The 121,416-nt window shown below is 45.7% G+C and overlaps 3 protein-coding genes across 6 annotated transcripts; 2 read left to right on the forward strand and 1 right to left on the reverse strand.

Moving 5' to 3' along the window:
• Window positions 1-13,486: 13,486 nt before the first annotated feature.
• REXO4 (REX4 homolog, 3'-5' exonuclease) lies at window positions 13,487-28,352 on the forward strand. The gene is given in 9 exon segments (XM_030207710.1): window positions 13,487-13,823; window positions 17,463-17,818; window positions 18,755-18,910; window positions 22,345-22,538; window positions 22,781-22,869; window positions 24,877-24,912; window positions 24,914-24,952; window positions 26,625-26,699; window positions 27,448-28,352. Coding segments are annotated over 9 exon segments (1,257 nt in total). The 5' UTR covers window positions 13,487-13,640; the 3' UTR covers window positions 27,577-28,352.
• Window positions 28,353-33,796: 5,444 nt separating this feature from the next.
• On the reverse strand, window positions 33,797-91,243 carry STKLD1 (serine/threonine kinase like domain containing 1). 4 transcript variants are annotated; one of them, XM_030207714.1, is made up of 19 exons: window positions 91,192-91,243; window positions 89,754-89,864; window positions 86,342-86,386; window positions 81,250-81,324; window positions 76,617-76,721; window positions 75,697-75,767; window positions 74,871-74,986; window positions 73,171-73,283; window positions 72,188-72,348; window positions 70,071-70,201; window positions 61,531-61,614; window positions 59,303-59,419; window positions 50,206-50,346; window positions 47,613-47,741; window positions 37,139-37,267; window positions 36,750-36,878; window positions 36,123-36,263; window positions 35,512-35,591; window positions 33,797-34,195 (listed from the first exon to the last, which is right to left on the reverse strand). In XM_030207714.1, the coding sequence occupies exons 1-19, from the start codon at window positions 91,204-91,206 to the stop codon at window positions 34,148-34,150; spliced, it is 1,941 nt and encodes a 646-aa protein (XP_030063574.1). In that variant the 5' UTR covers window positions 91,207-91,243; the 3' UTR covers window positions 33,797-34,147. The 4 variants fall into 4 exon arrangements, with proteins under 4 accessions (XP_030063574.1, XP_030063577.1, XP_030063576.1 ...); XM_030207717.1 differs by lacking the exon at window positions 50,206-50,346; XM_030207716.1 differs by lacking the exon at window positions 37,139-37,267.
• Window positions 91,244-91,641: 398 nt separating this feature from the next.
• SURF4 (surfeit 4) lies at window positions 91,642-114,755 on the forward strand. The gene is made up of 6 exons (XM_030207718.1): window positions 91,642-91,994; window positions 108,132-108,318; window positions 108,540-108,616; window positions 109,564-109,607; window positions 112,813-112,999; window positions 113,221-114,755. Exons 1-6 carry the CDS (start codon window positions 91,947-91,949, stop codon window positions 113,485-113,487), a joined length of 810 nt encoding a protein of 269 aa, XP_030063578.1. The 5' UTR covers window positions 91,642-91,946; the 3' UTR covers window positions 113,488-114,755.
• Window positions 114,756-121,416: the final 6,661 nt, after the last annotated feature.

A 121,416-nucleotide genomic window follows, 5' to 3' on the forward strand; every position in this document is an offset into this window, starting at 1 on the left:
GGGACCCCAACCCCCACCAGCTGAAGCCATCGTCCTTTGTTCGTTTGTTCTTTCTGAGTCTGACTCATCTCTGACGTCCTGCACACATCCTGCACGTTGTGTACGTGCAGGACGTCAGAGACGAGTCAGACTCAGAAAGAACAAACGAACAAAGGACGATGGCTTCGGCTGGTGGGGGTTGGGGTCCCCCGCCAGCACAGGTAAGCGATAGCGGGCGGGGGTCGAGTGGGTTGTCGGGCGACAGTTGGAGGTGGTTCTGGCGGCGGGGGGGGGATGGCGGCAGAGAGCGGTGGCAATGGCAGCGGGGGTCACCCGGGGGGCTTGTGGGGTCGAGGACTGTTCCAGAATTTAAAAAGGCATGGGATAAGCATGTGGGATCGCTTAGGAACAGGAAGAATTAGGGGTTTCAGAGGATGGGCAGACTGGATGGGTCATATGGCCTTTATCTGCCGTCATGTTTCTATGTTTCTATTAACGCTTTGCATAATTTTGCATCACAGCAGCTCATTAATGCTCTATTGCATAAATTTTCACACAAACTTGGGATTCTATATAATGTTGCACACGCAACTTAATTGATTAGCCAATCAGTGCCAATAATTGTCTACTAACAACCAATTATTGATGTTAATTGGCCTTAATTGGGATTTACGTGCATTAATTCAAGTAGGTCAAGGAGCATTCCAGGGACATTCCCAGAATTTACATGCACTGTTATAGAATAGACCCCTAAGCACCAACATTTACACCTGCTTTCATATGACGTACACCGAGGCACCCTTTTACCACAGCGGATAAAAAGTAGGTCTTTGTGTTTTTCAAGAAATGGCCATGCGGTAAGTGAAGCACTTGCTGTGTGGCCATTTTGGGGAGAGCTCTTACCACCCATTGAGGTGGTGGTAAGGGCTTCCATGCTAACACGGAGGTAACTGGGCAGCGTGCAGCACTGCCTGATTACCGTCTGGTACACATCGATGCTACAAAAATTGAAATATATTTGCAGCGCCAAAAATGACATGCGCCGGGGGAGGGAACTATCACTGGGTTGATAAATGAGGCCCAAAGTGTGCAGCAAGTTAGTCCAGATGCAGAATGAATAAATAGTCAGTCACCATAGGCATAAAAGGCCTGGCAGACATTAAATATTTGAGACAACTGCTGTGACAGAGAGAAATAAAATGGAGAAACCTAATACAAAAATAAACTATCTCCAGCTCATAACATTCAAAACAGCTGATGTTTTCTATTTATTGAAAATTGGAGAAAAGCCCTCAGAAACCATCTTATGTATGTTAATCGTTAGCATGCACTAAATCCATTAGCTCACCTTACTAAAAAGACCCTTTAATCCTCTACAAACTAGGCAGGAAAGTACCTGAATGTACATCACTAGCTTTTGGGCTTGCAAAAGGTATAAAAGAACTTAAAAAATAAATCTAGTCTTGGCTGTGCACCATCATGGACTAGATTCAGTAAATCAAGCTGAAAAATTGGCATGAAAAAAATTATGCGTTGAGCGGTATTCTATAAATTGTACCCAAACATTATAGAATTGCGCTCAACGTATAATTTTTTCATGCCATATAAGAATGCACATATTTCATAGGAACACCCCCAAAACACTCCTAAACATGCCCCCCCAAAAGTACATGTCCTAGGATTTACATGTAGATTATTATAGAATATTAATTGTTTTTGGCACATTTGTACCCTGTGCTTTCCCACTCATGGCAGGCTCAATGCAGCTTATGTATTGTATACAGGTACTTATTTGTACCTGGGGCAATGGAGGGTTAAGTAACTTGCCCAGATTCACAAGGAGCTGCCTGTGCCTGAAGTGGGAATTGAACTCAGTTCTTCAGGACCAAAGTCCACCACCCTAACCACTAGGCCACTCCTCCACTCCAATTTGTGCGTAAATCCCAATTAATATTATTGATAGCTTCCAATTATTGGCACTGATTGGCTCATTCATCAATTAAGCTACGTGTGCAAAGCGGCAATGCACTCTGATTTGTGTGCACAACTTTAGTCGTCATATATAGAATCCAGGGGCATATGCACAGATTTTGTCCTTTTTTTTAGGATTAGGATATAGGATTTATTTACCGCCTTTTTGAATGATTTTTTTTGTTTGTTTTTTGACTGTTCTGATTTTGATTTGAGCTGGAGCCAGCAAAGGAGCAGATCTGCGCATAGGAGCCAACTTCAAAATAATTAGGGGTGCTAAGACCAATGGAAATTACCCCTCCTTTGACAATGTCAAGGACTTTGCTCAATATTGGGGGGTGCACAAGCACCCACAGAGCAGGCTCCTATGGATCTGGGATCCATGGAAGCCAACTAATCAAAATAGTAGGGAGGAGGAATGCTAAAATCAATCTAAATTACACCTCCCTGGATTGTTCAAAACTTGGTGTGCTTAAGCATCCACCCATTGCATGACAGAGCTGAAACCTATTTGGGATTTGGTACCATAAGCCTTCACTTGCATTACAGCTATTTCCAATTATTCAGGTTGTTGTGAAACAGGCTAGTAAATCAGAAGACAAAAGGCCAAATTTGGTTCCAAACAAGGCAACTTTATTGCTAGCAAGTGAACAGTACCGAGTAGTCTCAGGACACTGTGTGTCGCAAATCACCTGACACTTACATTTATACTTCCCTACTGGGCCTGCGCACTAGGCCCCTTACACGTCACATTTGGCATGCGCAGTAAACAGTTGTAGTTCTTACAGTGCATAATTGTAGTTCTCAGTACGTACATACGTCATAATACTGAAAAGATACTGGCAAGAGAAACGAAACTTAGCAGCTTATTCTACATACACACAATGCTCCTTTCTAGCACAGGAGATAAGGCCCGTCGGCTCAGAGATGCAGGGCGGGGGTGTTAGTACCCTCCAAGGCCACCTATTCATGTGGCACCTACGTGCAAGCTGATCTCATATACGCCTTGCTACTACAGTTACAAGCTATATGTCTAATAGCCCTGCATTCTGTCTTACATTAGTAAACAATAAAACTGGGTAAGGCACAAAGGTCCAGTGCAGTAATAAAGTATGGCTAAAAGCCACAAGCAGAGGTAGAATACATAAGTATAAGTCCATCAGTAGGCACAAAACATGAGGTTGTTCTGGTAGGCAGTAGTATTCGGGTAGTATCCGGTGTTCCACTCCTACAATTCCCCCCTTTTGATACTAGACATTCATTCTGATGGAGAGTATCATTCCCAGAACCCTGAAAAGGAAAGGAAAGACAAGAAGTATTAGCAAGGAGGTCACAAGGAGCCCTAAGCCTTTGTGCAGCCGCTGGTTACTTCGCCGGGGTTGAGACGGAGGGCCCCTAGTGGAATCCCCCCCCCTTTGTAGCCGGTCTTATGCTGGCACAAGGGTATTGGCTCATAAACTGATTCGGGAGGACAGAAGTCCGCGTCAGCCACAAGGTTCTTCTTCGTCAGCCTGGGGAATGGGGGAATACACCTGGAGAGCCATAAGTTGGGCAGCAGCCCGGCGGTCAGCGATACTTTCCATGGTGGAGCGGAGACACCTGAAAACTAAGGGAAGAGACAAAGGAATTAGTAGGCAGGACAGCAGAAATAGGCCACCCATGACCAGGAGACCTTGCAGGCTCCCGGAAGTGGGCAACCAGCTGGTAAGGGAGGAAGTCCAATCCCAAGCGCTGTTCCAGGTTTGGACGGGGACGTGGGCTAATTTGACCATGCGGTCAGTTATTTCGCTGATGACTTGGCTTTGGTCATCAATCTGTAAGCAGCAATTACTGAGGTTAAACTTGCCACACACCCCGCCTTCCTGGGCTAAGAGGTAGTCGAGAGCCAAGCGATTTTGGTAAACTGCGGTAATGAGCTTAGTGTTCTGTCGGGCTAAAATGTTGAGGGCAAGTGCCGAATCGTTGGTAAGGATCTCGAGCACTGCCTGCAAGCGGATAATGCGATTCAGCATGTAGATAGGAGTACGGTACCCGTATGTGCCATCTTCAGCCCACGTGGCCGGTCCATAATAATGAATGATACGTTCTGGCGGCCACTCGTTGTCTTTCCAGTCTCCAATTTGGACTTTAGGTTTGGTGCTTAGAAGAGACCGTTTACGTTTGGCAATGTTATCAGGCCCCTTTTCCACGTACAGGGGGATGCCCAACGTCTCGCCGACTCGCAGGGGCAGAAGGAAGAAACTAGGTCGGACGGTACCTAAGAGACAGGTACCGTACCAGCGGACCGGGAGCTGTTCATAGGCCCTGCGCCCGCAAATATAGTAGTAGCCCTCCGGGGCTACCCACTTAAGGGAGGCATTCCCTCCGTGTGTCCACGTTGCGTTCAAGGTGGGTTCAGTCCAGATGGGCTCCGGGGCAGGCAGGCGGTCCGTCTGCCACCAGGTATGTCGACTGCCGTTAAACTGAAGGACCCCCGTGCAAGCGGAATCTCCCACGGGTACAGAATAACGCTTCGATGGCGCTCGACTAGCGCAGAGGGTACCGATGATATTGGTTCTCAGGGCCCATTCGTACGGCTTCGGGCGCTGGGGAAAGGTAATGTTAGTAGTGTTGAGCGCATCCCATGTTTGCTGTCGGACCTCCTTCGCTTCCCAAGGCCATTGCTCACCCATATCCGTGCCTCCACAAACGAAACAGTTGGTAATTCCCAGGGAGAAGGCGATGTTTTCGGCCAGGTTGAGGAACATATTCCGCGCTTCTGTGGAGATGGGGAACTTAGTCGCTGCCTCTTCAGCGCGAGCGATTTCATCGAATACCTCTTGGTACCCAACGACAGTAGTCTCGTAGTGCGTGGGAGGCTTTGTTTCAAGGCTTTGATATATGGTAATATACGTCAGCGGATCCATCCCTCCGCCGTCAATGCCAAGGCCCCACGTTCCTCTCCAGGGCATGTCGTGGCCTCGGATGGGCCAGTCCAGGGACACATAGTTACCAGAACCTCGACGAAATTCGCCCAGGCCGGTGCATCCGGCATATCCTCCTCCCGTATAAGCGCATACTCGTTCCCAGCCTGAGGCTCGAGTGTCGCCGGCACAGGGGAGCCAAACCCAAGGGGAGCAGCATCTCATATCTGGACTGAAGGGGCAGACATACTTGTGGTCGTTCACATATGCCTGACGCCAACTTTGGCTTCCACACTTACGGGACCAAGGGTGTTTGTCCATGGCGGCGCAAACGTCAAAGGTGAGTGTAGCCACAGTTGGGATACCGCCAGCAAGGATGCGAGTGGAATTGACGTAATACAGAATGCCATCACCTTCAACTCCCGGGGGCCCGGCCACATACGCAGGGAGTCCTACACTGAGGGTGACATTGTAGTATCTTGGCTTGGTGGGACTATGGCAGACAGTGAGGTTGCCTTGGAGGCATCTGTGGAACTGTTGGAGGCCATCCGGGGTGATGATGGCACACGCCGGAAGGAGCTTGCAATTGCCTTCCGGGGGCTGCGTCTGGTGAATGAGGGTGGTAACCAGGTGATATCCTCCCTCTATACGATGGCGCACCAGGCGCAAACATTCAGTGCAATTCTGGCTCAGGGTGGTAGGATAGCTCGGGACTGAGCAAAGGAGGAGGAGTAGGCTCAGCATTATATATATGGTGGGAGGTATCCGAGCCTTTGCAGCAAGAAGATAATGAGGCCCACGATGAAGGCTGCAATGAATACAGAGCCAAAGACGCAGTGGGTCCAAAAGCTGAGCTCCTGTTGCGAGGCAGGCATGAATCTGTCGGTTCACGTCTTTCTTAGGGTCAGCCGCAGTGGAGCGTCAGGATGTTGATGCGCAGTCCAGCGCTTCGGGGCGCTGCTAGTAGGAGCAGCAGGCTTCAATCGGGTCCAATGTATCCACACTGGGTTTCCTGCAATTTTAACAGCGGTTGGGGTCGTTAGGAGAACAAGGGAGGGCCCTTTCCATTTGGGTTTCAGACAGTCAGAGTCATCCCACTCTTTCACCCACACCTCCTCTCCTACCCTGAACCGGTGTATAGGACTGGTAAAAACCAGGGGAGCTACTCTCTCAGTGTATTGCTGGATGTTCTGCACTACCTCGTGTAAGGCTTTCATCTGTCTCACTAAGGAATTCTCGCCCTGTATCTGCAGGGAGTCGGGGAAAGAGGGTAGTGGCGGTGGCCTAGCGTACATCATCTCGTAAGGGGTAAGGCCGGTAGCCTTGGGGGTACACCTGAGATGTAGCAAGGCCAGTGGAAGCAGGTCGGGCCATTTGGCTTTGGCTTCTTGACATAGCTTGGCTAGCTGGTTCTTCAAGGATCGGTTAGCTCTCTCCACTATTCCACTGCTCTGGGGTCTCCAGGCACAATGCAACTTCCAATCGAGGCCCAGTCTTGTACTGAGCTGTTGAGTTACTTCACTGGCAAAGGCTGGCCCGTTGTCGGAGTTTATCTGCTTGGGGAGACCGTATCTGGGTAGGATATGATGAATCAGTAGGGAGGTGACTTCTTTAGCCATTTCCGTTCTAGTTGGCTGGGCTTCAATCCATCCGGTGTACGTACACACTGCGACTAGGATGGCTTTGTAGCCCCGGGCCGGGGGCATATGCGTGAAGTCAATCTGGCAAACGTGAAAAGGGCTAGTGCCCCGGAGCACGTGTCCTGGCGCAGGACTGGGTCCTGTTCGGGGGTTATTCCGGGCACAAATTACACATTGACTGGAAGCGTTTTTGGTCCACAAAGACAGTTTGTTGATGTAGTAGGTCTTCTCAAGTAGGCGCCCCAGAGCGTCCCTGCCCAGGTGGGTGCGATCATGAGCCTCTTTGGTCACTGCCCAGGCCAGGGCTTCGGGTATCCATATGCGCCCGTCCTGCAGTATCCACCATCCATTGCGTGACTCCAGGCCCTCTTGTCGGGCCCACTCTGTTTCTTGGGGGGTGTAGATAGGGGTCTCTGCGGGGAGCTGGACGACGAGTACGGGGTCAGAAGGATGAGATGAGTAAGGGAGCTGACTTGCCCTTTTTGCGGCATCATCCGCCCGTTGGTTACCACGGGCGATAGGGTCCGTCCGGCCGGTGTGGGCCCTGCAATGCATCACAGCTACTTTCTTTGGCTTCCAGACTGACTCGAGTAATTGGCAAATCTCGGTGGCATTTGCGAGTCCTTTTCCCTCAGCTGTCAGAAATCCCCTCTCCTTGTACAGGGCTCCATGCACCTGGAGGGTGAGGAAGGCGTATTTGGAGTCGGTGTAGATGTTAACAACTTTTCCTTCAGCCCACAGGAGGGCTTTGGTGAGGGCGATCAGCTCCGCCTTCTGGGCTGACGTTCCGGGCGGCAGGGCCATAGCCTCGATCACGTGATCCTCAGATACAACAGCATAGCCAGCTCTTCGACTTCCCTCTATTACTTGGCTGCTTCCATCGGTGAACAGGGTAATGCCCCCTTGCCAAGGTTGGTCCTTGAGGTCAGGTCTGCTAGAATGCACAGTGGCCATTACCTCCTCACAGTCGTGGAATGGTGGTTCAGGGGCTGGAAGGAGAGTGGCGGGATTGAGGTTAGTTGTGTCTAGGATCCGCACCTCCGGATTTTCGCACAGGAGGGCTTGGTATTTAACCAATCGGGAGTTGGTCATCCATCTGGGTCCGTGACTCTCGAGTAGGCCGCGGATGGCATGGGGTGTGGTCACAAAAAGTGTTTGGCCAAACGTGAGTTTATTGGCCTCGTGTATCAGCAGACAGGCTGCCGCAATGCTCCGGAGACAGCCCGGCCATCCTCGTGCTACATTGTCCATTCCCTTGGAGAGATATGCTACAGGGCGTTGCCAGGTGCCGACCAGTTGGGTGAGGACTCCAAGTGCCAATCCCTTCTTTTCGTCGATGAACAAGTGGAACGGCTTAGTCACATCTGGCAGTCCGAGCGCTGGTGGGGCCACAAGGGCCTCCTTGAGGTCCTGAAGGGCTTTCAGTTCGTGTTTCTCCCACTGGAGATTTTGGCCCTCGAGTTCAGGTCCTTTCAGTTTGGCGTACAAGTCTTGGGTCAGGACAGCGAAGTTGATGACCCAGATCCGGCAGTATCCAGCGGCTCCGAGGAGTGCCCGTAATTCCTTCTTATTTGCAGGAGTGGGTTGGTTGCGAATGGCTTGGGTTCGGGGGGTACCGAGCCTTCTGGTTCCTTCTCGGAGGCGAAACCCCAGATATTCGACTTCGATCTCGCATATCTGGGCCTTTTTGCGACTGGCCCGGTACCCCTGGGCTTCCAGGGTTTTCAAGAGGTAAAAGGTAGCTTCTGCACAGTCCGTGTACGTTTCACGGGCCACTAATAAGTCATCCACGTATTGGACGACCGGCCCGTATTCGTCCTGGTACGTTTTCAGGTCCTGGGCAAGTTGGTCACCAAAGAGGGTGGGTGAATTCTTGAACCCCTGGGGGAGCCGGGTCCATGTGAGTTGCTGTTTATTTCCAGTCTGTAAGTCTTCCCACGTGAAGGCAAACAACTTCTGGCTGTCGGCAGCAAGGGGGATGGAGAAGAAGGCGTCCTTCAGATCAATGACACTATACCACTTGCTGTGGGCTGGCACTTGGGCTAGAATGGAGTAAGGGTTCGGTACGAGGGCAACTATGTCGGCTACCTGGTTGTTGACTTTCCTCAGGTCCTGGACGGGTCTGTATTCTGATGTGCCTGGCTTCTTAACGGGCAGCAATGGGGTGTTCCACGCGGATCTGATCGGTTTAAGGACCCCCTGTTGAAGAAGTTTGTGTAAGTGAATTTGCATACTATGCCGGGCCGCATAAGGGATATGGTATTGTCCTTGGTTGACGACTTGGGCATTTGGTTTGAGTTCAATCCATATGGGGATAGCATTTACGGCCAGTCCGCCTGAGTTCACTTCTGCCCATACATTAGGCACTTCATCCATTAGGGCCCGCCTCTGCTGGGCGAAAGGGGTGTTCTGGTCATACCGACAGTCGCCGGGCCCTACAGTTGGGAGGGCGTGTAGTCTCCATTCTTCTCTCACTGGGCAGACAAGTGTTACTGGCCGATCTTCAAAGCTAGCTTCCACCTCCCCCGTGGTCTTGAACTTCAAGGTGGCCTGGAGCTTACAGAGTAGGTCTCGACCAATCAAGGGGACTGGGCATCCGGGGATGTGTATGAACTGATGAGACACCATCGTCCCTCCGATCTGAACTTGGCATTCCTTGAGAAGGGGCGCCGCAAGGGACTTCCCGGAGGCCCCCACAATTGGTATGGTTTCTTTTGTGGCCGGGGCTATGGCAGTGGTGATTACAGATCGTTGGGCCCCCGTGTCTAGCAAAGCTCTCATCAACTGCGTCCCCACCCGAATTTCCACCAGAGGGTCAGTGGGGACTCTGCCCTCCCGGTCTCTTCATGCGGTACTATCCCGGGTAGCGTCAACAGCCATCTGCCATTCCCTTTGGTCATCCCATCCTCGACCTCCTCGGCCTCGGCCCCGGCCTCGTCTGGGGCCCCCTGTGCGGTCGTTAGTCCCTCCTCTCTCTGGCGGTCCCATGGTTCCTCCTCTCTCGGGCGGTCCCGTATCTCCTCTGGGCAGTCAGCCCACCAGTGCCCTTCTTGCCGACAATTTGCACACTGGTTACGTCCTATGGGGGACCGTGTTCCTCTTATCCTTTTGCCCCTCCCCTTTGGTCTAGACCTCAGGCGCTCTTCCAGTACCGTGGCCAACACATCCGCCTTCTCCCGCATCCGTCTGGTCGATTCCTTCCGGGCCTCCGTCTTCTCTTCTTGGTCGCGATATCCGAATACGCGATCAGCTATAGCTTTCAGTTGGCTGATGCTCATCCCTTCAAACCCCTCCGTTCTCTGCAGCTTTCTTCGTATATCCGGTGCTGACTGACTAACAAAACTCATTACCACGGTTGGGAGGTTCTTGGGATCTTCAGGGTTTATTGGACTGTGCCTTCTGAATGCCTCCATAAGTCGTTCAAGGAAGTCCCCCGGGCTCTCATCCTTCAGTTGGACTACACTATGGATTTTCCCCATATTTGTAACCTTCTGCTTCCCCTTCTTCAAGGCTGCCAGGTATGCCTGCTGATACCGGCGGATAAAGGCCTGGCCTTCAACGGTCCGGTAATCCCACGCAGGGGCAGCAAGGGGCGCCTCCGTTTCTATTAGATTCTGTAAGTTAGCATGAGTCGGGTTCGCATCCCGAACAGCTTGCTCCATATTCTGTTGTAAGAGACGGCGTTCTTCCGTGGTCAGAATATGGGCGCTTAGTTGTCTAAGGTCTCCCCACGTAGGATTATAGCTGTATATAATGCCTTCCACTAATTCTACCAACTGCTCGGGCTTCTGGTCGTAAGATGGCCCATGCAATTTCCAATTGTACAAGTCGGCACTGGAGAAGGGCACGTGGCTATAAACTGTTGATTCAATGGGCTGACCCCCTTCTTCTGTCGGGTTTGGGGTAAAAGTGGTAGATAGTCGGACTGGGTATATATTGATGGGCCCCCCTTTACGGCCGGGAGGGATGGCCTTCTGTGGACTTAATTGGGGAAACCGGGTAATGTTCTTCACCCCCCGTGTACTCTTCCGGGTAGCCGCGTGGCCCGTTGGTTCAGGTGAGGCTGGTCGGGGAATCTCTTCGGCCTCCGACTCTGACCCGGAGGCTCCGGCGTTATCCGGGCCCTCTGCTAGGCCCGCGAAGCCGGGGTACATAGGGGCATATGGCGGTGGCGCAATATCGTCTTCGTATGCTTCCGTCGTAGCAAGTATCGGGGCCTTTGGGGGCTTCTTTTCGGGCAAACCCTGAACTTTCCCTCGGGTTTCCTTCGGGGTTTTCATTCTAGGAAGTGTGTTGGTAGTACTGGGCGTGGTTTCTGCCTTAACAATGGTAGCAGGGGGCGTGGTCTCAGTGGCCTCTACGCTAGGGGCGGTCCCTGCGGCCTTCTGAACGGCAGCGGGTGCCGGGCTTTGGAGAGCGAAGGCATAGGTCGGCAGGGCTTTAAGTTTAGTTTTCCGGCCCTTCCTCTGCTTCACCACCATGAGGGCGGCTTTCTCTACCTTCCGTTGGGCCCAAGCCGGCGGATCCCGGACCACATCCAACCACGCTTGGATGTATGGAATGTCCTCGGGGCAGCCTGGGTTCCCTTCAACTATGACAATATTCATGACCGCCGCCACCTTTTCATACTCAAATGACCCTCCCGGGGGCCATTCAGCAATCCCTAGCCCTGGCCACATAAATTGACATCGCTGTATCATCCCGGCCCTGCTACATTTATCTTGATCGAACACTTCGCTAAAGTGTTTCGTCATTAAATCTAACGGTGTGGACCCACCCCCGCCCATCCTAACCTGAGTGCCAAAGGACAGGTGACGGACACAGGGGGAAAGGGGTGGTGGAGGAGTAAGGGGTCTCGTTCCACCAGACACAAAAGGTTCAACACTCGGCCTGACCAGATCGCGGTCGCCCGGCCTGGAACTGCAAGCCCATTCACACACTTTCATACGCCACAAGAAACCCTCCCGTTCGCCGCTCGGTTTCGTCGTCGGAGACTAGTGAGTTTCGGGACCTAGTCTTATACCAATAGTCCGTATTAGTCACTGGCTAAAAGAGGGTGATCACGCCTCTTCTTCGGTCCTTACTGGGCCGGTCACTACGTAGAGTATACTCGCCTGTCCGCCGGGGTCGCAGGCCGCGCCGTCGTACGCTTCTCTCTGAAATAGAAAAAGGTGCCTTGCCGGAACCACACAGCCCCCTCTACAGTCGGGCGAAGTTGATCGGCCCTCCTCCGGGAGATGGACGCTGAAATCAGCGGTGGCCACTCACCACCTTCTCGGAAGGGGATCGATGACCCGATCCGACCGCAGTGGGGGAGGGGAAGAATATAATCCGATTTCCCTTTTGATAACACTCCTGGCTGGCTCGCCAATGAAACAGGCTAGTAAATCAGAAGACAAAAGGCCAAATTTGGTTCCAAACAAGGCAACTTTATTGCTAGCAAGTGAACAGTACCGAGTAGTCTCAGGACACTGTGTGTCGCAAATCACCTGACACTTACATTTATACTTCCCTACTGGGCCTGCGCACTAGGCCCCTTACACGTCACATTTGGCATGCGCAGTAAACAGTTGTAGTTCTTACAGTGCATAATTGTAGTTCTCAGTACGTACATACGTCATAATACTGAAAAGATACTGGCAAGAGAAACGAAACTTAGCAGCTTATTCTACATACACACAATGCTCCTTTCTAGCACAGGAGATAAGGCCCGTCGGCTCAGAGATGCAGGGCGGGGGTGTTAGCACCCTCCAAGGCCACCTATTCATGTGGCACCTACGTGCAAGCTGATCTCGTATACGCCTTGCTACTACAGTTACAAGCTATATGTCTAATAGCCCTGCATTCTGTCTTACATTAGTAAACAATAAAACTGGGTAAGGCACAAAGGTCCAGTGCAGTAATAAAGTATGGCTAAAAGCCACAAGCAGAGGTAGAATACATAAGTATAAGTCCATCAGTAGGCACAAAACATGAGGTTGTTCTGGTAGGCAGTAGTATTCGGGTAGTATCCGGTGTTCCACTCCTACAGTTGCACTGATCAGCCTATCCTGCCTCCCATCTGGAGCCTACAATCATGGGTCCTGACTCTTGCCACATAGGTGACCAAAATCCTCTCATCCAGGGCAGAGCTGGCCCAACCATTAGGCAAGACTACGTAGTCACCTAGCGCAGCAGTTTCTTGGGGACAACAATAGAAATCAAACAAAATAAAACATGGAAAAGAAAATAAGATGATACCTTTTTTATTGGACATAACTTAATACATTTCTTGATTAGCTTTCGAAGGTTGCCCTTCTTCATCCGATCGGAAATAAGCAAATGTGTTAGCAGATAGTATATATAAGAGAAACATCAAAGCATTACTTTGACAGTCTGACAGAGTGGGAGGGTGGGGGTATGCATGGGGACAACAAAGCATTTCATTGATATTCTAACAGGATGGGTGTTGGTAGGTGAGAGGAGGGTAATAAACTGAGAAATAAACAGAGAAATACAGCTTTATGGTTTATAATGGGTTAAAAAACCCAAGTCCTGTTTGTTGGATGTATTGGGGACAACAAAAAGCAGCTGCAGTCAAAACAATAGCCACACGAAGTCAAAGAACCATCAGCGCACACTGCAAGCTGTATTTTTATAGGTTGTTTGTAAGATGATCATGATTGTTAACTATGAAGATCTGAGGGAGAGAGAGAATAAGGCTGAGGGTTCATCGTTTTGCTCCTGGGGACTATGAAGATTGATTCTGCAGACTCCCCAGGTCCCCAGCCCGGCCGGGGATTTGAAGGTCTGATTTTCCTATGAAGTTTCCGTGAATGCAATGTGGCAACCCCACCCCAGAGCTGATCCCCCGGCCGGCACCAGAAAGGATGCAGTGTGTGTCACCTTGAAACTCTTCCCCCAGCCCGGTCCTTCTTTGCACGGCCGGCTTAGGTTTCTGGCCGAAACTGCTCCGCCACATGCTTCCTGCGATTCGAGTTAGTAATAGTATTAGTATCCGGCCCGGAGACTGGACGTGGGGGTGGGGGTGGGGGAAAGAGCATCAGTACCCACTCTAGGCTCCTCTTATTGAGGTCAGCGTTCATGTTTAACTCGTGTGCTGCTGAACGTATTTCCCGTGCTGAGATAAGGGTAGCAAGGTCTGAGCATGGCCACAGTAAAGCAGCAGGAGGCGAAAAGGAGTAGCAAGAAGAAGCGCAAGAAAATGGGGTGGAGGAAAGCAGCAGGCAAGGACGTGCAGAGGAAAGTGAGGAGCAGATCTCCAGCTACTCGAATTCTCCCCCCAAAGGCCCCCCAGGAGTTCTCCACCAACTGGAAGGCCCTGCAAGAAGTAAGAGGCAGTAGCAATGTCCCAGTCTTTAAGTACTGCTCATAATCAGTTTATGGTCAGCTTTCTATTAAGAAGTAGAGCTCTTTCCATCCTTTAGTCCCTTTTCAGACAGCAGAGGCATCACCGTATTATTGCTTGACTTTAGGAGCCAGGTCATAGCACCACCACTGTTCTTAGCTAGGTATCTAGGATGGAGCTGGTCATAGCATCGTTCATGTGCTTTCAAGCGGAAGCACCACCTAGTCCCTGTTACGGACATGGTAGATTGTCAAATCTGCACTCAGGCACAGTTATAGAGACACTCAGTAGAATATGTACTGAGCACCCCCAATATTCAGCAAGCTCCATCGTTATGTCCAGGTGGGGCTAATTTGTATTGTTTATCACCTCCACTCATTTTGAAATGCTGGTACCTATGTGGAGATGGGCTGGTAGCAATCAAAACAGTCAAAATGTTTAAAACGTTTCTTGAGTCACTGAAGTGATCCACCCGAATACATTTAAGGGTGGGGAAATGTAAAGATGGGAAGTAGTCCTGGATAGTTATTTTGTGCATGGTGCTGCTGTGGGAGAAATGAGAAACATGAGAGCAGAAGGACTGATTCTCCTAATACCCTTACAATAAGTGAACATAGGAGGTAGGTCCCTTTCTATCAGTTGCTGTCTTCTCAGGATCCTGGAAAGCAGTATAGCACTCAGCTTTTTTTTTTTTCATTAACATTCCATAATCCTCAGAAGATAGATCCATATTAGGCCAACAGAAGTAATTATCCCTGAAGTGTGATTCATGATCAATTCTGTTTTATCCATGAGAAAATAGCAAACTAACTTTATCCAGGACAGGGCGATTATGGGGCTTATTTTAGAAGCATCTCTAAGTGTAGATTGCATATACCTGTAAATGATTTCAGAAAGTCACTGTTCATGTAGAGATCCACACCATACAGAGATTTCAAGGAGATGTGGTTTGAGTATTGAAAAAACTCTAATCTTTTATTTCTCTTTTTACAAAGGGAATATATATTTGTGGGGAAAAAATTTCCTCATGAGTGTTTATAGCAGCTCAGAGGCACACACAGATTTTTAAAAAGTGGTCATTTTGGCCAGGGCCTTACATGGCGTATTAAGGGAGTAATTTTCCTTGATCTCCTGTTTTACATGTGCCTCCAAAATGAAAAATAATTAAAAAAATTGGAGCCTCATTGCAATATTAATTGACATTCCTTTTGAGCTAAATTTAGGGGTCCTTTTACTACGGTGTGCTAAATGACATGTAGCCCATTATATTCCTAGAAGTGGTGTAGTGAGTCCTTACGAAACAGTTGGATGCACTTGCATGTCTAGATTTGTAAAATGGGACAAATGCATATTGAAGCTGCTGAGTTTGTGCCACTCGTATATTTGCAAAATGGTGGGCTCCCACTGTGCATCACAGGCCAGTGTTTTGACCAAAGGCCTGCCTCAAGAATCTTTATTGGATGTGTTCTACAAACAATGTAAAAAATATCAGCGTATAATATCTCTATCAAACACAGCAATCAAGTATTTGATAGAGCTATTATATGCTGATATTTTTTACATTGTTTGTCCAGCACATCCAGTAGAGACTCCAGAGGCAGGTCTTTAGCCTAAACACAGGCCCGTGTTGAGTCAGTGGATACAATAAAGAATAGAATTTTACACTGTCATCCGTCAAGTGATTGGCACCTTCGTTGTTTGTGTGCCTGTGCTGTGTGTTAAGGTTGTTTCCTCTTTTTTTGGTCTCCCACTGTGTACACCAGCAAATACAGATACACTCCTGCATGTCTTTATAGGTATTTTATAAAAGGCTCTGCGTTCAGCAGACCTTTCGTAATATACTGTTAGAATTCATCACATCCTGATCTGGACATCTGAATTCCAATCTCAGTGTTCTGAGTAAAATGGGTCATCACATATCACCACACTGTGCATTTTAGTCTGTTAAGGTTAAAATGAAACCTTAGCAGAACAAGATGGCGTCTTGAAGAGAACACAGGAAGCGTCTCTTTCTCTCCTACCGCCACTGTCTTTGAAAGCGTTTCTTCCTACTTCAATGCCCAAGAGGAGGGGTAAGCAGCGTGTTGGCCCCGCAACACCTGCTGTACCGAAGGTTGGACCAATGGACCGCTTTACTGCAACTGGACGCTCTCTAGGGCAAGATTCCTTGCTGCTGGAGGGAGCGGTGGGAGGTGACCCGCTACTCCAGCCCGAGATTGACACCTCGTTTAGCCCTGATCTTCGGAGTCCACCACCTATGCCAGCATTGGACCCGCGAAGTGCATTGGAGGCCCCGTGCGACAACTCTCAAGGAGGGCTCCCTTCTGTGGGGGCAGGTTGCAATGTAGGAGCACTGGCTTTTTCCAGCCAGGAAGCGGAGGAACGGGTAGGAGCCAGCTTTTGGTGGACTCCAAAGTGGCAGGAGAGGGACAGCCCATGGAAGGGAAGGAGACTGAAATTGCAGCTCTCAGTAAGTCCTACTTGCCTGAAAAGATCACTCTTGAAAATATATGGGAAGTTCTTTTGGGACTGGAAATTTCCTTTTCACAAAAACTGATTTCAGTGAGCCAATGTTTTAAGGCTCCTTTAGAAAAAATAACTGTGTTAGAAACAAAAGTTATAATTGCTGAAAAAAATATTGAATCTAGTATGGGTGAAATAGATAATCTTCAGCAAGCTCATATGAGTCTTATAAAAGAAAATAAGCTGTTGCAGTACAAAATTGAAAACTTGGAAAACAGAGAGCTAACACTCTACGTCGGATAAATTTTCCCAAAATACCATCAATAGCTCCTCTTATTACCTTTAAATAATATTTTCAAGAGATATTGAAGATTCCTGAACAAGCATATCCGCCAGTCTCTAAGATATATTACTTGTTACCATGTAAAAAGAAAGATACTAATCAACCTATTGTGGAAGGAGCTAATGTTTCCTTTGATACTCTAAATCTCACACAATTGATTGAAGAGGATGAGCTGGGTATTAAACTAGCAACGTTAATAGTAACATTTGTTCTACAACCTGACCGAGATTGGGTACTAAGGCAATTCTTCTGACATAGGGAAGAACGTTTTATGAACTATAAGATTAAAATGTTCCCAGATGTTGCTAGAACAACCCAAAAGCGGCGTCAGTTTTTTCTTAAGCTTCGCCCTAGGGTTTTACAAATGGGTGGTCTGTTTTGGTTGAATTTTCCTTGTAAATGTGTACTGAAAGTTAATTTTGGTTAAATATGTATTCTATGATCCAACACATTTAATCTCCTTTTTAGATTCAAGGACTGTGGTGTCTCCACCCACGCAACCAGTAACAATATCTTCATCTACTCCGTAGTATTGTATGAATGGTCTAGTTTCTCTTCTATTTCCTTTACTTATTTAAGTGAAACCTATTTCATGAAATTGTGCCTTGTTCTCCCTCCTACTAGTGGACTAGAGATCGGAAAGATTACTTATTTCCTCTATAACTGTGTAATATGATGATAATTTTTCTTTTTCTTTTCTGTATCTTTTCTTATCAAGAGTATTCTCGATTAATATGTGAATATATAAAAATAAAATAAATAAAAAAAATGAAACCTTATGATTAATTGGTAAGCTTATATATGTTGCCTTCCAGCTGCTCCTGCAGAAAGCGGTCAGCCTAAAAGTGCCTTCCCCTGCACCACCAGAGGCTGCTCAGACATCACAGGCATGTTCTGAGGCAAGGAAGAAGGTCAAAGATCCGAAATCTCAAGAAACTGCAACTAAGAAAAAGAACAGAAGCGTAGAGAAAACCATTCCTGGGGATCAGGTTCCCAAAAAGGACAGGAATGGTGGTGTTACGTTAGCCATGCCAGCATGTAGGGCCTCGAGCAATGTGAAAGAAGCCAAACCACCAGAAAAGAGGAAAAATAACAGCACTGGGAACAAAGGCAGTGACATGAAGCAAAAGAGGAAGAAATCCGAGGCAGAGGAAGAACATCCCTCAGCAAAGTAAGGATTTACTGCACATTCACAGTGTGCAATCATTGTTTTGGCAGTGCAGTATCACGATCAGAAGGACTAGTGGCTTCTTTTAATGACTGAGGCACATCAGCGAAGGAATAGTTTAGTGGCTAGAGAAGCGGAAGCCAAAGTTCAAATCTCATTTCTCACATTATTATAATTTGTAACTTTTAATAGTGTGCTATCCTTTAGCTTGATCTTATATCTACCGTAATGTTTAAAGATTGCTTTGATGCTTTAGGGGAAGGTAGTATAGCACATAATTACAGAATACTAAAATAAACTCCTTGTGACCTTGGGCAAGTCACTTCACCCTCTGCTGCCTCAGGTACAAACTTGTATTTTCATCTTGAACTAGTAAAGTGTACAAAGTGAAAAGCTGCCATAGGGTGATGACATCATTTATTTTACTCTCTTGTCTCTGGGGGAATCCCCATCAAACCACATTTTCAGGATATTCACTATGAATAAGCATAAGACAAGTTGACATGCAAATTTATCCCATACATATTCATCGTGGAGATCTTGAAAATCTGCCTGGATGTGGATCCCCCAGGATAGGTAAGGGGAATACTTCTCTGTATAAAGCAATTCAGTCAAAACTCTGATGTCATTATCTATGAGGTAGTCTGTTCCACTGTGATTCATCTTGGGTCTTGCAGGTGGTCAACAGCGTTCAGTGATTTGACATATTTGACTTGTGGACTCCTTGGTCTCGTGTTACTCTGGCAGTTGCAGCATTTTATGGACTTTTTTTCTCTCTTTCTGTACTATTTAGTAGTTCTTTTCTGTTTTATAATAAACTGCTTTGACTATATTCTGAAAGGTGATACATAAGTACCGTCATAAACATAAACAGCTTGCTAAGCAGGTGATATTCATAGCATAAAAACCATACACTTGTATTTTTCCTCTTGCATACAGAGCAGATATCTGGTTTGATGATGTGGATCCAGATGATATTGAAGCTGCAATTGGTCCAGAAGCAGCAAAAGTAGCCCGTGAAAAGCTGGGCATTACAGAAAATACAGCACAAAGGACAACAGAAAAGGTGCTGGTAAAAGAGAAAGCCTTCAGTGGGTATGTTGGAAGCTAAACTGCAATGGAATCCTTTCCTCAGGATCTGCATTTCCGTTACATAGCTTCCCACTATCCCAGAACCTGTGGAATAGTTGTGTCCATCAACCAATAGGTGAAGATACTGAGCTGAGACATATCTCTCTTGACATCCAGTCCAGTTCCTCAGCATTTTCTATCTCTAGCAGGTAGATGGGCACATTTTTCAACCTTTGGTTCTAAGTGATTTGCTCCTGGTCCAGTTGGTTCCCAGTTGAGCTGTGTGGGTGGCTTGAGTCTGCAGAGTCATACCTGGAGGTCTTCGAATCCCTCTCTCTGATGCCCCACAAATTTACTTCTTCCCTCCCTTCACCTTTCTCCTTTTTCGTGTGGAGCTGTCCTTTTCCAATAAAACAATCTTTAAAAAAAAAAAAAAAGGGAAAGAGGTTTCCTAGAGAGCATGGGACAGAGTATCAGTCCTGATTCTTTCTCATCTGTTGTAAGACTTGTGGAGACTGTGAGCTTGGGGGGGGGGGGGGGGGAGCAACTGGCAGTGGTAAGTCCAACTAAAATTTGACTTAGAACTGTTTGGAGGACTGCAGGTTCTACTTGGTGCAGGGGTGGGATCCTGACTCACTGCTTGGGACGCGTTGTGCTGCACTGGTGACAGTTGGGGTGAATGGCAACATCCAAAGAGGCAGTTAAGCATTTTCCCCTCTGTGGGACCTGCCGGCTGGTGTTGGGACGTTGCAGTGTGTGCAAACCGGGAATCCTGTGGGACACAGAGGAAATGGTTGGCAGCAGCATATCTTTGGATTCGGTACAGCATCCAAATATGCCGGGATCTTCAGACTCTCTCCGGAAGGCCAGTGCACAGTTTGATGCAGGAGAGCATGTGAACAGGCACCATTTTATCAGGGCTGACTGTTAGTGAGCCATTTTATTGCCTCAGAGCCCAACAGAGCATTCAGCTGTATTGGGAACTTTGTTTAATCTGGAGTTTATATTGCTCTTACACCAGGCCTATTTACTGAATCAGGAACAGTCAAAATTGCTGCAAGGTGCTTCAGTTTCTCGCCCTGCTGCCCCTCTGGCTCCTAAGAGATCTCGGACCTCCAGGAATGGCCAGTTAAGGCTATCTCTGCTTCTCCCTCCTTATCTGATGTGGCCTCAGTCTATTAATAAAGAGGAGACATCACTGAAGGAGCTGTTAGAGGAGGGAGATGATCTGAAAGAACTGAGGTTATTTCATAAAGAGCAGCTCAGTACTCTTATTTCTGAGGCACTAGAGGTGTTTTCCATTGAGGAGGCTTCTACTTCAGCGGCGTCAGGCATTCTATCTTAGTCGATTATGAGCGGGCTTAAAGATCCTTCTAAGGCCTTCCTGATGCATCCAGACCTTCAGGACCTGATTACAGCAGAATGAGTCTCACCAGATGCAGGGCTGAGAGTGGAAAGAGCTACGGCTCTCCTCTACACATTAGCTCTGGAAGAGAAAGATAAATTGTAGTGTCCCGGGGTGGGCTCCCTGGTTATGGCAGTGACTTAGAAAACCACCTTGCCAGTGAAAGACGTACAGGATAGGAAGCTAGAAGACTTGCTGAAACAAGCATTTGAAGTGGCCTCTTTTGGCCTTCAAGCAACATTGTGCATCTCATTTGTGGTCATTCCCCTTTTTGTTCTGTTAGTTGGTTTTTGCAAAGGGGGCACTTTGGCTTTTTTATTTTTTTTGTGCGTTTTGGTAAACAGAAGCTTGGTGTTAATGGCTTCCAAGCCCACAATTGCTAGATGGCTGAAGAAGACTATTGCGTCATCTTATTTGCTTGCAGAGAAGCAGGCTCCTCAGGCCTTGTGGGCTCATTCTACAAGACGTACAGTGACATCCTGGGCAGGGACTACCTTACTGTCTCCGGTGGATATTTGCAAGGCGGTGACGTGGTCGACTCTGCATACCTTTGCCAAGCACTGCAGGGTGGATGTTACGACTTGCTGGGAAGCCAGTTTTGGGGCTTCGGTCCTCAGGGCGGCAGCGCCAGGATTCCACAAGCTCTAGGGATTGCTTTTGAACATCCTGCAGGTTCTAGAATAGTGGGAAGCTGTGTAATGGAAGGAGAAATTAGGTCTTGCTTGATAACTTTCTTTCCATTAGTCCTTTCCAGTATTCCAGAGGCCTGCCCAAGGTTTCTGAGATGTTTAGTTAGTGTGAAGTAATGGGTCAGCTGTCACCTTGCTTAGTGGTTTTCTGCATTTCTCTTATTCTATACAAGTTGTCCAGAAATGAGAGAGGTCCACACGTTTGTTTGCTTGTTTGGTTAGTGTTAGGTTAGTGAGTTGTTTAAGGTGCTTGTGTTTATTATGACTTTATCCTTACTTCTTGTCTACATAAGTACTGAGGAGCTGGACTGGATGCCAAGAGGGAGATGTCAGCTCAGTTTTCAGTTCTATCCTGCTGGTTGATGAACACACTATCCCACAGGTTCTGGAATAGTGGGAAGGACTAATGGGAAGAAAATTATCTAGTAAGACCTAATGTCTCCATCCCCCCCCCCCCCCCCCCCCGTTCTATTGTGTTCTTACGACAGCAGTTTACTTCATATGTTGATATTCTCAGATGTGCTTTGCGCACCATCTCTGGTCCTTTTCTGATCTTGGGTTGGATGTGGAAGCCCACAGGAAGTGTATTATTTAACATGTTGGTGTTGGGAAAGGGGGGGGGGGGGAATTATGAGAATTTCTGCATTGCATCAGAGTGGGGTACTGAAGGGGAAAAGAAAGCTTATCAACTTCTTTTCCATACACGTACAGTCTCTTAAGGTCTCCTTTTCATGCATGTTGATTTGGTTTTGAGGAGGCTTCAGTGGTCCAGGTAGCACGTGACTCTAGTCAGCTTCCTGTGTAATGAATGTGCTGCATTAATCTCCTTCATCTTCACATCTTAAGCTCAAAAAAGCCATGGTCAAAGAGAACTTGTTACTGGAAGTGAATCCCTTACATTCTCTTCATCCCTCCCAAAAGGTGCATACATGTTTTATAAAATATTCTTGAAGATCTGTTATTCTCTGGCCTTGCAGAAATCTGTTTTTGTGTGTGTGTGGGGGGGGGGGGGGGGGGGGGGGGGGGATAGTTAGGGTGATTCACAATGGTGGGAGTTGGTTTCTGCCTGCTTCTGTTGCAATTTGTGTGAGTGTCAGGTGTCCATAAGGAATGAAGGAAGGGGCAGCAGTGTGGAACAATGACAGGGGCATAGAGCTGCACATCCAGATACCTAGGTTCAGTTCTCTATTCACCACATTGTGATCTTGGACAAGTCATTTCACTCCTCTGTATGCATAGCTTGTAAGCTGAGGCTTGGGCACTGCAACCATGTGAATCATCTGTACAGCGCTGTGTGCAATAATGGTGCTATGGAACAGTAATGTGAATGATTGATTAATTTGAGCATATTCTCTTTTTCTAAGCCTCACAAGGGCTGTGGCTATGGATTGTGAGATGGTGGGCGTTGGCCCAGATGGTGAGGAGAGCATAGTGGCTCGTGTCTCCATTGTCAACCAGTTTGGGAAATGCATTTATGATAAGTACGTCAAGCCCAGAGAGAAGGTCACGGATTACAGGACCATGGTCAGTGGGATCCGGCCAAAGGACATCAAGAATGGTGAGTGCTTATGTCTCAAATGCCCACTGGACATGTGTTTTTCAAAAGAGCCTGTGTACAGGAACATTGTTTATTTTCTGTTACCTATGAATAGGCTCCTCCACTCTCCTAGTATTTCTTTGGTACTCGGCACAGAGTTTTACAGACTGCTCAACTGAGAATCCATGCTATAGTCCTAATGTAAAAGTCCTTGAGGCAGGTCTCAGCATTAATTGAGAATATTTTTTGTGTTGCTTTTCCAGGTGAGCAGTTTAAAGTAGTTCAGAAAGAGGTGATGGAGATCCTGAAGGGAAGGATTTTAGTTGGTCATGCGGTGCACAATGATTTAAAGGTATTTCACATACTTCCTTGATTTTAGCTTTGCGTCATATGATGCTGATCAGTAGGTGGTTTTATTTTCAGATTGATATGTTGGAATGAAGTCATGGTTAGGGTTACCATTCGTCCGGATTTCCCCGGACATGTCCTCTTTTTGAGGGCACCGTGGGGAGTCCGGGCGGATTTCCACATTTCCCCGATTTGTCCGGGTTTCGTCGGGATGGGTCATCATCACGTCATCATCTGACCTCGTCCTCTGACCACCTGGCTGACTCCTCTGATGCGTGGGCCGACGCAGGCAGGCTACACAGGCAGCGTCTGTGTGTGTGTGTGTGTGTGCGTGCCAGCCAGCGCCTGCCTGCCTGCAGATCAGCATCAGCTGATGATGACGCTGCACGCTGCAGGCAGGCGCAGTTACTTCTGTACTGCAGCTTGCCGCCTTCTCAGCCTGCCTTAACCGAGTCGACGACGACGAGGCTGCAGCGTGAGCGTCTCTGGACGGTTTGGACGGAGCAAGTGGACGGTCTGGTGTCTGTCTCTGTGTGCCCCTTGCCTGCCTTGCTGCCCTTCTTAGACGCCGCCATAACCTGGCTGAGGTAAATAATAACTAGTAGTGCTGTAGATCGACGATCTTTAAAATTCAGATGGGGGGAGGGGAGGGACCCTGGAACTTGAAGAAGGAAGGGAGGGAGAGAGGGGGCAGGGCAGGGGGGCCTGGAATTCAGAGGGAGGGAGAACTGGGAAGGACGGGAACTGGAACTGTCGGGGAGGGGAGGGGGAGAGGAATGCTGCATCACCTGTAAAAAAAAAAAAATTTTCAGCACCCCCAATGCTGCATTATGCTAGAAATAAGAAGTGGATTTTCCAAGACAGTCCATGCTAAGAATGGCTTTCACCTGCAGTACCGATTCAGCACTCATCCCCTTTCCTCACCCTAGTTCTGTCTATTAGCTTTTTCTTTTAGGAAATTATTGAAACCTTTTTAAAACCCTGCAAACTAACTGTTTTACCACACACCCTCTGGCAACAAATTCCAGAATTTAATTACATGTGAGTGAAGAAATATTTTCTCCAGTTGTTTTAAATTTACTACTCAGTAGTTTCGTTGCATATGATTCCCTAGGCCTTGTATTTTTGGAAATAGTAAACAAGCAATTCATGTCTACTCATTCCTCTCCACTCATTATTTCATAGACCTCTATCATACCTCCCCTCAGCTGTCTCTTTTCCAAGGTGAAGAGCCCTAGCCTCTTTATCCTTTCTTCATAGGGAAGTCTGACATAAAATCGTGGCTCTCCTTGGTAGGGTTACCATGAGGCTCATTTTCAAAGCACATAGACTTACAAAGTTATGTATGTTACTATGGAACTTTGTAAGTCTATGTGCTTGAAAATGAGCACCCATATGTCCAGTTTTACCTGGACATGTCCTTTTTTGAGAACACGGCCAGGCATTCCAGGTGGGTTTTGCCAGCCTGCCCGTTTGCCAGATTTGCGGATGAACGGGCAGGTGGAGGGCAGACAGCTGGGCGGTCCTCAGGGTGTCCTATCCTCTCCTCCTCTCCTTTACCTTACTGTGGTGCCCTGGTGGTCTAGTGACCTCTTCAGGGCAGAAAGAGCCCCCTCTTTCCTGCCCTGCACACCTACAGACTGTCTTGCTCCCTGTGCCGCTTCAAAATTGCTGCTAACAGTTCATGCGGCAGCCTCGCGAGGCTTCCATAAAGTCTTGCATAGGGGGTGGGGAAGGGGTGTGGCAGGGGGCGGGGTATGTGTCCTCTTTTTTTCTTAGGGCAAATATGGTAACCCTAGTCATGGTTATGATGGGGGGAAGGGCGTGGGAGGTGCACTTTTATTCTTTCAATGATAAAATGGAAGACTTCACTGGTTTTGTAACACTAGTGCTTTTTGTCTAACGTAATATTCAGTTGAAACTAGAAATCAAATTGTTTTTGAAGATAATTGTATATACCACTTCATTTTGTGTAACTTTAAAAACATTAGACTTTTTTTTAATCTTCCAGATTCTGTTTTTAGATCACCCAAAGAAGAAAATTCGCGGACACACAGAAACATAAACCTTTTAAACGAATAGTGAAGGTAGTATGAAATCACTGTTTCTTAATAAATACTTCAGCTAGCCAGGATCAGTATCTGCACACACATTTTGTATCCAAGTGAAGTGTATGTGCTAGACATGTTTCACTAATTATCTGTTGTGGACTCTGGTTCCTGCTTACTCCCAACAAATCATGAATGGCCCTGTTCTTCCAGCACATCTGTCAGGGGCTCTCCTGGTGGACAAATTTGGCAGAGTGTTGGCATCTCTGTTAGAGTCACCTACCAAATTTTAGCCAAGTCTGTTTTGCTGCCAGGGATATATTACAAGTACAGACAATATAAAAATAAATGTGGGCTTGAAAAAGGTGTGTTAGTTATTCAGATGGTAATTTTGTATGTAGCAAACACCATCCCCCATACTAGAATATGCCCAGTTTGCAGTGAATTTACAGCACAGTTCATTAACAGGAGCAGTGGCATTGCTGGGGGGGGGGGGGGGCGGGGGGTGCGGTCCACCCCGGGTGCACGCCGCTGGGGGGGTGCCGCGCGCGCCTGTCCTTCATTCGTTCCATGCTCCCTCTGCCCGGAACTGGTTACTTTGGTTTGGGTTTGCTTGGGATGATGGCTGCGCGGAGTAGGGAAAGAGACAAACCTCCGAGGAATCTTGACTTAATGCTCTTCTGTTCTTAATCTAACCCTCTTTGAGCTGTAGCCCTGCATGCACTGTTGCTTGGCTTCCTTTCTCCTCCTGGGCCAGTACTTCAGCGACCTGAAGCAAGAACCATGAGCTGTGATCCTCATGCTTGCAATAGGCAAAACAAAAAAACAGCATGAAACCGTGCGTGGGGTCGTAGCCCTGCGCGCACCACTGCTTGCTTGCTTCCTTCTCCCTTTCCAAAATGGGAAGTTACATTCTGAGGGGAGGGAGGAGGAAGGGAGCTGGCAGCAGCGCGTGCAGGGCTACGGCCCCCGCGCATGGTTTTGTGCTGTTTTTTTGTTTTGCCGTGAGGGTCAGACTCAGAGTGAAACGTCCAGCCGCAGGGAAGCTGACGCTGTCAGGAAGGGATCTGAGCCACTCGAGCCCCACATTTTGGGAGCCGGTGTTAAAGTTTAACAACTGTTTTTAAAAAAAATAGCAACCAGCTCTGGTGAGCTGGCTCCAGCACCAACTGTCTGTAACCGACATAGAACAAGCTTTTCCAATGTTTTTAAATAAATAAATTCAGCACTTTTCCAAGTTTGTCCTGTATATTAATCATTTGTTGAGTTTTGAGCTTTAATATTAGCCATCCCCAGTGCACACTAGTCTTTTACCTGAAAGGTGTGTATGTTCTTTATGTGTTATGCATAAACCATGGCAAACAACTGGAATTTGTTTAACAAATACTTTTCTAGCCTTTTCTGTGCCAGTGCACTAATTAAAATAAGCACACATTCTTAAATCTGAGGCTAAGTGGCCCTCCTGCCCTATCCCCAGTTAGCCTAGTCCTGACCCGAGTTAATTGCTGTGTTTAATGCCTATGAGAGCCTATGCTGTTGTAAACTTGTGGATACTGTTGAAACCAGAGATTTAACAACAGCAACTTCCAGAGATGAGCAATGTTGTGTATAAAAGTACACAGTTGGGTTACTACCATAGGGGGTTGGGTGGGGTGAGCTTAGTCTTGGTAATTTGAGGTTAGAACAGGGTTTCATTTTTTGCCTGTTATAGAGCGGGAGGCCATCACTGAAGCTGTTGTGTGAGAAGATCCTAAATGTGAAAGTGCAGACTTCAGAGCACTGTTCTGTGAGTATTCCTGTCATGGTCACTGTCTTCAATTCGGGTTTATTTTTTGCATGTTTATAAGATGGCCATCCTTCCTCAGTCACATCATGTGTACTTTTTACCTGGGCTGGTGTGCTCTTCCCTTCCCAGGCACCTTCCTTGATGCTGGCTCCCCATAAGCCAAAGGAGGTTAAAAACACCTTGCCATGTCACATGCTGGTAATTCAGTTTTGCTTGTGATTGGGTTGCCCCACATCAGGGTTTAAGTTTGTGACAGAATGTTCCAGAATGGTATTCTGATACCTTTATGTAAAAGAGCTTATTGATACAGAAAAAAAACAAGGCATTTTTAACACAACTTTGGTGGGAAGTGGGAAGATGGTGAACCTTTACAAAGTTCACAGGCTCCATCTCCTTATGGTTCTAGGAAACAGTTGTAATCAATTGGAAGCCAGCAGAGATGACGTTTGTGCCGTGAGAGGTCCCTGCGAAGTGCTTTAGATGCAGTGTGTTGGGGATGGGTCTGTGTTCAGGTGCAGAGGCATGGTACAATCCATGGAGTGCTATAGGGAGAAGATCAGGGTATTACTGTAGTGGTCTAGAGCTGGGACCCTCCTCCTAAGTTAATTGAATATAGATACATACCAATTCCATCATAAATTGATGTGTGTCACAGTTTCACATCCTTTTCATCTACAGACTAAGCTTTGTTCTATAATGATGCCTAGGATATGTGTTTATCAATCTTGGTGCTTTCTTGCTTCCCTAGGTACAAGATGCACAAGCAGCCATGCGACTGTATACCCTAGAGAAGAAACGATGGGAAGCTGAAATCCGAGCAAGGAACACAACACAGAAATCAGCTACAGAGCAGAAGCCAAGTAGTCTTTCTACATGATTCTTGGCAGTTAACAAGGAAATGAATACTGCATATGTGAATCAGACTCAAAGGCTTGTCTCACTCAGTATCCAGTCCTCTTCAGCTGCAAGACAGGTTCCTCCAAACCTTTTCGGTGATGTTGTGCTGGGGGGATGCAATCTCAATGCAGTATCATGTATTTCTGAAACTGGTGCAGATGAGGTGCGCACACAGTTTTCTGCAAATAATGAAAGTTGAGGAAAACAGCACCAGCTACTGCAGAGAAGCTTCATCATGATTGTATTAGTTCAGTCAGGAATCCAGACTTATGACAAGACTGTTCTGATGTCTGCATGAGACTTTACTGCTCTGGAGTTTTAGCAAGGATGTTAATGAGAACACGAGTATCAGTTTCATTCATATGTCCCTCCTGCTGGGGCTGGTGTGTTGGGTTTAAGATTTGGGGAAGGAATTTGGGATTTGGTGAGTTACATAAAAAAAACAGTAAATATTTTTTTTTCTTTTCTTGGTCCTGGTTAGCTTACAGTCTGTTGCTACCTAAGGCAATCTGACTTGCCCAAAATAAAATGCAACAGTGGGCTTTGTACCAGACTTCCCTAGTTCTGAGCCCAGTACTCTTAATTATTAGGCGGTTCCTTCATTCTGGTGTTCTGCAAAGTTTGGAGAGACTTTTCAATGATATATTACATTGAAAGCACATGAGTTGTATTGAGTGTTGTATGAAACAATTAAATGATCCTCATTTCCTAAAGCAGTGGCAAGTGAAATGCTGGCCATTGCCGGTGGGACTTTTATGTTCTAATTTGAGTGCTGTTTTCTAAGACACAAAATTTCCATTTCAGATAAGTAAAAAATATATTTGTACATTGTCGTTGAGGTTTGTAAAGTTTCTGTACACTGAGGTTTTTCATATGAAAATGGAAGACTTTTATGCTGATGACTTGATAACCCTATGTGAATAGCAAATTTTTAAAGTATGCAGTGACAGGGGATCTGAGGCTTTTTTCTTTTCCATTTTTTCTGGATAGTGTGTTTAAAATACTGTGCTCATCTTTTGCAAGTGCAGTTTGTTGTATCTGAAAGCTGCCAATACATTCACTTTGAATGGAGGAGTGCCATGGAGTGCTCTTTTTATATAAGAAATAATTTACAAAGAATTATTTATTATTCATATTGATGTAATGCAGTGGTTCCCAAACCTGGTCCTGGAGGCACCCCAGCTAGTCAGGTTTCGAGATATCCACAATGAATATTCATGAGAGAGATTTGCATGCACTGCTTCCACTACATGTAAATCTCTCTCAAGGTAAGGGAGAAGATGGAATCTGAGGATGGAAGCTGCTGGTGGTGGTGGGGATATTCATCCACGGAGAGGGAAGAAACTAGCCTTTCTAATTGGGGAATTCTGCACAAGAAAATAAAAAAAAAAAGTGTGCAGGATTTTCAAATATTTTGTGCAGCATTCCTCTAGCAGTAACTCATTCATACTGTAGTGATACTTGCAGACAAGCTGCTATGACAGGACAGCCTTTTGATGGCATATCTCTGTGACTCTTCTTTCCCCACCCCCCAGTTTACATGTTTAGAAATACCAAGATAGAAATTCCTCCCACTAACTTTAAACAAATGATGCTGCCTCAGGCCCACTGCTAACATTTTGGGGCCAATATTCAGACCACAGGAGGTAGTCGGGCTGCCTCCTGCAGTCAGCGCCAAGCCTGGATCTTCAATGCCAGGCTGTTTCCAGTAACTGGCATTGAATATCCAGTTTATTTTTGGCCAGTCCCACCTTAACCAGCCAAGCTGCTATTCAGTAGTGGACAGTTAAGTTGGAACCAGCCAAAGATATTCACTTGGCCAAACTCATGCTGAAAATCGCCAGATAGCTGGTTATATTGCACGATATAACTGGCTGTCCGCTAGCTGTGAATTTTCAGTGGCCCATGTCCTGCTGAAAATTTGCAGATAGCCAGCTTAGTACCATTAAACCAGCCAGGCACCATGCCCTGCGGCATTTGGAGGCAGTGGTGGCGGCGGCGGCACTGGGGTCGGTGCTCTTCATAGCATGGAGGTGGCACTTCTGCAACAGGATGAGGTGAGGGCGGTACCAACTCCATTACCTGCCGCTTCAGAAGGACTCCTACAACCGGCAAGTCCTGATGCTGGGTTTAGATGGAGCTGGGAAAAGCAGCATCCTGCACTGTCTGACCACCAATACTGTCAAGGAGCGCCCAGAGCCCACCCATGGATTTAATTCACTTTGTGTCAACACAGAGGGCTTCAAAATAGACCTTCTAGAGATCCCTGCTTGTTCCAGTACACCCAGCTTCTCCCTGCTTGTTCCAGTCCATCTGCTCCAGCTTGTACCAGTCTGCCTGATCCAGCTTCTCCCTGCTTGTTCCAGTCCATCTGCTCCAGCTTGTTCCAGTCCGCCTGACCCAGCTCGTCCCAGTCCGCCTGCTCCTGCTTGTTCCAGTCCGTCTGATCCAGCTTGCTCCAATCCTGCTGCTGTGCTCTCCACCGCACTCACCTGTTTCTGCCTGCCTGCTAGCCAATCAACCTCCAAATTATTCCAGCTTGTTCCAGTCCTGCTGCTGAGCTCTCCACCGCACTCACCTGTTCCTGCCTGCCAGCCTGCTAGCCAATCAATCAACCTGCCTGCTTGCTTGTCAGCCCCTCAACAACCTGCCTGCCTCCTAGCCTGCACAACTACCTACCTGCCTCCCCACCTGCCACCTTACCAGCCCATCACTCTCCTGCCTGACTGTTCACCCTTCAACCTGCCTGCCTCCCAGCCCATCTACCTACCTGCCTGCCTGCCCCCGAGCCCAGCAACCTACCTGCCTGCTTCCCCCCATCAACCTACTTCCCCGCTTGCCAGCCAGTCCCTCTACCTCCCCACCTGCCAATCTGCCTGTCAAACCACCATCACTACATATGCACCTGTAAACACCTCAGTCACTACTTATGGCCCCCATACACATTCTTTTCATTACCCTGTCCCTTCCTAATCTATTCCCCCTCCCCCCACCGCTGTATACCACACGAACTCACTGCCCATCCATGTCCTCTCCTGTCCTGCTCACTACTGCAATACCCTACCCACCCCATCCTGCACCACCACACCATCTCTACTGTCCTCCTCCTCCCTAGCTCTCAACCTTCAACACCTCCTTCGTCGCCCTACCTCCTCCACCCTCCTCCGCACTCTCTTGCTCCTCCTGCTATCTGCGGGAGACATCAATCCCAACCCACACCTGTCCTCGTCTCATCCATGCAAACGTTTCCGCGATGTCTCCAATCTCATCTCTATTCCACTCCTCCCTCCCCTTCTCGTGTGCCCTGTGGAATGCCCGCTCGGTCTGCAACAAACTTTCCTTCGCCCATGATCTCTTCATCTCCCGTTCCCTTCAGCTGCTCGCCCTAACTGAAACCTGGCTCACTCCCGATGACTCTGCCTCAGTCGCGGCCCAATGCCATGGAGGTTATCTCTTCTCCCATTCTCCCTGCCCAGTTGGCCGCGGCCGCGGGTTACTACTTTCGCCCTCCTGCAGTTTTCAATCTCTCCTCCTACCGCAGTCTCACTGCTTCTCATCCTTTGGAGTTCACTCCATCCATCGCTGCCACTCAAAGTTGCAGTCATTTACCGCCCCCCTGATAAGTCCCTCTCTTCCTTCCTCACCGACTTCGATGCCTGGCTCGCCGTTTTTCTTGAGCCCTCATCCCCATCCCTATCCCTGGAGACTTTAACATACACACTGATGACCCATCCGACTCTTATGCTTCTCAGTTCCTCACTCTAACCTCCTCCTTCAACCTCCAACTGAGCTCCACTAACCCTACTCACCAATCTGGCCACTGTCTTGACCTCGTCCTCTCCTCTACCTGCTCACCCTCCAATTTCTGCGCCTCAGCTCTTCCTCTCTCTGACCATCACCTGATCACCTTCACACTTCATCACCCTCCCCTGCAGTCCCGCCCAACACTAACCACTGCTTCAAGGAATCTCCAGGCTGTCGACCCTCCCACCTTATTCTCTAGTATCTCTAATCTCCTCCCTTCCATCATGTCCTCCGAGTCTGTCGACAAGGCTGTCTCCACTTACAATGCCACTCTCTCCTCTGCACTGGACACCCTTGCACCATCCATCTCCCGTCCCACAAGGCGTACTAATCCCCAGCCCTGGCTGACCCCTTGCACCCGATACCTTTGCTCCTGTGCCCGATCTGCTGAACGCCTCTAGAGAAAATCTCGCACCCATAAAGATTTCATTCATTACAAATTCATGCTATCCTCCTTCCAGTCCTCCCTATTCCTTGCCAAACAGGACTATTACACCCAATTGACTAATTCCCTCAGCTCTAACCTCGTCGTCTCTTCGCCATCCTTAACTCCCTCCTCAAAGTGCCCTCCGCTCCCACCCCCCCTCACTCCTCAATCACTGGCTGATTACTTCCGTGACAAGGTGCAGAAGATCAACCTCGAATTCACCACCAAACCATCTCTTCCTCTTCACCCTTTAACCCACTCCCTCAACCAACCAACCCAGGCCTCCTCCTCCTCTTTTCCTGATAATCACCGAAGAGGAAACCGCCCATCTTCTTTCCTCCTCGAAATGCACCACCTGTTCCTCTGACCCCATCCCCACCAACTTACTCAACACCATCTCTCCTACTGTCAGCCCCCCCTCTGTCATATCCTCAACCTCTCTCTCTTCACTGCAACTGTCCCTGACACCTTCAAGCATGCTGTAGTCACACCACTCCTCAAACAACCATCACTTGACCCTACCTGTCCCTCCAACTACCGCCCAATTTCCCTCCTACCCTTCCTCTCCAAGATACTTGAACGCGGCGCCGTTCATAGCCGTTGCCTAGATTTTCTCTCCTCTCATGCCATCCTCGATCCGCTTCAATCTGGCTTTCGCCCCTACACTTGACAGAAACGGCAGTATCTAAAGTCTGCAATGACCTGTTCCTTGCCAAATCCGAAGGCCACTACTCCATCCTCATCGACCTATCCGCCGCTTTTGATACTGTCAATCACAATTTACTTCTTGCCACACTGTCCTCATTTGGGTTCCAAGGCTCTGTCCTCTCCTGGTTCTCCTCTTATCTCTCCCACCGTACCTTCAGAGTACATTCTCATGGTTCTTCCTCCACCCCCATCCCGCTCTCTGTTGGAGTTCCTCAGGGATCCATCCTTGGACCCCTCCTTTTTTCAATCTACACCTCTTCCTGGGTTCCCTGATCTCATCTCATGGTTTCCAATATCATCTTTATGCCGACGAAACCCAGCTTTATCTCTCCGCACCAGACATCACTGCGGAAACCCAGGCCAAGGTATCGGCCTGCTTATCCGACATTGCTGCCTGGATGTCCAACCACCACCTGAAACTGAACATGGCCAAGACCGAGCTTATTGTCTTCCCACCCAAACCCACTTCTCCTCTCCCGCCACTCTCTATCTCAGTTGATAACACCCTCATCCTCCCCGTCTCATCTGCACTCAACCTCGGAGTCATCTTCGACTTCTCCCTCTCCTTCTCTGCGCATATCCAGCAGATAGCCAAGACCTGTCGCTTCTTCCTCTATAACATTAGCAAAATTCGCCCTTTTCTCTCTGAGCACACCACCCGAACTCTCGTCCACTCTCTCATTACCTCTCGCCTTGACTACTGCAACCTACTCCTCACTGGCCTCCCACTTAGCCATCTATCCCCCCTTCAGTCTGTTCAGAACTCTGCTGCACGGCTTATCTTCCGCCTGGACCGATATACTCATGTCACCCCCCTCCTCAAGTCACTTCACTGGCTTCCGATTAGGCACCACATACAGTTCAAGCTTCTCCTACTAATCTACAAATGCACTTGTTCTGCAGCCCCCCCTACCTCTCTACCCTCATCTCCCCCTATGTTCCTACCCGTAACCTCCGCTCTCAAGACAAATCCCTCCTTTCAGTACCCTTCTCCACCACCGCCAACTCCAGGCTCCGCCCTTTCTGCCTCGCCTTACCCCATGCTTAGAATAAACTCCCTGAACCCATTCGCCAGGCCCCCTCCCTGCCCATCTTCAAATCCTTGCTCAAAGCCCACCTCTTCAATGTTGCCTTCGGCACCTAACCACATACCTCTATTCAGGAAATCTAGACTGCCCAAACTTGACATTTCGTCCTTTAGATTGTAAGCTCCTTTGAGCAGGGACTGTCCTTCTTTGTTAAACTGTACAGCGCTGCGTAACCCTAGTAGCGCTCTAGAAATGTCAAGTAGTAGCAGTAGTAGTAGTAGATAAATGGTTTTGAAAATAGGGGTTTGTTTTGGACAGTGGTTGGGTTATACAATAAGCACAGAGCATTAGAAAATGAAACACAGTAGATTTCACTGTACTACAAATTTATTTTCTGAAGATTTGTTTAGCAGAGAGAGTAGTAGGCACAGTGTTCCCTGATGAATAATGGCCCTCTCTATACCACAAATTAACACAGAAATACAGCAGTTGTCTTGCAGCTTGGGGCTGAGGAAAGCAATGAGATATGTAACATTGGAAAAGACACTTTTCCTGCTGCGCTATGTAATTTTATGTTCCATTCCTTATTGCTGCAACTTCAGGAGTGTGGCGTTAACGAGGACCACTATATCCTGGAAAAGAAAAGAGGGACAGTGTGCACTGTGTCCTATACTATGCTGTGTTTTTATCTGTCAAAAATGCATCTTCTAGGTTTCTGCCTGCAGTCATGACACTGTTGTAAGGAGGGGTTTGTTTGTTTTGGGGGGGGGGGGTTTAATGCTCTTCCATCTCTCTTGTACTGACACTCACTTCCCCCTATTCTTACCCAAGCTCGTTGAGCTTAAGTGGAGAGACTTTAGGATTCACAAGTATCAGAGAGACTAATATACTGGAGGAAATCTTGGCAGGCTCTCGTTAAATTATTTCATGAAAAAAAAAGGGTTTCAGTGTATGGAGCAAAGCTAGTAAGGTCCCCAGCACATCATGGAATACACATTGCATGATAATGCACATAAGTTCCTGAAAACCTAATTAAATTCCCCTCTTTATGCAAATGTTTATGTTAAGTGCCAAAGCCTTAGAATAAGATCTCTCCTTCCTTTAGACGGAGTACTGACGCACCTGTACCCAGCTCAATGTGTAGTTGTGGAGGGGAGCAGTGGGGACCGCCTCAGATTTGGCACTAGCTCTTCATCAGCAGCACACTGTGAAGAGTTGTACTTAAAGGCCTCTGCACAGATTACAACAGTTCTGACAGAATTTGTCCATTACAAGATCAACATTTTGGACTATTTGAACAGTGTCAGAGGCTGCATAGACTATGTAGATACCAGGGGTGTAGCCAGACTTCAGTGGGAGGGGGGTCCAGAGCCCGAGGTGAGGGGGCACATTTTACCCCCCCCCCCCGACGCCGCTGACCCCCATCCACCATTTTTAACCCGTCCCGCCACCACCACCACCACCTTTGACCCCCCCCCCCCCCACAGTGCCAGCCCTTTCGACCCCCTCTTTCCACTACCGCCAACCCGCCACCGTTGGTTACCTTTGCTGGTGGGGGCCCCCAACCCCCGCCAGCCGAAATCCTCTTCTCTGGCGCGGCCACGTTGCTGATCTGCAAGGGCAGGCTTCTGTTTCTGTGAGTCTGACGTCCTGCAGAAACAGAAGCCTGCCCTTGCAGATCAGCAACGCGGCCGTGCTGGAGAAGAGGACTTCAGCTGCTGGGGGTTGGTGACCCCCGCCAGCAAAGGTACCCGACGGCAGCAGTGGGGGAGGGTTGGTGGTGGGAGGGGGGTCGAAGGGGTTGGCAGTGGGGGGGGGGGGGGGCAGGGCCGTGGCCCCACGTAGCTACACCCCTGGTAGATACTGGCTTATCCATTAACTACCCTGCCTCTTAGCATGCATAGGAGGTGGAAGGAGAATTCCCCTAGTACATTAGATTCCATGTTACCTCTGTCGAAGCATTTTTCATTTTGATTTCATTTAGTAGTTGGTCCACATGGTAGCACAGCAGCTCTGGTACTGTAGGTGCTAGGAGACAATTAATTTCAATTATTCTTGCTGTGCTTACTTATGGGTATAGTGACTACCTCTGCTGACCAAACCTCTGCATCCCAGAAGCTTTCAGATCACACAAATAGTTCTTCTGCTCCCATAATTTCCAACCCTGATAAGGCATGTCCTGTCTCTTAAAAGTCCAGAAACCTCCTGCTATCAATATCAGGTTAACAACTGGACCCCAGATTTAAGGCAGTGTGAAAGTGAACATATAGTCAAAGTACATAAAGGTGATTAGAGGTACCAATAATCTGACAAACTCTTGACCCAGGATCTCCAAAGAATTTATGTGAAACCTTTCACATTACAACCCCCCCCCCCCCCCCCCAGCCACTGTAAAGCAACATGTCTATTGTAAAAAATAGAGCTCACAGATGATCTGAGAAGAAGGTTATTCTGTTTACCAAATAAGCTAACTGGGGGTCACTGCCGCACCCTCTTCTCACTCCAGTGTTCCTGATGGGCAAAAGTGGAGAATGAGTGGGATGAGTACAATACATTTACCGTGCTGAACCATCTCTAGGAAGAGCAGGAGGATATTCTCAACTACTTCTGGATTATCACAGTGTAGTTGGTAGGAACCTTTGATCACAGTTATGCCACTGATTCCCGTCACTGGTACAATGATCCTCAGTGCTGCCATCTCTGAAAGACAGGTTTAGAGTCAGGCAGACTTACCCAATAACAACATGTCTTTTCTCAGTCTGTATGTTCCATCTATCCAACTTCCCATATTCAACACAATGGCTTTATTTTTTCTGCCCAGGCTCTTGCTTGTGAATGATGAATGATGCTTCATTATGCTGCTGGAGACCAAGAGCATGGGGACTCTTTTTTTGTGCACCTCAGAAAACAATGAGGGAGTTTTGCAAGGTGGATAAGAAATGACTAGCAGGTGTCAAAAGAAGGATGTGTTCCAAGAGGTTTCTCCATGACTAATGATTACTGATGTTGGATAGTAGATACCTAACCTTACACAGTACTTCATATCCTTTTCCCAGGCAGCACAGAATGGGTAGTTGAGTTAAGAAAAAAAGCTTAAGTACAGCAGAAGCTGAAATCTTTTGGAATAAACAAACTATCAAATATATTAAACTTTCAGTCACATTTACACTCCATTCTTGGTGCTACCTGATGTCCTGAGTAAGCCTGCCAGTGCCAGACTGGCATTATTCACCAGCACTGGCCTTCCAGGATGCCTCCCAAGAGACTCCAGAAGGATAAGAGTAACTGCTTCACACTGCTCTTCATCTATGCAACCTGTTATATAGGGAGATAAGACCTGTGTTATATTTATTTGCAAAATAAATGGAAAATTTCCAAATGAGACAAGGTTACCATAAGGGGGTATATAGTGATATACTAAACAAGGCATAAAGAGCCTCCAAATTGCCAATGGCCCTCCAGAAACCCCCTGCATATCCCCCTCCACAGACCCCATGACTTCTTTACTACCTCTGGGCAGGGGCCACCATACACCCAACCCCACTGCTGTGATAGATAAAGGCCCAAACATTCACCTTGCAAGCACAAACCCCACAGAGTGCAGCAGGCCAATTCTAACACATCGCCATCCTGAAAATACACCTGCATAACATTGCATATGGTCTGGACAGCACCTTCTATTGATACTCTTATAGTGTTCCTGTCTGCATGCAGAAAAACAACAAAAGAGCACAAAATACACACATTAACAGCCTGTATGTACTATGATAAACAGTGTTGTATAGTAACTAAGTAAATGTAACTAGTTACTGTAAAGTGTTACTTTTACTGAAATAATAATTTTACCAATTTTTACCTAGTTAGTTCTCATGTTTGCAGTTAAAAGTAAAAGTGGCAGAGAGACCTAAATGATGATACGTCAGTAAACCAAATGAAACAGCAAAACCTGGAACTGGATTTTGCAACTGCAAACCTCGTCACACAAACAGTGGATCATCTCATCTTAAATTTTGGTGTTCAGGGAATACAGCCTATGAGAACAGTAGAGTTGCCTATGCTTGTTGAACTGGTTACTAGTCTCCAGCCAAACAGAACAGTGATGAATTTGGTTACTTTGAAGCGGAGATTAAGCTGAAGCTGGTTGCAGTTCTTGGTGAACAGACACAACAGGCTGCTGGACATCCCATGGAAAATTTTACATTGGTGTGACAGTCCACTGGATTGATAGTCTGTTTGTCTTGCCTTAAGACTGAAGAGTTTCCATACATTTGACACTTTTGCATCAGTTCTTGAATATATTCAGAGTTTGCCATCAGATGAAAAATAGGACAACAACAGACAATGATTTCAACTTTGTGAAATGAATTACTACTAATGCAGATGATAATGACAATGATGATGATAAAGCATTTTTTGCTATAAGGAAGTCAAGTATTTCACATAGAGATTCCTTTGATCAATGCCTACAGACCCAGTTAAAAGATGTCAGTAATATTGCGGCCTGGCCTGATTTGAAGGAACTTATTATCAAACTGAACAATCTACTTCCTGGTAGTGCAGTTGTTTTAACACCTTTTTAGCTGTGGTGGATTAAAGATTCACAAGCACACTCACATGAGTGAGTCATTTTCAAAATGCAGTTTTACTAAAAGCAAAGTAGACTGAATTGTAGAGCAATAAAATTGTTGGGCTAAAAATGTTAACAATAGTTACTTACAGGCTCATTTTCGAAAGAGAAGGGCGTCCATCTTTCGACATAAATAGGAACATGGACGTCCATCTCCCAGAGATGTCCAAATCAGTATAATCAAAACCCGATTTTGGACGTCACTAACTGAAGTCTGTCACAAGGACGTCCAAATTTCAAGGGGGCGTGTTGGAGGTATAGTGAAGGCGGGACTTGGGCGTGCCTAACACTTGGACGTCTTTGACCCATAATCGAAAAAAGCAAGGATGTCCGTGATGAACACTTGAACGTTTTCACCCAGACATGTTTTTTTTTTTACAAATAAGGCACAAAAAGGTGCCCGAAATGACCAGATGGCCACAGAAGGTAATCGGGGATGACCTCCCATTATTCCCACAGTGGTTACTAACCCCCTCCCACCCTCAAAACCATCTTTAAAAATATTTCGTGCCAGCCTCAGATGTCATACTCAGGTTCATGACAGCGCATGAAGGTCCCAGGAGCAGTTTCAGTGGGTCTGCAGTGCACTTCAGACAGGTAGACCCAGGCCCATAACCCCCCCCCCCCCCACTTGTTACATTTGTGGAGGAAACAACGAGCTCTCCAAAATCCACCACAAACCCACTGTACCCACATATAGGTTCCCCACTTCACCCATAAGGGCTATGGTAGTGGTGTACAGTTGTGGGTAGTGGGTTTTGGGGGGCTCAGCATACAAGGTAAGGGAGCTATGTTCCTGGGAGCATTTTATGAAGTCCACTGCAGTGCCCCCTAGGGTGCCCGGTTGGTGTCCTGGCACGTCAGGGGGACCAGTGCACTAGAAATGCTGGCTCCTCCCACGTCCAAATGGCTTGCATTTGGACGTCTTTGGTTTCGAAAATCGCCACAAGTCACTTGGACAGTATTTTCGAAACATCCATCTTTTTTTGAAAATACATTTTTCCCCGCCCCCAGATTTGGACGTTTTACAAAGATGTCCAAATCACAACTTGGACGTTTCTTTCAAAAATGCCCCTCTTAGTAACATTGTAAGTGACGGCACATAAATACCTGAACAGTCCATCCAGTCTGCCCAAAAGTCATATTCATTATCAATTCAAGATTAAATCAACAATGAATGTGAAATTATATACTTGATCATGGTCTTTCTTTGGTGTTTCTGGGACAGACTGTAGAAATCCGCCCAGCTTTGTCCTTATGTTCCAACTACTTGAGTTGCCGTCAAAACCCACTCCTACCTATCCAAATTTGTCATTTCATTTGCGGGACATGGACCGTAAAAGTCTGCCTGGCACTGTCCTCACATTCTAAATTTACTGGAGTCTTTGTCAAAGCCCTCTCCAGCCCATTCTAAACTGGATTCCTATATGCGGGACATAGATGTACAAGTCAGCCCAGCATTGGCCTTAGTTTATACAGCCAGAGTTGCCATCTAAGCACCACATGCAAACACATATGCAACCCTTTAAGTTTTTTTTTTATGCCATTCATTTTTTAATTAGAGATCCCCTGTGTTCATTCCTCACCTTTTTGAATCCCACCACTGTTTTTTTCTCCACCTGCCTCGGGAGGGCATTCCAGGCATCAACTACCCTCACCAAGAAACGGAATTTTCTGATATTACTTCTAAATCTACCACTCCATAACTCAATTCATGTCCTCTAGTTTTACCATTTTCCCTTCTCTGGAAAATATTTGTTTTATTAATATCTTTCAAGTATTTAAACGTCTATATCATATTTCCCCGGTGGTCCCTCCTCTCCTCCCCTCTAGGGTACACATCTTCAGGTCTTCTAGTCTCTTCTCATATGTCTTTTGGCTCAAGCCATATTCACTATAGTTACAGTACTTTTACTTTTTACTCAAAAGTATTATATTAGGCAGCAACATTTTTACTTAAGTACATTTTTTTTATGTATTCTCATTGTACTTTTACTTATTAAAATATACATTTATTTTTACTTAAGTAATTTAAACAACACTGATGATAAGCATGTGCTCAGTACAGAGATGTGCTAAAACTATGCACAACTGCTTTGATCTCATTGATACCTGAGATTGCATTCTCAGCATATGTTCTTCTCAGACCTTTCTGGGGAAGGAAATGAAAAGTGAAGCTAAAGCAGTTGAGTTCCTTTACTGGTTTTTTGAAGGCACTATCTCTTTCCGTTCATTGGTAGTTTACTTGATGTGGGCAGGTCTTAAGTCCTAATGTTCTCATCTGATTAAATATTCTGTTGGACAACACAAGAACAGAACCCATCTGCTAGTACTGTGCACATAATGTTACAGCTTAGCTTGTACACCAGTTCACAGCCTTTAACTGTGTTTATGTCCAAAGTAATGAGGAGGTATGATGGACTGGAGCTCTGCCTGGGTGAAGGGAGACACAGCATATGGCTCTTTTCAACAATGTAATTACTCCATGAGAATAAGGAAAAGGAGGGGCTGACTAATCCAGTCTCAGCTGGGTAGTATGTTGCTTTTCCTGCTAATGCTACTTAAATTTGTAAAGGCATGATGTAGAGAATGATGGTTTTTAACTGATGTTGTTGCCTTGAACAGACTTGGGCATTTTCAAAAGGATATCCAAGTCAGAATTCAGATATCCTGCTCATAACGTCCAAAAAAAAGGTCCATTTCACAGGCATTTTCAAACAGGAAATACGTCGGGGTTTCCTGTTCGAAAATATGTGAGAACGTCCAAAATGAACAGCCATTTTTCAAACTAAAACATTCAAATTATGAACGCCAAAAAACCAGGGCAAGCATGTCTTTCTGGCCGCATTTTTACAGAAATGGCCACACAGATGTCCTTGCAGAGCAGAAGGGCAGCCTAGCGGTCAGTGCCACAAACTGTAATGTGTTTTGCTGTGCAGTTTTTGCTGCTGTGGTCAGGAAGAGCCCCAGCTTAGGCAGCAAGGTTTTTCTAAGCCTGCAAGGGCTTTCTAGCCCTCTGAATCCTGGCAGTATAGATTGATGCCAACTACCGCGAGATGAGGAGGATGCCGGTGAATCTCATGGTGTCATAGGACGGGTTGGACAATCAATTGCTAAGAGGAGGATGTCAACAGCAGAATCTATTTGTTCATCTACGCCACAATTGGAAGGGAGTGTAACCTAGCTACTCGGGCCTTTGGGAAGAGAACGTTGAAGGTGGATTGCCAATGCTTACCCTAAAGAAGGCATTTGTGAGACTGGAGGTGGTCACTTTGGAATCACTCGGGACTGCTACAGAAAGTTTAGATAGGGTTCGCTCCTCTATAGTTAATATTTCTGCTTTTTCTACCTCCAAGCTGCAGGACTTGGAGACTAAAATTACTTCTCAAGTCTCAAGAATTTATGTTACGCATAACTCTGTCTCTGATTTAAAATCTTAATGGATAATTCTGTTTTAAGGAAAATTTAAAATCTGGAGAATGGCAATAGAAGCCTAAACTTAAGGCTCCTTAACTTTCCACTGTCTAGGCTGACCCTGGCCATAGATTTTTTAATAGATTTTTACAATCTGTGTTAAAATATCCTCAGTCAGCTTTTCTACTCTTCAGAAGATATATTGGATCAACTGAAAAGAATAATACAGAAGCCCCTGGGAACTTGGATATATCTGCTATTTTGGAATCTTCGGATATTTTGGTTTCTGCCAGAGCTACTCTTTTGATTACATTTGTTTTTCAACAAGATAGAGAATCGATATGGAGACTATATTATAAAACTAGACACATCTTTTCTTGGTGGCAAAGTGCAGATATTTCCAGATGTGTCCATGTGGACACAAGCAAGAAGGAAGAAATTTTTGGAGCTTTGTTTGGCAGTAATTAATTTGGGATCTTCTTTCCAACTTAGGTTTCCTTGTAAATATTTTATTTCTTATCAAAATAATCAATATATTTTCTATGATCCGGGTGCATTTTGTCTAGCAAAAAAGGTGCCGGTACTCAAATACCAGGCCACCCTTCAGGGGTGGATTGATCATTGAGGGACTCACCCCACAATAGCCAGGACCCCTGCAACCAGTCATAGAATCTATGACAAGGCAGAATTTGTATGTAGAACCTGAGCTCTTTCATTAAAATATGAGAAACATGGGTCAAGTTTAGCAGACAGTGGAAAAGGTGCCGGTACTCAGTACCCCTGAGTACCCCCTCAAAAAAAGCCCTGGATCCGGCATAATTGAGGTTTTTTTCTGGAAGGAAAAGGTGTTCTTTTAATGATGGAACTGAACATGGGCATAGCTACGGGTGGGCCTGGGTGGGCCCAGGCCCACCCAATCTTGACTCAGGCCCGCCCACCCACCTGCCAAGTCTGAGATGATCCTCCGCTCCACCGCTACCACCGCCGCTGCGTCTCTGTGAGCAGCCTCGGCAAAAGAAGAAAATGAAGTTCAGGGCCGCAGCAGCCTTCAGGCATGCGCTGTCGGCTCTGCCGTTCTCTGCCCCCGCTGACGTCAATTTCCTGTTCCGAGGGCTGAGGACTGGCAGACCAACAGCGCATGCCTAAAGGCTGCTGCGGGCGGGGGGGAAGCAGAAAGAGGGCCCGGGCTGGCCAGCTAAGCAGTACTAGTACCACACGTGGAGGAAGAGGCAGAGCACATAGGTGAGCAAGATGGGGATTGGGGCTGTCGCTGTTTTTAGGCTGGGGAATTTTAAGGCTATCTGGCAACCCATTCACAAAACGTACTTTGTCGCAACAGATAGCTGCTTGTATTTTTTTTTCCCTCCCATGAAAAATGCAGATCCCTCATGACATGGCTCTTCGTCTTCGGACTTTGGCTAGTACAAAAGCGCATCTTCACAGAGCTTCCCCATAGATGTTTGTAAGCGGGTATCCTTGTATACTTTTAGTGATCCGATATTGCCTCATTGTGTACCAACTCCCAAATCATCTCCAGTTTCGGACTTGATGTTGCGCTCTCCTCTGCTTTGACTCCATTTTTTGATAGGAAAGAGCAAACACTCACATAATGACATCACTCTACCTTTCCTTACCATCCTTCTTACTTCTTAGCCTTCCCTATCTCCTTTCTGTTTGTTATCCCGTCTTAGCTTGCATTTATATCAAACCCTACAACTACTCGTTTACTACAATTAGTATGTTTCTTTTCATGACTGTAAATGTATTTACTATGTAAGTCACATTGAACCTGCAACATGTGGGAAAGCGCGGGGTACAAATGTAATAATAATAATAAAAGGTACGTGGAAACAAAAAATGCTGGGGTGGAGGAGCATAGAACAAATATTTTGTTTGGCAGGAGAGGAGGAAGAAAGTGTGTCAAAGTGTATGTTGCATGGTGGGGGGGGGGGGGGGGAAGAGAGAGATCAAAGATGTTGGATGGGTACAGAAAAAGGGGAAACACTGGATGGAAAGGAGGAAGAGAGAGGAGATGGATGAAAGGAGGGAGACACTGGACAGAAGGTGGAGAGCGAGGGAAGATGTTGGTGGAAGGGAGAGAGAGAGAAAGGGACATGCTGGATGGAGGTGAGAGGGGAGAAGCTGGATGGAAAGAAAGAAGAGTTGGGATGCTGGATAGAAGAGGGGTACAGAGAGAAAGATGAATGGAAAGATGGTGGGAGAAAGAGGGGACATGGAAAAGGGCAGGGGAGAGACAAGCTGTTGGGGAGAAGGAAGGGGAGCAAGGGGGAGACCCTGGTTGGTCAGATGGAGAGAGAAACAGGAGAAATGCTGGATGAAAGGAGGGAGAGAGAGGAAAAATGCTAGAAGTAGGGCACACTACTTTATATATATATATATAAGTAAAAAAGGCCCGTTTCTGAAACCAATGAAACGGGCGCTAGCATGTGGCTTTTTTTGTGTGTGTGTGTGTATGTGTCATAGAGTTATTTTGTGTGTGTGTGTGAGTGTGTGAGGGTGCGGTGTGTGTGCAGGTTGTTGATGTGTGTCTTTTTTTGTTTTGTTTTTTGCTTGGGGGTTGGGGGATGTGCTGTGCTGTCCTTGGTCGCTGTTTGCTGCAGGCTGGGTCGCGGGTAATCCTTCCAGCTGGGCCGTAGCTTGTCCTGTTCGCCCACGTCCCAGATGGTGACGGGCACGTTGTTTTCCGGCTCCTCTGACTCCATGTCAAGCGATCCCAAATATAGTCTGTGCTATAGGCCCTCTGGCACTCTTCAGTATTGGCATTAGGCATTTAAAAATTTCTCCCCCCCCCCCCCCCCGGTCTATTTTTGCACATACCCACAGCAGGAATATTCTTCTCTCGTTCCAGCGGTGGTTCTGTGCTCTCCGTGCTGCACAGATAATGAGCCATTCTGCTGGGGAATGCTCCTCCCTTATTGTCACGTAGTTTCCTCTGATTGGTCCGTCTTACGTTGCCTAGTGTTGCCTGGGAACAGTGTTGTGATGGTCCTTTGTGTTTTAGAATGTTGAGGGTGTTTTTTCTGATTGGTCCCTCATGTGAGGGCAGGGCAGGGCAGAGAGACATGGTCAGTGTTGTGGCTTCACCACCATGAATCCATGAACCCTTCAGGGAGTGACTGACTTCAGAACGTTGTCTTCAGAACGTTGAGGGTGAGTTTTATTATAGTAGATATATATATATATATATATATACACACAATAGTAAAAAAGGCCCGTTTCCAAAACAAATGAAACGGGCGCTAGCATGTGGTTTTCTTTTTCTTTTTCTGTTTGATATTAAGGGATATATATTTTTTTAAAAAGGAAAAGAGTTTTTTTTTTTAAGTTGTAAAGTCTGTATGAGTGTTTGTGGTTTTGAGGGGGGGTTGTGGGGTAGGGTAGCGTTGCTCTGTATGAGTGTTTGTGGTTTTGAGGGAGGTTGTGGGTGTCTGTGGGTGTATGTGCCATTTTGTGGGGGGGTGTTTGTGGGGTAGGGTTGTTCTGTATGAGTGTTTGTGTTTTGGGGGGGATTATGGGAGTCTGTGGGTGTTTGTAAGAGAGAGATGTAGTTTTTTACTGTTTCAGTTTTTGTATTAAGGGGGTTGGGGGAGGGAGTGTGTGTGTATGAGTGTGAAAGCAAGATGTTGTCTGTCCATGGCAGTGTGTGGCATTTTGGGTGGTGGGCAGTTTGGTTGTATGTATGTGTGTTAGTGAGTGATGCTGATTGTCCATATTAGATGTGGGGTTTTTTTGTGGCTGGTAGGGGGTGATTCTCTGCGTGTGAGTGTGATACAGTAATCTTAATTCAGCAGGGCACTCTGATGTGGTATTTGTAGGCACTTGTATTTTTGTTGAAACCAGAGGGATCCGTTGCAGGCAGGCAGTAGGAGTAGATATAGGTTTTTTTCGAGTGTGGAATGTGGGTGGTGTTCTGTAGGGGGGGACGGGGCTGAGGGCGCATGTGTCTGGAGGTCTCCTTGTAGGCACTGATTTCAGCTGGGCACTCAGGTGGGCTGTGATCCGTTTTTTTTAGGGGGGGTTGGGCGCCGGAGGTTTCCGTTTGGGTGGGGTTTTTTTTTTGGGGGGGGGGTTGGTTGGTTTTAGTGTGGAATGTGGGTGGCGTTCTGTAGGGGGGCGGGGCTGAGGGCGAATGTGTTTGGAAGTCTCTGTTGTAGGCACTGAACGCCGGCTTGGAGACTCACCGCATGAACAGCTTGCAGAGTAAGGTCCGCGATGTAGTGGTTGTTTAGTGGCGTTCTTCATCCGCGCTTTCCTCGCGGTTGGTCCCCGTGCTGGTAGCTACCCCCTCCTCAGGAAGGGGCGGGACTCGTGTGTGTTTGTTTGTTTTTTCCTGAATGCCGCTGCATTTTCTTCGCTGTCCCACTCCTGCTCCTCTGCAGCACCGGTCCCAATCAAAGGCTTGGTGGTTTCTAAGTCCATGTGAGTGTTTGGGAGGTGGAACCGTACTTTGTGTGCATCACCTGAGGCACAGCCAATCAGCAGCGCGTGGGCGGGGTAAACACTGATGTTCAAAAAGTGGTCTCTGCCGCCTCACTTTAGAACGTTGGGAAAGTGAGGCTTCATTAGAATGTTGGAGGTGCGTTTTATATAGATATAGATATATATATATGTATATATATTTTTATATATATATATATTGTAAGGAGGTTGGAGGGTCTAAGCAACTCAGGCGGAGGTATGGGGCCAGACTACATTCCCCACAAGGCCCTGAGAGAAGGGAGCAGGGTGGTAGGTCCCAAAACCCGGTATGGCCCCCACATGGAAGGGAGGGGGAAAAGGACTGGAGAGAGCAGCTGCGATGGCAGGCGAGGGCCAGAAGGGGGAGCAGGGATGACAAAGCTCAATACCCTTGGGTTAGAAATCAGTACAAGATTCCTTCCACCTGGGAGGAGGAGGAGGTCTCCAACCAACAGCCTAGCAGAGAGGCAGAGTTAATGGAGTGCTTGGAGGAAGGAGAGTCTGGAGGGATCAGCACCCCCAGGTTTGGAGGAGCCAGTTGACATGGACTGTAATTGTACTTTGGGGCAGAGTTGCAGGGACTGAAGGCAGTGGGTGGTCACAGAAGTCAATTAGCTGTGTTGTGGGCGGTGTACGGCCATTCTGCAACCACCCAAGCCGAAAGACTTTTAAAACTGAAACCCAGGCTGTTGAACTGGGGGAGAACTTGGATTTAAAGGGAAGTTTTTTCTTGTTGCTTTATTTTGGAAACTGAATGGGACTTTAACCCCTTGAACTGAGATTTTGTGGAGGAGGGGAAATAAACTGTTTGGAACTAAAAGCTGTGTTGTCTGGAAGGACTTTGTTTGTGGACTGCTAAAGGGAGCCTACCACCCCTGAAGGTTTGCTACCGGGATTACAGTTATTACAATATATATATATATATATATATATATATATATATATATATATATATATAGCCCACCCATATTAGCTCTGGGCCCAGCCAAAATGTCAGGTCTGGCTACGCCACTGGAACTGAATGATTCTCTTCTTGACTATTAAAGCCTTTATTGGTTGAGGAAGGTTTTGTCTTACTCTAATTTTCCTGTATGTATCCATTTCTCTTGGATTTTCGATCTTGGTTCTCCTCTTTACAAAGCATTTTCTAGTTTATTGCCTAAGTGATGTTAGCACTAGATGATTTGATTTCCTTGTTATTATTATTTCTGAATTTCTTTTCTTCAAAGATTTTTTTTCTTTGATGTTTACTATGTAAAAATGTACAACAAAAATGAGCTCTGAAAAGTTCCTTAAGTCCGTTCTTTAGATGAAGAACATCTTTGGAGGATTACTACATAGCAAAGAATCTAGTTTTCCACAGAACTGTTATTGTTACTAGGACTTTGTAGTATGAGACAGAAACAAAGCCAATTTTTCCCTGAAATCAGCATAATCAGTGGCATTGTTTAATGCAGCCAGTAAATCTTCAGCACAGAGGAGAGAAAGCACATCTACCCAGGTGTTTCTTTTCAGCACATAACACTTACCATTCACAGATACTCCCCAGAGCACTCCCAAGCAAGAAAGACAGAGGCTCCTATCTGCTGAGAAATGACGAAGGACTTTCAGTACTTCTAAGACAACGCCAGCTTTCCCCAGTGACTCTGCTGCTTTGTCTGACAAATACAAAGATGCAACAGTCAGCAAAACTATGGTCAAGTGCTACCACCACAAAACCAGTAGCATAGCCATGGATGGGCCCAGGCCCACCCAGCAGCAGCACAGCTGTGATATTGCTGCCAGGGATCCCCAAGTGCCACCAGCTGAAGACTCCCAGCATCTCTTCCTTCCTCCCACCCCCAGATCAGGAATCTCTTACCTCCAACTCCACCACCCCTCCGGTACCTTTTAAATCCTTCAGTTCTTCCCAGGCAGCAAGCAGTGACTCATACCCATTGCTCTTGTTGGCCCTGAACTTTCCCTCTGATGCAACTTCCTGTCAGGGTTGCCAGGTGGAAAATTTTTTTCCAGCCCACTCGAGCCCAAAAAACAGCCCAAAAACCGCCCAAACACAAACCCCGCCCCTGACACCCCCGCCCCCGCCGTCATCAACCCCGCCCCCACCGTCACCGGCCCCGCCTCCCACGTCACCGGCCCCGCCTCCCCGTCATCGGCCCCGCCTCCCACGTCATCGGCCCCCGCCTCCCCGTCATCGGCCCCGCCTCCCACGTCATCGGCCCCGCCTCCCACGTCACTAACCCCGCCCAAAACGTCATTAACCCCACCCAAAAACGTCACTAACCCCGCCCCCCGCGGCCGAAAAAACCGCCCTGAAGGCCAAAAACAGCCCAAAAAACCGCAACCCGCCGCGGGCAAAAATTTCCCGCGGCGGGTCGCGGAAAACCGCCCAATTGGGCGGTAAAACCGCCCACCTGGCAACACTGCTTCCTGTTTGCGGGGCCAGAAAGTTGCATCAGACAGAAGGCTCTGGAATCACGTGAGCAGCAAGTATGAGTCGCTGCTCACTGTCAGTGAAGAACTAAAGAACTTAAAAGTACCGGAGGGGTTGAGAGAGTGGAGGTAAGAGACCCCTGATCTCTGGGAGGGAGAGAAGAGATGCCAGATGCAGGACAGGGTTCTTCTGCCCACCCACTTTGGGGTAAGGCCTTACTAAAACTGAGTATCTGGCTGCACCCCTGCATAAAACACACTGGATTCCAGAAAGTTGTCAGAGAAAGTAGAAGACAAATGTGTTCCACACACCATTGGGACCTTTGAGAAGTGGCAGCAGTGACCCCATTTGTTAATACTTTGCCTCCTGCTTGCTGGTTGATTGGTGCCAAAGGAGTTTTACTTTTGTCCCATGAAAAAAGATTAAAGCATCACTGAAATGGTCAATTCAGATGGGCCCCTAAGGAGGAGGGAAATGAGGGGTCATAATAAGGATCCATAGCTTGATTGGGATTTATTAACCACCTTTATAAACAGATTTAATTGTTCTGTCTGTTTACCTGTCTTATCTAGATTGTAAGCTCTTTGAGCAGGGACTGTCTCTTTTTGTGTATGGTGTACAGCGCTGTGTATGCCTTGTAGCGCTATAGAAATGATAAATAGTAGTAGTAGTAGTAGTGTTGTACAGCAGGTCCAGTGTAACATAAAGCTTACAATTTTGTTAACAATAGTAAAATTAACAAATATAAACAAATACAATAAATGAAGCAAAGTTGGAAATATGATGTCCATTATAGCATGAAAGAGCATTAAAATAATATAATATTATGACTGAAATAGCATTACAGAATCATTGTGGAGGAAGCCACAAAGAATAATAACATCAATAAGCACAAATAAAAAAAAAGAAAATTCCATATTGCAAACAACATAGTCCAGACTTTTGCACACCACTGTACATAACGTAACATGCAGACTGTAAGAGGGGCAGTAACTATTCTTGGAATTACTAACACCAGACAGCACTATCTGTCAGGAAGAGCTTTATGTTTTAGGGCCCTGTTTACTAAGCCATGCTAACCATTAGCGCATGCTGTGTAGGCACCCACAATATTCCTACACAGCATGCCCTAATTTTGTGCACGCGTTAAAAACGCTAGCGCACCTTAGTAAACAGAGCCCTTAGGCTCTAAGGGCCTCTTTTATCAAGCCGCACGAGCGGCTCCCGGTGCGGCAATGCTGACAAAGCCCACCCACTTTGAATAGGCTCCGTTGGCAACACCAAACGGGAACTGCCAGCGTGGCTTGACAAAAAAGACCCTAAGTCTAGGATCTCAATTTGTCTTTTATTCTAGGAAATCACATGAGAATAATCAGAATAACTCAATGCACGCCACTCTTCTCTCCCGACCTTAACCTAACCTCTCTTATAAGACAATAATGTAAATTAATATAATCAAAATTGTTACTAGACTGTACCATGTGTTATGTATTTTCCAACAATTTCTGAAGTGGGAGGGTCCTGGCTTAGCTTCTCAGGATATAGGGAACCCCAGTTTGTTGGGCAGTCTACAACAGTGTTATTTCACACATTTGTAGTATTGTGGGCAGAATTAATTAAAGTTTGTTTTTAAAAAGCATGAAAAACAAATGTGCCATTAAATAGCTGCAAAGCCCTATAAGACCTACCATTAGCTGAAAGCATCATTAAGAGGCAGCAACTCAAGGACAGGAGTTCCTTGTGATGGAAATGGGTCCTCACTATTTCTACTATGACACTGATTAGCCTTTCATTATTTAGTGCTTCCTCATTCAGACTCTGCTCCAAAGCTGTTGAGAGAGAGAGAGAAAGAGAGAGAGAAGCAGGATAGTTATCTCTGTGGGACTGTGCTGGTTCTTTCATTTTCAAGCAATGAATGGGCAAGAGAAGGAAGAAAATGTCTTCAGTGAACACCACAAAAGGTTCAGATGTGCTTTCCTTTAGTCCCTCCAGCCCAGCCCAGAATGTGACTGATGGGTTGTGCACACCTTCCAGCAGGTGGAGACTGACTCTAGAGAGAGCCAAAAAGAGCTCTGGCCAGCCACAGAAAGATCCAGAGTTCTGTCTTCAGCATGTGGAAGGTGGTGAGCCCTTTAGTCTCTTCAACTATTCTTTTTTTTCTGTATTAAAAAAAAAAAAAAAGTTATTGGTTGCAGGCTAAGGGATACTCTTTTTACGCCTTTTTCCATTCTGTGCGCTGGTGTCTGTTGCATGTATTTGGAGGCTGAGGCCCGAGGGGGTCTCTATACGCCTCAGGGGTGCCAAACTCGGGTGGTTGGGTCCCTCCCCCCAATTCCTCCCGTTGTGTCCTTGAAGCGCTGGGCACTGCCAAGTGTTTGGGAGCGCTCCTCATACTCTTTGTGGAAGATTGTTAGAAGCTTGGGAGAGGCAGCTGTGTGAACAAGCAGAGCAGCTCTGTTTCCGCCTTTTCGTGCAGTGTTTTTGTTTGTTTTATTGGCTCTGGTTTCCCTTTTGGAGCAGCCAGTTCCTGCAGTAAAGATGTAGCCACAGCAGCGCTTTACAGCGCAGTGGGATAGCAGAAAAGCTACACCAGTGTGTGGTCAGTCAGCGGCAGGGAGTTGCAGCGAACGGTACTTGTAAAATATTGCACTGTGGTGGAAATTTCAGCTGATGCCAGTCCCTCTCGGACCATTTCTCCTTGTCCAGGGGCCACATCTCAGGTTGATGCGGGAATCAGTAAGACTAAAGCGTCGGCTCCTGTTTTGGTGGGACCTGCTGCCATTTTACCCTCTCAACATGGAGCAGTGGAGTGGCAGGCTTCCTTACCACTCCTCTTGTCAGAGCTGTCTGGAGTAGCTCTGCCTGTTTTTTTTGGTAGTGCCAGATGGAGGTTTCCCTCCAGAATTTGTCCTTCAAATGTATAAGGCATTTGTTTTGCACAAGTCAGGGCCTCCAGCAGCATCTTCGGGAGAGTGCTTGGAGAGGCAGGTGGCCACTGCAAAGCGGCCTCAGGCATCCTGGAATTTGGAGGAAGATTTGGGTTCTGAGCCAGATCAAGAGATGATTCCTCTGTACAAGGCGGATTATTTAGAGGAAGGGCAGGTTTCTGAGGACTTCGGCCCAGTAGACCTAGGTGTTGAAACTTTCCTCCAGGGAGAGGATTCTTCGGTAGTTAGGATCTTTCACAAGGATGACTTGCAGAAGCTTATTTCTCTGGTGGTCACTACTTTATATTTTGAAGAAGAGGAACCCACAACAGTGGAAGGCCATAAGGTAGTGTCGCGTTCTCGAGGACCTTGGCATACTGCCAGGCTTCTTCCCCGAGAGCACTGGGTTCATGAGTCCTTGGGCCACTACCGTGGAGCGGCAGTGGCAGGCAAGATCACCTTCATGGTAGAGACGAGACAAGACTGGACCGGAACCCCGGACTGGAGTTCTACACAGGAATACATGGAACTGGAACGCACCGGACGGGTGCGCACTGGAGTGGAGCCCGCTGGACTGGAACACACTGGAGTGGACCCACTGGACTGGAACATACAGGAGTGAAGCCCGCTGGACTGGAACACACTGGAGCGGAACCCACTGGACTGGAACCCGCTGGACAGGTACACACTGGACCTAGGCTTCACCTACGCTTAGCCACCTTTCCCCGAGGGTTGAGCCCTCAGGTTCGGGCAGCCGGCAGGGCTTACAGGAAAAACCGGAACTGGAACTTGCAAGCAGGAACAGCAGGAATCCGGATACAGAAGTGTCCCCCAGGCACCTAGGCGAAAGCAAGGCATACAGGCAGGGAATGTCCGGGTTCCGGCAGAAGGCGGGTTCAAAGCAATGGTCAGGTCAAGGAGCAAGACTATGGCTGGAGCTTCAGTATCAAGGAGTACTGGCAACAGACTGAACAAGGGCTGAAGCTCCAGAAGCAAAAGAAAACACACACGGGAAAACCAGCAGGCTAAACACAAGAAGACTAGGAACTGAACACAAGCTAACAAGAAAGCTATGCCCAAGCTAACCAGTCATACACTAGAACCATACACTAAGCAAACCCAGGAGATCTGGTAAAGCTGTACACAGGCTAACAAGCACAGCTGTGCCCAAGCTAACAAGTCATACCCTAGAAACATACACTAAGCAAACACAGGAGATCAAGCAAAGCTGTACACAGACTAACAAGCAAAGCTGTGCCCAAGCTAACAAGTCATACACTGGAAACATACACAGAGCACACAGGAGAACTAGCAAAGCTGTACACAGGCTAACAAGCAAAGCTGTGCCCAAGCTAACAAGTCATACACTGGAAACATACACAGAGCACACAGGAGAACTAGCAAAGCTGTACACAGGCTAACAATCAAAGCGGTGCCCAAGCTAGCTAGTCAAACATAGCAACTCACACAGAGCAAACAATGTAGCAGTGTACAGAGCACTCTACATACCAGGGCCCTTAGACGAAATGCAAAGGCAAGGGCTGCAGGCTCTAAGTGATTAATAAAGCCTTTCAACACCAGAGGCACAGCTACAGCAATCTCCTTGCCTCCAAACAGAGGCTTGACACACAAAGAACTCAGCCCAAAGGAAGGAACAACGGGAGCCATCTTGGATACTGGTATAGAGGAGTCGGCAGCCATCTTGGAAGAGGCATAGCCCACACAGGTGAGGTCCAGTAAGACAATCAGCAGCTGCACACAGAGCCAGAGAGAAATTAAGACAGAGACAAGCAGAAGCCAGCACAGCCACTGACTCCCAGAAACAGGGTAAGAATGAGGGTGGTCACGGCCACAGACGTGACAGGTTGATCTTCTGGTGAAGGGCAGGAAACCGGGTAGAGCCTTCCCTATGCACCAGGACATCAGGGATATCAATCAAGCTCAGTGGGATGTCCCAGATTCTCCTTTTCGACTCACTAGGTCTATGATCTGGCTCTATCCAGTCCCTTATTCAGACAAGTCTTTTCTCAAGCCTCCTGTAGTGGACGCAATGGTCTCAGCGGTAACTAAAAGGAATACTGTGCCTGTGGATGGGGGCATGGCTCTTAAAGACATTTAAGATCACTGTATGGAGGTTCTGTTAAAAAGTAGTTTTGATGTCTCCGCATTTGTCTGAGAAGGTCTTGGATAGGACTTCAGATGATCTGGCTTTGATACATGTTGACATGGCTAAGATTGAGATGGGCTTTGTCTTTTTGACGGATGATTTGTTGAGAGCCTCTTCTAAGTCCATGGCCTTAGGTATGGCGACTAGACGCTCTCTTTGGCTGCGGGGCTGGTTCACAGATGTGGCGTCTAAATCTAAGCTGAGTATGTTTCCCTTTTGGGATCCTTTTGTTCGGAGACAAGTTGGATAGGTTAGTCCACAGTTTAGGGGATACGAAGGTGCCCTATCTTCTGGAGGACAGGCTTAGGGCATCGGGTCAAGGCATGCCTTCAGGGCGGTCAGGGTGGAGATTTTCATAGGTATACAGCAAGTACAGGAGTTCCTATGCAAAGGTCCCGTTTCAGAGAAATTAGTCCTTTTGAAGAGCCCATAGAAGAGGCAGAGATGCTGCAGCCTTTCACCTCAGCAGCCCATCCTGCACAGTGAAGGTTTTTGGGTCCAGCCTTTGATTTCTGTGGGAGCTCACTTAACACATTTTTATTGGCGGTGGGCCCAGATTACCTTAGTTCAGTGGATGCTAGAGGTTATTCGTGACAGGAATGCCTTAGAGTTTACGTGGCATTTTCCAGACACCTTTCTGAAGTCTCCCTGTCATTCCTGACTCAAGGCAGGCGCGGTCAGAGATACTCTCCAAAGGCTTATCAACCTACATGCTATTTGTCCAGTTCCCTCCTCAGAAATCAGACAGGGTTGTTATTCTATTTACTTTGACATCCCAAAGATGGAAGGATCTTTCCGACTGATTCTGGATCTCAAGGCTGTCAATCACCAGTTTTTGTAAGAAGACTCTTCGCTCGGTCATAGTGGTGGTCCGGTCTGGGGAGTTTTGACCGCCCTGGACTTAATAGAGGCCTATCTGCATATTCCAATTCAGCCCATGCACCAGCAGTTTCTTCACTTTGCAGTTCTGGGTAAGCACTATCAGTTTCAGGCCCCACCTTTCAGGCTCGTTTCGGCCCCGCGCATGTTCACAAAAGTTATAGCAGTGCCTTTCAGGAAAGACAGTATTCTACTTCATCCTTACCTGATTGACTGATCAGGGCAAAGTTGTATCAGGAAAGCCTACAGGTCACGGCCTGAGTGGTTCGGTTCCTTCAGTTCCTCGGTTGGGTGGTCATCTCTCTCAAGAGTCATCTAGTTCCATCTCAGTCCCTCAACTACCTAGGGATGTCCTTCGATACATTGCAGGGTCGAGTGTTTCTTCCCCAGATCAGAATTCACAAGTTGCAGGCTCAGTTTCAAGCATTTCTGCACAGGTCGGTGCCATGTGCAAGAGATTATCTCAAGTGTTGGGATCCATGGTGGCGATGATAGAAGTGGTACCTTGGGCCAGGACACATATGAGATCTCTACAGAAGGCCCTCCTGTCTAGGTGGTTGCCACAGAGGGATTCTCTGCTGGTGGTTGCCACTGTGAGCTCAGGAGCTCAGCAGCCTCCATTGGTGGCTTTGGACAGCCAACCTGTCCAAAGGGATGCCTCTGGATCCACCGTGATGGACTGTAGTCATGACAGATGCCAGCCTCAGAGGCTGGGGAGCTCACTGTTAAGGACGGTATGAACAGAGGCTTTGGTCTCGGTCACAGACGACCTGTTCGATGAACCTCTTGTAAATCAGAGCAATTCATCTGTCACTGGAAGCGTTTCACCCACTGCTACCAGGCGTATCACTATGCATCCTTTCAGACAATGCCACAGCGGTGGCTTATGTCAATCAGTAGTGGGGGAATGAGGAGTCGGCAGTTAGAACTGGAAGCGGCACAGCTCATGAGTTGGACAGAAATTCATCTGGCTGCTATCTCAGTGTCTCATGTAGCGGGAATGGCGAATGTTCAGGCAGTGTCTCAGTCACAACACTTTAGACCAGGGAGAATGGCTGTACAGTGCAACAGCATTTCAAGAAGTCGTGGCATCGCTGGGGGTTTACAGTCATTGACCTCTTGGCCTCAAATCTCAATGTAAAAGTGTCACAGTATTTCAGTCGAAGAAGGGATCCCAAAGGGAAAGGGGTAGATTCTCCATCCTTGGCCGTCGGGAATTCTGTATGCATTTCCTTCATGGCCTCTGGATCGAGGTGCATAGGGGTCTAGTGATCTTGGTGGCACCGGATTGGCCTCACAGGCCTTAGTATGCTTATCTCATGTGCCTTGTTATTGGCCCTCCGCTCAGATTGCCAGGATCTCCAGGTCTCCTAGTCCAGGGGCCGGTAGCTCATGCATATCTGGCTCGATTTTGTCTTACAGCTTGGCTCTTGAGCGAGCTCAGTTGACAAGGAGGGGTTACTCTGCCAATGTGATTTGCCACGATGCTTAGGTCGCATCATCATTCAACTTCGCTGAATTACATCAGGACTTGGCAGGTTTTCGAGGCATGGTGTTTGGATCAGGACATTTCTCCGTTTCACGCTTCGGTAGCGGAGATCTTGTATTTTTTACAATGAGGTTTTGATAAGGGCCTGGCACTAGCTTCACTTAAAGTCCAGATTGCAGCTCTGTCTTGTTTTGGGGGGCGTGTTCAAGGAAAGGCGTTATGTAGTCATCCAGATATATCTCGGTTCCTTTGTGGAGCGGGTCTCATTCATCTTCCTTCTAGGGCCATCTTTCTGACTTGGGACCTTAATATGGTTCTCTCAGTTCTTACTGGGTCTCCCTTTGAGCCCATGGCATCCTGCTCTGAAAGATTTGATGCTCAAGACAGTGCTTTTGATAGCCTTTGCCTCGGCTAGGAGGGTGTCGGAGTTGCAAGCGCTTTCTTGTTGATCTCCATTTTTGGAATTTTCTAAGGAACGGATAAGTTTTGCACCCTGTCCCTTCCTTTCTCCCTAAAGTCTTGTCATGGTTTAATTTGTCCCAATCGATAGTTTTATTGGTACTAAGTTCTTTCTCCGGTTCAAAGGATCAGCGCCGTTTGCAAACTCTAAATGTCAGGAGAATCCTTAAGTACTATTTAAAGACTACAGAGGAATTTAGATGGGTGGATTGGCTGTTTATCCTGATTGGATGTTCCCGTAAGGGGTTACAGGCATCTAAATCCACTGTTTCTAAGTGGCTTAAAGAGATGATTGCTTCAGCTTATCTTCTTTCTGGAAAACCTATACCAGATGGAGTGAAAGCCCATTCTACGAGAGGGCAGGCTGCATCTGGGCAGCGCACTTCTTGGTGCCTCGTTTGGAAATTTGTAAAGCAGCAAAACAGTCATCCTTGCATTCATTTTATAAACATTACAGACTGGATGTTCAGTGTCATCGGAAGGCAGTTTTTGGTACACATGTTCTTACGGCAGGTTTGCTAGGATCCCTCCCATAAAAATACATTCTGGGCTGGTCCAGAGGGACTATAAGGAAGGAGAAATTAGTTCTTATCTGCTAATTTGCTTTAATTTAGTCCCTCTGGACCAGCCCAGATCCTGCCCTGGAAATGTATGTAATTATTTCAAGTTATGCAGTTCAGTTCATTGGTTTTTCAGTTGGAGCTGCTTTATGCGTTCGCACAGGGCCGTGCCTAGGGTCTCTGGCGCCCCCCTGCAGACTATCAGTTGACGCCCCCCCTGGTCATCCCCCCCCCCCCCCCCCCAAGGTTGCCGCCATTGCTGCTGTTCACCCCTCCACCCCCCCCCCGCTCACACCTCCACCCCCCCGTCCGCCCAGCCACCTTCAAGGGCGCCCAGCCACCTTCCCTCCAGGTCCGCCCACCCAACAGACAGACCTGCTAAGGAAACACGCGGCGCCAGCTCCCATTGCCGGCCACTGCTGCTTCTCCTGTTGAGCAGCAGCGGCCGGTACAAAAACAAAAACAGCTGATTTTAAGAAGCAGGATTGGCACCACAGGCAGCCATCAGTCATTGGCTCTGCAGCCGCTCCTCTCACCTCTCATTTGCAGAGAGGCAGAGCCCAGGGGCTCCATGTACACTCCCTTCCAGGATCCTTCACCCCCAAAAAAGGGAGAAACTCCAGCATTGCCCACAGCTTTCAGGGGGGGGGGGGGTGGAGTTTGTAGTCCCCTATTCAGCCAATGAGACAAGTTCCCAGTCAGTCACCAAAGAGGAATGCAGAAAACATGAACACAACTCATTTCACATTAGGAATATCTGATAGAACATTATGGAAGATTCTTTGACATATGACAAGATGGAACAAAAAGTTACAAAGCCTAGAGGAGGGCTTATTAGTCTCGATTATTATTATTAATTCTACAATGGCTTTTTTTTTTCAATTTCTCTTTCATTACATGACGCAATGCACACATTAAGCAAAATTGGTGTACCTAATACGCATATATATATATATATATATATATATTCACACAGGAATGACGGACTATAATTAATTATTAAAATGCTGTTGCCCTTCCTCATGGCTTCATCACTTTATACGCACATCATCCACTTGAATGAGTAAATCATATAATTAACAATTTCCACATTAAATATTTATAGCCCAACTGAGTTTTCCTACTAGAATGCTCCAGCAAATCAGTTTAAAACATCCTTTGTTAATACTTTAGCATGAAACAGGAGATCACGTCCAACTCATTTTCTTTGCAAGAATCTTTACACATTTAACTACTCTGAGGTTTGCAAAAAAAAAAAAAAAAAAACACGACGGTTCTGCTTGCTTTGGCCAGAACCTATCAGACATCCTTCCAGAAAATAAAAAAATAAAAAATAAATCTCACAAATGCTTTCAACCACAATCTGATCACGGACGGGTAGCACAAGCCTCTGAATTCCACTGCTCCTTTGCACAAAGCAGCCTGATTTACACAGCAAGGGTGAGAAGAGAGGAAAAAAAAAGCACATTAACAACAAGTCAAGGCGAAACCTTACCAATGATGTCCACCACAGTCTGACTCTCAGCAAAAAACAAAATGAATGCGGAGCACCGTGGGAGCGGGCAGCAGCGGATCATCCAAGCAGCGGCGCCGGCTCTCCTCTCAGCACTCCAACGCGGTGGCGGCGGCGGCAACATCGTCCAGGTCCTTCAGAGTCAGACTGCCTGCGAGGCTCCAGGCGCGGCGTCACGCTGTGCATGGAAGAGCTGGGGCGGTGCTAAGCCTAAACAGACGAACGACCGCTACGCACCGGAAGGCAGCAGCCAGAGCCAGCAGCGCATGCGCATATAGGCGCCAACACGAGAGGTTTATATTTTTAAATTTTAGAACAGTGACTCGGCCGGCGGCAGCGGCACCCTTGAAGGCGAGGCGCCCCCCTGCCGTGCTTACCCCGCTTACTGGGTTAGCATGGCCCTGTGTTCGCAGTTTCTTGGTAAAAAAAAAAAACAAACGGCAAAGTAAGCAAATTGTGCAGCAATTTGTTCTATTGGGTTTGTGACAAGCACATTACGCAAGAGGCATATACTTGTTCATAGTATTGTGTGGGTGGCTGCTCAAGTTTCCCGGTTGCACAGAATATGTTTCTTTCACTTTCTTCTGCTTTGTTAAGATAATACTGGATCTTTCTCTAGCTAGCCAGGGCTCTTGTTGGCTCTCTCTCTAGAGTCAGAGTTCTCTGTCTCCACCTGCTGGAAGACGTGCACAACCCATCAGTCACATTCTGGGCCGGTTCGGAGGAACTAAAGGAAAGCAAATTAGCGGTAAGAACTAATTTCTCCAGATTTCTATCATGTAATTTTTTACCTTGGCTAATGATTTCATACATCACTTTGTAGCCTTGTAACAGCAGTTCCACACAGCCAACGTGCTTCTTCATTGCATTGCTCACACAAGGTATAATGTCTGATATATAAGATAAAGCTATAAAAGAAACAAGATATTCCAAAATATTTTAACTTTTGCAAAAAGGTAAATAAAATAAGGATCTTTATGCTTCCTCATGTACCCAACCATGATTTAAATTATCCGCTAGGATGGTATTGGTAGAATTCTGTGATTTTTATGTCAGATGAAGTTGCTCTGATAAATGTTTTTGAACCAGTGCCTAGAATGGTATTATCATCTATAGTCAGTAAAGCAGTTCATTCAACAGAATTTAATCCCACATTAAGGTTAAAGCCATGTATCAATGCAGCCAAACCAACCATGGAGATTTAACATATTGAATCTTCCACCAGAGAAATCCAAAATCACTGGATTAAATAATTTCACTCAAAAAAAAACACCAAAAAATAAAAACGATTTGTCTCCTAAAAATGAAAACTCACATAACTAACATTTTATTTAATTAGCATAGGAACTTCCTATAGCATGTAGCCGTACATAAAATCACATTAAGCTAACATTCCTTTTTAATAGCTCCCCCCCCCCCCCCCCCCAAAAAAATCTGCATTTAAAAATTAATTTATTCTGCACCCTTTGAGCTCAAAGGTCCTGAAACCCAAACCAGTCCATGTGCTCAGTCTAAATTACCCTACTGGAGAAAAACCTGAAAGAGTTACCACTTTCAGAGATCCTTATGCTAAACACACTCTTTTTAAATTTTGAGAACCTGTCTTAGCCTATATAGGATTGCTTGCCTACCATCTGCTGGACACAGAGAAATACTGAGAGAGTGGAACATGCATGGGTCCTATATTGGGCGATGTCAGCAAAGCAGCCTGGGATGCCCTTCTGAAAGAGGAGGTGGATGGAAGCAAAAAAAGATGCAAGAATTCAAAAAGGAAAGGCATATATGTATAGGTTCCTAAAAGGCAAGAAGGTGTAAACCAAGTATATTGTAGAGCATGTCAGCTATAAAAATGACTTGTGAGCTTCTAAGAGATCACAGGGAAAGTAATCTGCACTGAACGAAAGGTACAAATCCAACAACAGAAGCATAAGGAAAGTAGCCTGCACAGTGCAGTAGGTACAATCCCAAGAGCCTTCCTGGTCAGACTCATTTAGTATGTTACTATGTCTCCATCTGCTGGTAGGAAAGCATAAACCCCAGGCAACTGGACTGGTCTGGTGGGATGATAAGAAAAAGTGCAATTGGAACTAAAAAGCATAGAAGCAGGGCCACCGAGAGGAGGGGCAAAATTCCCCAGGCCTGGCCTCCAAGGCGTCTGTCTCGCTCTTGCTCCTTATGGGACCCAGGTGATTGCGTCCCAACAGCAGCAGGAGAGAGAAAACTCCAGCACCGGGCCCCCCTAAGTAGCTGGGGAGGAGCAGACACAGGGCTTCAGAGTCTCTGGTTTGGCTGGTGGGTGTCCCCAAGCCCTGCCAGCAGAAGCCTTATTCCAGCGCTGTTCCCTTCACATTGCCTGCCCTATTGCTGCTTTTCCCCTTCATATTGTGCACAATCATTTTTTGAGCATGCACGTGAGGGGAAAAGCAGCCACAGGGCAGGCAATGCGACGAACAGTGCTGGAGGAAGGCTTCTGCTGGCGGGGCTTGGGAATCCCCGCCAGCCAAGGTATGTGGAGCTGCGGAGGGGGGAACGGAGGTGGGGCAAAATGTCACCCCCTCAATTTTGTGGTCTGGCAATGCGGTGGTCTTGGGGGGGGGGAGCCAGCAGCAGTGGCCCTAGCCCAGGCCCGGCTCAGTCTCTCAGCGACCCTGCAATAGAGACCAGCACTGGGATACAGGCCCTTCTCCCTCAGACTGAATGGCTCAGGAGACTGACACTAGGATACAACTACTACTATATGTAAAGGTAGAGTGGAAAGGGTGGACTTTGCGTTAATGCGGGGCAAATCCACTGCTTATTTTTAGGATAAGCAGCTTAAAACGTATTGTACTGTTTTGGGATCTTGCCAGGTACTTATAACCTGGATTGGTCACTGTTGGAAACAGGATGCTGGGTTTGATGAACCTTTGGCCTGTCCCAGTATGGCAATACTTACGTACTTATGTACTTATTCTTCTTCAGTTGGCATAACTCCCCTTAAGTCCTCCACCATTAGGCAAAGTGAAGTGTGTAATCTTACCATCCTGGTTTCCAATAAACTTAGTGAGATGGTGCAAAGCTGCTACTTGGGCATCCTCAAATGCATCATAAAACTCCATGAACTCTATGAGAACAGGACAACAGCTTAAGGAAATTGGTTTTCACCAATGAACTTACAGAGACTTCACAACAAAACTATCCTGTAACCTGGCCCCAGTTCTGCAGTCACCAGCAAAATGAAAACAATACCATTTCCCTCTGTTGTACTGACTGCTCTCTCCCAGACCTCCACACCCAATCCTATTTCCAGGAAGCTATTAAATTTCCCAGACAGGCTCACTGGAGATGTACACCTTGGCAATCACTTTGTCACTTTACAGTTGTCTCACAGATAGATGTTACAAATTAAATTTATTAATAAATGTACTAGAATCTCTGCTTTGCTCTTTATGAAGAGCCCCATTTTAGGAAGACCATAGAGATTGGAATTGAGACATCCAAGACATGCTCAAATGTGAAGGCATTTTAAAAAGGAATCTGCTGACATGGAGAGGCATTTTTTAAAGAACATACAAGTCAAAATTGGCATGTCCTGTTCATAATGTCCAGAAAAACCTTGTCCATCTCATACCTATGTTTGAACAGGAAAAACATTGTGATTCCCTGTTTGAAAATATGTGCAAATGTGTTCTTATGCAGAAAATGTCTAAAATGAATATCCATTTTCCAAAATGTCCAAAATATGAACACCAAAATGTAGGCAAGAGCTCTCCATAATATTTGATTGTAATTTTTTGTACCTATCCTTTTGGTTCTAATTTTAATTAATAAGTTTATCAATTTCTATGTAAATTGCAGGTTCTGTTTTTAATTTATAAATTGCTTTCCCTTTGTCCCCCCCAACCCCATACCTTCCTACCTTTCCCTCCTCTGTTACATGTATATTGATATTCTTTGATTTGAATATTTGTTATTCCTTGTACTTTGCATTTTTTTTTATCTCAGTATCATTATAAATTAACACAATTTCAAGGAAAAAAAATAAATGTAATTTTGTAATACATTCACAGAAACAAACAATAATCCCCACAGATATCCATACAAAAATATTTTATATATATGTTGTGCTCATTTGTGTTGAGTATTCGACTTTACATCTTATGATATTTATGCATTGGATGTCTCAATAAAATATAATCATCACACCAAGTCACTTTTTTGTATTTTTTTAAATGGCAAATAAGAAACACATAAATCTTTAGAAGTACTGAAGAGAAAACGTTTCTTAAAATTCTTCAAAAACAGTAATATGAATATTCTTTCAACTTTCACATGATTCAAAAATCTCTTAAGTTATATTTGTAACACTGAAACTGCACAGATCCCGACATGGTCCATGTTTCACATAGCTTCTTCAGGGGAAGGTTATCAATAGAAATCAAACAAAATAAAACATGGAAAAGAAAATAAGATGATACCTTTTTTATTGGACATAACTTAATACATTTCTTGATTAGCTTTCAAAGGTTGCCCTTCTTCCTCAGATCGGAAATAAGCAAATGTGCTAGCTGACAGTGTTTATAAGTGAAAACATTCAAGCATTACTGTGAAAGTCTGACAGGGTGGGAGGAGGGGGGTGGGTAGGAAGTATGCATGGGGACATCAAAGCATATAATTGATATTCTAACAGGGTGGGTGTGGATAGGTGAGGGGAGGGTGATCAACAGAGACATACAGCTTTATGGTTTATAATGGGCTAGGAACCCCAGATCCTTGTTAAGTCCTTTCTGTTGGGTGTTAAAATATTCAATCATTCTGACTTCAAAGGTCTTACGTTCTTGTATGGTTTTAAAGTTACCTTTGAGGATTCTCACTGTGAAATCACTGGTACAGTGTCCTGGTCCTGTAAAATGTTGACCAACAGGCGTGGGAACCCTGCTGGCACCAGTATTGTTCATATGATGTCTATGTAAATTGAATCTTGTCTTAAGCATCTGGCCTGTTTCTCCAATATAGCATCCTTCGTTACATTTTTTACACTGAATGATATATACCACATTGGAAGATGAGCAAGTGAAAGTTCCCTTTATGTTGAATATCTTTCCTTTGTGGATGACTTTGGGGTCCTGTGAAATATTTTGGCATAGTTTGCAACTGGATAAATTACAGGGAAGTGTGCCCTTCTGTTCCTTTTCAGTCTGTGAAGGAAGTTTACTTCTGATTAGCTTGTGTTTTAAATTGGGTGGCTGTCGGAAGGCCAGTACTGGTAGGGATGGGAATATCTCTTTCAGTAATTCATCCTCCTGGAGTATAGGTTGTAGATCTCTTATGATTTTCCTCAGTTTTTCCAGCTCTGGATTGTATGTCACTACAAGCGGGATTCTGTCTGTGGATATCTGGATTCATAGAGGGAATTCTGAAATCTCTCATACACAAAACTAACAGCTTCATACACGACACCACAGACTTTCTGAATAAATTGAAAAATATCAAGCAACTACCACCTAACACCCTTCTGGTCATGATGGATGTAGAATCACTATACAGCAACATTCCACATGCGGATGGCATAGCTGCATGTGGAAGACTCCTAAAAAAATCCACACTGGACCATCAATACTCACCAGAAACTATTACAAAATTAATCAAATTCATTTTAACTCACAACTACTTCCACTTTAACAATGATATCTATCTGCAAATAATGGGCACTGCGATGGGCACCAGGACAGCACCCCAATATGCCAACCTTTGTCTATGGATTGATCTAACAGATGATATGGAAGGTAAAATTATGTATCTTACCTGATAATTTTCTTTCCATTAGTCTGTTTAGATCAATCCAGAAAACAGTTGTGTATTGGTTTACTTGTGTTTGTGGTTTTTCAGAGGCAACTTCAACTTCTAACTCAAGTTTAGTTTCTACTTCAAGTCAAGTTTAACTTCAACAAGTTTGTTTCCTGATTTGCCTGGAGTTGGGGCGAATCTGTTTAAGTGAGCTGGGTAGGGCCAATTAATCAATTCAGTCCTCCAGCTTCGGCGGTTGTAGGGTTAATGAGTTGTCAGTCACAGGATAACTTCTCAAGGTCCATGGGCTTTGGTATCGACATACTGAGGAGTTCGTAACTGCACGTGACCATATATAGGGAGCCAAAAGATTGCTGTCTATCTCCCCTGCTGGTGGATGAACATAACCCACTTGTCTATGGATTGATCTATACAGACTAATGGAAAAAAAATTATCGGGTAAGATACATAATTTTACCATACTGCTTCTCCCAGAAATAGTGGATTTTCCCCAAGTCCATTTAATAACGGTCTATGGACTTCTCCTTTAGGAAGCCGTCCAAACCTTTTTAAAACTCCGCTAAGCTAACCGCCTTTACCACATTCTCTGGCAACGAATTCCAGAATTTAATTACACGTTGAGTGAAGAAAACTTTTCTCCGATTCGTTTTAAATTTACTACATTGTAGCTTCATCGCATGCCCCCTAGTCCTAGTATTTTTGGAAAGCGTGAACACTGTCAGCTAGCACATTTGCTTATTTCCGATCTGAGGAAGAAGGGCAACCTTCGAAAGCTAATCAAGAAATGTATTAAGTTATGTCCAATAAAAAAGGTATCATCTTATTTTCTTTTCCATGTTTTATTTTGTTTGATTTCTATTGATAACCTTCCCCTGAAAAAGCTATGTGAAACATGGACCATGTCGGGATCTGTGCAGTTTCAGTGTTTTATTTTGTTTGATTTCTATTGATAACCTTAAGAGTGGACTAACACGGCTACCACACTCCTCTACTTCAGGGGAAGGGAAATTTTCATCTGTGCTGGTGCTTAAATCTCCTAATTCTAAATAATCTCGTTTGGGTGACATCCATTAGACTTGAGCACCAGCACAGATGAAAATTTCCCTTCCCTCGAAGAAGCTATGTGAAACATGGACCATGTCGGGATCTGTGCAGTGTCAATGTTACAAATATAGGTCCGTTTACTGTGCCGCACTGTAGGCGCACTAAAACTTAGCGTGCGCTAATGATAGAGATACCCATTACAGTATATTCCTATGGGTGTCTCTAGCATTAGCGCAAGCTAAAATGTTTGCACGCCTACAGCACAGCTCACTAAACAAGTCCCATAAAGTGTAAAGGGGTCCGCTTCCTCCACTCTGGGTTGGAGCCGGCAGCCCTGTTAGGCTCACGGGTTTCCAGCAAAGAACCAGACTGCCATATGGATTTAAGATTAAAGTGCTTTATTCTCAATTCAGTTCCACTCTCAAAATTGAAATGCAGTTCACAAACAGGGTTCAGGCAGGGTTCCAAACTCCAGCCAACATCCAGTTTCTTAACAGTTCTGGCCCACTTCCTTTGCACTACTTTCCCCTCTCCCTCAGAAGGGCTCAGTCAAAGTTCAGCCTGCTGTTCTATACATCCCAATAATTCAACCCTTTCACAAACAGTATCTTCAAAGGAAGCCATTACTTAATGCCCCTGTCCTCTTCACAGCACCCAGAAGGACCCTGTACCAAACAGGGCTGGCAGCATTCCTCCTACCTCACAGCACCACACCCCTGTGGCCTCTCACACTGCCTTCATGTGCTGGACAGGCTACATTTACATTCTCCCACTCCATGGCAGCTTACTCTTCCCCCCCCCCCCCCCCCCCCCCCCAGGGAAGCTCCAGTGGCAGGCCCTTCCTGTCCTCCACTTACTCCATGTCAGCTTCTCTCTCACTCAGTTTCCTCTCCCTCCAGGTGGCTGGGAGCCACCCAAAAATCTCTACCTCCTCTCACAGCTGGAGAGAAGTATATACTGGCTAAGGGACTGAGCTTCACCTCCCCTTCCCCCTCTAGTGGGGAAGGGAGTAACTGGCTCCCCTAGCATTGAGCCACTGCTCCCCCTGCTGGGGCTGGAAATCCGTTCCACCCTTTTGGGGCTACCCTCCTCTCTCATAAGCACATAAGCACTGCCACGCTGGGAAAAGACCAAAGGTCCATCAAGCCCAGCACTCTGTCTCTGACAGCGGCCAATCCAGGCCCCAAGAATCTGGCAAAAAAAACCAAATTTAATAACGATCAATGGACTTTTCCTTCAGAAATCTGTCCAGACCCCCGTTAAACTCAGCAAGGCCAGCTGCCGTCACTACCTTCTCCAGCAATGAGTTCCAGAGTTTAACTACGCGCTGAGTAAAGAAATCTTTCTCCGATTTGTTTTAAACTTACCACATTCTAATTTCATCTTGTGTCCCCTGGTTCTATTATTGTTAGAAAGCGTAAACAAACACTTCACATCTGTCCGCTCTATCCTGCTCATTATTTTGTAAACCTCTATCATATCACCTCTCAGCCGCCTTCTCTCCAGGCTAAAGAGTCCTAGCCGTCTTAACCTCTCCTCATAGGGTAGTCGTCCCATCCCTTTTATCATTTTTGTCGCCCTTCTCTGCACCTTCTCCAATTCCGTTATATCTTTTTTGAGGCGACCAGAACTGAACACAATACTCCAGGTGCGGTCGCACCATGGAGCGATATAACGGCATTATAACATCCTCATGCTTGGTTTCCATCCCTTTTCTAATAATACTCAACATTCTGTTCGCCTTCTTAGCCGCTGCAGCACATTGAGCTGAAGATTTCAACGTCCTGACCACGATGACTCCCAGATCCCTTTCTCGGTCCGTAACTCCTAACGCGGAACCTTCCATAACATAGCTGTAATTCGGGTTCCTCCTTCCCACATGCATCACTTTGCACTTGCCAATGTTGAACTTCATCTGCCATTTGGACGCCCAATCCCCCAGTCTCACGAGGTCTTCTAGTAATTTTTCACACTCCTCCTGCGACGAGACGACCCTGGATAATTTTGTGTCATCTGCGAATTTAATTACCTCACTAGTTACTCCCATCTCGTGGTCATTTATAAATATGTTAAAAAGCAGCGGTCCCAGCACAGACCCCTGAGGGACTCCACTAACCACCCTTCTCCATCGAGAATAATGGCCATTTAACCCTACTCTCTGCTTCCTATCCTTTAACCAGCTCTTAATCCATAATAATACACTGCCTCTGATCCCATGACTCTCCAGTTTCCTTTGGAGTCTTTCATGCGGCACTCTGTCAAACACCTTCTGAAAATCTAGATATACAATATCCACTGGCTCCCCTTTGTCCAAATGTTTGTTCACCCCCTCGAAAAAATGCAGTAGATTTGTGAGGTAAGACTTCCCTTCACCAAAACCGTGCTGACTTTGTCTCAGTAGCCCATGCTTTTGTATGTGCTCTGTAATTTTATTCTTAATAATAGCCTCCACCATTTTTCCCAACACCGATGTCAGACTCACCGGTCTATAATTTCCCAGATCGCCTCTGGAACCCTTTTAAAAAATCAGCGTTACATTGGTCACCCTCCAATCTTCCGGTACCACACATGTTTTTAGGGATAAATTGCATATTACTAACAGTAGCTCCACAAGTTCATTTTTCAGCTCTATTAATACTCTCGGATGAATACCATCCGGTCCCGGTGATTTACTACTTTTCAGTTTGCAGAACTGCCCCATTACATCCTCCAAGTTTACAGTGAAATCATTTAGTCTTTCTGACTCGTCTGCTTCAAATACCTTTTCCGGCACCGGTATCCCTCCCAAATCCTCCTCGGTGAAGACCGAAGCAAAGAATTCATTCAATTTCTCCGCTACGGCTTTGTCTTCCCTGATCACCCCTTTAACACCACAGTCGTCCAGCGGCCCTACCGATTCTTTAGCCGGCTTCTTGCTTTTAATATACCTAAAAAAATGTTTGCTATGTGTTTTTGCTTCTAACGCTAACTGTTTTTCAAAGTCCTTCTTAGCTTGCAAGGGCTTCTGGGAACCGTAGTTCAGGGATTAGCTGCTTCTCTGTGGGGCCCCGAGTGCTAGCTTTGTCACAAGAGATTTTTGAATCATGTGAAAGTTGGAAGAACCTCCATATTATTATTTTGAAGAATTTTAACATACGTTTTCTCTTCAGTACTTCTAAACATTTATGTGTTCCTTATTTGCCATTTAAAAAAATACAAAAATGTGACTTGGTGAGATGATTATACTTTATTGAGACATCCAATGAATAAATGCCATGTGATGTAAAGTTGAATTCTCAACACATATGAGCACAATATATAAAAATAAAATTCTGAATGGATATCTGTGGGGATTATTGTTTGTTTTTGTAAGTTTACTTCCTCTTGCTTTAGGTTTGCATTCCTATTATTTTTGAAGTATAAATACAGTATATTCACAGTACATTACACTGTTTAGGTTTTCTTTTCTGCCCTGGCATCTTCTGCAATAGCCAAAGTTGGAGGCTTGCTGGTCACCACCTCTCAAAATAAGACCCACATCTTTAAAAATAAGACATTGTGGAATTGAGAAAGGTACAGAGAAGAGTGACCAAAATGATTAACGGGATGGACAGACTCTGGAACAAGTGGTAAAAAAACAGTTAATGTAGTTGGGTTGAAAAAAAGGTTTGGACAAATTTTCGGAGGGAAAGTCCATAAACCATTATTAATGTAGACCTGGGGAAAGCCACTGCTTATCCTTGGGATTAAGTATCATAGAATCTTGCTACTTCAGTGAATCCAGACTGCCCCAATTTGACTGCCTCTATCGGACCGACCATTCACTTGTCTATTAGATTGTAAGCTCTTTGAGCAGGGACTGTCTCTCTTTGTTAAATTGTACAGCGCTGCGTAACCCTAGTAGCGCTCTAGAAATGTTAAGTAGTAGGAGTACTTTTTAGGACTCTGCCAGGTATTTATGACCTGGACTGGCCACTGCTGGAAACAGGATGCTGGGCTAGATGGACCTTTGGTTTGACCCAATAGGGCAACTCTTATGTCTTTATATAATTCAACTCCTCTCAGGAAACAGAAGGGTCCTTTTACTAAGCTGAGGTAAAAGGAGGTCTGTGCTAGTGTCAGCGCGTGTATTTGACACACACTGAGGCTCCTTTTTTCCTGTGGGTAAAAGGCTGTCTTTTTTTCTGGAAAAGAAATGGCCATGAAGTAAATGAACTACTAGCCATGTGGCCATTTCAGGGGGACGCACTTACTGCCACCCATTGAGGTGGCAGTAAGGGCTCCCACGGTATCCCGGATGTAACCGGGCAGCACAGATTACTGCCGGGTAAGCGCCGGTGCTACAAAAATAGAAAATATTTTTGTAGCACAGGAAATGGCACACACTGGGGATAGGAGCTACCACCAGGCTACCGCGGTAGTTCTGGATTGGCGTGCAAGCCTATTGCCACGCACCAACCCCTTAGTAAAAGGGCCCATGAATAAGCAAAACCACCTCAAGGGTTACCATGTGGAATCAAATATAGCTTTAAGGCAAAGCAAGGGTCTTCAAAGTGAAATAAAGGGAAGGAGCATTAGTTAATATGTTATACGAGGTGCCGGGTGGAAAAAAAACAGCATTCTAATATGGAGGCATGCATACATTAATATGCAGGAAATCATGAAAGTGAAGGCTTCAGAGAACCATTACTATGGATCTTTCTCACTTTCCTTTGCAACATTTATAAAGTGATATATTTTTTATACTACCTAAAGATATTTCAATCCCTCCTTCGTACAACACATTGGTTATCCCTGGAGGCAAACACTTCTTTTCCTCTGAGGATATTGGCTTAATTGATTCTATGCATTTTTTCATATAGGGTACATCCAGGAGCTCTCTGAAGCACATGAGGGAGGGAACAGAGAGAGAGAGAGAGAGAAAGAAAGAAAAGAAACAAAACTGCAATTAAGTTGCACTTCCACTCTGCTTCCTTCTGACTGGGGCTCATACTCAGGGGCCAACTCAGAAAAGCCATGTGTCAGAGTTGTGCACTGATGACTGAGCTTCTAATGCGAATGTAACACTTAAGTGTTGCTTGCTGTTGAGGTAAACTAATCATTTGCTAGTTTGAAGTGCATAAAACTTGTGCACTAATCAGAATAAACATACTGGACATATGCACAGAAGGATCTGTGCTGAGGGCACCTAGTGCTGTGTGCATGTCTGAGCAAAACAGAAGTGTTGGCACACATCTGCTCATGTGCTGTGATTTTATTCTGTGGTTAAGTGTCAGCATCACAAAAATCGTTTGTTTATAAAGGTTTTGTGATGCTAATATTTATGCACAGAACATTCCAGGATATGCACAGATACAACTGCTTTTTGCTTGGACATGTGCACAGAACTGTCACCCCTATTCTGTCTTAAAAGCTGCAGCTGTTGTTATGCTCACAGACCCTACTGCCTTCTCCGACCTGGCATTCAAGAACTTGCATTGTGCTGCATAGTTTTCTACATTGGGGCCAAATAGCTAACAGCCTGTTTACCATTCATTTTAATATGCTGTGCACTGGTGTCTAATGTGAGGCTTTGTGCAGGATTAACTTCTATACAAAACCCTTCTCTGCATTATGTGCAGACATCTCACTAACCACACACTAGCGTTCTGTATCGGTTCCTAAAATTTCAAACTAGTAAACAAATAGTTCCTTCCCTCCTCACTATTTGAAGCTGCCACTCTGATCATGACCTGTAATGTGGCAGCTCCACTTTCCACCCTGCATTTTAAGACAGATCAGGGTCCTGTTTAAATAAGAACTATGCAAATGAGTATGATTATAATTGCTATTAATTACTGAATCACAGCAGCAAGCATCAGTGTATGTCTTGACATAACTTCCTAGTTTACTGAGAGGGCTTATCTATATTTTGAGAGGAAATGACAGTTGTACTGTTGACATTCTCCTTCAAGATATTAAGCAGATCAGAAAGACCAGTTCTGGTAGAAGCAAGGATGCAGTGTGTGTGTGCATGTGCAGTTACCCCTACTGTATCTAGGTCCTTGTTTATTTCCAATAATCCTCCTGTGTGCTGGGCATTACTGAGCAGCATAGGAGCCAACTTTTCAAAATGATTGGGGCGCTGAATTTTTTTTTATTTTTTTTTTTACAGTTAATGCATTCCCCCTCCCCCTCCCTGTCCCCTCCTCCATCCAGGTCCTCCCACCCAGTTCCAGTCCCTCCCAGTTCCAGGCCCCTCTCCCTCCCTCCCAGTTCCTCCCAATTCCAGGCCCCCTCCCTCCCCTCTCTCCTTTCCCTCCCTCCCTCGGAGTTCCAGGGCCCCCCTCCCTCTGAGTTCCAGGAGGCCCCCCTCCCTCCCTCCCTCCCAGTTCCAGGGGGCCTCCTCCCTCCCTCCAAATTCCAGGGGGCCCCTCTCCCTCTCTCCGAGTTCCAGGGTCCCCCCTCCGAGTTCCAGGGTCCCCTTCCTCCGAGTTCCAGGGTCCCCCTCCCTCCAAGTTTTAAAAGTAATCTTACCTCATCGGGTTACGGTGGCAGCAGCAGTGACTTTTAAAATTCGGAGGGAGGGGGCCTGGAACTCGAAGGGAGGGAGGGACTTTTAAAATTCTGGGCTGGCGAAGGGAACTTCCACGGAGTCGGCACCTATGCTGAGCAGTGTCACCATGTACAGACCTTACTAGAAAACAGAAGCATATTATGAAAAAATGCTTGTTATGACAGCTCTGGGACTTGCTGAAATCTGTACCTGACTGCTAAAGATTATTTGTTTGGAATGGCATGCCTGTGAGCATACAACACACATTCCTGTCCTACTGGGGTCAAGAGGCATGGACAGACTGAGATAAAGTAGCAGAGATATCTCTCACATCACTGTGGCTCTTTCTTCAGGACAGATCTGAAGCATCTTGCGTAAAATATTGCACAGAGGCTCTGAGTAACCATCTCTTTCCTGTAGTGTTTCTAGGGTGTTCTGCAGGCAAACAGCATCCTTTCTAAGCTCACACAACATTTGTGTTACTTCTGTGGCCTGAAGAGAAAGAATACAGAACTAATGAAATGGTTTGCATTTGCCTTGTAGTTCAAACTGTATTACATGAAACATGAAGGAAACCCCTGCCAAAGTGCAATGTCCCTGTGAAGCCTGTGCACTACAAGTAAGCTAAAGGTGGAGGTATAAATTATACACAAATGGTGCTGATTTGTATCTAATGTATGTGGCACAGTCCATGTCATGTGGATATCTAAACCACAGAACATGGGTGGAAAGGAGAAGCACGTGAAGATGAATTATACTATTGATCTTCTGAATAATTCACAGAACTGTGTAAGTGGAGGCCAAGGAAAGATTTAATTTTAATTAATTCTCTATCAAAGAAATTAAACAGAAAAATACAGTGAAGGCAAAAATCATTGCCTGGCCAGAGTGAAAAACTGAGTTAAGCACAGTTTTTCCCTTACTCTTACTTCTGTTATACCCACACCTGCTGACTGTAGGACAGCTAAGTACAATACTGTTGTTACAGCCACACCTGCTGGCTTTAGGACAGCTAAGCACAGAACTGTTGTAAGACAGCTAAGTGCAGTACTGCTTTTATAGCCACACCTGCTGGCTGTAGGACAGCTAAAGTGCAATACTGCTATTTACATACCTGTAGGATATGTGATTAGTAGTAATGGAGAATTTTATCCACAGAAAATTGCTGCACTAATTCACTTATTAGTGTGTGGGAGAATACTGAGGGGCAGACCTTCCTTTGTATTGCCCTCTACCCCACTATGAGCTGCAGTGTGTTGTGAGACTGAGGGGAGGGATCATGTTGATCGGATAATAAATGTGAATATTACATACACTCAGCGTGGAACAGGTCATCATTTCCAAGACGATGCATCCCAAAGACCAGACATCAGATTTTTCAGTAAAGGAAAACTCTAGAGCTTCTGGAGCCATCCAAGACTTACAACCTATTAGAATTAAGTCCATGTCTATCAATTACACTGGTTTGCCTAATGTTGCCACTGTCACATTATTTTTTTGAATATGAGTTGCAATTTATGTAAAAGAGTCTAAAAGCAGAGGGATGCAGAATTAGAATGAAAATAGCAAACTATTTCTGTAACAGTTCAGAGGGTTGTCCTCTTCAATGTCTAGTATTTTTACTTCGGTAAAAGAATCAGACAGTAAGGCAATCCCAGTTGAACTAACCAGAAAGTAATGAAACATTCTGCTAAATTTACTAATAATCATATAGATGGAAACACACTCAAAATCACAAACAGTTGACATTAGTAATAATGCTGTGTATCATGCAAAAAAAAAAGAGCAGAAGTCTCTGCATATATCTGAACATACAAAGGAGCGGTGATCACCCACAGAGGGACACCAAGGCTACTCCTTGTCATGGTCAGTGACAGGATATCAAAACAATTCTTTAGCTTTTAATGTGATACCCAGTGCTATATAATTTCTTCTTACTGGCTGTATGTGATCAGTTTCAGACCCCAGAGACAGGCACTTATGCTGAAACATGGTCTCGTCAGATCTTCATAAGTACATAAGCACCACGATACCGGGAAAAGACCAAGGGTCCATCAAGCCCAGCATCCTGTCTCCGACAGTGGCCAATCCAGGCTTCAAGAACCAGGCAAACCCCCCCCCCCCCCCCCCAAAAAAAACCCCACCTTAATTCTTAATAATGTTCAATCGACTTTTCCCTCAGGAATCTGTCCAAACCCCCTTTAAATTCCGTAAGGCCAGCTGCTGTCACTACATTTTCCGGCAACGAGTTCCAGAGTCAACCTACACGCTGAGTAAAGAAAAACTCTCTCCTATTTCTTTTAAATCTACCATATTCTAGCTTCATCTTGTGTCCCTGGTTTTGTTGTTCTTTGAAAGTGTAAACAAACGCTTCACATCTGTCTGCTCTATTCTGCACATTATCTTGTAGACTTCTATCATATCACCCCTCAGCCGCCTTTTCTCCAAGCTGAAGAGCCCTAACCTTCTCAGCCTTTCCTCATAGGGAAGTCGTTCCATTCCCTTTATCATTTTCGTCGCCCTTCTCTGCACCTTCTCTAATTCCTTTATATCTTTTTTGAGATGCAGCGACCAGAATTGGACACAATATTCTAGGTGCGGTCGCACCATGGAGCGATACAATGGCATTATAACGTCCTTGTGTTTGTTTTCCATCCCTTTCCTAATAATACTCAACATTCTGTGCGCTTTCTTAGCCACCACAGCACACTGAGCAGAAGTTTTTAACGTCTTATCAACGATGACTCCCAGATCCCTTTCTAGGTCTGTGACTCCTAACGCAGAACCTTGCATGACATAGCTGAAATTCGGGTTCCTTTTACCCACATGCATCACTTTGCACTTGTTAACATTTAACTTCACAGCTTGGATATAGTTGAGTTTGATCAAACATCTGGATCTGAATAAACCATTTTCTGTGGAACTTCTGTGGCCTTGGTGTCCCTCTCTGGGTTGTCATCAGTCCTTTGTACATTAATAATAATGCTGCCACTGCAATCTGTAGGCAGAGCTACCTTCCTCCACACGTATGTTCAGCTTTAGCTCATCATTCATTAGGGTTTCTAGGCTGAGATCAGTGATCGTGAAAGAGTCTTTTTCAGTTAAGAGGATGTTGGTTGGTTTCAGATTTCTGCAACAAAAGATATTTTTATCAGGTTGTTAAATGAAGGAACACACTCAGTAATTCTAAACAATAACTTCAGAAGAAGTTCATTATAAACCCCAGGCAGCAAGGAGACTGGTGCTAGCCCTGCTTTACATCCCAAAGCTTTTCTGGACTAGGTACTTGTCCAGTTAGTCCAGAGCTTTCCAAACTGGAGTCACAACCTAGGCAGGTCCTCCACAGAGTAGTCACTGGCCCGTACCTTCAAGGGATCGTGTGTTTTCTGTGGCTCCAAGTAAATGGGGTTGTGACTACAGAAAGTTTGATAAGCACTGTGTTGGATGATGGATTGGGATATCCATGGAACTTTAGCCCTTCCTCCTGATCTCTCAAAAAAATCTACTGAGTTTAACAATAGACTTAGGACAAAGAACCCTGAGCAAGAAAGGGGAAAGGGAAATGGGACTTGATATACTGCCTTTCTGAGGTTTTTGCAACTACATTCAAAGCGGTTTACATACATTCAGGTACTTATTTTGTACCAGGGGCAATGGAGGGTTAAGTGACTTGCTCACAGTCACAAGGAGCTGCAGTGGGAATCGAACTCAGTTCCCCAGGATCAAAGTCCACTGCACTAACCACTAGGCTACAGCTGCTTATCAGAGAAATCCCAAGAGAAGGGAATACTTTAGCTACAAAGGAAAGGAGACTGGCAAGGGTGGGAGAATTTAACTAACCTGTGAAGGATGTTCTGTTTATGCATGTACACCAGAGCATCCAGTGCATGCCCAAGGAGCCTCTGAATCACCTACTTACAAAAACAAATATTTGGAAAATAAAGATATTGTTTTCTTGTCTGAATTTATCTACTCACAACAAAGATCAGGTACCGTGCAAGCTATACCCGAAAGCTTCCTTTTTAGATTCATGCTCAAGTGCTTGAATAAATGACTCCCATAAACTGTGAAACTTCCTCCAAATGTACTAAATCAAACTTAACTAGAAACTAGAGAATGCAAAACCATATAAAAGGCCCAGGTGAGACACTGTTTCATTCTTCATCTGGTATTAGGAAAGGGTGAACCATAAAGTTGCAAAAAATCTTTCTTCCAAGCAGAAAAGATCATCAAAGATGCATGACCAAAGTCACTACACCATAATTAAAGGGAAGATGTACCAAGAAACCGAAGTACTCTTCAACTTGCATGCCTAAGATGAGTACAAGTAGAACATATCCACTAGACAAGACTATAATATGCCACATTAGAATAAGATGTGTGCCATTTGTTATAAAGTTCCTGTAGCAGATGTCTGCTGAGGACAAAATAAATGTTCAAGGCTGCCCCACAGATATAAACAAAAAAATGTAGAAGAGACAGCTTGGTAAGAAACAAGAAACTATAGCACTTTACAATATGGGAGTCTCAAAGCAGTCCCTGAGGGAACCCAACTGCTTAGATGTTCAGTACAACCTAAGAATGTTCAAAACAGTGAATCTTCTGTCCTTACAAACTGCCCACTTCAAGTCTGTACTCACACAGATCCCATAAGCTTGATCAATGTTTGACCAAGGCCAGCTGGTGCTGGATTATAATAGGTGACGGTGCAAGTGAAGAGGCCTCGGAAGTTAGAAAGGCCCTTTCCTGCAAAACTATACCATTTCCTCTATTGCTTCCTGTTCTCTTCTTTTATCTTCAATCAGGCAAGACAAGTCTCCTTCACCTTTGTGTTCCATCACCAAGCATAGAAAAATGGAGGAAATCTAAAAGGGGAAAAAAATACAGAAAGTCACCTAAAGGTGGTAATAAGTACATAAGTACATAAGTACATAAGTAGTGCCATACTGGGAAAGACCAAAGGTCCATCTAGCCCAGCATCCTGTCACCGACAGTGGCCAATCCAGGTCAAGGGCACCTGGCACGCTCCCCAAACGTAAAAACATTCCAGACAAGTTATACCTAAAAATGCGGAATTTTTCCAAGTCCATTTAATAGCGGTCTATGGACTTGTCCTTTAGGAATCTATCTAACCCCTTTTTAAACTCCGTCAAGCTAACCGCCCGTACCACGTTCTCCGGCAACGAATTCCAGAGTCTAATTACACGTTGGGTGAAGAAAAATTTTCTCCGATTCGTTTTAAATTTACCACACTGTAGCTTCAACTCATGCCCTCTAGTCCTAGTATTTTTGGATAGCGTGAACAGTCGCTTCACATCCACCCGATCCATTCCACTCATTATTTTATACACTTCTATCATATCTCCCCTCAGCCGTCTCTTCTCCAAGCTGAAAAGCCCTAGCCTTCTCAGCCTCTCTTCATAGGAAAGTCGTCCCATCCCCACTATCATTTTCGTCGCCCTTCGCTGTACCTTTTCCAATTCTACTATATCTTTTTTGAGATACGGAGACCAGTACTGAACACAATACTCCAGGTGCGGTCGCACCATGGAGCGATACAACGGCATTATAACATCCGCACACCTGGACTCCATACCCTTCCTAATAACACCCAACATTCTATTCGCTTTCCTAGCCGCAGCAGCACACTGAGCAGAAGGTTTCAACGTATCATCGACGACGACACCCAGATCCCTTTCTTGATCCGTAACTCCTAACGCGGAACCTTGCAAGACGTAGCTATAATTCGGGTTCCTCTTACCCACATGCATCACTTTGCACTTGTCAACATTGAACTTCATCTGCCACTTGCACGCCCATTCTCCCAGTCTCGCAAGGTCCTCCTGTAATTGTTCACATTCCTCCTGCGACTTGACGACCCTGAATAATTTTGTGTCATCGGCGAATTTAATTACCTCACTAGTTATTCCCATCTCTAGGTCATTTATAAATACATTAAAAAGCAACGGACCCAGCACAGACCCCTGCGGGACCCCACTAACTACCCTCCTCCACTGAGAATACTGGCCACGCAATCCTACTCTCTGCTTCCTATCTTTCAACCAGTTCTTAATCCATAATAATACCCTAATCTAAATAGAAGCTTGAAAGCTCAGCCAAAAAGCCTTAATAGCAGCCCTGGATATATCTCAAAAACAAAAAACATTCAACATCCAACAGTCCACATCATTCAGGATCCAGAAGTAGATGATGTACCAGAATTATACTAGCACTCACAGGACAGATTTTAAATTAATTTGTGTCTATGCAAAAGAAAAGTCTGAAAGAATCTGGACAAAAGAACCAGAACTAGTGGTGTAAGACCATGTCAATATGAATGAACTCTCCATCTGCTGGAAAAGAGAATAAATGCTAGTCCTGTGTAAATTCTGCTTAACTGTGCAGTGAAGAAACTATACAGAATTCCCTTCCTGTGCAGAATTCTGCAAAAGGACCAGGATGCAGTAGTGGTGATGGTTTGTGTGATTCTGTGTGTCCCCCCCAATCCATGAAGGAGGAGAGCGACTGCATGTTGGGCCACATCCTCCCTCCTCTGCTGACCTGGGCTTGATTGCTGATTTGAACCACACAGGACACTAAACACCTGTGTGTTCAAATTGGCAGTTGGACTTCAGGCAGCTGAGGAGGTCGTCACATTCTGATATGTTGTGGTTCTCCTATTCTTCTTGCCCTATGACTGATACAAGAGGATGTGGGTGGAAGATAGAGAGCTGAAGGAGTATGTCATGGGGGAAAAACAGAACTGGAAGAGAGCGAGAAAACAGAACAGGGTAAAACAGAGAGAGTGAGAGAGAAAGAAAGAGAGTGAGATGGAGACCTGACATTCTTGCTGGGGTTAGAGAGAGAGACCTGGGGATCATACTTGAGGTAAGGAGAGAAAGAACAAGTGAGCAATGAGTTGAAAAAAAGTTGGGCTGACAAGCAAAAGAATTAGGCAGTACAGAACAACAGCTGGGGGGCAGGGCAAAAAAAGTTGGGGACTGAACCTGACTGGGGCAGGGGGGGGGGGGGGTGGTAAGGAGCAGGGAAGAAAGACCAAGTCTGAGAGGGGGGTTTTAAACCAAGCTGGGGAGGAACAGAGTGCTGGTGACAGTAGAGCCTGGGAAAGGAGAAAGCTGTGGAATGCGGCATAAAAACACGTAAAAAGTAAGCAGAATTGTGCTGAATTTTCAAAATATTTATGCAGAATTCCCCCATGATAATAAGCCATGGTCTAGGCTTCTAGGCTACTAGAAACAAAACATCTGAAAAATGTTAGTGCAGAAGATATTAATTTTATAACTGTGCACACACACACAAATATGTCCATACATCTTGGCTAATAAGTTACGTTTGCTGAGCTGACGCTAATAAAAATACAGGGTGAGTTATAAGATTATATGCTTTTAAATGTTTATTTTTCCCTAGCTGGAGGTTTAGAGCCAAAGTCTGGGGAATGTAATCTAATTTATGGGTTTATGTATTTGCAGGGGAATGTCCTTGAGACAGCCCAGGTTTGGGCGAAACATGCATGTCGGACTACTGTCCCCTTAGGTTCGACAATAAAGCAAAATGAAATGAGATAAGTTTAAAAGCTTTGATAATTATAAGAGGAGACTAGTTGTAAAAGAACCAGTGAAGATTTTGATGTTGGTTATATCGCTGCAAATCGAAATAGTAGCGATTAACATCACTGAGGTTCTGGGGAAACCTGTGTGAGATGGTTTGAAGATACTGAGATATAAGATATAAAGATACATGATTTTGAAATATCCTGCATTGGTATGATAAGAAGTTGAATTTATACATTGCTACTGGATTTCAAAAATTTGTGATTCATACATTTTCCTGTGCATATTTTGTCACTATAATGTTTCTCATACCTCACACTAACACTATCTGCTTTTGTCTCACCTAGAATGTAAACCGCACTGAACCCTTGTATATTAGCAGTATACAAGAATTGAATTGAACTGAATTGTCACATTTTCCTCTTTCAAAATTACCTTATGGTAAAAGGGGCCCTGTGGCAGCATCTGCACGTGGATTTGTCACCCACTGAAACCCCATTTTACCACAGCGAGCATAAGGACAATGGAAATGTTGGTGCAGTAAATGTAACACTTGCTGCTCGGCCATTTCCAGGGGGAGCCCTTACCACCTCCTATTTTAGAGGCAGTAAGATCTCCCGCACTAACCCAGTGGTAACAGGGCACATGGGGCTGCCCAATTACAGCTGGGTAAGCCCCTGGCAGTAAGAAAAAATCTATTTTTTTCAGCAACAGAAATGATGCACATTGGGGGCAGGCATTACCACCTGATGCCTCTAGTAGCGTAGCAGTAGTGCTGGATTGGCGCACAGTAAAGCAGCAGTACGTGGTGAAGGCGGTTAGCTTAGCAGAGTTTAAAAAGGGATTAGACGGTTTCCTAAAGAACAAGTCCATAAACCACTACTAAATGGGAAAAATCCACATTTCCAGGATTAACATGTAGAGAATGTTTCTACGTTTGGGAAGCTCGCCAGGTGCCCTTGGCCTGGATTGGCCGCTGTCGTGGACAGGATGCTGGGCTCGATGGACCCTTGGTCTTTTCCCAGTTTGGCATTACTTATGTACTTATGTGTACTGCTGCTTTGTAAAAGGGGCCCTTAGGATTACATTTACTCTTCTCTTTGGCATGCACAATTTTTTCTGGGTTATTTTCTGTGCATCCATTATTTTCACAAAAGTAAGCAGGTAAATGTGAACTCCTTCCCTGCTCTAACCTTGGAATGCCTCATACATATGTGCAGGCTGTACATGCATAAGTTTACCTGCATATTAGCCAGGTAATTTTACAAAAGCCTATTTCTGTGTATAAAGCAGTGCTTTATGTGCACAAATTCTTCTGAAAAGGACCTTCTTCACATAGAAGTCGATTCTATGGCTGCTGGGGGGGTTGCGGAGCACCCCTAATATTAAGCAAGCTTGTTCACTGTGTTCAAGGAGGGATAATCTGTATTGTGTTTGGCGCCCCCAATCATTTTGCAGTATCGGTGCCTATGCCTTTTAGTGTCTGGATTTGCTGAATTTTCTGCTAATATTATGTTGCAGAATATGTCAATAGAAGATAACAATCTGTAAAATGTAGCACAATATTATGACAGCTAAGATTATGCATTCTAAGTGAAACTTTCTGCATGCTAACACTGTTTTATATTTTAACTTGCAAGCAGTGCATCAAATACTAGCATATCACAGGGACGTCATAGAATCCAAATATCAACGATATAGAATTGAATGGTTTTCTTTTAAGGATTCACACTGTTCTGTTCTAGCATACTACTTTATAAGTTCTGTTGAATAGTATTCCTGTCTCATTAAAGTCTTATATCTAACACTGCTCCCTCCTCACCTCTTGATCCCAGGTAACAAAAAATTCTCTGTACACACAGATGCTTGAATGTTGCAGCTTCAGTAGTATAATTGCCTTTTGGAAATGCAACAGGGGAAAAAAATGAACACAGTTAACTATTACATTTCTGAGGAATGCCTGTATGCTTTTCCTTTCAATAACTTGGTTCTCTTTCTACTAAATAAATATTCAGTTTATGAAAGGCTGCATCTTATTTTCCATTCTGAATAGAGTTAACAAGGAATAGGTGTGTCTCTGATTCGCTGAGTAAAAAAGGAGACCTGGTATATAAAAAAGAATAGACAGACTTCAAACAGGCCTGAAGTTAAGAAAATATTAATAATTCTAGCATTTGGGTGAAATTATTATTTTCATTTTAAGAAAAAAGATGTGAAATTCAAAATTTTACATTTGAGCATTATATTTTGTAGAATAAGACCAACTACAGATAAAATTCCATCTTCACTGTGTTTTGTTTGCTATTTGCACTGTTTGCGAAGACTGTTTCTTCTGTTTTGTTGTGTGTCTTTGAAACCACTTCTACACGTCTTGCATTTCTGCTAAACTATATGGCAAAGAATGGTTTAAACTTGAAACTAAAGTTTTTAATCTCCATATATACATTTTTGTGTCATGTTCAGGCAGTGGTTTGCATTACAGTGAGATAAGATTCTCAGTAACCTCTGCTATAACTCACAATCTGTCTTAAAAACTGCTTCACAAACAAGCCTGCTTTCAGTTCCTCTCTATACTCTGCACATACAAAGACAGTAATACTGTGATTAACAAGAAACTGCTAGTTATGGCAGCAGAAATATCCTTGAGCTCTCTTATATGCTGGTTAATGATCTGATAGTAAATAAGACCTGTGTGAGTCAGTGATGATGCAGGGTCTCTCCTTCTTTGAAAATCACTTCTCAATAAATCCTGGAATGGGAAGCAATAAGCTGACATCTTTCTGAGAAGCTCTGAGAGAAGAGGACATTTCTCTGGCAAGTGAACATTATTTTGCTCTGTGCGTTGGGAACTTAAAGATTGGGGTTTAAAGGAGGAATTGTAGGTTATTGATAGGCAGAATAAAAATATAAAAAAGCAAACTTTAATCAACGAGTCTCCATACTCTTTTCCCCCTAGTTTTAAGACTTTAACTTTGTACCACAGCATTAACAGATAGCCTCTAGAAGGCACAGCAGGACCTAGGTTAGTGGCTTCTGGCCAGTTAAATTGATTGTGTATAGCTATCCACTGATATTCAGAGGCACTTAACTGGTTAATGCTGCTGAATAGCCGCACTAATTGCTAAACAGAAAACTGGCTATTTTGTGGGTGGAGTTGGCATTTATATGATACGTCTGGCGAAAGTGCAAGTGGAAGAACAAATGGCTAGAAATGTAAGAAGGGGTGGCAAAACTTTTTTCAGGTATATTAGTGAAAGGAGAATAACTAAAAAGGGAATTGTGAGACTAAAAGATACTGCGAACCGCTATGTGGATAATGATGAAGAAAAAGCAAATTTGCTAAATAGATACTTCTGTTCTGTTTTCACAGAAGAAAATCCTGGAGAAGGACCGCGATGGACTGGAAAAAGTACAAATGAGATTGAAGTGGATAGAGCACCGTTCACGGAAGAGAGTGTGTTTGAACAACTTGAAAAGCTAAAGGTGGACAAACCATGGGACCGGATGGGATCCACCCCAGGATATTGAGGGAGCTCAGAGAGGTTCTGGCGGGTCCTCTTAAAGATTTGTAGACGGGAGAGGTTCCGAGGGATTGGAGAACGGCGGATGTGGTCCCTCTTCACAAAAGTGGTGATAGGGAAGAAGCTGGAAACTACAGGCCGGTAAGCCTCACTTTGGTTATTGGAAAAGTAATGGAAGCGATGCTGAAGGAAAGGATAGTGAATTTCCTGGAAGCCAATAAGTTGCACGATCCGAGACAACATGGTTTTACCAAAGGGAAATCGTGCCAAACGAATCTCATTGAGTTCTTTGATGGGGTGACAGGAGAATTGAATCAGGGACAAGCTATAAACGTAATCTACTTAGATTTCAGCAAAGCTTTTGACATGGTTCCCCTTAGGAGGCTCTTAAATAAACTGGATGGGCTGAAGATAGGACCCGAAGTGGTGAACTGGATTAGGAACTGTTGACGGACAGATGCTAGAGGGTGGTGGTGAATGGAATTAGCTCGGAGGAGGGAAAGGTGAGTAGTGGAGTGCCTCAGGGATCAGTGCTGGGGCCGATTCTGTTCAATATATTTGTGGGTGACATTGCCGAAGGGTTAGAAGGTAAAGTTTGCTTATTTGCGGATGATACTAAGATCTGTAACAGAGTGGACACCCCGGAGGGAGTGGAAAACATGAAAAAGGACCTACGGAAGCTAGAAGAATGGTCTAAGGTTTGGCAATTAAAATTCAATGCGAAGAAATGCAAAGTGATGCACTTAGGGAATAGAAATCCACGGGAGACGTATGTGTTAGGCAGGGAGAGTCTGATAGGTACAGACGGGGAGAGGGATCTTGGGGTGATAGTATCTGAGGATTTGAAGGCGACGAAACAGTGTGACAAGGCGGTAGCCGTAGCTAGAAGGTTGTTAGGCTGTATAGAGAGAGGTGTGACCAGCAGAAGAAAGGGGGTGTTGATGCCCCTGTATAAATCGTTGGTGAGGCCCCACCTAAAGTATTGGGTTCAGTTTTGGAGGCCGTATCTTGCTAAGAATGTAAAAAGAATTGAAGCGGTGCAAAGAAAAGCTACGAGAATGGTATGGGATTTGCGTTACAAGACGTATGAGGAGAGACTTGCTGACCTGAACATGTATACTCTGGAGGAAAGGAGAAACAGGGGTGATATGATACAGATGTTCAAATATTTGAAAGGTATTAATCCACAAACGAACCTTTTCCGGAGATGCGAAGGCAGTAGAACGAGAGGACATGAAATGAGATTGAAGGGGGGCAGACTCAAGAAAAATGTCAGGAAGTATTTTTTCACGGGAGGTGGTGGAAATGAAAACGGTAACGGAATTCAAACATGCGTGGGATAAACATAAAGGAATCCTGTTCAGAAGGAATGGATCCTAAGGAGCTTAGCCGAGATTGGGTGGCAGAGACGGTGGCGGGAGGCGGGGATGGTGCAGGGCAGACTTATACGGTCTGTGCCAGAGCCGGTGGTGGGAGGCGGGACTGGTGGTTGGGAGGTGGGGATGGTGCTGGGCAGACTTATATGGTCTGTGCCAGAGCCGGTGGTGGGAGGCAGGGATAGTGCTGGGCAGACTTATACGGTCTGTGCCAGAACCGGTGGTGGGAGGCGGGGCTAGTGCTGGGCAGACTTATACGGTCTGTGCCCTGAAAAGGACAAGTACAAATCAAGGTAAGGTATACACAAAAAGTAGCACATATGAGTTTATCTTGTTGGGCAGACTGGATGGACCGTGCAGGTCTTTTTCTGCCGTCATATACTATGTTACTATGTTATGTTACATATAACTTGGTCCTATCTTTATCTGGTTTCACTTAGGTGGTTAAGTACTGAATATCACACTTAACTGGATAAGAGATAGCTGGTTACTTAAACCCGGACAGACCATGCCAGTGCCCAGACATGGCCCTGCATTGAATATCCAGGTGTAACGCCAGTGGCGGCCAAGAAAACACTGATGGCCATTGGCTGAATACTTACTCCTTAATCTCCATCATGACCAATTATTCTCTCTCCTTCATTCCTTTGCATATTCACATAGAGCCTCCTATGCCTCCACAACGAGCATCATTACAAGCCATAAGAATGGCAGCCAAAAGTTTTTCAGATGTGCATGCTAGGACAGTCGAAAAAAACACCACCTCACACAAAAATGAGGACAAGATACTACTCAGCAAATTAACTTTTTTGGGCTCTAGAAAAGCAGATCCATCATGGATCCATCTGAAGGCCTGTGCACCTGCATTCATCCTGCTTGTCAACAGAATACAAGCAATGAGAAACAAGGGCATATTTGATTTACACGCGTTTCAATCTGAACCATCATCAGAAGAGTATGAAGTGTGTTTGTTTTGACCTATAACAGGAAACGAAAGAAAGCTTACTATTTAATATATCCGCCTGTGTGGTCTCTACTACTGAGAGAAAACACTGGCATTAGGTCTCGCACTGCAGTCTACATGTTTCTGGAAATAAAATACACCATATTACATTCACATCAATCACATTTTTTCAGTATTACAGAAACTCTTCTGACCCATCTGGCATTTGCCACATTTATTTGATTTTATTCTTTAGAAAACAGATTTCAAAGCATCAACACCTATAACCCCTTTTAATGTTTTTTCAGAAAAGGAAAAAACATGGCACTATTTTCAATTTCAGTTCAATGGCAAGCAGGATGGCAATTTTTCTGCAGGTTTTTCTTTTGTTTCTTTCCATTATTTATTTATTTATTTTTCACAATATAGGGATCTTTTACTTAAGGTTTATCTTGCAGTTCTCTTTGTCAGTTTCATAGTAACATGGTAACATAGTAAATGATGGCAGATAAAGACCTGTATGGTTCATCCAGTCTGCCCAACAAGATACTTTATATGTATACCCCAGTTTGATTTGTCCTTGCCTTTCTCAGGGCACAGACTGTAGAAGTCTGCCCAGCACTGTTCTTGTACTAAGTTCTGAAGCTAACGTCGAAGCTCCTTCAAATTTGCACTCCAGCCCATCCCTATCTATTCAGTCACGATCAGGGCATAGACAGTAGAAGTCTGCTCAGCTCCTGTTTTGTTTCCCAATTACCGGTTTCAAGGTATACTTATGAACACCTGCAGCCAATCAGCCAGCTGTCCTCACTGAAGCTGAATGTACAACTGGAAAGAATGTGCAGAGCAGGGCTTGCCTTAACACCAAGACATCATATGTGAATTATACAAGAAATGAGTGTCAATGAATTATGGCAATTTGTATTTCCTGCACATTCTTATTGACTCTAAGAAACAATGAGAAAAATATTGCTAAAAGGCTGAAATGTTCTTATAAAGGAAACACATTTATTTCACTACAACCAAAAGCTACATCTATCCTACATAAATGATTGTTTAAAATAAGTTAGATACCTCATTTAGGGCTTGATTTGCTTCATCTTCATCAATGCATTCAACCTGAAAGATACGTTTACAAACACTTCATAACTGCATTGAATGGTCAAAACAGAGGTGGAGTAATGCTTGGGGGGGGAATGGGGATTGACTTAGTGCACTCCAGAACTACAGTGATGTGCAAAGGTCTGGAATAAGCAGCTCTTAATGCTGTTTTGAAGCTTCAGCATTAATTTTTTTTATATAACTGTAGATGATACAGTGGAAAACCATACATTATGGAAGTAATTCTCTATAGATTGCCTGAAATTAGATGATGGGATTATGTGCACCCTGCAGAGTTGTAGCAAGCTAAGTGCAGGCTGTGCAGCTACACAGGTCGCAAGGGAGGCAGGGGGCTCCAAAATTGTGTCCTGTCCGATGCCTTTCCTGTTTGGCTGTGATGCAGTGGGCAGGATAGGAGCTCTAGGGGGCATGTCACCCAGGGCATGTTTGCAACTCAGGACGGTCCTGGCACTAAGAGTGAATTCTAAATCAGCAATTGCATATTATAGAATACTAGTCACATTTTCACACCTAACTTTAGGAGCAAGCACTTAAAGCTAGCTCAATGACTTGTGTAAACGATCGCACCTAAATGTAGGCAGTTAGGCATGTAAATGGTAACTCACCTTGAGCCACTTCTGAAAAAAAGGTGTGAGCAAAATCCAAAGCCAAATCCAGCACTGTATTCTATAACACACCCCTGATCCCATGCCCCTCCCAGGTCCACGACTATCTTGCACTTGCCTGCTATGGACTTTATGTGCACAATTTATAGAATGCTGATTAATGGCAGTTACGTACATAACTTCTAATTGATGCCAATTAGCACCAATTAACAATTATAGCCAATAACTTGTCATCAATGCCAATTAGCAGCTCATTAAGGGGTCATTTTACAAAGCCGCGCTAGCATTTTTAGCGCACACTAAAAATAAGAACGTGCTAAACGTTAGAGTCACCCATATATTTCTATGGGCATTGCTACCATTTAGCACACCTTTGTAAAAGGACCCCTAAGTAATTAAGTTACATGCATAATTGCCACTATTCTCTAACTGATAGAAAAGAAACAGGAGTGTGCAATGCTTGGCAACAAAGTATTTACTTTAAAACATCAAATTGCACAAAAATGAAAGCAAAAACAGCGACCAAACCACTTATCTGAACTTGTAGAACACACCACTGTGGAAGCTAAGCCTTAGCTGTGTTCTACATGTTCAAATAAGTAGCTTGGTTGCTAAACTAAATTTTTGTTTTGGTTTCAGCATCAAAACCAACCCGAAATCTATGGCCATGTTTCAGTTTTGGCTGAAAAATGAAACTTACTGCCACCCACCCTCCCACCCACACCCCCATTCTTCCCTCCAACCAAACAGCCTCAGCTTGGCTCAGTTCAGCTCGACCCCCTCCCCTCCGAACAAAGGTAGCCCCCACTCCTTACACCCCTGGACCTACCCATAGACCCCACTGGGAGCAATTCTCAGTCGCTGCCCACTCCATCTCCACCGTCAAAATGGTTGTCGTGATCTTAAACAGAAGTCTCACAAGACTGCGACGGGAATTCAAAGCACCCATTTTGACAGCAGAAACGGCATGGACAGGGGCAATTGGGGATTGCTCCTATCCCAACTACACCATGAGATCACCAGGGGCTCTAAGTAGGCCCGGAGCGGTCCCTAAGGGTGGGTCTAGAAGAGGGAGTGGGGGCTACCTTCTTTCAGGAGGGTGGAGGAAGAGGGAGTGTGAGGAGGGAGTGGAGGCTGCAACTGTTCAGGAGTGGGGGAGAGGAAAAAGGGAGTGGAGGCTGTTACCTTTCAGGGGTAGGGCCAGTTTCAGTTTTGGCTTCAGTTCTAGTCAAATCCAAGTGTCAATTTTTGGCCATAATTCTGTTTCGGTCACCCTCTTGGCTACATATTCCAGGACAACAATGTCCCCATGCCATCAAGCAAAAGCAGTTGCTGACTGGAAAAAAATCCAAGAAAATCTCTACCCTCGACTGGGTAACTCAGTTACCAGACTTGAATCCAATCAAGAACTTGTGGAATGAAATAGCACTGGAATTATCCAAGCAGCATCCTGCATCAAACAGAGCTGAAGGGGCACTCACTGCAGCCTGGAATCAAATGGTCACCAGCCACCATCTTCTAAAGCTGGTCCATTCAATGCCAGGATGGTACAAGGCTGTCTGCAAGAGTAAAGGCTGACTTACTAAATACTAACCATCACTACCCCCCCCCCCCCCCCCCCCATGGTCATTTTTTTGGCACGTTACAAAAAAATTAAATACATTTATTTTAATTATATAATGTCACGGACACAACATCTGAATAGTAGCAGAGACATACTGAAATTGCAATGTATAGAGCAGTATCTGTGTTTTATGTTGTTTCATATCTGTAGCATGCATTATTTATTTATTGATTGGCATTTATTAACCGTCTTTATGAACTGATTCACCCAAGGCGTTGTACAACAGGTCCAGTTTAACATAAAACTTACAACAACATAACAATAGTAAAATGACCAAATATAAACATAAATACAATAAATGAGGTAAACGTGGCAATATGATGTCCATTATAGCATGAAAGAGTATTCAAATAACATAGATATAATATTATGACTGAAATAGCATTACAGAATCATTGCGCAGGAAGCCACAAAGAATAACACTAAATAAGCACAAATTTTAAAAATGAAAATTCCATATTGCAAACAACTTAGGCCAGACTTTTGCACACCACTGTACATAATGCAACATGCAGACTGTAAGAGGGGCAGTAACTATTACTGGAATTACTAACACAAGACAGCACTGTCTGTCAGAATGAGCTTTATGTTGTAGGCTCTAAGGTCCTCTTTTATCAAGCTGTGCAAGTGTCTCCCAGTGCGGTAATGCCGACAAAGCCCATTCACTTTGACTTGGCTCTGTCAGCATTGTTGCACAGCTTGATAAAAGAGGCACTAAGTCTAGTATCTCAATTTGCCTTTTGTTCTAGGTAGTCACATGAACATAAGCAGAAGCATAACTCAATGCACACCACACTTCTCTCCCAACCCTAACCTAACCTTTCTTGTACGACAATGTAAGTTAATATAATCAAAATTGTTATTAGAATGTACCATGTGTTATGTATTTCCCAACAATTTCTGAAGTGGAAGGGCCCTGGATCTCTGCCAGGGGATTGTAAGCAGGTAGAGTTCTAGTCAAGTGACAGATTTGGGTAGATGGTACTCTAGTGAGGCACCAGGCTTGGGTATATAGTGTTCTGGAGCTCTGATGAGGTGCCAGTAGAGCTTCAGATTTCAGGGGTGAGGTATTAAGACCTAAACGGGTAAAGCTTTGAATGGTAGCAGCACTTTGGGAGTACTTGTTCCAGCTCACCTTCTTAAGCACAAACATTTTGGTCTCTTGCAACTGATTGTCTTCCACCATCAGCATTTTGCCAAGGGCTGTAGGTGGCACTGGCACTGGCTCCGGCTCCAGTTCCACCACCTGCACAGAGAGATAAGTATAGAGAGCGGGCTAGTGTAGTTTCTCTAATTTTGCTTGTCTTGTCTAAATATGTTGTAATCCTCCCTTATATTTTTTCCTTTTTGTTTTTGTTCTGTCTTGTTATAAAATGTATTTTTTTTAATTATAGAGAACATATGACTATGTATGTGCAATACCACCTTTTTGTGGTGCAACCAAGGCAGTTTACATATGATATTATATATATGTACTTTCTTTATCCCTAGTGGGCTCACAGTCTAAGGGCACCTTTTACAAAGCTGCGCTAGCAATTTCCACATGGCAAATGCGGCAAAGCCCATAAGAACTGAATGTGCTTCGTTGCATTTGCAATGCCAGAATCACTAGTGTAGCTTTGTAAAAGGAGCCCTAAATTTTTTGTACCTGGAACAATGGAGGGTTAGGTAACTTGCCCAAGGTCACAAGGAGCTCCAATTGAGAATCAAACCCAGTTCCCCTGGTACCAAACCAACTACATTAATCATTAAGCTACTCCTCCACTGGATCCATTATTTTTCACCACTGGCAAACCTTGTCCAGCTTTTGTCCTTAGTAACCAAGGGCTTGTTGTCCTGTTTCTTTCTTCAGGAAACACCATGAAAATCAGATCTACTATTCCATGTAGGGCAGGCTCAAGCATTCGCATGACTAGAGGGCAGCAAAGAGTAGCTGCACTCAAAGCAAAACAATAGTCAAAATATATCGGCAGAACAGTTTCAATATTTAAAAGTATGATGTTGAAATGTGTAATCAATGATCGTAGTGGGATGAAACACGATTGCTAAGTAATTATCAAAACGTGTGTATGTGGGGAGGGAGGTTGAGGGACTAGCAGCTTGCTGCACCTCATGCCTGGAACAGACTTCCTGAGCCTGTGCGTCTTGCCCTGTCTTTGGCCGTTTTCAAGCCCAAACTTAAAGCCCACCTCTTTACCACTGCTTTTGACTCCTAACCACTACTCACTTGCCCTGTCCTTTAACCTCACCTATTTATTCCCTTACCCTTAATTGTTCTGTCTGTCTTATCTAGATTGTAAGCTCTTTGAGCAGGGACTGTCTTTTTGTGCATGGTGTACAGCGCTGCGTATGCCTTGTAGCGCTACAGAAATGATAAATAGTAGTAGTAGTAACTTGAACATTAATTGAGAGGAATGTAAGGGCTCAAAGTTCATCTAGGTGCCCAATACCCTTGCACCAGCCCTAAGTCTAATGCATGAAGCACAGCAAGACAGATCTGGATCACGCTGTCCTGAAGGCTAGAAACCTGCTGGTAACCCCTGGCCAGCGCAAGCTGCTCTCTCGGACCATACCTTGTACCGCTGCATGGTCCTTACGTAGTACCAGCCTACTCTCTACCTCCGAAATCTAACGTGTAAGTGGCGCTTGCTTCGCTTGCTTTGTTACTATAGAAACGTCGGAGCACGCAGGCGCACTTCATTCATTCCGCCTCCCAGCCCCGACGCAAGCGCACCTCAGACCGGAAGGCCTATGGGGGCGGTGCTGCCCTTGTATTGGTGCGCAGGCGCACTCATTCTCTGAGTCTGTGCTTAAGCGGATGGTGTGAACTGCAGGTTGGGAGCAAGCAAGAGGTTTATAACCAAGACGGTTTGATCCTTGTTTATAAACTCCTTGGTTGGGAGTGTGTAGGGGCGGAGCTGTGTTCGCGCAGTGCGGCCACCTGCTTACTCACTTTCGGCCGCGACTCACATTGGCGCATGCGTCGTCCTCAGGCTTAGCAAACGAGCGCAGACCTGCGGAAGTGGGCGGGGCATCTAGCCTCTGTTTCTTTCTTAAATAACATAATAAAAAGAGTTGATAGTCCTCAGAAATATGTAGCATTCTTCTACAGTATTCCTCTTGGTTAGCTTCCTGCTGTAATCTGTGTGTTTTTAAGTGATAGTCATTGTGTTGATCAACCTCGGTGTTGATCTCACCGGGTTCCTGTCTCTTTAAGGTTCGGCGTACGTGGCAGTGGCAGGACTCAGGAGGAGGTGGAGCGAGCGCTGAGCCGGCGGCTGCCGATCCACAATCATACCCTCAACCGAGCGCCTGCCAGCACCGGAAAATGGGCCATAGCGACCTAATGGCAACCGCGGAGGATTTCGCAGACCAGGTGGGAAGAGCCCGATTCTGCTTCCTCCCCCAACCAAGGATCTGAGCGGCTGTATCCCCAGATCCTTCCGTTCCTATCCTCGTAGTTCTCGTCCCCCCTCTCCATCCCGTCAGTGAGCCCACGTGTCCCAAACCCATTCGGTATATTCTCGCATTCCTATTCTCTGTCACTGTCCCCCCCCCCCCCCCCCCCCCCACCACGGTTCTATGAATTGAATCCTCGGCTGTCTATGCTCATCGTTATAGCTGCCTCCTGACACACTGCCCTGCCCAGAACTAACGGAACTATAGGCAAAACTAGGCACACTGATGGTGCTTTGAGTTTATGTGCATGTGAAGGGCAGACAGTTTTCAAAATGCTTCTTTTGGAAATTGCCCTTGGTGTAATATGATGTCTTGGGGCGGGGGAGATGGTAAGACTGAAAATTCGGTGCCCAATCCCCTTCTGCTGGGCCTGGCAGTCATCCCCTTCCTCTGCCTTTGACAAAACTTTTCTTATATTTTTAATAATCCTCCCATATGCTATTTTCTTCTACCTTAGTCCTTCTCTCTTTATTCTAGTCATCCTTTAGTGACTCACACTGTCCTCTGTCCCAATAACCTCACCACCAATCCTGGTAACCTGACCTGTCTGCTTTCTTCCACTGGTACTGTAAAAATCTTGCCCCTCCTGCACCACTTCTTTGCAAAATCTAATGTTTATATAACCATTCTCTCCTGTACCCCAGAAATCTTTACGTCAGCAATTATAATTTTACTTTCTACACTAGTAATGTTGAGCCTTTCAAGTGTTTCATTTGTGAAGAGATGGTATTGTTGCAAAATATTAAAAATCCTGGAATGCAGACTGATAGATGAGAGTACTGATAGGTTTTATACAGTAATGAAGCTAAAAGATTTTCACACAGCTGGTGTGCTGCAAAAATTCTGCCTTTATTTTTCTATATTTCAACTATTGGCTGCGGTTATATTTCAGCTGTTTGACTGGTTTTGCTTTCACATTTCAGCTCTTTCTAGTTACCTATACTGCTTATTTCTTTTGAGTTGCTAGACATCTAATATAAGAAAAATTTACTTTTTTTTTTCTTTCTTTTTCTAATTTATCTGCCCCGCCTACTAACTCTCTTTTGCTCTTTGCACTGCAGTCTGCTGGCGAACTACTAAGTTTCTTGGCTCTTGAGCTGTTAATCTCTGCTGTATGTTTTTTCATTGACATTCAAAGATTTGATTTCAGACCAGAGAAGGTCTACAAGCCCTGGACACTTGTAACCTACAAAGTGACAAGTTCAACCCTGGCCACTTTTCTGAGCAGACTAGATAAACCATATTGGCCTTATCTGTTGTTGTTGTTTACTATCTAGTCAATACTCAAAACAATTTAACCAGCTAGAAATGGCCCCTGACCAGTTAAATCAGTTGTTCAGGACTATTCGCTAACTTTCAGGTATTTAACTGGGCATAGGTGCAGAAAATTATCAGCTAATGCCTTAGTGAAAATTGGCGATTTTGGAGGTGTTTTGGGTGCAGGGTCAGCACTTGGCTGGTTAAGTGCCAGTATTCAGCACTTAACTGGTCAGGGTAACTGCATAAATGGGACTTCATAAAATACAGTCTTATCTTTATGCGGCAACTCATTGCCGGTTAAGTTCTGAATATCGACTTAACCAGCTATGGATTAGCCAGCCTTGCATCAACCATTCAATGCTGAAGCCTGGACATGGCCTGGCATTGAATATCTGGGAATAACACCCTTCGGCGGTCAAGAAGGGCCTGGGAGAACCAATCTTCTTCTATCCCTACACTCAAAATTTTCTTATATTAAATTTAGAACATCTTTGAAAATGCACTTTTGTAATGCTGCCTTTGGAAGATCACTTGGGTCTTAGATGGGAGATATTTGATATCACTTGGGTCCTAGATGGGAGATATTTCATATTTATCTCTAGTTAATCTGAGTATTATAATGTAGATAGGATTCTGCGGAATTAACATCAGCAATTGAATGGACCCTCCTCCTGTGTAACTACGCCTTTCCTATGATTTACTGGAGTCCCTTTCTTCACTCATATTTTTAATTTGTAAACCGCTTTGATTTGTATCACAAATAAGGTGATATATTATGTCCAAATAAATATTAAAAACTCTTGTGTATATGGTGGTTTATAATTTAAAAGCATGCCCTCTTGAGGGGAGGTGCAGAAAGCTACCAAATTAACTTTCAGGTCCCTAATCTGCATCTGCATCTGTCTTCTCCCCAATTCTATTGAGCATAAAGCAGTATTTCTTATTTCTAAAACAGAAATGTGCAGCAAAAGGAGACTTGCAATCTTGGTGGGGGGGGGGGGGGGGGAAGGTCCCTTTCTTTCTTCTTTTTTTTTTTTTTTCTTTTCCTGCATCAATGGGCAAATGTTTAAAATTCTGTTGTCCAGCAATACAAGTTTCTGGAATGTCACATTTTCCTTCATATCCTAATGCACGTTCCTCTAGCTGGAGTACAAAATCTTATCATGCAGATTAATGAGGCTAAGGGTGTATTCCTAATCTGGCAGGAGTAAGTGGTGTCTGGGCTGCTGCAGCTGTTGAAATCAGTGTGCTGCATAAGTACCATCTCTCGGACCTGTTGCATAAGTACCATCTCTCGGACCTGCATCTACTGGTGGGCTTGGAGTTCAAAATGCTACCTGTAGATAGTAACTCTCGCGATTACCACTGAAATGTTTTAGACTGTATTGCATGCTGTTTACTGGAGCCTTCATCCCTAGTATGGCTAGTTTATCTTCCCTTTTCCTACTAAACCCATTGGTGTTTTGTGGAAATAGAATTCTCCTGTTCTTTATCTGCCGTCATTTACTATATTCTTCACCTCGTCAGAGGCTGGACTCTTTGATAACTCTAATATCACAAGCATTAAGCTAAAGAAGCAGCAAGGACTGATGAATATCTGTCCTTTCTACCTCAGTACGGTACTTCTTCCACTTGTATGCTTGGTCCTGCCTTGTACCCTAAGAATACTGTCATTGATCTGCACAGCCCTCTTCTGAGTAATCCTAGCATTTTATATCGTAGCTCTCTATCCTAATAAGCTTTATTTAGCATTTTATATCGTAGCTCTCTATCCTAATAAGCTTTATTTAGCATGTAGCATTTATCACTACTTTGTCTTGTACCCCAGAAATCTTACATGGCAGAAATACCACTTTTGGTGAGATGGTGTGTCAGGCTGTATCTCTGTTAATATACATCCTGTCTGCCTTGATGTGATTTGCAGCTTGAAGCAGACAACTGAAGCAGTCTCTTCTGCACCGTAATTTAGTCTGTTCAAATGGTAGGACACAGCCTTTTTAAGAGCTGCTTAACAGCACTTATTTTGTGGCCAGAGCTCTCCCCAGAAGTGAGAATGTAGTCTCTTTATTACATCTGAGAAGTGGGTAAAGCACTCAAACTGACGACTGTGTGTTCTCAGGAGTATCATAATAAAGGGGATAGTTCAAACATATGTAAGTAGAGAGTGTATGTATTCTGTTTAAATCTTACCAGCTGCATCTGGTTTTTAAAATAATGTTCAAGCAGAATCTAGTTCAAGAACCAAGTTAAGTAACATAATCAATTTGTGGATGACGTGAGAGCTTCTTTTAAAATAAATATACAGCTCTTCGGGATACCCTGAATACTTCAAGTATTTTATGCGGTTAGAGATGTGTTCTGGGGAGTTTATTGATCATAATACATTTCATGTTGGGATTCTTTCACATTATTGTACTTCTCCCATTGGCAACACAAATGATGTAGTTGGGAACCACCCTGGCCTCCATCTGGTGGCCCATACCATAATGCCCATTCCTTCAGCTGAAAGAAGAAACCCTGGAACATTTCATTTTTTTCTGGAAGAAACATATAAACCTCTCTAGAACTCGCTCCATGATCTACCTAAACTTGGCGTTACGGGAGCTTTTGAGCTTCTTGCGGGGTCGCCCAATAAGGGTCCTTTCAGACAATGCAATGGCGATAGCGTACATGAACAGGCAAGGGGTCACAAGGAGCGCGCCACTAGTATAGGAGGTCTTGCTCCTTTGCCTCTAGGTGGAGGAGCATCTGGCCCTACTCTCAGCAGCGCACATTGCGGGGTCTGCAAATGTACAAGCAGACATTCTCAGTCGAAACAGGATGGACCCGGGCGAATGGGAGCTCTCACCGCAGCCCTTTGAGCAGATCATAGAGTTGGGGGATCCCAATGATGGCTCTCATGGTGAGCAGGACCAACGCAAAAGTACCTTGCTTCTTCTTCAGAGGACAGGAGTTCAGTTCGAAGGAAGTAGATGGTCTACTCTGTCTTCCCTCCATGGCCAATGGTGGAACAAGTAGTGGGCCTTATTGTGAGGCATCCAGGGTGGGTGATCTAATGGCCTCGGTGCCCCTGGTACGCAGATCTAATCCACTTGTTGGTCGATCGTCCTCTGCGCCTGTCTGCTCAGGGCTGACTCATTTTTCAGGGACCTGTTCTGATGGAGGTTCCCTCCCCCTTTAGTCTTACAGCCTGGCCCTTGAGAGGGTACATCTGAGACTGAAGGGTTACCCTGACACATTCGTTTCTACCATGCTACAGGCAAGGAAGCATTCCATATCATCATGCTGATCAATCCATAGACTGGTGGGTTGTGTCCATCTACCAGCAGGTGGAGATAGAGAGCAAACTTTTGCCTCCCTATATGTGGTCATGTGCTGCCGGAAACTCCTCAGTATGTTCTCTATCTCAGCAGGTGGTGGTCACACACAGCAGCAGCTCTGGCTAGGCCTCCAAGCCTAATTTTTAGGTTTTGTTGAGTGCCTGGGGTTGAGGGCTCTTCTTGAGCAAGTGCAAACCTGGTGGTGCCAGGTCCCTCCTTTTCTCCCCCCTCCCGCTGGCTCCGTTAAAAAAAAAAAAAAAAAATTTGAACGTCCTTAAAGGCGTTTATTTCGACGTTTATTTAAACGTTTATTGCAGCTACTCACTGGGACACCAGGTCATTACAGCTCGGAGCGGAAAGCAGGTAATTTTTACCTTTTTATAGCGGGCAGGGGGTTCCCCGATTGATCTCCATGTGGCCTATGGCGTTGGAGGGCGAGGGCGCAAAGAGTCGCTCCCCTGATCGCTTGGGCGCTTCTAGAGGGGATGCGGGGGTCTTAGAGTCTGATTCGCCCTTGTTGGGTGACAGTTTTGTGACCGATGAGTGTCCCGGTCCTTCCTCCGGTGTGGCGGTTTTTCCCGCCATAAACGCCCATCCCCCGCTGCTCGCCTCCGCCATCTTGGCCGGCCACGCGGCTCGAACGGCTTCTTCTTGGGCCGCCCTTGAGGTGGGAGACATTAATGCCATGAACGCCCTTAATTTGGGCGACGGCACAAAAGCGGCTAAAGTTAAGCGCCGTTCTTCCCGCGCGGCTCCTTCGCGGAGTGTCGCGCCGGACGCCATCTTGGATGCGCAGCATGTCTCTCCCCCGCTCTTGCGAGCGCCGGTTGAGGGTGCGTCTAGGGCTGTAGCCCAGGCTGCGGAAGTGCACAGTCTGGGGGGTTTCTCCCCCGAGTTTGTTTTGCTGCTGCATCAGGCCTTCCTTATGCAAAACGCTGCCCCTGCTCCCTCTTCTGGTAAAGAGGTTGAGGCCCCTGGAGGTAAACACCCTCGGGTTGATTCCCAGGCCTTGGAGGACTTTGTCTCCTCCGATGTAGATGAGGGCAGCGTATCTGAGTTCTCCCAACGGTCCTTTGCGGATTCCTTGGAGGAGACGGATCCCCGCTCGGATGGAGCGGATGACCCCTCTGCAGCGCGGCTCTTTAGCTCAGAGGATTTACCCAACCTGTTAGTGCAGGCCATGGGCATTTTGAAGATTTCCTCTCCGGAGGACGTCTCTCCCTCAGCCCCTGTTGGCTCTGCCATTATGCTGGGGACGAAGCGCCCGCGTAGAACCTTCCACGTGCATGATGCCATGCACACCTTAATTTCGGCTCAATGGGATGTCCCGGAAGCGAGCCTTAAAGTGGCTCGGGCTATGTCCCGCCTCTATCCTTTGCCTGAAAGTGAACGTGAGGCCTATCTGTGGCCTACCGTGGATTCTTTAATCACTGCGGTGACTAAGAAAACGGCGTTGCCGGTGGAAGGTGGCACGGCCCTAAAGGACGCCCAAGACAGAAGATTGGAGGCGGCCTTAAGGTCGTCCTTTGAGGCGGCTGCTTTAAGTTTGCAGGCCTCAGTTTGCGGCTCCTATGTGGCCAGGGCGTGCCTGACTATGGTGCAGTGGGTTTCCCCCTCGGATCCTTCCTTGAGGGCTGATTGGCCGGCCCTGGAATCGGGCTTAGCCTATTTGGCAGACTTGCTGTATGATGTCTTGAGGGCCTCAGCTAAAGGCATGGCTCAGACAATCTCTGCGCGGCGGTGGCTTTGGCTGAAGCATTGGTCTGCTGACCACGCCTCTAAATCCCGCCTGGCTAGATTGCCTTTTAAAGGCAAGCTGCTCTTTGGGGTCGAGCTGGACAAAATCGTGACCGATCTCGGCACGTCTAAGGGCAAGAAGTTACCAGAGGTCAGGGCTCGGGCTAGTACTCGCCCCGGTACCTCCAGAGGACGGTTTCAGGAAGCCCGTCGGTATCGCCCGGGCAGGTCGGGCTCCTCTGCCCCCTCTTCCTTCAAGAGGAACTTCTCCCCCAAGCAGCATTCCTTTCGCAGAGACCGCCGTCCCGGAGGTGCTCCCTCCGGTCCTCCCCCAGGGTCTCGTATCCAATGACGGGGCCTTGGTCCACGCCCCAGTGCAGATTGGAGGACGGCTGTCCTCGTTTCTGGGCGAGTGGACCACAATAACTTCAGACGCTTGGGTGCTGGAAGTCATCAGAGACGGCTACAAGCTAGAGTTCTGCCGACCCTTAAGAGACGGGTTTGTACTCTCTCCCTGCAAGTCTCCGGTCAAAGCTGTGGCACTGCAGCAGACCTTGGACAATCTGATCCGCCTGGGTGCGGTCGTTCCGGTGCCAGAAAATCAGCTTGGCAAGGGGCGTTACTCCATTTACTTTGTGGTACCAAAGAAAGGAGGTTCTGTACAGCCTATCCTCGACCTCAAAGGGGTCAATCGGGCCTTGAAAGTTCGGCACTTTCGCATGGAGACTCTCCGCTCTGTTATAGCGGCAGTGAAGGCAGGGGAGTACCTGGCATCCTTGGACATCAAGGAAGCGTACTTGCATATTCCCATCTGTCCTCCTCATCAACGCTTTCTGCGTTTTGCAGTCCTGGGCCGACACTTCCAGTTCAGAGCCCTCCCGTTCGGGTTGGCTACTGCTCCGCGGACCTTCTCCAAAGTAATGGTGGTCATCGCGGCCTTCCTGAGGAAGGAAGGAGTACAAGTCCATCCTTATCTGGACGACTGGTTGATCCGAGCCCCCTCTTATGCAGAGTGCGGCAAAGCTGTGAACCGGGTGGTTGCTCTTTTGAGCTCCCTGGGGTGGATCATCAACTGGGAGAAAAGCCAGCTGTGCCCAACTCAGTCCCTGGAGTATCTGGGAGTTCGATTCGACACCCAAGTGGGCAGAGTGTTCCTGCCAGACAATCGGATTGTCAAGCTTCAGGCTCAGGTGGACCAGTTCCTAGTAGCCTCTCCTCTTCGGGCTTGGGACTATGTGCAGCTGTTGGGCTCTATGACGGCCACGATGGAAGTAGTGCCCTGGGCCAGGGCTCATATGAGACCACTACAACTCTCTCTGCTGCAGCGCTGGACTCCGATGTCGGAGGATTATGCTGTGCGCCTTCCCGTGGACCCAGCAGTGCGCAAGGCGCTGAGCTGGTGGACGCAGACAGACAAGTTGTCTGCAGGAATGCCTCTGGTGACCCCGGAGTGGATTGTCGTCACGACGGACGCCTCTTTGTCGAGCTGGGGAGCCCACTGCTTGGGAAGGACAGCGCAGGGGCTCTGGTCTCCTGCAGAGGCAAAGTGGTCTATCAACCTCCTGGAACTCAGAGCCATTCGGTTGGCGCTTTTGGAGTTCATCCCGGTACTGGCGTTGAAGCCAGTACGGGTCCTGTTGGACAATGCCACGGCTGTGGCCTATGTCAACCGCCAGGGAGGTACCAAGAGCGCCCCTCTAGCCAAGGAGGCCATGAATCTATGCCAGTGGGCGGAAGCGAACCTGGAACAGCTGTCAGCGGCCCACATTGCCGGAGTCATGAATGTCAAGGCGGACTTTCTCAGTCACCATACCTTGGATCCCGGAGAGTGGCAGCTATCTGCTCAGGCGTTCTTGGACATCACGAAGCGCTGGGGCCAGCCGAGCCTAGATCTGATGGCGTCATCGGCCAATTGCCAAGTGCCGCGCTTTTTCAGCAGAGGACGGGACCCTCGATCCCTGGGAGTAGATGCTCTTCTCCAACAGTGGCCGACACAAGAGCTTCTCTATGTGTTCCCGCCCTGGCCCATGTTGGGCAGGGTGCTAGACCGGGTGGCAAAGCATCCAGGCCGGATAATCCTGGTGGGTCCGGATTGGCCCAGACGTCCCTGGTATGCGGACTTGATCAGGCTCTCAGTCGACGATCCTCTGCGGCTGCCAGTGGAGCAGGGTCTGTTACATCAGGGTCCCGTGGTGATGGAGGATCCCTCCCCCTTTGGTCTTACGGCCTGGCTATTGAGCGGCAGCGTCTGAGGAAGAAGGGCTTCTCAGACAAGGTCATCGCCACTATGCTGAGAGCGAGGAAGCGCTCTACTTCTACTGCTTACGCCAGGGTTTGGCGTACCTTTGCAGCGTGGTGTGAAGCAGGCTCATTTTCTCCATTCACTGCTCCAATTTCTTCAGTGTTGGCATTCCTGCAAGAAGGTCTGGAGAAAGGCCTGTCGCTCAGTTCCCTTAAAGTCCAGGTAGCGGCCCTGGCTTGCTTCAGGGGCCGCCTGAAGGGTGCTTCCCTGGCTTCGCAGCCAGATGTGGTGCGTTTTCTCAAGGGAGTTAATCACCTGCGCCCTCCTCTGCACTCGGTGGTGCCTGCGTGGAATCTCAACCTGGTGCTAAGAGCGTTACAGAAGCCGCCTTTTGAACCCTTGTCGAGGGCATCTCTGAAAGACCTGACGTTGAAAGCAGTCTTTTTGGTGGCTATCACTTCAGCCAGAAGAGTTTCCGAGCTCCAGGCACTCTCATATCGAGAGCCTTTTCTGCAGTTCACTGAGGCAGGAGTGACTATTCGCACAGTGCCTTCCTTCCTGCCCAAGATTGTTTCTCGCTTCCATATGAATCAGCAGCTCTGTCTCCCTTCCTTTCGTAGGGAGGACTACCCAGCGGAATACTCTGCTCTCAAATATCTGGATGTGAGACTAGTTATCATCAGATACTTGGAAGTGACCAATGATTTCCGGAAATCGGATCATCTGTTTGTCCTGTTTGCAGGTCCTCGTAAGGGTCTGCAGGCTGCTAAGCCTACAGTGGCAAGATGGGTCAAGGAAGCCATTGCAGTGGCTTATGTGGCCGCGGGGAAGGTGCCGCCTATCCAGCTGAAGGCTCACTCCACTAGAGCTCAGGCGGCCTCGATGGCAGAGGCCGGGTCCGTCTCCTTGGCAGAGATATGCAAGGCGGCAACTTGGGCATCGGCCCATACATTCTCCAAGCATTACCGCTTGACTGTGGCTGCTCGGGCGGAGGCCCGGTTTGGAGCTTCAGTGTTGAGGTCAGGGATTTCAGTGTCCCGCCCTGGGTGAGTACTGCTTCGGTACATCCCACCAGTCTATGGATTGATCAGCATGATGATATGGAAGGTAAAATTATGTATCATACCTGATAATTTTCTTTCCATTAATCATAGCTGATCAATCCATAGCCCCTCCCAGATATCTGTACTGTTTATATTCTGGTTGAATTTTAGGTTCAAGTTTAGTCTTCAGTTACTTCAGGAGGACTTCGTGTTCAAGTTTTTTCAATTGGATTCTTCAAGAGTTGAGACGAGTTTGTGTTACAGTGAGCTGCTGCATTCCTCTCCCCTCCGTTTTACGGGGCTGGATTGAGACTTAAATTCTGCCGGCACTCCCTCCCGCTTCGTGCGGCTGTAGGGCAGCTTTGTACCCCTCCCGCTTCGGCGGTGTTAGGGTCAGTCAGCTCCTCCCGCGGTTGCGGTTGCAGGATAAGCCAGATCCCCCCGCATCAGCGGGGTGGTGTCCCTCCCCCGCTCCGCGGGGATGAGCTGGACGGATTCCCCTCCCCCACTTGTGTGGGGATGAGCTGGGTTAATTCCCCTCCCCCGTTTCGGCGGTGGTGAGCTGGGCAGAGTGTCCCTTTGTGGGTGTAATTCTCTAAGTGCTGAGTCCTGCGGATGGAGCTTTGATATCGACATACTGAGGAGTTTCCGGCAGCACATGACCACATATAGGGAGGCAAAAGTTTGCTCTCTATCTCCACCTGCTGGTAGATGGACACAACCCACCAGTCTATGGATTGATCAGCTATGATTAATGGAAAGAAAATTATCAGGTATGATACATAATTTTACCTTCTGCTTGAGTATGCTAGGGTCTGGTGCACATTTGAAGCATGGTGCTCCTCATTGAGCGTCTCGGCAGCTTCTGCCTCAGTGACAGTTATTGTGGCCTTCCTGCAGGAAGGTCTGGAGAAGCCTCTTTCCTTGAACACTTTGAAGGTTCAGTTGGCGGCTCTGGCCTGTTTCTGGGCCGCCTTCACAGTTCCTTGCTAGCCGTACACCTGGATCGTTCCCTTTCTCCGGAGAGTGAACCATCTGTGGCCACCTAGGTTGCCAGTGGTCCCAACTTAGAATCTGAACCTTGTTTTGTGGGTCATGCAACGGCCTCCCTTTAAGCCTTTGGATCGCTTATTGTTGAAAGACCCCACATTGAAAACGGTATTCCTGGTAGATATCACCTCGGCATTGTCATGCAGGGACCCCTTTCTCCGCTTCACAGAAGCGAGTCTGCATTCAGACGGTACCATCTTTTTGTACCCAAGGTTGTGTCACATTTTCATTTGAATCATGCTCTGGTATTACTGGCTTTTTGCTGGGAGGACTATCCCTCCAAGTTTCGAGCACTGCGTTACTTATCTGTTACCTGGAAGCCACCGACGACTTCTGTTATTCCAATCATCTTTTTGTCCGTTATGTGGGGGTGCAAGAAAGGCGACATGGCATTGAAGGCCACGGTGGCACGTCTGCAAGAGGCGATCATTTTGGCTTACGTAGCCTTGGGTAGATCCCCTCCCTTGCAGGTTCGGGCGCACTCCACGAGAGTGCAAGCAACTTCCCATGCCGAATTTCACCTGGTTTCCTTGGAAGACATTTGCAGGGCCGCCACGTGGTCATCGGTGCATTCCTTTGCTAAGCATTACAGATTGGACGTAGCAGCCCATCAGGACATGGCATTCAGCATTTCGGTCCTCTCTTCTGGGGTGGCTCTGTCCCGCCCTACTTGAGGACTGCTTTGTTACATTCCACAAGTCTCTAGATTGATCTGTGGGATGCTATGGAAGGAAAATTAGTTGTTACCTGATACTTTTCTTTCCATTAGTCCCAACAGATCGATCCAGAGGCCCACCCTTCATGATGTTTTTCTACGGGTTCGTTCGGGATTGGCGTTTTGTTTCTAATACCAGACAGGTTCCATCATTTAGTTTGTTACTTAAAAGGAAACCCAAAACGTTGAAGAGATGAACAAAACAACTCGGATGGTATTACTTCTCACTCCCACTTTTGCAGTTGAGGTACATATTCCTGTTCATGGAGACAGGAGAGTGTTTTTCTTGTTTGGATTTCTGTTTTTTCCTCTGCTTTGGTTAAGCTGCCTGCACATGAGCACATAGAGAGAACTTGAGAGTTTTGCTATATCTCCACCTGCTGGTAGAGGGACATAACCCACAAGTCTCTGGATTGATCTGTTGGGACTAATGGAAAGACAATTATCAGGTAAGAAGTAATTTTTCCTGCCTGGTATTCTGGGTCGAACAATGGCCAAGCCAGGTCACTAGAACCCAGCAGAATCCCAAAGAGTGGATAGATTCCATGGTGCTTACCCCAAGTTTACATAGTAAGTTTATTCACTTTTGCTTCAGGAACTTGTCCAAACATTTCTTTTAAACCCAGCTATGCATGGAGTCAGAGCATTTTCTCTGACTTTATTTTAAACTAGTAAAAAAGACCCGTTTCTGTAGGCAAGGAAACGGGCTTTAGGCAGGCAATCCCCCCCCCCCCCCCGCGCTATGGCCCCCTCGAACCCACCCCCTCCCGCGAACCTGTCGATCCCCCCCACCCCGGAACGCCGAAAACTGCCGTCGCCGCCGTTGTTGTGCTACCTTCCCTTCCCTTCCCGTAGGTTGTTCAATCATCTTCTTAGAAAGTTTAACTCCGTGCGTCTGACGTCAGACGCACGGAGTTAAACTTTCTAAGAAGATGATTGAACAACCTACGGGAAGGGAAGGTAGCACAACAACAGCGGCAGCAGTTTTCGGCGTTCCGGCGGGGGGGGGGGATCGACAGGTTCACGGGAGGGGGTGGGTTTCGAGGGGGCCATAGCGCGGGGGGGGGGGGGGTGACAGCTGATTCCGAGGCAGTAGGAGGAGTAGGGAAACACGCTGCGCGTGTTTCCCTACTCCTCCCTTGCCTTGCAATCAGCTGTGTTGACGTCAGTGACATCCTGCGTGTCTGCCTCGCAGACCACTTGCAGCCAGGGACCCACGGTCCCAAGCATGGAACGTTGGAGGTGAGAATTATTATATAGGATATTCATAGTAACTTCATGGAATGGCCCTTAGTCTTTGTGCTTTTTGAAAGAGTAAACAACCAACGTACACGTACTGATTCTAATTCTATAGATTTCTGTCATATTTCCCCTCAGTTGAAACATCCAAACCTCTCTTACACTTTCCTAATAGGTGCACTGTTGTATCTTTTATAGTTTTGGTTGCCCTTCCTAACTTCTCTTATGCAGAAAATCATTGTATTTGGCGTGCTGCTAGTTCTTTCAGAGGTAGAGTTGAGAAGAAAAGCTCGCATTCAAGCATAACCTTGTTGTGAATTTTTGTGACTGAATTAATGCAGTATAAAGAGACCTTTTTCACCTTTTATAAGCATAATTCCTGCCAGTAACTGATAATCTGCCTCCAGTTTACAATTTATTTAAACTTTTCCTATAACACCATGCAGAACTGGGCAGTATACAATCTAATATCGGGGTGGGGGGGGGGGGGGGGGGGGGAGAAGAGAACAGAAGGGGAACTACAGTGTCACAAAGGACAGGATTCATCCATACCAGGTCCACTACCAAAAGAAACACAGGTGCTGTTAAATAAAACATCTTACTAGGAAACAAAGCCAAAGGGAGAGAGGGAGCCTATACCCAAAAACTTAAGAATCAAACGCTCGCTTGTACAGCCATGTTTTAATAGCTATCTTAAACTCTTTAAAAGAAGAGAGACTACGAATGTGAAGAGGCAAGTTATCCAAGAAGCAGTGGCAGTAAAATAAAAAGCATTATGCCTTATAGATTCGAGGCATGCCTGTTTCAGATCAAGAAACACTAATCGTTGATTGTTTCTCTTTCCACCTGAAGTCGCTTCTATTAGTATTCTGTTCTAACATACCTGTTAAACCCTGTTTGCCAGTCTTGTGCTGAAGCTTTAATGTCCTGGAAAAGCAGTAAAGCTTTCTAGACTGCCTGCCTGCCTGATTTGCTCTTTTAATGATGGCTGTTGCTGTGACAAGGTTGCTGAGCACTTGTGAATCGTCTTATCTTTAAAGGCTGCTCATCATAGGTGGCAGAGGCCAGAGAGAGCACGCTTGAAGAAGTAGCTGTTCAGTAAATACATTTAGGTGAAGTCTACAGCTAGCATGATTGTTTGGCAGCAAGACAGTAACATTTCAGAATCCAAAGGGTGGAAGACTTTGAAACTCTTACCCCCGCTTTCCCTGCTGAGGTTTCTGACCCATTAGGTAAGGAATTGACACGGGGACGGGGACCCGCAGTAACTGCAGGGATGGAGACAGAGCTTGCGGGGACAGAGCCCACGAGGACAGGGACAAACTTTGAAGCCTGTTAATGTTCTGGACTATTATGTATGTTTGAGTGATGCAGACAACAATATTTTGATTTTTTTTGGAAAAACATTCAAACATGCTGGCCACAACTAGCAAAATTTGCATGGGGGATCCTGCGTATCTTCTTAGAAAACATCTTCTATTGAAGGAAGGATTGTGGAAGACAGGAGAGCTAGATTGAATCCTGAGATTGTTGATGATTTCTTATTCATCCACAGATTAAAAAATCAACAGTGCTTCATAGGGCATATTTCTCCCCTCTAGGGCATACAGAACGGATTGTATTTTTAACAGGGTGGATTAGGATTCCTTCAGCTATTGTTGGGGTTGGAAGGGTATAGGGTGGTGGTGAGGAGGGTTATTATAGCTGCTCCCTGTTGTTTTCTATTTGTAATTTATACACAATAGTTGCACAGCATATTCCTTTATATACTTTAATAAAAAGATTTAAATATAAAATCATAATTCAAGGCTTCTGCAGATGGGGATGGGGACAGAACCCGCGGGGACAGGGGCAAACGTTTTTCCCCGTGTCATTCTCTACCATTAGGTTCTGGCATTGGCTGGAATTTGTAAGATGAGCATTATGACTACATCTCCATGCGTGCAGTATGGTAAAACTAGGCCTGGATCAGCCTCGGATTTGAACTGTTGAGGTGGCCACCTTGTTTTGTTTTGTACTAGTTGTGTCTGTTGAAGTTCTTTTTCCACCTTATTTACCCGTGTTTCCAATGATTTTATTTCAGTGTCCATTTCTCTCACTTTCCCTTCAACCACAATTATATCTTCCTTCATTTGCTTTATTTGAGGGCATATCGCCTTACCCAACTCTGCTATTAACATCCAGAGACTGTCCAAGGTAACATCCACGGGTTTTCTTTGAAAAAAAGTAAATGAAGTATCTGCAGGCTCACCCTTTTGTTGAAGTTCCGTCTCAATTGCTCCCCGTCCCTCCTCAGTAGATCTCAATGTGGTGTGTGCAGCAAATACATCCGATTTAGGTGGAATAGCCTCCCGTCCTAAGGATCCCGTTACCACTTCGGAATTCGGGTCCAATGGGGCCGACATCGGCGAGCTGCTAAACACCGGCTGGGGAGGTGGTTCTCTACCGTCGGGACTCAAGGTAGTTTCCAGCCCATTACTCCTTCCGCTATCTCCAGTCGCGGGTTGAGTTTGCAGGCCTCCCTCCGACGGAATCGTCAAGCTTGCTGCCCTCTGCACATATTGTGTAATTAAACCCGTAGAGGTTAGAGTTCTCTGCTGCTGGGAGGCAGCAGCCGCGGCAGCTCTTCCTCTCCTCTTCGGCATGGTAAGGGGAAAAAAATTTTTTAGGCAAACGCAGAGGAGCACTCAAACGCGTCTGTCTTAATCGGCAGCCATCTTGAACTCCACCTTGTTTTGTTTTGTGGTTTGTTATTTGTAGTCCTGAAAGTTTAAGGATTAGAAGAAGTGCTGAAACTATATCCTTATTTTCCTGCAGGCCAAGTGGAGTCCAAAAGCTATGGTGCCTATATCTCAGGCAATGCCTGCTACCTTGGGCCCTCTTGGTCTTTTCTGCTGGGCCCAGAGAGGACCAGTCTGAGCTCCACTAAAACATTTTCTCCATTTTCTCTCCTCTCCGCCCGCCCCCTCCGAGAAGTCGGCCATTGAAACTTTGGTTTCTAAAGACATCCTAGTCAGTGTGTTCCAGGACATTCTGGATTTTGCAGAACTTACTTTGGTAGAAGATTAAGTACAAGATTTGGAACAAGTGTTCCTTAACCCTTTTCAGCGATGGTTACCAGGGTGTCTTGTCTCCTGGGTTCTATCAATTAGGCCTTTTGGGCTTTTGGGACATTACAAAAGGAGAAGCAGAAAATGGGGATCTTGTTTAGGATATTCTGCTAGTTCTCCAGTGTTCATGTTGTCAACTGTACTACACAGTTCAGGTAGGTTAGTAAAACAATTTGAGGCATGAAGATACCACAGTACAGGCTGTATCATATGCTTGCTATGGATGAGGGAGGAGTAGCAGAAGGGTGAATGAACCAGACATATGTATGTTGACAACCTGTGACCCTTCCCCTCCCCTTGTAAATCTTAAACTCTTATTTTCTGTCTTGGGTACCTAGTTTCTGCGGGTCACGAAGCAGTATCTCCCCCACATGGCTCGCCTCTGTCTTGTCAGCACCTTCCTGGAGGACGGCATCCGCATGTGGTTCCAGTGGAGTGAGCAACGGGACTACATTGAGAGCACATGGAACTGTGGCTACATCTTAGCATCCCTCTTTGTGTTCCTTAACCTGGTGGGGCAGCTGGGTGAGTGACTTGCAATTCTGCTTGGCCCTTCTGAAACAAAAGGGTTTATAACTGTGCAATGGTTAGTGAGCTCTTGAGAGACGATCCTTTCAATATCATCGCACGGACTTCTACAAGCATGTTTTCACAACATGTCTGACCCTACTACTGCAGCTCTAGGCAGGGTGAATGCTTGCTGTTTGCCCAGAATGTAGAACATGAAACTCTGTTTCATCTTTCAGGGGGCTGTATACTGATCCTGAGCCGAAACTTTGTTCAGTATGCTTGTTTTGCATTATTTGGCATTATCGCCTTGCAGGTAAGGATCTGAGTTTATTTGTAATATTTAGAGGTACGGGGCATTCATTTAGTATAGGGGTTCTTAGGCTCAGGACACACCCAGCCAATCAGGTTTTGAGGATACCCCCAGTGAATATGCATGAGATAAATTTGTATGGACCAAATCAATTGCATGCAGATCTCTGTTATACATATTCATTGTGAGTATCTTGACAACCTGACTGGATGGGTGTGTCCTAAGGACTGGGTTGAGAACCCCTGGTTTAAACTGTTCTCTTATTCTTGGCCTCGTATTCCAGATGCAGCCTAATTGCCAAGGTGCATAAAAATAAAGGTCAATAAACAAGTTGTAAGTTTTTTTTTATTTTTGACTAACTATATATTTTGACATTCTACTCCCTTCATTGAGCCAGTGCAGATACTCAAGTAAGCAGATGTCTCCTGTATTTGTACTGTGGATATCCTGAACCCTTGTTGGTCTTAACATTCTCACCTGGGAAGTAACATCAATATAAGCTGCTCTCAAAATCACATAGTAGGTCATATGCACACACTTTCCCCACATGAACCTGAGACCGTCACCTTCCCAGAGATCATAAATCCCCCATCATAGGAGGCTTTAGGAAGTGTCAGTTTACAGCTTTTGCTAAACGACAGTATTTGTTGAAGGTGTTAGAAGTCTAGATCAAACTCTACAGCTCTGTAATTTACTGCAGTTCATAATTGGCCCAAATTTGTTCTTGCAAGAAGTTACAGAATTGATTTATTACATACCAATTGAGCTAAATGCTGACCTAAGTGGAATATGTCAAAACTGTCATAATAATCAAGAATTCATGCCTTTCTAAGTTCCTCTTAGCTCTAAGCTTACTCTGCTCTGTACCTTAATAGTATAACTGCTGCTATTGAAATATATGCAGCTCATTCTCTTGCATATCTGTAAGTATATTTTCTTTTCCCTACTAGACCATTGCATACAGCATTCTGTGGGATCTAAAGTTTTTAATGAGGTAGGTGGCTAGTTCACACCCCCTTGAAAAGAAATGCAGGATACATTTTGCACACATGCAGTACACAGGATATCTGCATGATAAAGAACAGAAATGTGGAGGGAATAGGACTCTTCTGTACACACATTCCTTTACCTGAATTAAGCAAGAGGATAGGTAAGCAGAGGAGCACATATGCCCAATGATCAGAAGCAAACGCGGGTGCTAAAGGCCAGTAGCGCCTGCTGACAAGGTTGTGTAACAATGCAATGAGCATGCAAATGCACTCTAAACAGAGCATTACCTATTCTTCCCCAATGTCAGCAGGCAGCGCGCCAAACATTGGTGCTACTCCCGCAGCAAACCCTACACCAGCTCAGAACTGGCATTAGGGTTTGCAGAGCATTGAGAAGAATGGGAAGCCCTGTCCAGCATGTATTTGCATGCTTGCAGGCCCTCCAACCCCCCTCCCCCAAAGGCAGTCAAGGCCCTGGTGGCCTAGTTCCCCCCCCCCCCCCCCCCGAGATGAGGGCCTGAGGTCCAGTGGATCTCCGGCCCCCTCAACCCCCCCCCCCCCCCCCAAAAAAAATAAAAAATCCTTGGTGGCCCAAGTGGGCTGCTACCCCAACCCCCATCCTCCCTGGTGGTCTAGCTGAGCCCTCCTCTCTCCCCTTGGTGGTCTAGCACACTCCCTCTTCATCCAGTGCCGCCTTCAAAATGGTGGCGCCCTGCTCAGTGCATCCTGGGATGCGCTGGACGGAGCTTCCCTAACATATAAGGGACATTCCCTCCTCATCCAGTGGTGACCTGCCCAGTGCTTCCTGGGATGTGCTGGGTGGGGCTTTCCTACCATATAAGGTAGAAACTCGCTTATATGGTAGGGATGCACTGGGCAGGACAGGGCCCACCATTTTGAAGGCAGCGCTGGATGAGGATGGGGAGTGTGCTACTCCCTCCATCAGAGAGGTATGGGGAGGGCTCTGCTAGACTACCAGGGAGCATCGGGGTTGGGGTGGCAACCCACTTGAGCCACCAGGGATTCTTTTTTAGGTGGGGGGGGGGGGGCACTAGGCCACCAGGGCCTTGATTGCTTTTGGGGGGGTTTGGAAGGCCTGCAAGCATGCAAATGCCTCATGTCGGGGGGGGGGGGGGCTGATGTTGAGAGGGGTGTCGTAAGACTGGAAGTCCACCAGACCTCCAGCCCCCGTGTCGCTGTCTTGAGGGGGTAGCTTGGGGTGGTTGCTGGCGGAGGTCTGGGGGGGTCTTGGAAACCTCCACCTCATTTGACAGGTCTGGGCTTTTGACAGCCCCAGCCTATCAACCTAGTGTGGGAGGATTCAGGCACAATCCTCCCGCATTTTTCCCCTATGATCAGAGCTACTAGCTTGTTTCTATTTGCATGCTATTAGCTCTGATCATAGGAGCAGTATAGTCTCGCTCTGTTCTGGTGTTATTTTTAGAGCACTGCTTGGAACAGTGCAGGGCTTCTGATCATCTGGCCATCAGTGACTGTCTAATAGGAGGCAGCCATGTAAGTGGTCTAGTACATGCCAGGACCACTGGACAATATTACAGTAATAGACTACACTTAACACCCATGAAATACAGTGAAATAGCAGGAATATGGCACAAACTACTTTTGGCAGGAAAGCTTTTCAGTGGTGGTCTTGCATGCTAGATTTGCAGTAGCATTAACTGTATATTAATGGATCCAGTGTGGGTGGAAGGACCTATATGTATAGATGCGTTTCTAACCATATAAATGGAGGTATATATTGGAGAAGAGCTTTTGGTAGTTTGAAGTTAATCTGAAATTTTCCCTTCTACTCCTGCTTGTTTTTCACAACCAGATATCTCACTTGGCCAAGGACAGAAATGATTACATACCAAGCCAGAGCTACTGTCAAGTGGGAAAGGTCAGGGTTGACATGCCCCTAGACACATATTGAGGTTTTCCTCCCATGGATTCCAAATATGCACCAAGAAAGTGGCATGCCATGTGCCACCCAGCCATTCTGATCTCTGAAGAGAGCAGCCCCCACTTAGCCTGTTGCTTTTCTCATATCAAACTGTGGTGCTGAAGAGGTACTGCAGAGCTCCCCAGCCATGCTGGTCCTGGAGAAAATGGAACTTCTTGCAGGCTACAATTCCTTTTACTGGATCAAGATATGTAGTAAATCAGATTTCAAGATAAGTTATTTTGGTTTAGTTCCAGCTTAGAGTAATAAAGATCCAGTTTGGCACACACGACCAACTGGTTCAGGTCTGGTTCACTTGAACGAAATGTAAATATATAGTGTATTATAAGTGTTTGCAAATTGAGATGGAGTAAGCTAGCCAAACTATAAATCCTCCTTCATTTTTAGGGTTGCCGTATTTGCCCAAAGAAAAAGAGAGGACACATGCCCTGCCCCGACCCGTCACTTTGACCTCTCTCCCCCCCCCCATGTAGATCCCCTCCCCAATTTCCAGCCTTCTTCCACCCAGATGACTCCATTCACTATCCCTCCCCTCCTTTATCTTAGTGTGGTGACCTCTTCGAGGCAGGAGGAAAGAGCCCCCTCCTTCCTTCCTGCCCGGCGCATCTGCAGACTTTCTCCTGGCGCCAATTCAAAATGGCTGCTGAGAGCTCAAGCAGTGAGGGCGCTCTTTCCTGCCCCGAAGAGGTCACTAGACCACCAGGACACCCACACTAAGGTAAAGGAGGGGAGGATAGGATGCCCATCTTCCCGCCCATTCGTCTGCAAATCCGGACCAATGGGCAGGCTGGCAAAACCCGCCCAGTTGCCCGGCTGTGTCCTTAAAAAGAGGACGTCTGGGTAAAATTGGACAAATTGTAACCCTATCCATTTTCATTCTGGTTCCAGATACACTGCACACAGGACAAAGGTGTGTTTGTGTGTGCTTGAACCCTTATTCTGACCCATTAGTCTGTTCTGGTTCAACAGAGACCTTTTACATAAGTGTTTAGTTCTGTTATGGTTTTAGTTGATGTCTGATTCAGTTTCACCCTCTTTTTGGATTATTTTTGTTTGAAAAGGTATTGTAGCATACATAGAAGGAAATTTGTTCTGCCTGCCTCTGTTTGGAGAAGGGTTGGGGTTTCTCAGAATGGGGAGATTAGTTTCCTGAGGATTTTTACTCTCAAACGTAGGACAAACCTTCAATGCCTTTTCTCATGTTGGTCATGTTTCTCAGATTGACCCTGTTTCTTCTTTTCTTAAAGGAACCTTGCCCTGGGGGGTGGTTTGCTACTGCTTCTGGCCGAGTCACGATCTGAAGGTAAAAGCATGTTTGCTGGTGTGCCTACCATGGGGGAGAGCTCCCCGAAACAATACATGCAGCTGGGAGGCCGTGTGCTGCTCATCCTCATGTTCATGACACTGCTACACTTTGACATCAGCTTGTTCTCTGTAAGTGACTTTCTTCCTAAGGTTTGGTAATGCTAGTTATGTATGTATTCAGCAGGGTGAACCTTGAGTTAGGTTGTCCTTTTCTTTTGACTAAATCTGAATCTTTTTATGTTCCTTGTTTCTTTCACCTGTTATCACTGTAGGTCTCTTGGGTTTATCAATATTTTATTCTGCTTTAATTTCTACATGCTTTTGATTCACATTTCTTAACCTTTACCTAGATCCTTCAGAATATCGTGGGCACAGCCTTGATAGTTCTAGTGGCCGTTGGCTTCAAGACCAAGCTGGCAGCCTTGACACTAGTCATTTGGCTATTTGCCATTAACATCTACTTTAATGCCTTCTGGACCATCCCAGTCTACAAGCCCATGCACGACTTCCTGAAGTATGACTTCTTCCAGACCATGTCTGTGATCGGTGGCCTCCTTCTGGTGGTGGCCCTGGGTCCTGGTGGTGTCTCCATGGATGAGAAGAAGAAGGAATGGTAACGGTGGTAGGCTTTGACAGATGTGCATACTGAAGTGTATGCCTAAGACTGGGCCTTTGTCAACTTTACAAACAAAAAAAATCTTCCAGCGTTTTCATCCCCTATCAGCACACTGAGGAACAGAAAACAGTTTCCACAGACTGACTGATATATACTGCCTTTCAAGGTTTAGGTTTATTTATCCTCTCTTTCTTTATTAAAAAATATATATGTATGGGAGGTACAGTTAGGGAAAAGTTTCTGGTTTTGTAGCAGACCCAGCCCTACCTGTACAAAAGTGATAAGGCTCATTTTTAGAATAAGGTTCTTTAGTGCTGATTAAATTAGAAAGGAAAAGAATAACGTATGTGGAAGGGTGTGTAAGTAGCCCCTCTTTTGATTCCTCCCCTCCCCTTTCCTTTTTGTATCGGTCACTTTTTCTTGTCCTTGGTTATCATATATGGTCATCTAACACCATAGTCCCCACTTCCTATTATTTCTCATCCTGCCACAAAGCAGCTTTTGGCAGTCCTTAGGAGCCACTGTTACACTTAGTTCAGCCTTTGCTGGAGGCAGAAAACCGGCCACATCTTGCAGTGCTAGTAAAAAAAAAAAAAAAAGTAAATAAAATCTACCTGAGCCAGATGGAAAGAACTTACTAAGTAGTTTAGTAGACAGAAGGATTGTAGTGAAGTTAAAATGGATGTAAGCCAATTCTGTGTTTAAGGACAGCTTTTTTTATTTTAAAGCTGAGGTATGGGGAGGAGACGCACTTGTCTTTGTACCTTCTGCATGAGGATATCTATAACAGCTTGTTCTATCTCCAAAATGGATTGCTAAAGAGGAAACTGTTCACCCCTGTACTAATTATAACCTTCATGCTCGTGGAGGTAACATATATTGTAAGTATTGAAAAGGAAGAGAGGATGGGTTACCTTTTGATTTTAAACACAGTTTAATCACTTGTACCAAAGGGATGTTGCCACACATTTGCATATGTGTCTCTGTAATTGCACTGTGTACTGTTACCTTAATTGCATCATCTCATGGATCATGCCACTCTGACTTGCATTTGCTCTGTGCGTGGCTTGCCTTTAACATGCAGGTGCCAATGTAGTTAAGAGAGAAATCAAGCTTAATCAGGACTGGAGTTGGGAAGGAGGCATTACAGGCTGATCTCTTTGCCATTAACAGCCAGCTGTATTCAGAGTATTGTACACTAAATTTGCAACTGCTTTTTTTTTTTTCCTGTCAAATTAAAAAAAAAAAAAAAACTCAAAAATGAAGCGGTGAGAAATCACTAAAGCCCCTGTGCCAAACTTTCATCTCAGGTGTTTTTAATGTGTCCTCTGCCACCATGTGGTAAGGTTTACAGAAATGACAGGACAAATGGTCTGAGAGCTCAGCCATTAGGAAGGATGGTAACCCTTTATTTAGGATGTGTGTCCCCTTATCAAAGGAAGTTACAGATTCTTCTTCCTAACAGCACTCGACCTTCTCTCTGTTTTAAGACACGTCGCAGAATATTTTGTTAAATCAATATTTTTAAGAAAGTGTTATTTGCTTAAAGCACCCTCTTGAGCGTCAGTGATAAATATTCTCACCTGCCAAAGATTTCTTTCCCCTCTTCTGACTAGGTAATTTCCTGCCTTATGTGGTATGCTGTTTAAGGGTGTGACTCGCTCAGTTTTTCTCCCTGTGGCCCCAGATCATCACCATTTCTATGCTTCGCTGTCTCTACCAGTGCAATCTTTCTAGAAATGCTCATACATGCCACAGCAGAGACTAGTTTCTTGCTGAATAGCTGTCTGGGTGGAGATACTGGCACGTGTACAATTTATATATTCTGGTTTATTGACTAAATATTAACATACTGGCAAACCTCTTCTGTTTTGAGTGCATGCAAAGTATATTCTGGTTTGACAAGAGGTGTGTGTAACTACATTTGGCACCAAAAGTGAAGGTAGAAAAGATCAGACAGCTATCCAGTCCTCCAGCATCACTCCTTCTGACAAGAGGTTGCAATACAAAATCCAAGCCAAATCCAGAGTACACTTGCCTAAGAAAGGAATAGTCAAGACAGCTGTATATGATAATTATTCAAGGTTTTAGGGTCACATCACATATGGAAACTACTTGTTCCCCTGCCCAAATTCATTTATAATTCTAGAAACTAGGGCTGTTCATAAAAGTAGCCAACCTGTGAGGTTTGTAACTGGGCTGTGCCCTGGAAACACATCGCAGGAAGGCCACCTTACTCCTTTTATAAAGAAAATAACTTCTGCTTGTACCCAAAAGTGAGGTTTAGGATACAAAGGAAAGCAGAGCCTTCATTTCTAGTGTTCAGTACTTACCAAGGAACCTGCTGCTATCACTGTTTATGAACCCATAAATTAATTTGTATAGATTCTTGTATATTGCTAAAGCCACTGCCTACCCTGCTCCTATCGTACTTCATATCTGGAAGATAGTGCCAGACAGGGGACCGGTTTTCACAGGCGCTGTGCTTCCTGCTGGTTACGCTGTAGGAAAGGCCTGTGCTGCACACTTGCATGTGTGCGGGCCAAGTCTGAGCTTCAAGGACATACAAGAGGATGCACAAACACTAGCACCTCAAGGTCAAAACCATTCCCCGCCACCTCTTGCTAGGAGTGCTGATGCACCAGATTCACAGTGCTACAGCTCTGCAAAGTATCTTCTGAAATAAATTTGTAGGAGGAAACAAGGAGTTGGTGGGGTTGGTTTTCTCTGAGGGGAGTGGTAAGGGGTGCATGCTTCATTCCGATGCTGTTCTTTGTCTCGTCTTAATTTGGAACTTGATGTCTAAATAAACAGTGGCATATTTGTAGTAGCAGGTATGACTGTGTGGTTTGTAGCAATGTTCACTTGTGTGCTGTGATGCTGTCTATACATGGCTTCCCTCCTACTATGAATGAATTGGAAACATTATGGAAATAAGGGAGAGTAATTGTATATGTCAGTGGGCCTGGGCTACCAGTAGATATTCTTTCAATTTTAAAACAAAAAAGGCAAGGGTCTAATGCCAGGCTGGAGATTTCTTCCTTAGAAGAATCTTGTGAAGGTGTCAGTTCTTTTAATACTTGATTCAAAATGACAACTTGCATAAAAACATTTCCCCACAAAAGGAATGATTTAAAGTTTAAGGAAAAAAAAAAAAGAAATGGGATAATAATTCTCTCAGAATTCCTATCCATATGGCAGCCACAGTCCTTCACCAAAACCAGTGCTGTGGGCTACAGGTTACAATTAATATTTTTAAAAATTCAGAGTTAAGAAGGTACAGACACTTGGAGGTAAAATTGTTTTGAACCCATAAGTAGAGATGCCTGTGAGGCTGTAATAAAGCTGTTAATGGCTAGTGTATGTAAGTAATTATTGGTTTCATTGAGGTTTGCTGTATTGAAGAGCTTCAAAATGAGGAACACATGCACGGGAAGACATTAAAAAATGACAGTATGGGCAGTCGCTACAACAGTACTTCTCCCTGGACAGAGTATCTTGCAGCCACACAAATGAAATGACTCTCCTGTGACGTCACTGACCTGGACCAATACCGAAGCATTAAGCTTAAAAAGCTATCTCAGTATGCATGCGTGCAGATTCCCGCTCTAGTCCACACTATATACCATCAGGCAAGAACTGCCCCTTTTCAGTTTCTTTCCGCACTGACGGTCAGACCTGATGACTCAATACTCTCCAGTGCAGTTTTCTCACGATTATAATATATTTTTTTGTTTTTTTCTTTAATTTTTGTTTTCTCCACAATTTCACTCCATAAGGAATTCAATTTGGCAGTTTTTCTCTTCCCTGTCATGTTGGCAAAGAAACAGGGCTTCAAAGACTGTAATAATAAAATGTCTAACTTCCTTACGATCAGGGTGTTCGCTGTCTGGGGAAAGCACACTTAGATTCCAACTGTGACAAGTGTGCTAGCATGCTCCCTCGAACACGAAAAGTTAGAGATCTTAAAATGAGAGCCGTCATCGACGAGTTACCTCATCAGACATCTTCTAAACAGCTTGGTAAGAAAGCTACAAGCAAAAGAAAACACTCCGACGAACCTCTGCCTGGTTCGGAGGGTGCAGTTTCTATCATGAATCAGCAGCCTGTTCAACAGCTGTTGATTTCTCCTCAGTCTCTGCCACCACAACTTACTACTTCTGTTGTCTGTGCCGAGACTCAGATTCAGGACACGCCCCCTATATCTCCTCCATCGGGGCTGACAAAATCTCCTGCTAAACGAGCTAAAATGCTCACGGATCTTCAGCATGGCACCGAATCTTCTCACTCTCATCAGCACCAATCTGACTCTTCACTGCCTCATCATCACAGAGCTCACTCTCGTCAGCACCATTATTCTCTGCACCGAAGAAGCTCTTCTGCTACTCGTCGGCACTGACAGCTCCTCCCCTTCTCATCATCATTGAGTTAGCTCCTCCCCTTCTCATTGGAACCGATCTAGCGCCTCCCTTTCTCACCAGCACAATGCTTCCTCTCAGCAGTTTTATGGCTCCTCTTCTACTCATACTCAAACCACTCCAAGTCAGATACCATCTCTCTCTTTCCAGAATGCAGACAGGATTTAAACAATCAAGTGGTGTCTCCTAAGCATAACTCAGCGGTTTTAGGTACAATGCCTACAGACAATATCTAATCAATATCTCCTTCGTGATTTTTTTATTAAAAAATCAGAACCAGCAGTCTCGCCAGCAGCGATAGACTTCTCAGGTACCTTCAGACTTGGCAGCTGCCTTCTCACGTTCTGCTCCTTCTTCATCTCATAGGAAATGTTCATGGTCAGTGTCTACATCAGAATCCATGGCAGCAGAAATTTTTTTTCGGACTATGAATCTTCTCCTCTACATTCTCAGGGTCACTCTAGGTGTTCTCCTGATAACCATTCTGATCACGATGCGGGCATTCCAGGTTTACCTTCTGACCCCTCTCCTCTGCAACCATCTAAGTCATCTCAACCTGAAGATACTTCTTCTTATCCCAAATTTCTCCTCAATTTGGCATCAGCTTTAGACAGTCATTCAACTTCTCAACCTGATCCACTATCAAAGAAGCTACAAGCTCTTCACTACAAGGAAGCACCAAAGGAAATAATAGAATTGCCATTACACAATGTCCTCACAGATCAACATAAACTTGTTTGGTCTACTCCCTTCAAATCTGTGCCTACAAAAAAGAGTCTAGATACAAAATACAAGATCCAGGACACTTGGGGATTTGGTAAGCCGCAGCTATCACATCAATCTATAGTAGTTCATTCAGCCATGCGTAAGCATAAGAGCTAACGGGACCATTCTAATTTTCCACCAACTAAGGAAATGAAGCTCATGGACTTATTGGGCAAGAAAATGTATCAAAGGGTCATGCTCAAACCGGATAGGGCTTTATATTTTTAATTATACCGGCTATCAATTCACCATATTGGACAGTTTGTCTAAAGCGGTTGATTCTCTCCCATCTACAATGCAACCTCAACTGCGACCATTACTCCAAAACCTGGAAGAATGTGCAACTAATTTAATCAGAGTTGCCCACGATTCTTATGACACTTCAGTTAGAGGTGCTGTGGTGGTCATTTCCACAAGACGTTTGGCTTGGTTAAAAGCATCAGGTCTCTGCGAAGATGTTCACAACCAGGTAGCTAGCTGATGTTCCTTGTACAGGGGACAATCTCTTTGGTCATAGGGTTAAACACATCGATAACATCAAACAGGATTGCACAACTCTAGATACTTTAGAAGATGACAATCTCAACCAGCCTAGATCTTCTTTTCAACGTTCATCATATGTCACTTCTAAAAGGAGATACAATTCTTGTAAACCATACCCTTTCAATAGGTACAACTCTAACTACAAATACAACAATAAGCCGAATAGGGCTCAGCAGTCAAAGAAGTCATATAGAGAAAGGAGAACACCTAAGCCAGTGCCCACTATGGCACCCAAACCCTTATCTGGCATGTGGTCTTAGGTCTCCAGTCCACGATCTCAGCATCCTACCTACCTGGGGTGCAAAATGCCTTAGCGGATTCACTCAGCAGAAAATTACAGCCACACGAGTGGTCACTCAAGACCACTGTTACGCACGCTCTCTTCAGCAAGTGGGGTCAGCCTCTCATCGACTTGTTTGCATCACCTCTCAATACCAAATGTCACAGAGTTTTGCTCAAAGTTTCCAAATTCCATGGACAGAAGGCCTTCTCCATGCCTTTCCTCCAATTCCACTCATTTCCAAAACGCTCCAAAGGTGAAATCGGAAAGAGTGTCTCTTTTGTTGATAGCTCCTTACTGGCCAAGACAGGCATGGTTCACGTTTCTCCTAAACCTAACTTTGCGGCCCCCGCTTCCACTTCTGCTGGATCTGGATCTGATAACACAACAACAAGGCAGTCTTCTTCACCCAGACGTTGCATCTCTCTGCCTCACGGCTTGGCTGATCGGTCCCAATCGAGCATGATATTCTCACAGGGCGTTCGAGTTCTTGCCTCTAGAAAAGACTCCACTCTGAAATCTTACACAGCAAAATGGAAGTGTTTCTTCAGCAGGTGTTTCCGTTATTGTCGCCACCCTGACACTGCTTCGCTATCTCGTGTCTTAGATTCTCTTCTCCATCTTTCAAAATCAGGGTTATCATAAGACTTCATTTGTCAGCTCTCTGTGTTCCATGACCTGGTGGATGATTTGACCCTCATGCAACATCCTGTTTCAAAAAGATTCCTTAAAGGATTCATGCACCTTTACCTTCCCATTCGTCCACCAAATCCAGCATGGGACCTTAATTTAGTGAATGCACTTATGACTTCTCCTTTCGAGCCACTTCACAGCACAGAACTCAGATACCTTACTTGGAAAACACTGTTTTTAGTAACTTTGACTTCAGCGTGCCATATTGGTGAGATCCAGGCTCTCGTCCACTATTCACCATATACTCAATTACTCCATGATAAGGCCGTGCTTCGCACTCACCTGAAGTTCTTGCCTAAGGTAGTCTCACCTTCTCACTTAAATCCAGTAATAGTACTTCCAACTTTTTATCCTCCTCTACGTGATTCTGAGGAGCATAAGAGGTTTTATACTCTGGATTGTCTGAGGGCTCTAACCATTTATCTGGATAGAACCAAATCCAAGAATAGACCTTCTCAATTATTTCTTTCACTTCGGTCTACTCTTCAACCGCAACCAGTGACGAAAGGAACTCTATCCCACTGGATTGTGAAGTGTATCACCTTATGTTATCAACTTGCACAGCCATCTAATCCCTCAAACATTCCTCATGTTACAGCTCATAATCTCAGGGCTATGGCGGCCACAAGGGCTCACTTGCAATGAACTTCCTTACAAGACATTTGTAGAGCAGCTACGTGGTCAACGGTGCACACTTTTATGAAACATTATTGCATTGATACTTCATCTAGCGATGCAGTTTTTAGTCATGCTGTCCTTTCTTCTGTACTCTGAGGCTTCAACTACCACCTCCTCCTCCTCACACAGGTACCAGTTATTTATTCATTAGACATATGTATGTTTCTTAATCGGTTACCTGTGTTGCTTGGGAGTCTTCATTTGTGTGGCTGCAAGATACTCTGTCCAGGGAGAAATAAAAGTTGCCTACCTGTAACGGTAGTTCTCCTTGGACAGATGATCTTACAGTCACACAGTCCCTCCCAACCCTCCCTTAAGTTGTCGCTAGCTATTATATCAAACTGAAAAGGGGCGGTTCTTGCCTGGTGGTATATAGTGTGCATTAGAGCGGGAATCTGCACATGCGCATATTGTGATAGCTTTTTAAGTTTAATGCTTTGGTATTGGTCCGGGTCAGTGATGTCACGGGAGAGTCACTTCATTTGTGTGGCTGCAAGATCATTTGTCCAAGGAGAATATCGTTACAGGTAGGCAACTTTTATTTCTGTGACAA

This window comes from Microcaecilia unicolor, chromosome 6 (genome assembly GCF_901765095.1).
Source record: "Microcaecilia unicolor chromosome 6, aMicUni1.1, whole genome shotgun sequence".
Classification (NCBI taxonomy): Eukaryota; Metazoa; Chordata; class Amphibia; order Gymnophiona; family Siphonopidae; genus Microcaecilia; species Microcaecilia unicolor.

Excerpts from the sequence above, each read along its gene's own strand:
- STKLD1 (XM_030207714.1), bottom strand. Across the intron at positions 61,615-70,070 it reads AGGGATTGAAATATCTTTAG|AGTTCATGGAGTTTTATGAT; the intron begins GTAGTATAAAAA and ends CTGTTCTCATAG. Across the intron at positions 36,264-36,749 it reads AGGCTTACTCAGGACATCAG|AGATGGCAGCACTGAGGATC; the intron begins GTAGCACCAAGA and ends CCTGTCTTTCAG.
- SURF4 (XM_030207718.1), top strand. The coding sequence starts at position 91,947 with ATGGGCCATAGCGACCTAATGGCAACCGCGGAGGATTTCGCAGACCAG. Across the intron at positions 91,995-108,131 it reads CGGAGGATTTCGCAGACCAG|TTTCTGCGGGTCACGAAGCA; the intron begins GTGGGAAGAGCC and ends TTGGGTACCTAG. Across the intron at positions 109,608-112,812 it reads GATCTAAAGTTTTTAATGAG|GAACCTTGCCCTGGGGGGTG; the intron begins GTAGGTGGCTAG and ends CTTTTCTTAAAG.